Source organism: Strongylocentrotus purpuratus, unplaced genomic scaffold (assembly GCF_000002235.5).
Source record: "Strongylocentrotus purpuratus isolate Spur 01 unplaced genomic scaffold, Spur_5.0 spur5_scaffold_16, whole genome shotgun sequence".
NCBI classification, from domain to species: Eukaryota; Metazoa; Echinodermata; class Echinoidea; order Camarodonta; family Strongylocentrotidae; genus Strongylocentrotus; species Strongylocentrotus purpuratus.
In genome coordinates, this window is record NW_022145601.1 from 1,516,917 (window position 1) to 1,656,269 (window position 139,353).

A 139,353-nucleotide genomic window follows, 5' to 3' on the forward strand; every position below is an offset into this window, starting at 1 on the left:
GTACTCCCATATATAACCTACTGTAACGTTGTTTGGGCTAGTTGTGGTTCTACATAGCTGACTCCTATTTTTAAACTACAAAAGAGAGCAATTCGCATTTGTACAGGATCGCATTACTTGGCCCACACCGATCCTTTATTTTTTAAACAAAAAGCACTAAAATTGCCGACCTACATACTATTCAAATAGCTATCATTATGTTTAAGTATATTAATAATCTGCTCCCTTCGTCTTTTGATGACATGTTTAAGTTCAATAGCTCTGTCCTTACCTACCCAACTCGCATATCCGGAAACTTTCATCTCACAAACCCAAGACTGTTAATTGCCTCTAAATCAATTCGTCATCATGGTCCAGACATCTGGAATAATCTTTCAGACAATATTAAATCTTGTTCGACCATATACTCCTTCAAAGCCACTCAAAAAAAACCTATCATTCAATCTTACGAATCCCATACTCCAAATTAATATATTCACATAAATATTCACATTCGTCATTCAATATCCTCATTTTACTCAACTGCTACATACAGCACCAGCACCTGCACCTGCAATGCACCCACTTGATCAGTAAATATCAATTTCAGTCACGAATCTTTTTATGAGGCCGCCATCAATTTCAAGCCTTACCGCTCACGATGGCGGTCTCCTGCGTTCATTGATTGGATTATATATTATATTATATGTGTTGTATTATATTATATTATATGTGAGAGTATGTATAGGTGTATATGTGTGTGTATGTATGTATGCATGTGCTATGCATATGTATATATATATATATATGTATGTATATGTATGTATATGTGCGTATATATGGATATATATCTATAAAAAAAAGTTTAAGCTCACTTCCTTATTTTGTATTCATTATGTATCATGACTATATTGTTTATCTTATGAATTGTTTTGTATATTATCTTTGTAAACACATTTTATATTATGTATTGTATTATTTTGAACGCAGAAATAAAAGCAAACAAACAAACAATAAAGACAAGACAATAATATATACAAATGCAAAATTCTCCTAAGGTCAAGTCACTACAGTTTCATAAAGAAAAAATATATGTACAATACAAGACAACAATAATTTGCATGTTCCTAATTATAAATTAATGTCTCTAATACTCAGGGCCGATCATGTGGAATAATCTCTCGAATACCTCGAAATGTACCAACAGTTTTTCAGTTTCTAAACGAACATATAAAAATCATCTTTAAATATATGTTGATTTGCCTTCTCCCTTCCTCTCCCATTCCTTCCCCACCCTTTATTGTTTTGTACTTGTAGTCGCTGGTGTTGTATTGTTAGTTATTTAGTTCATGTTTTTGTTAAATTTGACTTTAATGTATATACTTAAGGGATAAACCATAGAAAGGCCTGTAGGCCTATTGTCGATCCCATCATTATCTGTTATGTTATATTTATGTTGTGTTCTTGTTTGTCTTTTGATTGTTTTGTACTTTTATCAGATTGTGGAAATTAACTTGAATTGAATTGAATAGAATTCTTGAGGATGTTATTGCAGGCTCCAAATTTTGCCTTTGTGTTGGCAATGTGGTTCTTGTAAGTAAGGGGGTGATCCAGTGTGACGCCTAGGTAGACTGGTTTGTGTGTGTGCTTCAGCCTTTCCCATACCAGGTGATCCTTAGTTGATGGTTGGCATACCTGTTCCTGAGGTGGAATGCACTTATCTGAATTCTGTCAGGGTTAGCTCTCAGGTGGTTGGTCGCGTGATATGGGACGAGTCCGGCCAGGGCATCACTGAGGGACTCCTCCAACTTCACAAAAGACTGGTTCTGGGTGGCGATGCACAGATCATCAGCGTAGATGAAGCTCCTGGTGCTTGGTTGGATCGGTTGGTCATTTGGGTACACGTTAAAGAGCAGTGGTGCAAGCACACTTCCTTGTGGTAGGCCATTTTTCTGTCTGCGTGATCTGCTGCGATTACCAACGAGGACAACATTGGACAGCAACGTCTGGATGAGTCCAGTCAGTCTCACATCCTTTGTCAGCTCAAATATCTTCCTGGTGAGGATTCTGTTGTTCACGGTGTCGTAGGCAGCAGAGAGGTCAACGAAAGCAGTTCCGGAGATTAGCTTATTGGGTGAGGTTTAGGCGTTGGCCAATGCTAAAACCATGCTTGTTCCGGGATGCGATGTATGTCCATGAATGGGGCGATGCGGTTGAGGATAAGCCGGAGCTTTGGGATGGTGTTGGTGCTCAAGCAATCGTTGAACATGTTGAGGAGCCAGTTGAGGGCTCCTGATCATGAAATCAATTCTCTTAAGAGTAAAATTATTACGTCCATGAATTCATTTATTTTGGTGATAGGTCACTGAAAGTCTTTACTACTCATGGTATTGCAGTTGAATGGAATGCCTATCGTACAATGCAATCAATTACGAACATAGAAGAATCGGAAATATGACATTAATGCTACACAATTTCCATTGATTTGATATAAGGATACAGAGAAAGACACTCCCCTTCACGACTCTGTAATCAAGAACAGGGTAGATGTCATCGAACTATTGCTGGAAGTTCCAGACCTTGATGTGACTGTGACTAACAAGAGAGAATGGACAGCTCTACAGTTTGCAGCTGCCCTAGACAAACCAGGGTAAGTACTCCCTTGGTGGTATCGCCTCATACTGACCTTAAATTTGTACGAATGACCATTAGAAATGTCATGCATAAAAGGGGTGGTTTTCAGGGGTGTAAAAATGTTTTTGGAAAAAGCAAAATATTTTATGAAAAGGGGTTGATATTTTTACAATGTTTGCAAGCATATGAATACGTTTGTAAATGAAAAATAAGGTACTTTTTGTAAATTGGTAATCCATTTCTAACTTTTATAAGCAAAAAGGGGGTCATAAAAGTGTCTGGAAAAAAGTTCTTTAATGTATGAAAATGGAGGGCTATTTGTAATGTTGGTAATGATCACGGGTTTCAACTTTGAGTATGATATGACACCATTGTTAAGTATCCTTTATGCTTGTTCCGATTGAGGCAAATTCCATTGTGTCACTCAAGCCAGGGTTGTGATGTGACTTAGAGTAAGGTTTTGATTTGTTTTGAGCTTGCTACGCTCTGGGGACATTTTTCCTGGTCTTTACTTTGTCAAAAAGATAAAGGTAAAGTTTAGGGTTAAGATGAGGTATATTAGATCTTTCAGGTCAGGTACTGAAGGAAAATGTATAAATTCAGTTATTATTATAAAAAATTGACTGGTGTATAGGCTACATTTTTTGAAAGGAGGCAAATCAATTTGACAAATTATCTTGATTTACATGCAAGGGGTCCGGGGAAAGGTGTGATCACTCATGTACATGTTTAGCAAGGATCGTTAGAAAAGGCATTACAACCATCAACTTCAATTCATAATTATAAAAATGTCCTGTCTCATCTTAGATATTAATATTTTCTTTCATTTTACATTTTAGACCTGCTGAATTAATTGCACAGAGTTTTCCTGGATCTATTGTTGTTGAAACGAAAAACCGTGACACCATACTGCATATCGGTGCAGTCAATAACCATGTAGAAGTCATGAAGGTTGTTATGGCTGTAAAGGTAATTTACTTGGACTCTCAAGTACTCTAACAAAAATTTAAGTCACTTAGAGGCACATCTGGAATGCAAAAGACACAATTATTGGTGGTAATATTGAATTTAACATTTCTGTTGCTTTTTTGGTAACCGTCTCAGCATAGTCACTACCACTGGCGTATTGGTGGGGGGCGCTTGCCCCCCCCCCCAATCGAATTAAACCATTAAACCATGACTTATTTTCAATTCCATACAAGCATGGGTGTCGATACTTACGTAATACCTATTCATCAGGGGGGGATGAATGAATAGATCATCCCCCCCTGATGAATAGGTATCAGTTACGGATCGACACCCATGCATACAAGTGATTAATAAATTTTCGTGATCAAATGATTTTTAACAAAATGCGCGTTTCTTCATTTCTGTTGCAAACTGACACATTTCCAAATAGCCAAGAGGGCATGTGTTTTTATAGTCACTAATGGGCACCAGATTTCACATTTTCAAGTCGAAAATTGAAAAAGCTCTCTACCGTGGGAGGGGGCGTGGGAGGGGGCGTGGGAGGGGGTACACCAGTTGATTATCTGTAGTTGTTTTGGTATGGTGAATGTGTAAAGATAGATGTACCTGAAAGTCAACTGTATTTGTCTAGTACAAGCTAGTACATGTACATGTCATGTAGGCTATCGATACAAGAGACACTTTGTGCAATGTTTATCTCTTATTTTAACATGATGACTACTAAATTATCTAATTCCCATAGGCCTAACACATGGGCCTCACAGTTTCTGTAGGCAATGGGTGATGAAGCATGTCGAACACTCTTCCATTTTTCGATCTCAGTTAATACAGATATTACATGATACCCAATATAGCTAAGTCATACTCGTATTTAGATAAAGATGAAACTGATGTATCTATTACAATGAACACAAAATGAAAGTTGAATATTTTATGCTCACTGAAGGATCATGGATTGGATGTGAACGCTAAGAACGTGCTAGGATTGACAGCACTACACTTGGCTGCATTCGAAGGACAATCGCACAGCATAGAGTTTCTGGTGTCACAAGGTGCTAATATCAATCTTCAAGATGAGAATGATCACACTGCGCTGCACCTTCTTGCAAACTTCGCATGTAAAGATGTCAAAGACACTCCTACTCTGAAGAAGGTATGTCCACGTTTGTATGTGCCAAGGGAAAATAGTGCGAGTGTCTCATAGTAGAAACCCTGGTGTTTAATAATAGAGAAGATGTATCCCCCAAAGTAAAGAGTTACGTATTGACCCCCAAAACAACCATCTAAACTTTAAACAAGACCCAATTACCAATGTTTTATCTATTTTTAGGAAAAATGACATTTCCATATGTTTTGTACACGAATCACAAAATTGAGCGATTTTCGGACTGACATGCAAAGACAAAAGGTCACGTGACCTTGTAACTGTAGGTCCGATTTTCAAAAATAAATAATTAAAAGATGCGCAAGACTCTAAAGAAAAAAGTCAGGGAGAGGCGGGGCACCATCCATATGCGTTCCCGAACAATCAGGAAAAACGTGGAGGGGGGGGGGGGGTTGGCATAATGCCACCCCCGGCCTTATTAGGATTAACGTCCCGTCTTGGCTCGTTACGCTTCGCAAATCACTGCTTCTTCGGTGCGATCTTTTGTCTGTTCTTGAATGTTTGGATTTATTTTTCGTGCATGCTGTTGGGTTTAGTTTGATATAGAACATTTTATTTGAAACTGTTATGGCTAGAAATATAGTGAGCGTGGAGTTTATTTCACTCTCGCTCCTTTTGTCTGGCGTTTCTCTTAGTTTACTTTTTCTTTGTATGCAGGTTCGTGATGGATACGTCAGAGCTTGGTATTGGTGTCTCTCCCCCAGCTAGTGCAGCTACTGGAGGTGTGTTCGACAAGCCGACCACTCGTTCATTCAGTGTGGCGGCGGGTAAGCTAGGGAGCGCTACTACCGTCTCTCGGACAAGATAGTTACTGTGTGCCGACTCGATTTCTGTCGGGCCCGGTATGATATCCATTGTTGGGACCCGTGGTCCCAGCAAGGAGGCGATCGGTTTACCGAAAATTAACCCCCAACGCACAATAGAGACGGGCGTCGTTGGCGTGCGGCCTCTGACACTCATGCTCTGGGGAAGAGTGTCGCCATTGCGGCCACGGACACTCGGAACCCGATTACTGGCCTTGCTGCCGCTAGTGACACGTGCAACTTGAGCAATTCCGCAGTACTTGAGACTAAGTTAAATCCTCACAGACGGGTTGGAAGTCGTAAGAGACTGTCCGACTCTCTGGTCCTGGGTACACCGTCCGTCAGTCTCGAGTGTTTACTCGAGTGAATCCGCCGCACCCCGTGCCGCCTTGATAACTGAGGAGTACACTCTTGCTAGCTCTCTCGCTCCCGTCACAGTCGGGTGCTTATGAGACAAGCAAAATATATATATATCCGTCACCTGCTCGGCAGTGCCGCCCGATATATCCGTATCCGGACCCGGACCCGGCGGTTATCTGATATCTGCCCCAGGTTTACCGGTTGGCTTAAGCCCCGGTTACCGATTCGGTTTCCAGATATCCGATTCGGAGATCTGACTCACGGTCGCCCGCCATGGGTGTCTGAGAACCGTGAGAGTTATGCATAATAAGCCCCGAGTGTCTCAGTTTGCTTTTTGGTTCACTCGGTCGTGTATGCGACCATTGACACGTGGGCTTCAATCACTGGCTTAGCTCTAAACAGTGATGTGTGCTATTTGAGAGATTCCGCAGCACCCTGTGCAGCCTTGAATCTCAGGAGTGGGTTCCCTCCCGTCAAAGACGGATTGGGAGTCGTAAGAGACTATCTGACCCTCCCGACCATGGTACTGTCTGTCAGTCTCGAGTGTTTACTCGAGTGTATCCGCCGCACCCCGTCCCGCTTTGATAACTCAGAAGTACATTCTTGCTAGCTCTCTTGCTCCGGTCCGCAGGTAGTCATGGATTATAGCCATGTCCCGGCCATGCCTCGGTCATGTCTCTTTCTAAGTCGATGTCTGCCTTGGGCACACATTAGACTACGGCTGGAAGGAGGGGTACGGCCTCTTTTAGAAGGCGACCCTTCTCCGTTGCCATCGATCAAGCTGAGCCTCTCGACTACTTGAAGCTCTTTGCTGAGAGAAGCTGGCGGGGTAGTAGTCCCCAGCCCTTTCGGCCGACCTCTGGTGGCCTTTTACGCGGTCGGCTCTGTCTGGCCTTTGGACACGGGCGTCCAGGGCCTAGGTCCGGTTCGACCCTGTCCGGGTTCGGTCCCGTCCCGACATGGTGTTTTAATCTGGTACCAGTTTCCTGGGTAGTGTCTGATCTTTCGGATGTCCCCTTCTGGTATCCAGACCTGTTTACTTGCTCCTGATACTCGGGATCCTGTTCTCGTACTGATTTGGTTTCCTTTTTTGGTCTTTCCAGGCGGCTCTGCCTGGCCTAAGCTGCCCCTCCAATCTCAGTCGCCGACAAGCGAGGAGACTAATGATCGTGGTTGCGCCCGCCCCCTCGGGGCCAGGTTCTCCACGTAGTTGATTTTGAGGGTCAGGTTGGTGACTCTCAGTCACTAGTCAGCACGGCCCCAAGCCCCTCGTGGTTTGGCAGCCGACATGCAGATTCTCTTAGAGTCTTAATTACAGGAGGCCTTCACACTGGCTCTGCCAGGTGCGGCCCAGGCTTCCCTTCTGCCGCGGGAATACCGCTCACGGGAGTTTGCCATTCTGGTGACGGGTATCTTGTGTGTAAGGAGGTCTTTCCCTTCTCCGGTGATCTTCTCCCCTTCTAGTTTTTACGGGCGCCACCCTAGGGTCGGCCAGTCATGTAGAAGTCATCACACTGAGCTCCACTTTTGGGTTAAGGTCTGTGTCTTAGGGCTTTGTTGCGATGCAACGACTCGCCAATTTTTTGTTGGGAGTGGCCCCGGTTTCACTCACGACGTGGTTTGATCCACGTTCGTGAAACGCAAATATCCCGATCTTATGGAGGCTCCTGTGTCTTGATTGTTGAGCCTCTGGCGCAGTGGAGCGAGTCGGTCCAGGTCACACTGGGCCTATTTCTGGGCTTAAGAAGCCTAGTATGGCCGCTATGCTCGCTTCTTCTTTCGTACCTGCGGGTAAGGAGCGCAAGCGTTCTGACGTCCAGCTGCCGACTGGGTCAAGGTAGAGGAGACTGAGTTAAGGTAGAGAAGACTGAGTTAAGTGTTGCTTCAGTCGGTGTGTTCTCAAGCAGGTTGGGCTTTGTGGCTTTGTGATGCTTTTGGTGACTGGGGATACCAGCCACCAAGAGACACGAGAGGCATCTTGGGTTTGGGCGGAGGCTCAGCTGCCGCCCTTTTGGTACCTCGGCCTGAAATGAGCCGGCCCTGGTCACACCTGGCTTTGGGTTCCTTCAGCTTTCGCGGGTGTTGCTGCTCCGGCATTCGAGACACTTTTAGGTCCGGGTTGCCTGGTGCTGCTGTTGGCCTTCCACCATGTGCCGTCGGCCTGTTGGTGGGAATTGGGCCTGTAGCTCCTGCTGCTCTTGACGATCCTCCAGATAGGGAGTCGGTAGCAGCTTTTGGTACCTTCCCTCATCCGTGGAGATTGGTGCCCCTAGCCTGTCGGGCTGACTGGGGCTTTTTCTCGCGGTTGTCTTCGGCATCTGCAACGGGGTTTCAGTTGAGTTCGCCAATCGACAGAAATTAAGTTGTCAACCACACGTAAGCCTTTCGCACCAAGCTCTTGCAGCCTCTGATGCGGGGAGGCGTGGTCCACTGGTGACCATGCTGAGTTTATTTAGCTAAACCTTCCAGTTTTAGCAAGGCCCTAGAGCAAGCTTCGGCACCCGACGCTTCGCGATGGGTAAGAAGTTTGTATTTGGTATTTTATGGCGTTTATTGTAGCCTTCGTATGTCAAGTCTCCGACTGTGACTTAGACGGGGAGGGCTGTGGTGATTTTTAGACCGCAGTCTGCCTTCTCTCCAACCGTTCAGACTGGGCTTCGCACGGTGTCGAGGCATCTTGGTGAGCGACAGGGTTTACCCTGGTCCCATCTGTCTTGTCTGGAGCCCAGTTACGCTTGTCTGATATAAGCTGGTACCCGTTTTGGTTTGGGGACCGTCTTGCCGAGCTCGGCATCGGAGGGGCTCTGTTCAGGGGGTTGCATTTCCCCCTCGGGCTTTTTGCCCGTTGGTGATGGCTAAGCTCTCTTGTCCAGCTTCTTTTGCTACCCCTCCAAGAGAGGAGTGGGTAGCTGGATCGCGACTTGCCCTTCCCCTCTGTGGTTTGGGGTTTTCCCAGATGACAGCTATGTCTGGGACTCTTCTCGCAGATGGCTTTGCCATCTGTGATAGGTTCCCGTTGAAGCCTAGTCCTGCGGCTGACCAGCCCTTGAGGGCTAATGCGCCGCCTTTTTTTTCTCGGTGGAATTATCTCTTGGGCACAATTCCCCAGCTCACCTTGAGGGTATATGATTTTTGGGGCAATGGACTCCCCGGCGGGTTTCCCGTTTCCGTTTTGTGTCAGTTCAGTGTTTCGGTTTTCTGTCCCTTTTGTTGCGGGCATCTGTTCCCTCTCCCGCTGAGTCCGGACCAGTTGTCCCTGCCTCTGTCGGGGATTCTCCGTCACCGTCCCGCGGTGCATACTCTCTATGACCGCCGGGCCGGTGTCGGGAGGACGCTATGACTTCTGGACTCTCTGAGAGAGCCTCGCAGTTTATAGTCTAGAGTCGTAGGGATCCCACGAGGACCCTTTACAACTCTCGTTTGGAGCCCTGCTCCATTTGGTGTAAAGACCTCGGGGTCTCACTCGTAGACTTCGGTAAGTGTCATAGCTAATTTTTGATTTACTTGTTAGACAAGGGTAACGTCCTTTCCACTTTTCGTGGTTACCGTTGACCCTCTCCGCCACTCAAGTCGGGTTTTCGGACGGCACGGGGGATTATCTCCCATTTCTTGTTTAAGTTACTGCGTTCTTTTTCTGCAACGGCCGGCTATCCCGGAGCTTTTGTCTAAGGCCTCACTTATTCGCTTGACGGTGGAAACAGTTTTCCTTATGGAAATAGTTTCCGGACAGCGGAGGAGTACGCTCCATGCGCTGTCTATCTCCCCCGCCACATCAGACCTTCCTTCATTGCCAAGAATAAGTCGGCGTGCTCCGGACCGGTGGAGGATTTTCCTCAAGTCCTCTTTCGGGATTCTCCTAAGTTGCGGAGGACAAGGTCTAATACCCCATCAGGGCACTCAAGTGGTTCTTAGATAGAACTAAGGTCCATCGAAAGGATGACCGGTTGTTCCTCATTTCGCGGGAGCCCTTTTCTTCTGCGTCTCAAGAATCCATCTCCAGATAGATAGTGGACGCTATTCAGGCGGCGGGTCCTGAGGCCCTGCTCGCAGAGGGCAGGGCCAGGGCCCATGATTCCAGATGTAGCGGTACTTCCTGGGCATTTTTCCAGGGAGTGGGTTTGGATGACATTCTGGAGGCCGTGTTTTGGCGGTCTCCCAATTCCTTTGCGTCTTTTTATCTTCGGGACGTCACCTCTGGGGAGGTGTTGTTTGCAACTGCGTCCCTGCGGGCGGTTTCGGCTGCCATTGTTCCCCGGTAATTTCCTTCTTGTTCCGGACATGCTTCTAGGTCCATTTGGGTGCTGGTCTAGCAAATAATAGGTAGATACATTGATTTATTGTGGTAAATCAGAAAAATCAGAAGTGATTTTATTATTTACTATATAAATCTATGTAATTACCTATGTCCCTCCCTCCGTCCCCTCTCCTTGCAGGCAACATATCCCAAGCTATGTCTTTGGAGGCTCGTGGAAGAGGATGAATGGCGGGCGTGCGATGCGCACGTGAATCCTGGAAAAGCGATGTATGGGGGTGGGGCATGCGCGAGTGTGACGTTTTAAAGAGTTCTCAATGGTAGCGTAGTTTAGATAAACTAGCAAATAATAGGTAGATACATAGATTTATATAGTAAATAATAAAATCAGTTCTGATTTTTCTGATTCGCGGGTGCATTTATCACTCAAAACATATCAAAGTAGTACTACATACTAAAGCTATTAAGGTATTAAATATTGTTGTATTTGTACACAAGGGTCTAAATTTGTTTTGGTGCTTTTCATGTTTATTGATATAAACGTTGACAATGACATTACTTATGTCATAAGCTTTCATGAACAAAACATACTTTGAATGACATTTAGTTAGTTTAGTTGGGCGTTGATGTAAGATAGCATCCAGTATGTTCTGGTGGCCATAAGATGCTTGCCCTAATAAAAGGATGAATAAAGAGGATCGATATTTGGTACTGTGGAATATTCCAGACTGAGCAACCAATGCTAATGGATGTGTTTCAGACACCGGTAGTCACTTGTATGGTCTTACTTTGGTGAGATGACTTCCTTAATGAAGAGACATATATAGATTAATGATATCCATGAGATATATCCCAGAGAAAAATAAATAGAAACACGTTATTTTAATTGCTAGGATTTCTATCTCACCGCTGCCACCATTACAGTGAAGGGGTTTAAAAGAAACATTCAGTTTGACTGCTATGGTTCATATACATTCACCGATACCAGCTGACTCTATTTAGCCATTAAATAAAAGATCATGTGAATATAATTTCATTCTATTAATTTGGAGGAATCTCCATAAACAACTTTTCTGAAGCAACTTGTTCCTTCCCCCAATAATAACCAGGGGTCCTAGAGTGTCAGATTTCCAGGTATCCTTACTTTATTTCATATTTGAGCAAATATTAATTGACTTGATGCTCTGTATTTTCTCCCAGATTCGCAAGCGTTTTAGAGATTGTGGAGTTGATAACAGTGCTGCCGCTGCACTCTGCTACATGGTTCTTAATGGAGCGTCCATAAACCTAGATAATTCCAAATGTCGAACACCGCTATATTACATCAAGAATGCTGAGCTGAAGAAGACCTTGAAGAAGATCGCTCGTGAAAAGAGGTAAATCAATATCCCAATATCCTTAACACTGTGGTTCCCTTATTTGCCTGTCAGCACGGTCGCTTGGTTGCCACACATGCAATTTCGCACAAAACAATAACAACAATTGACAGTATTATTGCTTTGTGCAATACAATAGCTTTGCAAAATAACCCATTTCTAGTATTAAAAAGGTCCTGGACAACCCTTGTAACGCCAGTGAAGATGAATCTTGCACTCGAAACGGTGGTTGATACTGGATTAAGCCATTTGTATATTTATCCCACAATAATACAATGTGGCACATGGGGTATTATTAGTGTGATATATATTTATAATATAAAGAAGATAAAGAAGATGTCAAAAAAAATCATAAGAAATCAAAATATTGTAATTTGCATTGTTCTACTTTTCTGTATACTGCCAAGCAGAATATTTTGCCTACATTTATTTTGTTTATACCAAGCAAAGCTTCTGCTTTTCATTCCCTTCAAACCTGACGTTAATAAATATTTACCATTGTAATTCCCAAGAACTATTTTCAATCTTTTCTTTGCCAATCACATAATTTCTAGTGTAATCATATATCTTCTTCTCTCTATTATCATTTCTCGTTCACTAGTTCTGTTTTCTTTTTAGTCGCTTAATGTCATATTCATATCTCACCCTGTACCCTTTCATGGACTGAATTTATCTCTTCTGATCTCTACATGATTTGGTTTCTTCCTTTCCTCTACTCTTCAACTTCTGTTTTTGTTGAAAAATCCTGTCTTCATTTCTTATCTAAATGATCTTACATAATAACCCTTCCTTGTCACCTTGCATTATTAACAAAAGAACTTGTACCCTTGTCATTCATGAAACTAGTGTACTTACAATTATATTTTCTTCACTAATTGCAATGTCATTATGTCAAGGATATTATGCGTTTTATCAATTGCTTTTTCAGAGCTGGTGGTACGTCATCATGGGATGACTTCGGGGAAGACGAGTCCATCATTGTTGACGACGATGATATTTCTGTAAAGCGAAACGATGGTCTGAGCGGCACAGATAAAGGCTCTCCAAATCGGATAAGACAGGACTCAGCTGAGAGAGAAAGTGGAGCTCAATATCCGGCAGGAAACCAAAAGAAAACTGGCAAGCCAACAATTGAAGGTAAACATCTACATATGAAATAAACAGTTAAGCCTGCACACTACACCAACTGAATGCGATCCGATTTTGGAAGGGCTTGTGATAGCATTTTATATGAACGTTTAAAAATGTAAAATATTGATGAACAAGGAGCTGACTAGCATTATGATTAAAATTTCAGGGGATCTGTGTCATGCTCCCCTGGACGGGGGAAAACTAAATCAGCTCAGAATCGTAGTAAAGTTAGACCAGTAATATTCTTATCATTATTTGGAACCTAAATCGGGAGGAGAGTCGTTGTTCAGAATTCCATATTTCGGATCGCAGGAAAATCGTGTAGTGTGTGCAGGGTTAAGGCCTACACGTCAGCACATGGTGTTGTAAGCCGATTTATCACTTTTTAGAGCAAAGTACGCTTCACATTTGTGTATCTTATAACAGACTTTTAACTGAATACATGTTTGTGTAGTACTATTGTTGAATGAAGCTACTTGAATTTTCATCCTCTCTTGCCAATCGTTTAGCAAAGACCTCTACGGTTTCCCGTCTTGGATGTGAATGAATCTTTAAAACTTCCAGTTTTAATTGTAGAAAGTTCACGTACTGTACTTATGGAGACATGTTTAGTGCATGTATTTGTGCTTCATATATTCAGATTATTATTGTAGTTATTAAAGAGAAATCCAACCTTAATAGCAAACTACTCTAGAAGAAAGCAGCAAAAAATCAGAGAAGCAAACTGGTGAAAGTTTGAATAAAATCGGACAATAAACTGAGAAGAATATGAATGTTGAAAGTTGTAATAACTTAATGTATGGGCTATTCAAATTGGCTAAATCTTTAATGTCTCTGTGATGTATAGGCGACCAACTTTCCAATTTGTTCTAACACACAAAATTACCTTTTTTTTTAAATCTTCAACAATATAGACTACGAAGAGTCTTTTACCTTTAGGGAACCTGAAATTATATGCTATCAATAATATATTTTGAGTGTGCCCTAAGGGAGAAGGCACTTAAAAAAACAGAAATAATTGAGTTTTTAATTTTTTTTTTTACAAACGGGAGAGTTGTCTGTGTCTACTCCAAGATCCAGGGATCAGGTTGCCAATATGACATTTGCACTCAGTTAGTGATCTCATATTTCAAATATTTATAATCAGGTGGGCTGTTTATCGTACAAACCACCTTATAATTTCGTTAGAATTGCCTTTATTATTTATTTATTTTTCTTATTTCTAACCACTTTTTCATTGTGGACAAGATAACTTGAAAATGGCTCAATCAAATGCCTGCTGGCACACATATGTATGAGCATCCTTTTACCGGTTGCCCGGTAAAAGGTCACTTAGCGTGGGCGCTGGGAAAAAAAGGGGGAACCGAGAAAAACGCTTTTGAAGTTTTAACACCTACTTCAAGTGCTAAAAATGACAATGATCTATGTTCTATGGAGCATAAACTATTCTTAGAGTAAGATATTTACCTGATTTATTATGTTCTTAAATTAATTTGCAAATATATCTTTCTTTTGCTACACTACGTTTTTGCTGAAAACAAAAAAGCCTGAACGCGCAGTTTAACTTCCCGGCAAAAAGTAGTGTAGCGCTACGCGACGTTTTGCCAGGCAACCGATGACTGATGACGTCATCTAGGCGCCATTTTGTAAAATTTTCGGAAAATCAACTCATGATCATATCTTCATAACCAATAGTTATTTCTCATTCATATTTATCATGATCAAGGTCAATATCCGTCCAGTCAATTTCAGGTCAATAAACGCGCGCGTACGCGTACGTCCGCGCGTCAGTGCGCGCGCAAAACTTTTAAATGCTTAAAATAGTCTCAAATCATTTTGCATACGTTTTAGGCTATTTTAAGCATTTTATAAAAAATCGCGCGCGCGTTTTCGCGCGTAACACCATTACGCAACATAGAATCGCCATTTTTTTCTTTTATGATATTCCACATATTTTTACAAACAAATTGATACCATGTTTATCTCTTTATGACTAATAATAACGGAATGATCGACCGTTTAACATAAATTTCCGTGCGCGCGAGCTCTTGTAATACATAGCATAAAACATGGGCAAAAATATGCCTATGCAAAAATCCATTATAGCTCTTTGGAATGCACCGGGGCCCTCAATGTTTTTTCTATATTTTGATATATGAGTATGAGTATGAGTCGGAGACATGATTTCATGTCTCATTTGGCCATAACAAATATTCTGACATCATCATAATGGCCTTCAAACTCGCATATTATGAAGTCAGCATAGTTATGGGAAATTGATTGTATCTCTGTAAATATTGATCGATTTTCTTCAAAATGTCGATTTGTTGTAGCTAAGACAATTCTCTACAAGCTCATTCATCACCATTTTTCATTTTGATGACGTCATTATAGTGAAAATTTTGATTAAAGGCCTCATGTCAGAAATTTCACAATTTGCGTGTTATGCCTATAGAAGGTGAATTTCGTTCACGTCATGAATCTACATGATATTGTTTTTTAATAATTTTTAAGCACTATCTCGCAAATTTTAGTTGACCAGCCCACCTATACTTGTTCCAAACAAGTATTACATGTCAAGTTCTTTTTAGTATTAGTAGGATTTATAACATACTTTTTCTGCTTTCATACAAATACACTTAGTGCAAGCGTTGGGTTGCCTTTAAACGGAATAGTTTGTAGACCTGCATGTACTGGGGTCAACCAGGTTGGACCAGGAAATTATACATACAGTACTTTCTATGCACATTACCCTAAAACTGCTTCATTTACTTCTGGAAGAATACCATCCTTGCTTGTTCTTGTTTGTCACTAGAAATATTTTAGAAAATCCTAAAGTGAATTAGGTTTAAAGTATTTAATATGTCTATGAAAAAAGATTTCCGGATTTTATATTTGCAGTACGTACATAGTGCGAAGTAACAGAGTACCGTAGGAAGAGTCTTGTCATTTGATGTCTTTGCTTGAAATGCACTTTGCGCTAATAAAAGCGGCCAAAGCTAAAGCTAGAGTGAAATTCTCAAACCACTTTTGAAAGAGCAGAAGGATGTTGTGTCTGCTTCTTATCGAGTCATTACACAAGTCCGGTCCAGTGCTCCACGCAGGCTCTGACACGGCAGTTCGCGGCTTCCAGGTCATCTTGGGTGCATGGCTCTGGCAGGAGTGGGTAGACTAGCAGGTGTTCCATTGCCTTTTCCTGGCCGCATTCACATGCTGTTTGTTCGTCTCCGAAACCCCACCTCTGCATTAGGACTCTGCATCGTCCGTAACCAGTTCGTAGGCGGTTGAGGCTCAGCCAGGAAGGCCAAGTCTGACTGTAGCCGGATGCAAGGGATTCCTTTGGGCTGAGGGAGAGTTTATGTTGAGTGGTCTGGAGGTGATTGGACCACAAAGTCACCCTTTTGTTGTGAGGGCTGGTATCAAGGAGCTCTACAGTGTCCAGGAAGCTGTATCTGGATTTTAGCCGCCTGCCCACTGGCTGTTGTTGGAAGAGTGGGTGGAGTGGATTGTTTTCTTGTTTGTCCATTTCTTTCTGGGACAAGAAAACCTTCTGATGTGTGGTGGGGCAATTCTGCAAAGCAGGTAGAGGTCCTCTACTTTACTTGGCCTGAGGCAGCCACTGATTGCTCTGCAAGATGAATATAGAGCTGGGTCAATCTTGGGTGCATGGGCCGACCTACTCCATACTGGTGGTGCATACTCCGCAGCAGAGAAGCAAAGCGCAAGGGCAGTTGTCCGGATTGCTCTGGCATCAGTCCCCCAGTTGATGTTGGCTAGCTTCTTGAGGATGCTGTTGCAAGCTCCAACTTTTGCTTTTGTGTTGGTAATGTGGTTCCTGTAGGTAAGGGAGCGATCCTGTGTAACGCCTAGGTAGACTGGGTTGTGTGTGTGCTTTAGCCTTTTCCCATACCAGCTAATCCTTAGTTGATGGTTGGCGTCTCTTGAGGTGGAAAGCACTTATCTGAGTTTTGTCAGGGTTAGCTCTCAGATGGTTGGTCGCGTAGTATGGGATGAGTCCGTATGGGATGCATCACTGAGGATCTCCTCCAACTTTACAAAAGACTGGTTCTGGGTGGCGATGCAGAGGTCATCAGCGTAGAGGAAGCTCATTGTGTTTGGATGGATCGTTTGGTTGTTCGTGTACACGTTAAAGAGCAGTGGTGCAAGCACACTTCCTTGTGGTAAGCCATTTATTTATGTCTGCGCCATCTGCTGCGATTGCCGTTTAGGACCACAAAAAATCGCCGGTTGGACAGCAACGACTGGATGAGTCCAGTCAGTCTCACATCCCTTGTCAGCTCAAAGATCTTCCGAGGTGAGGATCCTGTGGTTTACGGTGTCGTAAGCAGCAACGAAAGCAGTTCCGGTGATTACCCTCATAGCCATCCTCAATGAACTGAGTGAGATTTAGGAGTTGGCCAGTGCATGATTTGTCCTGGCCTAAACCCTGCTTGTTCCGGAATGAGATGTTCATCTACGAATGGGGCGATGCGGTTGAGGATAAGCCACTCGAACAGCTTATATGTATGGCACAGTAAAGAGATAGCCTGTAGCTCTTTGGACTGGCTGCGTCTTTGCCAGGCTTCAACAGGGCAATAACTTTGGATCCCCCAGAGCTTTGGGATGTTGTTGGTGCCCAAACATTCGTTGAATATTTTGAGAAGCCAGTTGAGGGCACCTGGTCTAAGTTGTTTGATCTGCTCGCAGAGGATGTCATCAAGTCCAGCAGCTTTGTTGTTTTTCATTGCTTTGATGGCAGTAAGCAGGTTGTTCATGGTGAACGGTCTAGTGAAGCCTGTGACATCTTGAGAGCTTGGAGCGTCTGGGACCTTGGGGAGTCTGGCTCTTCTGGGGTGATGGTCAGGGTTTCCCCGGCCATTCACTAGGAGTTGGTGGGCAACTTGGTTGGCAGTGACTTGAGATCTTCGTTGCGCCTTTGTATAGTCGTTGCCCAGTATCTGGATCGTTTTCCATGCTTTTCTGCTGCTATATGTCATGTCAGTGGATTGTATGAATTCCTGCGACTTCTTCCTTCTAGATTCACCAATATCCCTGGTAAGGATGTTGTGTCATAATGTGATAAGCACTGCAGAGCTGTTGTAAATGTGTTGTGGATAAATAACCAGACTGTAGATCTCACAGATTTGAGGTTCAAATGCCAGCCCAGCACCAAGCCACTTTCTACCCTAGATGTAAATGGATATCTGATAAAATTGAGTGCTGGCTACTTTAAATGGCTTGGCTATAAACAGGGTAATAATGGCTGAACACCATTAAGCCATTATGATTATGCATTCAATTATGCACTTTTATTTGGCACTATGTAGTAAAGGTGTTGTAGTGTAGTGGCTAAGTCTTGGTGCTGCATAAGTCTCCAAACTTTGAACCACAAGGTAAGGGGTTCGAATACCTACTGCAGCATGAACATACATTAGCAAGGCATTTACCTACATTTGCCACACTTGTCCCAGATGTAACAAATGTGGTAGAAATTATCCCTTGAATGGACGGTGCTATGGTTGCTAGGGCTAAAGCTAGGGAAATAATATCCAAAGTCCTTTGGAAGCGCATATAGACATTACTGTGATTGTGACATTTGCTGTATAATAAATGTTACTATTAAACATAAAACAACAGATTAGATTATGTTTATTGATACTGATTCATATATTAGATTGTGTATATATTATATAGATTTCTCTCATTTTATTTTCATTCCAGTCTTTGATTTTGTGAACAAAATTGAAGTCTCTGACCTAGACATGGGTCCTGTGGTTGGGAAGGGGCAGTTTGGAGTGGTCCATCGAGCCTCCTGGAGAGGGACTCCAGTGGCAGTCAAAAAAATCTCCATCATGGGTAGCAGAAAAGATGAAATAGAAAAGGAAGTCGCTATACACAGGTACCCATATATATTCCCGTCACACGTGTATTGCTAGGATAGTCTCATGTCCAAGTATTTTTTTCCAAGAAATCAAGGGTCATGTGGGACATCACCAACGAAATGGCACAAATTGACCTTACAGAATCGTTATTTAAGTTCGAAAAGGGAAATCTAGAGTGTTAATATTTCATTTTTTCATTTTACTATTTGATCAAAACACTGGTGGATTTTATGTAATTTCTTACTCTCCAGCCAGGTATTAAAATCTTGAAATATCAGAAATTCGTGGTGGTTGCGGTCAGCATTATGTATGTCTGTTATGCTTCCCTGGAATAGTAATATGAACATCCATTATTTTGAAGCAAGTTTCAATTCGCTGACCGTTATAGAGACATATCTACAAGTGCTGGGACACAACCATTGATGTATTAAAATAAATATAAACCCAGAATATTAATATTAAAATGCTATACGTAACCTGGTAGGGTAGCGAGTATATGTTAACTCAGTACTTAGCTTTGTTGACCGGAGATATTTGGGATGGGAAATGATCATCAAACATTTTTTCTCCTCCATACTCTTCTCTCCATTAAGACGGGCAACTCATCCTAACATCGTTCAGATGATGGCTTTAGGATACCAGGGAAAAGAGGCCTTCCTGGTAATGCAGTTCATTGAAGGGCCAAGTTTATACACCATCATCTTTCCTGATAGGGATGACGTTGAGGTAATTGAATCAAGGGTTTCCAGGAAAATGTGGGGCTGAAGGGAGGGGAATTAAAGTAGGAAGCAGTGGTCAATGGGCTAATGGCTGGAAGATGATTGAAGGAGCAATTTTAATCAGGTAGGGGTAACATTAAGGTAATGGTATGAAGGTTGTTATGAAGATGCAGGGTATGGTTGGTGACAAAGCTGGGGGCGTTTTTTAATGAAAACCAAACTTCCTCCTGATTAAGTGGATAAGTTAATTTGAGCATCATTATTATTGCGAGAGTTAGAGGATGCCCAGGTGCAGTTTTGATCCTCCCAAGCAAGATGCGAAGGAGGAGACGAGAGAATGGGATGAGGGGGAGGGGGGGGGGGGTGAGTAGGAAAGAGAAACATTTAAGTGGGTGATTGGTAGACTGCTTACCATTTCGTTCCTTGGTTGTAAATGCAAGTTCGGCCTTATTTACATATGACGTGATAATTCTCAAAAACTGGCGCAATGAAATTGCACGGCCTTTAGTGCTCTTCAAATCTGTTAAATCACAGAAACGCGTATATGTGCCACAGCTGCATACATCCTTTTATGCTCAAAATGCCATTCATTTTTTCTGAAATGGATGATCTTTGCGGCAGGGATTTTGTTAAAGATAGTTTACCACGTCATGAGAATAGAGCTTTAGAAAACCATCATTTTTCAGACATAGACGATGTCAAGATCAAATCTTCAATTGTCCTCATGTACAAATATATGCATATCATTCTGTACATTGTTTAAATAGCCTTTTTCTTACTGCATATCAACCTGCAGATTCCTCTAGACTGGGCTAAAAAACTTCGGATATCTCGTGAGGTTCTCCAAGCCGTAACCTTCATGCATGGCTATAATATCTTACATCTTGATATTAAGCCTGCCAATGTTCTCGTAAGTACATGGATGCAGCCATTTTAACAGTTCAGAATGCTTATTGATGTATTGAATTCCATGAAAGGAGAAAAAGTATGTACTTCTCACACAACTGTTCTTCTTAGGCTTGAAAAGGGTGACCGTAAATTCATGCTGAATTGGTCTGCTATGATTTACATGTATGTCTTGATATGTTTTGTGTGTCGATGATGTCTGGTAGGCTAAATCTATGTATGGAAAACATAGAAACATTCTTTCATATGTGTGCGTGATACATACTGTCACGAAATTAGTTTCATTTCGTAGATAGCTATTTCGGCGTAGATGGCGTAATTCAAGTTAAATACACGATGCTATGGTCACGTGTCAATTTCAAGAATGTTTGATCGTGCATGTTTTCGACAGTTTTAGTCTAATTACTTTTCTACCATGAATAATTACTTGTTCTCTTCTGTTTAGTTTTATAGATTAAAACTAGTGCTTTCATTTGATATATAGTTTGTTTCAATCTGATATTGGATAGTGAAGTTATATCAATGTTTATGTAATTCTTGGAAACTTAACGAGAATAACAAATGTCTAAGAAATGTGTATATGAATCAAGTGTCTAACGTGTCGATGAGGATCCTGTCATAGTCTACATAATAGCCGTCGCCCACTGGGCACATTTACACTGTAAAGCAATCAGGCTATGTTAGGATATTTGCCCAATAAAGTTTGCGTGCAACGAAATGATTGATATGATCGTTTGCATGTCTTTCCATGAGGAAACCTAAGAATGATTTCTGATCTTTTGATCCATGGTAAGAATCTAGGTTGTGTTTGTTGGGTCTTTTACGTTCTAGTATTAGACAATACCAGGGGTTATTCATTCGGTGGTCCAGTGATCGTGGTCTGGAGTAGACGGCTGGTAGGGACTACTGTGTAGCAGAGCCAGTGGCATGGTCGAGTAAGCTGACTGTACGAAGTCAGACGGTCTGGTTGTTTGAAGGTGCATGAAGCAAACTGGTGCGGCCAATTGGAGTTGCATGCACAAGCAGATTGGTATAGACGTCTGAAAGGTGCAGAAGCGGACTGGCCTAGTCGGCTGGTGGTATACGACGGTACACCGGTTGGTAGAAGACGGTGGTGAAGTACAGACCTGTGACGGTCTGGTAGTGTCGACCGGACGGTGGTCGAGAGGTGGTGCGGAGATATATCAGAGTGGTGTCAACGTCAACGGGGCAGTATATTTCTGCCAAACGGATCCACGGTGAAATTGGTACCGGACTAGGAAAACCTACCAGCAGAAGGCATCCTGACAAGAGAAGCTGCTGGGAAGAACATCGACAGGAACCGGTTTCGTTACAATACTATACAAGGCTATACAAGAATAGAAGATATCTTTATATTCATGTTGTATATATTCGATCTCTGCAATCACATGTCCTGTATTTTATCACAAGTTCAATTTTATCTAAGGGAATTTACCCATCATGAAATCGGTTTTTATTCTGTTAGGTGGACTCTGCAACACTTCGTCCCTACATCTGTGACTTGGGCCTGGCCCACATCAAGAACCGCAACCACATGTCACAATCCTCAGTCAACATGAAAGGCACACCAAGTTTCATGCCCCCAGAGGCACTTGGCCCAAAGAAACCAGGTTACAGGCACACCAACAAACATGACATCTGGTCGGTTGCAGGAACATTAGTGGAGTTGTACTCCATGAAGCGCCTGTGGGGAAACTCGATGGATCCTATATCCCTGATGGTACTTATTTTAACAGGCCAGATAGATAAACCTGAGTCTTTGACAGCTGTAGATCCTAGGGTTCAGAAGATCCTTGAACCATGTTTCAAACGGAAGCCAGAGGAGAGGCCATCAGCTTCTGGTCTCCTGGATCAGTTCAATGGCCTTGCCTAATTTCATAGCAGACATACAAAGCTGGTAGGACAATAAATATCTCAATGGTACTTATACAATTGTTTTGAAATGTATTGTCTTTTGATGCATCCCGAAGTGATTTTGAACTTTTCAAAGGAACAAAACTGTACATAGCATATAATTATTCATCTAATCATGATCTATAACCAAGCTGTCTAGTGACTTGCAATTTCAAGAAGAACGTCATGGTGTTTTGCAACACAGTGATCTGTCTGCTTGAATGATTTAGTCTAATTTAGTGTAAATACTTTTTGTAAATAGGATATGGTCATAACAAAGAGATGTGTAAAAGAGACATAATATGCATTTAATAGCTTTAAAAAAAAGCATCTTTCAGTACATATCTATTTGATAGAAAAATGTGTTCTGAGTCAATTTATATATTGTCAATACTGAGAATAACAAACCAGATCAGATGTATATTCAATATGTATATCTCTTGCTTGACCAATTGAGTAATATATGTCAAAATAGAATGCTTGAGATCAAGGAACTACAACACAGGTATGCATTTATAATCCCTGATTAAAATATACATGTATTTATAGACTACTTTTCACTTCATCCGGTACAATGAGAACCCAAGTCGGGGCCTCTAGATATTTCAAACATTCTGTAGTCTTCAGCATAAAATTAGACTTTTAGAAATGTAAGCGGTCATTTTGTAGCTATTCAAAATGACCGCTTTATTGCATCTAGCTGTTATTCATAACGATACAAAAGTTACTTCAAATGGTTAATCTTTCTTTTGATTAGTAGAACCTAAGATAACTGTGAGAGCATTCCACAACGTATCAGTCCAGATTCCTAACGAGTACCAACACCAAAATAATCATTATTACTTCGTTTGTAATTATGTACAATATATGTACAGGAGCATGTATAATGTGTTCAGGATGTCTCACTTGTATTAATTTGTAATTTAACAGTCTGCATAAACAGAAACATTTGTTTAATGGTTCTTCTATTCCCTGGCATTTCTTGCCTATTATATTTGTTTACGTCAAGTTTGTATGTATTTCTGTCTCAAAATGTAAATTCTATAAAAATGAAATGTCTTTATTGCAACACAATGTTTTTTTTTATATAGATCTAGTATCTCAGAAAATTATTATTTTATTCTATTCGCTTTATATGTACCATAGTGATTTTAATATCTTGTTTTTAATCACCTCTGATTAGTTTAAACTTTAAAACAAGTTCACAGTGACTGTACTTCTTCTTCGAGCAGACAAACAAAAGCTAGAAAATCATTGCTGCAAAATATGATGACCAATATAAGATGACCATCAGAAAACATTCTAGATGCTGTAAATAATGTTAGTGTACATATAATCTACTCAAAGTCATTGTGTTCGTAAATTGTATTTTCCTGTTAATACATATGAATATGCATGTAATTAACATCACACCATTTTATAGATTTATAATGTACGTTTACATTTACATACGGTGGCAGACCCTCCTAAAAAAAAGGGGAGGGGGGCAAATGAACATGTGCTCCCCCCCCCCCCCAAAAAAAAAGCACACGCACCAAAACAAACAAACAGCATGCCATACAGTACCTTGGGTATGGTCACACAGTGTCCCCAAATATGTTCTTATGTGTTCTGCTTGCACTCCCACTAGTGATAAATGTGATAACCGGTTTTGGGGATTGGGGTCACAATACATCTGATACGAAACACACACACAGGTTTAAAATTGCAGTTGGTCAACAAAGTACATGTATGTAAATCTATAAAATGAAATTATGACATTGTATCTGTTCATACCAAATATGTAGAACATGTTTATTGAACAAAGAATGATACCATACAAGACAGATATAAAAGTTTCCATATGCCATGAAACCTCTTTGCACTTGCCGCTTTTTATCATCAGAGTCTGGGTATCATGAGTCTTGCATAAAATAATTTAATTAATTCTAATCATCCGTGAGTGTGTTTTGTCTGTCTGATTTAGGTTATTCTATCTGGAGTTACATTTTGTGAAATGCTGGACTTTTGGGTAGAGCTCCGATTTAAAGATTCTGTTAGATATCTTCATCCAAGGAAAACAAGAGTTTAGGAAGTAAAAGTCAATGCTGGAGGGACAGTATTTACATGTAGAAAAAAAAACAAGTATATTTGGTGACATTATAGGGTTTAATATGGATCCCCCTCCCCGGCAAATGTAAATGTTGCATATAAATTAAAAAATGGTGTTTAATTATTATAATTTAAAACTTTCCTTGCTTGACAAATATTTTTTAAATTGTCCTGAAAATGGGACAAACCTCTTTCACTTCTATAAGAGTTTCAGCCTTTTTCATCCCTAATATTTCAACATAAGAAATATAAAACACTGGTAAGTTAGTTTAATACTAGTTTCATATATGGTAATAATTAAAATACATTTAACAAGTCCTAAGTTAGCAATAAACAAAATGGTAAAGACCTGCTGCAGATACATGCACATTCTTATCTTTTTCTCATATAGAGGGAATTTCAAAGACTAGATCCAAATTCCACATTTCCGTATAAAAGAAATGAATAATATTATTTAAATATGTTTTTGTTACATTTCTAGAAACTAGAGCTCCATGGAATATCTTTAAAAGAATGACGATCAAATGACATCATTTCAGTAATGTTCAGCAAAAGTACTTAATAACTGGAAGTCACCTATTAGAGCCCAAACCATTTTCACTTGAAATATTGTGTAAATATATCAGAAACAATTTCATAGTACTACATACATTCTTTGAGTAACATTCATTTATCCACTCATGGCATTAATCCTCATTACCGAGTCCCTAGGAGAGGACTAAAAGCCGTAGGGCCCGTGGTAGCTTACAAGTTACATACATGCTTTTCAGTAGTCTGGGGAAAAACAAACATCAAATCAAACTTTTGAGGAAAAATAAGTTTGGACTTGCCCAATAAAATGAGTTAAATTTGAATATGAATCAATTAACATTAAAACAAATCCTTCACTTTCTTGATAATGCGTCAGTGTAACTCTGCTTATATATAGTAACCCTTTGTGAGGCCCCTTTTCATCACTGTCTTTTTTCAAGCATTGAAACTCCCGCGTGTTATTATTATCTTCTCTAATTCACTTTGCAGCTTGGCCTATTCGTGTATTGAAAGTGCATTTATTAAACTACAAAGATATGCGTGGCTTTCCGAGGAAGAGAGGGTCGTATTCTTTACAATTTATTAATCGATGCTATGTCAGAAAGATCTGAGTAGTTTGTTACGTAACTATTCCAATATTCCCGATGCCAGCTTAACGGAATTTAATAACGAAGCATCCCTATTCAATGATACTATGTTAAGGAGTTTACGCATACTGAATTAAATACACCATTTTCTATGCATTGCCAGGGAGCTACGCAGTGCCCGATTGGCAAAACAATTAATGTCGGCAGTCTAAGAAATAAACTTAATATTAAAAATACTTTTAGAAACTCACTTTCACAATAAGTAACTAAAAGAAAGTGTTTACTAACAATCTTGACAACATCGGACTATTAAAGTAATAATGATCATGCATCCCAAAGACGTAAAATCGGTAAATCAAATTTTGGGGGTAAATTGTTAACATTACGAAGTGTTATCTATTACTAATAAAGGCGTATAGCAATGAGTTAGTGTGGTCTTGTGGAAAAGTGATCGTTCACAACGCGGAGATAACGGGTTCGATTCCCACGTACTCCTTTATCCTATTGTTTTCTTCTTTTGTTTTACTCCATAATATTGACTTGCCAATGATTTTTTTTTCTTGGAGGAGGAGGAGGGGGGGGGGGCCTCCCTAAGAAAATATTATGGGAAAATTTGATTTTTATCATCTTTCTTTAAGTGATTTTCTGAATTACGTAAAAATAAAAATACTGATCTTATATGTTCAATTACTAAATTACTAATTTACGTCCTTTATCCCATCAACTACGAATAAAAGTGTTAATATGAGGAAAACATGACAATTTTTGTTTATGTATTGAAAATAATTAGAGATTTTCAGTGAGGCACAGCAGTCTTGCGGATTCGTTATCGTCTTTTAACTGGAACGTATTGGGTTCAATACGCAGCTAGTGTCTTTTTTCTCCCCCTTTTTTATATCTCTCAAAAATAGACTGATGTTCAACCCTTACTCGAAATATACATTTTAATGTTATTGTAATTGATCGATAAAACAGCACTTTTGTTTTCTCCATCAAACATAATTTCATTCAATACTTTTTTAGTATCCGAAAGCTCACACGGGATAGGGAAAAGTTTCGGGGAAATATTATGAGTGAAATGAAGATTGATTTGAAATATGCAAAACGAGAAACAGAGAGAAAGAGAGGGGTGTGATTGGGAAGAGGAGAGATTCAGTAAAAAGTCAGAGATCTAGAGATAGAGAGAGAAAGAAAGGTAAAGGTGGGGAATATTGGTCAGTCAATGAAAATAAGTAAAAACAAAGAAATTTTAACAAATCAGGAAAAAGGAGAATTTGATTTTGTTGAAATAAAAAGCAAACTAATAATAATTTTAATATACCAGCTAAGAAAGAAATCAGAAGTATCAAATTAGAAGAAATCGAAGATTAAGTCAGACCAGCAGAAACAGCCCCCCCCCCCCCCCCGGGGGGGGGGGGGGTACTCGGGACGTCTGCTCTTATTGGGAACTTTTCCCCAAAAAATCCCTAAACATGAATACCTTTTTTAACAAAAATACCATCAAAATTGTTTCGGTTGATTGCCACCGAAAAACATCCGAAAATTGTGAAAAATTTGTCTTTTTTCGAGAAAAATGACCCCTTATAATGGATAGGGGTTTCGGGGCTTGAGCGGCTTGATGAGGTAATGCAACAGAAATTGCGAAAAGGGGACTTCCCGATGGAAATTTCAACATACTTCTCATGCATCTCCCCTTTTGATACTCAAATTAACCACCCACCAACTACCAAGCGGAATTCAAGAATTTCGTCTCACATGCCTGAATACACTTATTGCTGTACAAACAACATTTGCCAGCTATAGTTTATAACACTGTTTTTTGCGCTCCTCGGCAATGCCCCCGCAGGAAAATTATTCCCTTACTAACTTTTCCGACGAGAATTGCCACACCCGGCCAGCTCGCTATAGCACTCCGCGCTACAGCTCCGCAGAGCGCCGGAAGCTCCCGTGCTTTATCAGTGGACGAGATAAAGAGCGATGGGAATATATATATACTACGTGATCACAGCAGTCAACATTGACGCCAACTCTTTGTCGAGGAGTCACTTTCACTGCTGATCTGTAGATCAAGTAAGTTGAGTTTGGTTTAATTCTTTTCTCATGCATGCCATGTTTTCTATCTCGATAAAATTGTATAAGAGCCAATGTAAGTGAGAAGAGAGGGGTTTGCTTGCCGCTACCGCACAAACTAACCACGCCTTATTTATTCGAAAGATTTTTTTATCATAATACACACAATTTTGACGAAAAAAAGTATTTTGTAAAAGGTATTATAAGGAAGATTTAAACCACCATGAGTTTACTAGAAACTTTAATTATATACATTTTGATACCAATTTTAATGGAACTGGTTGAATTAACATCGCAATTTGAATTCATTATAAGAAACTTGATTTTAGTTTATTTTTTTTCCCCAAAATTTTAATTTCATTTTAAGTTTATCCAAACACGTTATTTTCCATAGACAAAATCAGAGAGGTGTCTTTATTCTTACTTTTCAAGAATTTTTCCATGTACAAGGAAAATATATTGTGCATAGGGGAAGCTTATATCTCTTTTCAGTGAAAAGTTAAAATAACCAATGAATACTTGACTTCCACAAAAACAATAATTTTGCCCATATGTGTGTTAATTGTATGCATTATAGGTGTATTAGTGCGTTGAGAATGTGTTTGGTGTGTAAAACCTCTAATCACTATGGGTTTGGTGTCATATATGATGGATAATGAAAATACCTTAAAGTTGATATCAATTTAATTGAGACATGTAGTGTGTAGAATAGTCTTTTCGAGCTCAAAATGTTTTTTTTTTGGGGGGGGGGGATAATTCTTTCCCCTTATTTGAACCAGTATCTCGGTAGGCCTATATTAAGTGAACGATAGTGACTGGGTATTAAGAAGTCCAGAAAGTTCAAAGGATTATTAGTTTTGAGTAAAATTGATAGTACTTCTTCTATGATTTTCAAGAAATATGGGCGTGGAAAGTTGTCCCGCCCAGCCCCCTCCCCCTACCCCACCTATGCCAGACACTTGTCATAATTGTGTGTATTCTTTGAATTTATTTCTCGAAACTCCCAATTCCTTTTCGTACATACCATAGAAGCAAATCATTTTCCATAGTCATAGTCAATACAAACTGAAACATAATAATAACAAAGCTTTGCTCATAATGTGTGCATGCTCATACAATGCATGTATATATATTTTTTATACACATACACACACACATTAAAACAAAATATTACTACCTCATGACATTAAAAAGAAATTAATTTTTAAAAAGAAAATTACACAAATACAAAAACAAGAAACAATACCCGTAAATATATGTGCATGTTAATAAGTTCAAGAGCATATAAAATCCGTAAACCTTCAGAAAAAATACTTTACAAATCGCAGGGGTCTTTCGAGTTCTATAATCTGCAATACGAGTAATTGAAAAGTACTATCGCGATCATTTTGGAAACAGACCCAATAAATATATTATAGACTTGCCTGTTTGTTTATTTAAAATCGATACAAAATATGCTCTGATTATTATCAATGATCTGTTCAGATTTTAACAAATTATTATATTGAGAAATTTATGTAAATATTCATGAAAGAAATAAAGAAAGGCAGATCTATCTTTAACGTCGCTGCTTAAAATAGAGAGAACAAAAAGTATTCTTGGTCTGAGCATTTCGCACTGGGTGGGGTAGACTATTCCAAACTGTATGGATCTCATCAGCTCTGGCAAACCAGATGAGCAGGAACTCAAATAAATTTAATGACAAAGGGAATTTTCATATGATCCCAACAACATGCCTCAATCTAGGATTCACTGTCCGTCGATTTTGTTACAGTGTTATAGGCATATTCATGAAATCACACTGCACTGATTTTTCAACAACATGACAAGTAGTTTTTGAGGGCAAAAATGAATATGTTAAATTTGCATCTAATTGAGGACAAGCATAGGTTAATTGAGACTTGAATAATAGACTGGCATCTAGTTCAATTCGATATGAACTGTTGTCTCACATGCAAGCATGAATTTTTTTCTCTAATAGTACAATAATATTATTATTATTGTTTGCTGTTGTTGTTGCTCTTCTTCTTCTTCTTCTTCTTCTTCTTCTTCTTCTTCTTCTTCTTCTCCTCCTCTTCCTCCTTCTCCAACTCATCATTAACATCATCATCATCCTCACCAACCTAATCATGATCATCATTATTACTATTATTATTACTTTCACTATTATGATAATGTTGTGGTATTTGCTTCTGTTGTTGTGGGGGGGGGGGGTTGTCATTATTACCCTCTAAATCTGCTTGTTGGGGGATGCTTCCATTTTCAAGTTTAACAACTAAAGGAACATTTCCACATGTAGCCTTATATTTGAAAAATTAGGAACAGCAGTTGTATACAACCCCATCTGTAAAACAAGTTTGATATGGACAATTAGTGAATGGTAAACTATGTGCTGAAAACACTTTATCTTTACTTCCAGTCATGATTAGCAGTACCCCAGTAGAGCTGGTAAAAAGATTAGCACTCACAACCTATAAACCTAGTCATAAATTGGAAACATTTTTGTAGCCATTTATATATGCATGTAAGAGGAACATGTTTGCATGCAGAGAATGTGGGTATTGCAAGATAGTGTGGCAAAGACAACCCTGATTACTACAATTCCTATGTATGCTTACATTGCTACCGGTATCACTTCCTGGTCTCCTCAAGCAAAGAGCTATCCTGTCTACATGCATGTACCTGTATCATAGTCAAGTTGGGCATTGGAAAAATGGATGGCTATTGTATGGTTCAGAAGTCACATTGTAAAGCATATTTTTGTTATTATCCCTGCTATACAGTACACCTGCAACCAGGCATGTAAACTTGTATGTTGTATGCTAAATTGAAATTCTATACTGGTATAGAGGAAAATAACTATGAAATAAGAGAACTGAGGAGATACTATTTATGCGTCAGGAACATTTTTTTTACAGTTTTATTTTCCGATCCCGTTGAACATTAGGCCTACTGTTACATAATTATTACTGATTATAAACATTAACAATTCATTAACAAATTACAGCATTGCCCATATGAATTGTATTTGAAATTCAGGAGACAGGAATTATCATTGATGTTCAGATATGTATCTGTGACAAGGACAGGCGCGGATCCACGATTTCTTAGGGGGGGGGGGGCTCAAATTCGAAAATACGCGAGCAAATATTAGTACGTAATGGTTACACCGGCAGTGGCAAACACGTGGGGGGGGGGTAGACAAACAAAACCCCCTATCACCCCCACGCTTACATGCAGGCCCCGCTGAATGTTTCTCGGCGGGGGTCAAGGGGTGGAGCCCCCAGAAGCTCAGGGGGTAAAAGCATTTAATTACTGTCAGATGAGCATATTTAGATGCCTTGTTGGTGACACTGGTAGGACACAAATTGGTGTGGGGTCTAGGGGCGGGGCCACGAGAAGCGCAGTGGTTTTATACATTAAATGACCGTCAGATGACCATATTATTATACCTTATTTGTGACACTGGCAGGACAAAAATTGGTGTTGGGTCCAGGGGGCAGAGCCCCCAGAAGCTCTGGGGTTTTGGGCAATAAATTACGGTCAGATGAGCATATTTTGATACCTTATTTGTGACACCATAATGAAAACTTTCGGCCCGATTTGGACAAAAAACTCCCATACGCGTCCGTTGGATTCACCTGAACTTTATCAAGCTACAGCGGTTCAGTAAGCAGTGGTTGGACTGCTCCATTACAGTAAATAGGGATGTTTGGTGTAATTACTATTAAATGCTCGATCCCTCGCCTCGTCTAGCACACACGTTCATGTATAAGTACCGGGTATATGTTGTATTCATACATTGCATTGAATTAGCGTAGGGTCCAGAGGGCGGAGTCCCGGAGGTTCAGGGGTGTTTGGCAATAGATTACGGTCAGATGAGCATCCAGGGGCCCGCCTAAGGGCCATTGGTTGGGTTCAGGGGGAAGAGCCCCGGAAGCTCAGGGCTTTAGGCATTTAATTTAATAATAATAATAATATTCATCTTTAAAAGTCCACTCCAAATTTTATTAATTCACCAGTGGACGAGAACAAGAGCGATGGGAATATATTCCTACTACGTCATCACAGTAGTAAACATTGTCGCCAACTCTTTGTCGGGGTATTACTTTTCCTGCTGATCTGTAGATCAAGTAAGTTGAGCTTTTTGTTGTTGTACTTCATGCATGCCATGTATCTTAAATGTATAGACCAGTTTTGGAAACACCCCCCCCCCCCCTACTCAAAAAATGAAATGTAAGCTCTTATTACCAATCAATGACATGTGAAAGAATATATTATGACTAAGACGTGATGATACAAATTTTGCCGGGAAATCGCCTACTAATTGATATATTTGGTAAATTATCATATCGATCCGGCCTTGATAGATATCGCGAATGCACTTTAACATTGAACATTTTGGAATATATTTCTCCTTTTGTGCGAAGTATTGCCATCTAAACCTCTGAAGACAATATTTAAACAATATTGAATGGATATTTTGCACTCAAAACCCTTGAATCGCAATTTTACCATTACCGGTCTTTACCTTTAATGTTTATCTCGATAAACTCGTATATTAAGCGAAGGACCAAACTGAGACGAGGGGCTTGCCTGCCGCTACCGCACAAACTAACCACACTTTGTTTATTTGAAAGATTTTATCATCATACAGATAATTTTGACGAAAAAAGTATTTGGTAAATAGTATAATAAGGAAATTTCAAACCACCATGAGTTTGCTTTCATATGAAAAAAAAATTAATTATCTACATTTTGATACCAATTTTAATGGAATTCGGATAAATAATTAACATCGCAATTTTAAGTAAGAAACAGGATTTTTGTGATTATTCTTTTTAATTTTTTTTATTTTAATTTCATCCAAAAGCGTTATTTTCCATAATCTAAATCAGAGAGGTGTCTTTATTTGTAACTCTTCATGAAGTTGCACATGTACAAGGAAAATATATTGTGCATAGGGAAAGCTTATATCTCCTTTCAATGAAAAATTATAGTAACCAATGATTACTTGACGTCCACAAAAACGTAAATAGTGCCCATATGTGTATTAATTACATGTATATGCATATATATACAGTAGGCTTACGGCTGCACCATGTGAGAGAGGGGGAGAGGATTGGGGAGTCCTGAAAAGGACTGTCGGTAATCTTTCTTGCATATAGATGTATCATGACATTAAAAAGAAAATACTGATAAAAAAGAAAGTTACACAAATACCAAAACAAGAAACAATACTCGTAAATATATAAGCATGTTAATAGGTTCAGTAACAAAGAAATTCCGTAAACCTTTAGACAAAGTAGTTTACACATTCCAGGGATCATTTGCGTTCTATAACGTGCAATATGATTAATTGAAAAGTTTTATTGCGATCATTATGGAAACAGACCCAATAAAGATTGAATAGTTTTGCCTGTTTGCTCACAAAAACTGTATGGGTCTCATCAGCTTTGGCAAATCAGCTTTGTGAATAAACAAGGTGTGGTTAGTTTGTGTGGTAGTGGCATTCACAGTGGTATATCTAGGAGGGGGGACCCGGGCTCCCACTCCTAGCCCCCAAAACAGGTACATTGTTGATCCGGCGCTAAATATTTTCTCACGAATTTGGAGGGGGGAAAATGGTGCTCCTTACCCCTGAATCTGCTTGTTTGGGATGCTTCCATCTTCAAGGTTAACAACTGAAGGAACATTTTCACATGTGGCCTAATATTGGAAAGTTTAAGAAAAATAGTTTTAGACAACCACATCTTTAAAACCGTATCCGGACACCTACCCCCTGGACATCCACCCCCAGATAAACACCCCAGTCAAATACCTCCTAGGACAACTACACCCTAGGAAACCTACCCCCTAGGGCAACCACCCTCTAGGACGACAACCCCCGGGACAACTACCCCGGACAACTACCCCCGGACAACTACCCCCTAGGACAACTATCCCCCGGATAACTATCCCCAGACAACCTCCCCCTAGGACAACTACCCCCGGACAACTACCCCCTAGTATAGTTGTCCGGGAGTAGGTGTCCTAGAAGATGGTTGTCGTAGGGGGTAGTTGTCTGGGGGTAGTTGTCCGGGGGGTAGTTGTCCTAGGGGGAAGATGTCCGGGGGTAGTTGTCCTAGGGGTTAATTGTCTGGGGTAGTTGTCCGGGGGTTAGTTGTCCCGGGGGGTAGTCGTCCTAAAGGGGTTGTTGCACTAGGGGGTAGTTTTCCTATAGGGGTAGTTGTCCTGGGGGGTAATTGACTGAGAACTTATCCGGGGGTGGATGTCCAGGGGGTAGGTGTCTTAGAACCCTTTAAAACAAGTTTGATAAGGAAAATTAATGAATGGTTAATTATGTGCTGAAAACATTCTCTCATCTTTCAGTCATGTCTACTAGCAGTACCCCAGTAGAGTTGGTCAATGATTAAAACTCACAAACTATAAACCTAGTGATACATTGGAATTATATTTGTAGACATTTATTTAGACCTATATGTAAGAGGAACATGTACGCATGCATAGAATGTGGGTATTCCAGGAAAAGACAACCCTGGTCACAAATATCTGCCTTCCTCTGTATGCTTTAATTACTACCGGTATCACTTTCATGTCTCCTCAAAGAGTATTCCTGTTTACATGCATGTACTTTTATCATAGTCAATTTGGGCATTAGAAAAATGGATGGCTATTGTATGGTTCAGAAGTCACATTGTAAAGCATATTTTTGTTATTATCCCTGCTATACAGTACACCTGCAGCCAGGCATGTAAACTTGTTTGTTGTATGTTAAATTGAAATTCTATACTGGTATAGAGGAAAATAACTATGAAATAAGAGAACTGAGGAGATACTATTTATGCGTCAGGAACATTTTTTTTTAAGTTTTATTTTCCGATCCCGTTGAACATTAGGCCTACTGTTACATAATTATTACTGATTATAAACATTAACAATTCTTTTTCGGGGGGGTGTTGGCAGCATTATCCCTACTCAAATGTAGCCTATATTCATCCCTGAAATACTGATACATAAATCGTATATTAATTTCTTCATAAAGCAACACTTTTTTTTGTTAAAAATTACAGCATTGAACATATGAATTGTAATTGAAATTCAGGAGACAGGAATTATCATTGATGTTCAGATATGTATCTGTGACAAGGACAGGCGCGGATCCATGATTTCTTAGGGGGGGGGGGCTCAAATTCGAAATTACGCGAGCAAATTTTAGTACGTAATGGTTCCACCGGCAGTGGCAAAAACGTTGGGGGGGGGGTAGACAAACAAAACCCCCATCACCCCACGCTTACATGCAGGCCCCGCTGAACGTTTCTCGGCGGGGGTCAAGGGGTGGAGCCCCCAAAAGCTCAGGGGGGTATAGGCATTTAATTACTGTCAGATGAGCATATTTTGATACCTTATTGATGACACTGGCAGGACACAAATTGGTGTGGGGTCTAGGGGGCGGAGCCCCGAGAAGCGCAGTGGTTTTATACATTAAATGATCGTCAGATGACCATATTATTATACCTTATTTGTGACACTGGCAGGACACAAATTGGTGTTGGGTCTAGGGTGTGGAGCCCCCAGAAGCTCAGGGGTTTTGGGCACTAAATTACGGACAGATGAGCATATTTTGATACCTTATTTGTGACACCACAATGAAAAGTTCGGCCCGATCTGGACAATAAAACTGCCATACGCGTCCGTTGGTTTCACCTCCATTACAGTAAATAGGGGTGTTTGGTGTAATTACTATTAAATGCCCGATCCCTCGCCTCGTCTAGCACACACGTTCATGTATATGTACCTGGTATATGTTGTATTCATACATTGCATTGAATTAGCGTAGGGTCCGGGGGCGGAGCCCCGGAGGCTCAGGGGTGTTTGGCAATAGATTACGGTCAGATGAGCATCCAGGGGCCCGCCTAAGGGCCATTGGTTGGGTTGAGGGGGCAGAGCCCCGGAAGCTTAGGACTTTAGCATTAAATTATTATTATTAATAATTATAATAATATTTTAAAGTCGACTCAAAATTTTATTAAACCGAAAATGTAAATTCTTTTTGCCCAATTGATCGTGAGCCCGGCAGCCACTGAGCAGCGCCAGATCGACGTTGCTCTATCCCTTATCTTTAAACGCCAAACAAGGTAGCAGCAACTCCCGTTATTTAACGTCTTTTAGTATGACGCGGTCGGTGATCGAATGTAGGTCAACAGACTATATTAAAGTTATAGGCATATTCATGAAATCACACTGCACTGATTTTCAACAACATGACGCGTAGTTTTTGAGGGCAAAAATGAATATGTTAAATTTGCATCTAATTGAGGACAAGCATAGGTTAATTGAGACTTGAAGAATAGACTAGCATCTAGTCACTTTGATATGAATTGTTGTCTCACATGCAAGCATGATTTTTTTTCTCTAATAGTACAATACTATCATTATTATTGTTTGTTGTTGTTGTTGCTCTTCTTCTTCTTCTTCTTCTTCTCCTCATCCTCCTTCTCCAACTCATCATTAACATCATCATCCTCACCAACATAATCATTATCATCGTTATTATTATTATTACTTTCACTATTATGATAATGTTGTGGTTGTTGCTTCTGTTGTTGTGTCTGATATCATTGTTTTGATATCTTGATATTTCTTTATTTTCAGATCTCTATTCATCAATTTTTTTTTTAATGTTCCCATATTTTTCTTCTTTTACTTTTTAATTCAAGCACCATTTACCTAAAAGGGTGGGAATTGGGGGGGGGGGTTGTCATTATTACCCTCTAAATCTGCTTGTTGGGGGATGCTTCCATTTTCAAGTTTAACAACTAAAGGAACATTTCCACATGTAGCCCTATATTTGAAAATTTAAGAACAGCAGTTTTATACAAACCGATCTGTAAAAGTTTGATATGGACAATTAGTGAATGGTAAACTATGTGCTAAAAAAACAGTCTCTCTACTTCCAGTCACGACTAGCAGTACCCCAGTAGAGCTGGTCAAAAGATTAATACTCACAACCTATAAACCTATTAATTTATTGGAATGATTTTTGTAGACATTTGTTTAGACATGTAATATGAGCATGTACGCATGCAGAGAACGTGAGTACTGCAGGATATTGTAGAAATGACAACCCTCATCACGAATATCTTTATCATCTTTAGTTATACGTCTATAAGAGTGAGCCTGTTTACATGCATGTACCTGTATCATAGTCAAGTTGGGCATTGGACAATTGATCGCTATTGTATGGTTCAGAAGTCACATTGTGCAGTAGATATTTGTTATAATCCCTGCTATACAGTACACCGGCAACCAGGCATGCAAACGTGTATGTTTATTGAAAATCTACATGGGTGTAGGGGAGGGGAATAACCATGAAATAATGAAACTGGGGAGATGCTATTTATACTTTAGGAACATATTTTTACAGTATAATTTGTTAACATCTGGTTAAACATTAGGCCGACTTTAACATATTACTGTTTAATATTAACAGTTCTTTTACGGGGGGGGGGTAATGTTGGCAGCATTATCCCAACTAAAATATAGCCTATATTCAGCCCTGAAAATTACAGCATTGCCCATATAAGTTGTAATTGAAACTCAGGAGACATCAAGCATTGGTATTCATATATGTGTATGTGACCAGGAAGTAATCACAGAAAGAAGATATACAGAGTAATATTTTTGCTGAATAAAATGAAACCAACTTGTAAACTATGAATCCGTATTGCTGCAGATAGTCCATTGTATTGATTTTTTCTTCTAAACAGCTACTTCGGCACCATGTTTGTTTACCTAAGTCTGCAGTCATAGAGCAAACAAGCCATTGTGAAAAACGTTTGTGCATTTGAAAGGCAACTGCGTATCATTACATTAATATTGCACCTTTGACCTGTCACGTTCCATGTCAGTGGAAGAGAAAGATATTTGTAATATGAATTATTCATACCCTTTGTAAATATTAATGTGATGTTTTTTTTTTCTTAATTAAAGAATGAAAGGTGGGTTGGTTGGGCTATGGTCTATGTTGAATACTTTTTGATATCAGCTTTTATGTGTCACATTCTCAAGAAACATAAAACTTGACAAATCAAGTTTTCACATACTCAAAAACTGACAAAACTTGGCAAGAGCATGAATATTTTGGTTGTTAACTCTTCTGATAGAGGGATAGAGATAACGATATAGAAAGGGGTGGGGTTTTACAGGAGATAAAGAGAGGTAGATAGAGAGAGAAAGAGAGAGAGGTTTTTTTAGCGGGGGCGTAAATCCATACCGAGGAGTGGGGGAATGATTGGCGATAGCCTTCACATACTAGCACGAGCACACGCCCACACTAATTTACGCAAGCGCACGCGATCGCGCACGCACAAACACACAACACACACACACACACACGCGCACACACGCACAAACGAACAAACAACAAACACACACATACCCAAACACATGCACATAGATTTATACATGCATACATACATGCACGCACATGCCAAATTTGACAACCATAGTAAAAGAATTGGACATATTTCGAAATACTGGCAGCTGCAAACTGTAGTGTTTTATTATAATGAACTCCGAAATAAGACGACACACTTTCAAGTAGTAACATAAAGATTGAGTATTTCGTCAGGAAGATGCGAACTATTTATTTTGAGTCCCATCACTAAGAAAATGATGTTAATGGTCAGGGGCGTCGCTAGACCGTTTTTTAGTGGGGGGGGGGGGTGTAGAGGCCAACGATTACCGACAAAACTAGCCCCCAATTACCGACAAAATTAAATGTCCCAATATTTACAAATTTAACCCTATATACCCGGGGCCGAAGGCTAAATTGTTTTTCCTACGGACTATCTATAGTACTTGCGTATGCGCAAATGGTCATTTTCCTCGACGACATAAATATACGAATTATTTCGTCAACTTAGTTAGCATCATAGCTATACAGTCAGACCGCAGCGCGCGCGTTAATGAGGCTGAAAGCTGATTTTTACTCAGCGATATCTGGCGATCACATAACATTTACGTCTGCTGAATTTCCATGCGATTTTCAGTGAGATTTGTAGGGTGTACATGTAGCTGCGTTTTTGGTCGTTAACTTCATTCAACATGGCAGCATGCAACGGAAAATCACTCTCGAGATTTTCAGCATCAGTTTGATATGTAATTTGCCATATTTCGCAATTTTTAAACAATAATTTTTCACAACTTTTATTGACGTTATTTTTGTTACATTTCAACTGCTGTTTTGACCCGGGAATTTCACTTTTGGTTCCTGACTTTGGGACAAAATAAATTTGTCCACTTTGAGATTCGTTCGAAAGATGAAAAGTCACTGATCAAAAATATGTCAAAACCTAATTGACGCAAAATCATGTTCTTTTTATAATCATAGTAATTAAGACCCTAAAAACCCGGAAATTACCAATTTGTTCTTTTTATGATAGCGCGAAATTCTCGCTACCCCAAATAGCGATTCTGCCGAGATCCGGGGAAAATCCTGAAAACGCGCATTGCATTATGGGATAGCTTTTCGACATTACAGCTTCCTGTGCAGGCGCGCGATAGCGCAAACGTAAAACGCCGTCGCCACACAACGTGTATGCACCGAATATGTCGTCTGCTCGGTCTTGTTTTTTTTCGCAAATATTTCAAAGTTTATTTGAACATTTCATTCGTTGTTTTTTGCGTCTTTTGACATCAGTGACGATGGTTTTCTTTTGTGAGGCTGCACAGTGCTGGGCTCATGATTCCAAGCGTAAGAACCCTGAAAAATGGGGGTGGATGAAGGCCGTGACTTGGGATGGGACTCTATACCGGAAGTTGTAGTGACGACCCGAGAGAGTGAAAATTACCTCGTCTCGCGAATTTCGAGATTTTCGTACCTATTTAGGGTAGCGAGAATTGTGTGATTTCCTACTCGTGCACGCTCGCCGTCTGAGCAATGGCAATGAATAACTGATTATTAAACTCCAGGGAGCTCCGCCGCGCCATCGACTGGCCAAAAAAAATTAGAAAAATGATTAAAAAAGAATTAAAGTAGAAAAGAATCGTCGATATTGCAGGTAAGGTATTTGATCTCGGTTCCTTAGATTGTTGTCAAGACGGCTTGCGCGAACGTGCATTGCAGGCGCACGCCACAACGCATGGTTACCAAAATGTGGTATTCAGAATGTTAATAAACCAAACTGAAACATATGTGACGTAGTTGACGTAGTTGACCAATCAGAACTCTCTATTATCACATCGGCAAAGTTGACTACTTTTTTTAATTATTCATGAACATGAGCGTGATCTTTTTTGGTTCCTGACTTTGGGACAACGTAAAATATAATAATGTTGATATCATTGTAAAGAAAAATATTTATGCTTTATGCTGATTATAACATCTTCTTGACGCAAGAATGATTTCTATGTGAAAATCAGCCCTACTCTTTAGATAGATTAATCGTCGAAAAACCCCATTTTCAAGGCGAAATATCTGTTTCCAAAATTTATCTAACATGATTGACATATAAGTATATAGAGAGTGCAACTTCTTATCTTTAAAATAAGACCCATTTCATGAGAAATGAACAATTATAAAGGCAAAAACTGCCGATCGGGAAGACCGTCTGCACTACTCATTACGTATGCAAGACACATAAATTCTTGCATACGTGCTGAGTAAAATAGAGGGTTTTCGCACCGGCTGCGGTCTGACTGTATATATTTTAATGCAGGCGCGAAGCTCATTTTAGGGAGGGGCGGTAGTGAGCAGGCGAATCACTCGAAGAGCGCGCGAAGCGCGCTCATTAGGGGGTGTGGGTGATAGGCCTACCGCGCGAAGCGCGGAAGCTTAGACGTTTCTTTAAATTATTAGGAAAAGAAGACGATTTATTGTACCGTTCTCGACTGTTAACCCTTGTCTGAATGAATCCCCCCTTCCGCGCAAAGCGCGAAATCTTTGGCGTTTCATTAAATTATTATAAAAAGAAGACGAATTGCTGTACCGTTCTTGACTGTTTATCCTTGTCTGAATTCAGTTCCCCCTCCCGCGCGGAAGTTTTGGCGTTTCACTAAATGATTAGAGAAAGTAGACAATTCGGTGAACCGTGGTCGACTCTTAATCCTTGTATGAATTCAGTTTCTCCCTCTCTCTCCCGCGCGAAGCGCGGAAGCTTTGACATTTCATTAAATTATTAGAGAAAGTAGACGATTTGTTAAACCGTGCTCGACTCTCAATCTTTGTCTGAATTCGGTTTACCCCTCCCGCGCAAAGCGCTGAAATTATTAGAGAAAGCAGGCGATTCGTTGTACCGTTTTCGACTCTTTTAATAAGCCCTATTTATCTGAATTCAGTTCCCCCCTCAATGCAACCGTATTATTTATCACTCTCAATCAGATGCGTTTACAGTTTTCACACCTCTTAAAAAATGTTTCTGGAATTCATATAATGATACATGTACTGTTTTTATTAATTAAATCTAATGAATTCTTTAATTTCCTCAGCCAAATCCTTTCTCAAATATAAAAATAATAAGAATGTGTACAGGCTTACCTTGAAATAACTAAAGAGACAAACGGCCACTGTAAGTCTTGAACACGCCAGGTCTGGAACTTCAGTCTCCATCTACCCCTCCCCCCCCCCCCCCCACACTCCGGGGTCGGAGGGACCGCATGCGCATTCCTAAAATCTCCAGGAAAGGGGTACTTTTTCGCGCGACAAAATCCGGCCCGAGAATTGTAAAAAATAGGGGGTGTATTTGACTTTTCACCCGGAGATTTCTTTCAAAAGTGGGTGTTTTTTTCTCTCTCTCTCTTTGGACTCCTGAGAAATGTAAAAAGGGGGTTATAAAATGTCTTGAATATCATAGAAAAATTGATCGAATCCCGGGATCAAATTCCTGAAATTCCTGTTAGCTTTGAAAGCTCATTCAGGATTATTTCATTTTGAAAAGTAAAAACCAGGCCCCCAGTCCCCCTCGATCGACTAGAGCTCACCTGAAATTGGGGGGGGGGGGTGGGGTACATTAAGCAGTGTTCCCTTTTTTTTTTCTTTTTTTTTTTGGGGGGGGGGGTCTCCAAGGCGGGAAAAGCCAGCGCAAAGCCGGCGAAACGGGGATTCAGAAATGTTGGCAGTCCTGAGATAGGGGGTGCTTTCAAAGTGAGGGGACGAGCATACGCGTACCCTAAATAAAACTGAGTGGGGGGGGGGGGGAGCCGGGCATCTACTGTACATGATTGCACTTTCTAAGCGCTCGCGCGCTGGCGCACTTTACGTCTGGGCTATAATAAAACCTTGCAAAATAACGAAAAATTATTCTGAAGTTTATGAAGTGCTTGTTCGCGCACGTCGCGCAACTACTTAATGATCGTGACATACTGTATACCTGTAGGCTATACAGTTATACATACATTAAAAAAAAAAAAACTCATTTCTCATGCATTATGCTGAAATTGAAACAATCATATTCTTTGTTCTTCTTCTTCTTCCTTTTTTTTCTCTTCTTTTTTGTTGTTATCTCAGGGGGGGGGTATTTGTACAGGCCATCCCCCTCCTTCAAGCGAGGGGGGATGCATCCCCCCATCCCCCCGGGATTTACGCCCCCTTTTTTTAGGGGGATCCAGGGAGGCTGGCAAGAAAGAAAAAAGAAAATAGAGAAAGAGAGAAAAAGAGATCGAGAGGGAGAAGACAAATAACAGGGGAGAAGGGGTAGGTGAATTTAAATGCAGATATAGGTACATTAGAAAAGGATTATTTACTATTAGAATGTTGTTATATTCTTCTTTTAAAACAGACAAAAATTAATCGAATCAGATCAGATCATCTGAATCAAGATGGCAACCGTGGAGGTTGGACAGCGAGTTGTCCGAAGCGCCACCTGGACATCAGGAGATGAAGATGGCGGTGAGGGTCATCTTGGGACAGTGGTCAAGCTAAAAGATCAAGACCCTCAGGATCCTATTCCTTCAGGCTGGGCCAAGATCAGATGGGATAATGGTAATGTTAACAACTATCAGGTCGGTTCCAGCGGGTCATATGATCTTGCTCTCTTCGACAGTGCCCCCGCAGGTAATTATTCCCTTACTGATTCTTGTAAAAAAAATCTTTTAGTTTATGTTAAAATCAAAAATTAAAACTATTACTTGAATCAACAAATTTCTTGAAATCGTCAATAACTAAATATTGTTTATGTATTTTAACGTGACAAAAGCTTTCTAAGTTCAAGTATCTTATAAGGGATTACTTTCCAATTCATATTGACAGCTACACCAATACTGCTAAACAATTTCTTAATTTTCCACCTTCCTCAATTCTTTTTCCAGGTGTGATTCGAGTTGATGCAGTTTGTGATAGCTGTTTGATGGATCCTATAGCTGGCATACCCTGGAAATGCAGTGATGAAAGCTGCCCTAATTATGTACTTTGTACTCCATGCTACATGAATGATAGACATGACTTGACTCATACATTCACTCGCTTCACCAGCCAGAAAGAAACAGGGTATGTAAAATAAAGTATTTTTTTTACTATGAGTTTTTGCTTTTGTGTATTTTACATTAAAATGCAATTTATTTTGTAAATATCAATATATCTTTTGTATGAAAGTGAGATAGCAAACTGGAAAACTTAACGTTATTCAGGATGTACTCAAGAAGCGGGGCAATGGGGGCGTTGCACCCTCCAAAATGAAAGATAAATAGATGAGCCCCCTCCCACCCAAGGGTGCATGAGATAATCGAGATCCAGGCTATTTGGGTCATGTGTAGATTGTGATGTCAAGGTATTCTGTGTCTTTTTCTAAGCCTTACTATAAAAGACATTTTTAGTCATAGAGAAAATCACTTAAAAGCCTTGTTTTACCCCCTGCAGGCAAACTTTTGGCTCATGAAATTTGAATTGGAACTGTCTCAAAATGTATTTACCTCTTTTGATGTATTTGATTAAGTTTACTCCACACAATCTGATGGTTCTAAAAGCTTTATATCTTTCTCTTAAAAATGTATAAAGAGAGATGTTTATGTTTCTCCAGGACACAAGTGACACCTCGATTTGGAGAAGTGAAGACAGTTTCTAGAGGGCTGTGTCCAGAGGCAGAGGTCTGTAGAGGGAAGGATTGGCAAGGAGATGATGAAGATAGTATGAAAGTCTTTTTTCTCACTTTTCCTTTTATTTTCCTTTCATTTACGAATTGCCTATTTGCCAATGTAACGCCTGTAAATTTGTGATTTTAGTAACTTGTTTAAAAAGTATAATTATAAATCATCATAAGCTTAAGCTTAGCAGTAACAGAATTTAGGGTTGAATATTTATATTTTCGTATGGGTGTCCCAACCATGGCCCTTTGGCAAGATATAAACACTTTGGTCGTTTATGTCGCCTCTCTGCATGGTTGCTTGTTTGCTACACGTGCCATTTTTCATAAAACAGTAAACACCAATTGAAGGAAGGATTGCTTTGTGTAATCTAATGGCTTTGCAAAATTAATCATTTCCAATCTTAACTAGACTTTAATTCGTCACTTAGACGAATTAGGTGATACGTATTATAATGGTCTACATACCGAATAATGCATTACACGATATCATGTTATTTTATAAAATGCTTCTCCCATTATGATCTATCCATATGTCAAGTTTAAATTGTGTCCCCTTGATCATTATGGATCTAGGGAAGATAGATTGAAACAATATATGACCATTGACCCTGTGCAGTAACCATTTACACCTTTGACTCTAATTTACATCATGAGGAACACAATTTGACGATTTTATCTTATTCAAAGAAATGATAAATGATTATCATCATTATGGAAATGATGATCATGATGATGATCATGATCATGAGCGTAATACTGACATCTTATTGAAAAAATGAGGGGAGATTTAAGTAGCATATAGTCTCAGCTACAACATCTCCCGTAGGGATTACACGCAAAAAGTAATGGATTAAGTGAAAATAGGGTAATAATAATAAAGTAAATAGGGTTGTTTTATACATTATTTGCGAATCTACGTCTTTTAATAATCAAAGGAGATGGTACAGTGAAAGCAGGCGCGTACGCAGGGGGGGGGGGGGGGGTTAAACTCCCCCCCCTCGAGTTTTTTTTATGTGTATGTTTTGTGTATATTTTTTGTGAAACCCCCCCCCCCCTTTTGACCTTTTTTTGTTTAATTAAAAAAAAAATTTAAAAAAAATTATGCCAATGGCTGACCTGAAAAAGGTGACCTTACCCCCCCCCCCCAACGGAACAAAATGTCAAATTTCGAGACCCCTTAAAAAAAAAATGTTCTCTTACCCCTGTATTGTGGATAAAGATAACGCAGATCCGCGCGTGCTGTCAACTTTGACGGACGCTCATACGTTATTAAAAGGTGAACAAGTTATCAAAATGCTTGGAAAAATGTACCAAATATGATGACAGAAAAAATTCGGCGATTCTATGTTGCAAAATGCCAGTACGCGCGAAAACGCGCGCGCATGCGCGTGTGCGTGATTTTTTTTATCAAATGCTCCATATGGCCTGAAACGTATGTAAAAAAAAATTGGGATGATTTAGAGCATTTTAATTTTTTTCGTGCGCGTAAACGCGCGGACAAAAGCGTATGCGCGTGTTTGCGCACGTTTATTGACCTAAAATTGACCGGATGGATATTGATCTTAATCATAATAAATATGAATGAAAAATTGCTTTCCGTTAAGAAGATATGATCATAAGTTGATTTTCACAAAATGGCGCCTGGGTGACGTCACGATGACTTTGACTCTCTGAAAAGTCACACAGTTCTAAGTTAGACTAAAATCTATCATCATGGAAAGTTTCATGATAATGGCTTTATTCAGTTTTTAGATATCCTGCGAACAAAATTATGGCAGAATAATAAATATTTTTTTTGTTTAAATAAAGAAAATCTTGAAGAAATCAATAGGTGATACGTAGACTTCGTACGTATCACCTAATTAGCTCCATAATAAATCTTGCAACCTTGCAAAACAGTTTTTAATTTGAAAGCCTTTGGCATATTTATCCCACGATGAATATAACGTACGTAGCAAAGAGGGGGGGGGTGTATTTGTGTGGTATATAAAGAGTTAATGAACTTGCAGATTTCTACTCTTACCTAGTACAGAAAGCAGTAAGGCGAATGCTTTAGCTATTGCCAGTGCAAATTATTAAAGGCAAGAATACTACCTCGAATAACATGGACATGACTGAGGTATTCATGCAATTTGCTATTTAAATGTAAAATTATCATATCTATATCATTCAGCTAAATATTTGGTAGTCACTGTAAGTATTTAAACAAAATGAAAATATGAAGTATACATATCCCTACAGACATGCCCCTGATAAATATAAGAAGGTAAGGCGTACATTCAGTAAGAAAATTGGCCTGTACATGTAGTATAATAATAATAATAATAATACTGCACTTTATATAGCTAGTATTTTGTTATTTCTGGTAAATATTGAGAAATTGATTACTAAATACGTAATTTTGATTGGCTTTTGTAGATATTTTGTCTAAAAATGGAGTGATTGAATATTATCTCGATGATTCAGGTGCCGGTGGGACTGTTGTTGAGATATGTCCCTTCTCTGAAAGGCAACGATCAGGTGTCACTGTTTGCTGGACTCAGTCTAAACTGGTCACTACTCATAGAGTTGGATTTGATGGGAAAATGGATCTGAAATACACCAGAGCAGGAACAGGGATAGGTTACTATGCTACACATCTTCCTCTTTTAGGTATTGTATCAAGCAGTTTGTCCTTTTGTTCCACAATATTGGCTGCTCTATACCTTTTTTTCCATTCACTTTTTCAATTTTTGATTACAAACATATTTTCTTCTCTACCTCTACAAGCATTGGTATCAGTAGCTGTCATTATCATTAGAATCATTAGTATCAGCTTAGTCATTATCAACAGCATCATCATCAACCTATTTAACACCAGCATCATGATCATGATCATCTCCATCGTCAACAGCATTATTATCATCATGATCTCCATCACTCTTTGCCTCTAGTCCTGTATCAGTAGCTGTCATAATCATTAAAATCATAAGTATCAGCAGTACCATCATTATCTTCCTCATCAGCTTCATCATCATGGGTGTCGATCTGTAACTAATACCTATTCTTCAGGGGGGATGATCTATTCATTCATCCCCCCCCCCTGAGGAATAGGTATTACGTAAAGATCGACACCCATGTTCATCATCATCATCATCACCATTATCCTTGTTTCATATGATCTACATTATCATCATCACCACCATATACCTTCATCGTCATCATCAACAACATGATCATCACCATATTTAACACCAACATCATGATCATGATCATCTCCATCATCATCATCATAATCATAATCATCATCACATTTCCCCCTAAAAACCGGTCTTTTATATGTCATAATCCATGTTCATCTCATTTATTTAATTTAATTATGGTTCATCATCCCATTCCTTACCATGTCCATGTTTTATAATAAACAATGATTTGTTATAAAGAGAGTTCCTGAGAAAAAGAAACCCAAGTTTGTGGATGAATTACTCAATTATTCAAATTTGTTCGACTATTTGTAGATCATTGGACAGCTCATTTTATCCTTTTTCATATCACACAAAAACCATGATCAATGTTAGACACTCTGAATTAGAAGTATTAAAAAAACAATTAACCAAAATTAGTGAATGGCTGCTACATTTGGTTCATTATGCTTATTAAGGGTAAAATGTTAATATTGATATTATTTGTATCTTCTATTACTGATCCAGATGCCCGTCCAGATGGAAGTGGACACACTGAAATCGTCAAACCCTTACCACCACTACTCGAGACAGAAGCTAGCAGCTCATCCGATAGTGATTCAGGCGAAGGAGGTGAAGAATCTCAACTGATCAATGCCGCTAGTAGAGGCAATGTTGAACGTGTTGTGGAGATTCTATCCACGTCACCAGAAAAGGTAATCCCATTTTACTTCCTAAATTAAAAATCCATACACTCTCGAAACATTGAGATTTTATAAGTATACTGTTGGAAGTTGTGTAGCAAGAAAGTGTCACAAAAGGTAAAAATTGTCTGTTTTTATCTAATTTTATATTTGCAAGGCATTAAACTTTGTTAGTCTTGCCCACTCACGAATTGCAATATAGTTTAATGCACTTGACAGTTTCTTCTTTTCCAAAATGTCTTTTAATACGGAGTTTAACTTCTACATGTACATTGTAGTTCCCCGTAGGAGTTTTATTAACGCAACTTTAATACATAGTCCTAAGCGGCTTCATTGATATGAAATGTATATTTTTGCACATCAAATCCTTCAAAGGCAAGTATCGTGGTATATTGGTGAAGGCTCATGACTATCATACATTTATGAAAGGTCCCAGTTTGATCCTTGCTCAATATACTTGGATCCTTGGACATGTTTTTGTCCCCAAATTGGCCCTCTCAAGCCAAGTGAATTAAATTGGTAATGCTTGGGTAATACTAATTGAAGGTCCCTCGGGAAGAGCCATATTGATATTAATGAGGCTGTACTGTAGGTAAATAACTCTGTATTATCATGATTATAATATTACAGGCTAATGCAAAAATTGATGGGAAGACTGCCCTACACATCGCAGCTATCCATGGTCATCTTGAAGTAGTCCAGGCACTTATTGAGTCAGGGGCTGAGATGGATATCACTGATAATGACGGGGACACTCCGCTTCTTTATTCTGTCGAAGGGTAGGTCATGTGACAGGCAGTGATCTGACATTTGCTCCAGCAACAATCGTTAATATCGACAACTGATTTGTAAAGAAAGTAAAGAGTTAAGGCTGGCCCAAAGGAAAACAAACGCTGAGGTTTTTTTTATACATGTAGATGAATGGAAAATATTGGCAATTAAGGTATATAATTAATGCATATTCAACGAGCTCTTTGTTATACATGTTAACACAGAAATGTGAGGCGCATTGCACTTCACGTCGACATCGTAAAACGCTGCAGTGTTGCAAAGTTAGGGCTGTGTTTGGCTTTAGGTAAGGCTAAGGTTAGGGTAAGGTTTAGGTAATGTTTTTGTTCCAGGGTTGAGTTAGGAATTCACTTAGTGTCGGAAGTTACTGCAGAGAGATTAATTGGAGCATGTGTCTTACAATTTTGACGGATACATGTATGATGTGATATACAATGTACAGCCAAATCTGTGTAGAGGTGTCATGGTCTATAGCGGATACGCCTAGTGGATCACATGGTTTTAGTCCTGCCGCAGCACACGAATGTTTTCTACTCTCCACTTATGTGATGTAAATGGTTACCCGCGAGGAAGATTTTCATTGAATTCCAGAGAGCCTTAATTATCAGGGGAGCTCAGCTAATGCAAGGGTATTAATAGTACAGCAATAAGAAACATTTATATTGAGGGCTATATAAATGTTCGTTTTGTTATTATTTTCTTATTATTATTATTATTATTATTATTATTATTACTATTATTAATATAGAACCCGCTGTATAGATAAAGTTGGCTTTGAAGACACAGGTTATCATTATGTTATGCTTTTTTAAATAATATTTTATACATGAAGTATTTTTTAGCTTATGATTTAAAAATTGCAAATAGCATATATAGAACCCCAAGCATTAGAGCATAACAATTTTGTTAAAGTTTTAAATGCACATTTCAAGGAATTTTATATGTTGTAGTTTATGTGGAATTTCCAGTTGTACACAGTAGGCAAATGTCCCTTTTATTCTTAAACCTTCCACAGGAATCAACCAGCTATCACAAAGTATTTGATTGGTAAAGGAGCGGATATAAACAGAGGTAATGATACCGAACGGAGAGCGATCCATCATGCAGCTTACAGAGGGTTTGTTGACTGTGCAAGGGTCTTGATTAATCATGGATGTGACGTTAATGTACAGGTATGTATGAACTTGTCCATTATTATTATTAATATTATAGATGTGAGAGTTACCTAATATAGAGGGCTGCAGCCCACGAAATGGACAACAGACACGACGGTCAGCCCATGAGACCAACCGCCCACAAGACTGATAATGTCAAGTCTAGTGAACTTTATAAAAGTTACTTAAGGCCATTGAGACTGACAGCCCACAACTTTGTTGAAGGTTGACCAAATTGATATTTTCGGTCTTGTGGGCTGTCGTTCTCGTGGGCCATTGGTGTCATGGGCTGTTGGTCTCATGGCTATCGGTGTAGTGGGATGTCAATATAAAGGTATTATGTGGATAAATGAGAGGCATAGTCCATACAGACTTTGTTAACTGGATGACCACAACCAGCCACAACCACGCTCATATAAAATTCTCCATACGCAATATAAATAACGTAAACATGATTACAAATATTACAATAATAGGGTAATCAAATCAAAAGTAAAGTTATTTCAGAAATTGAGAAAGAAATATTTGAATTTTCTGTTAAAAGAAGCAGATTGGCCCAGGGATGGGGGGGGGGGGAGGAAAGGAGCTTTGATATCTGAAATTATAGTATACAATCGACTGAAGGAAAAAAAAATTCAGTTGTACTAGTGTTCTTATTTGTCTTTGAGGTAATTGGTTGGGGGGATTCTCCTAGAAAAGTAGTTGTTGAGGGCAAAGTTGTCATGGGTATCACTGCAGGTTATCACTGTCCTATGGTGTAGTATTGGTTTATTGGTTTGGTTTATTAAGATTTTAAAGAAATCATCAAACCGAGGCTAGGAGCTGAAATCGTTTAATTTACAGAGTAAAAAGTACATTGGATAAAAGTACATTGATAACTTATCCAAACGTGTTGAAAAAAAGTATTATGAATATTTACATGCGATTTACAAGTTCCAATGTTAATATAAATTACCATTTGTCTTGAGTAGATTGGACATTTGAGAATTGATAATTGACATGTTTATTGAAACAATGATGGAGTAGCCCACGAAGACTGATGAAGATTGTGATTTTCAAACCATAAAATCTATAAAAGTTCCTTGTTTAATACAAAGAATGAATAAATAGAGCTAAAAACTGTACATGCAGGTGAAATAAAATTTAGAAGCATAACAAGTACAGTAAAAGATCCAAGATTAAAGCTAAGTTACAAGATTGGTTAAACAGGTTAATGTTCCAAAAACTGGTAATTGTATGGGAGTAGTCATCCTGATCATGAAATAAATGTCAGGTTATATCTCTTAAGCATATAGTTATTACATCAAAGAATTCATACGTACGAGGCAATCAATTACGAACATAGAAGAATTGAAAATATGACATTAATGTTACATAACTTCTATAATTTGATAAAAGGATGCAGCGAAAGATACTCCCCTCCATGACGCTATATTCAAGAGTGTAGATGTTGTTGAACTATTGGTGAAAGTTCCAAACCTTGATGTGACTCTGGCTAACAAGATAAAGATGACACCTCTACAGTTGGCAGCTGGCCTTGGCAAACCAGAGTAAGTACTCCCCTGGTCGTATCACTTCATATTGACCTTGAATTTATACGCATGACCATTACAAATTTCATGCAAAAAAGGGGTGATTTTCAGGGGTGTATTAATGAAGAATGTTGGAAAAAAATATGTTCTTTCCTGTTTTAAAATAAATAAGGTACTTTTTGTGAATTTGTAATCGATAAGCTCCCGAATGGGGCTACATTTAGAGCCCATTTCTAACCTTTTTGATGCAAAAATGGGTCATGTGACTGGAACAAGTTATATAATGTATGAAAAATAGAGGGCTATGTTACATTCTGCTAATTATCATAGGTTTCACCTTCGGATATGATATGACACCATCGGTAAGTATCATTATGCTTGTTCCGTGTGAAGTAACAATTCCATTGTGTCACTCAAGCTTATAGGCAGGCATAAGTATTTACATCTTCTTGACTGAGCCAGGGTTGTGATGTGGCCAAGAGTTAGGTTTTGATTTGTCCTGAGCTTGAATATCTTGAAATCAATTCACAGCTCTGTATAAACAATGGCGTATATATGGATTATGGCGCCCAGAGCAATAAATGAAACTGCGACCAGTAGAAAATATATACATGACGGTGACTTGGTGATAGTTTCTGTGATTTGGTGAAGAGTCAATATATGCCACTTTTCCCATAAAAAATGTGTAGACTCGCTTATGGTGAAGGGATTGCAATTAAAAAGAAGATAACATAGCTTCATTATTATATAAGATGAATTATTTATTCATTTATTACATAGGTCATAGAATAATTATACCTTTTTGTCTACTCATTGTACATGTAGAAATTCAGTTATTATTATACATTGACTGCTGAATAATCGTTGCCAAAACATGTGTTGTACAATAAACATTGCACTCTATCTGAACGGAGGCAAATCCATTTGACAAGTTATCTTGATTTTCATGCAAGGGACAAGGGGAAGGGTGTGGTCACTCATGTACACGTATAGCAAGGATCATTAGAAAAGAGATTACAAACATCAACTTGAATTCATGATGATGAAAATCTCCTGTCTGATCTTAAATGTTTTCATTTTCTTTTATAATACATTTTAGACCTGCTGAGTTAATTACACAGAGCTTTCCTCGATCTATTGTTGCTGCAGGGGGTGATGGTCAGACCATATTGCATATCGGTGCAGCCTATAAGCATGTAGAAGTCATGAAGGTTGTTTTGGCTGTAAAGGTAATTTACTTGACTCTCAAGTACCCTAGCGAAATGTTAAGGCACATAAAGACCCATCTGGAATGCAAAAGACACAATTGTTGGTGTTAATGATGAATTTAACACTTCTGTTGCTTTATTTGTACCCTCTTTAACTGGTCACTACTTTGCCATACGAGCAATTTAGCACGAAACAATAAGCACAAACTGACTGCTTTGTGCAGTTTTGTAATTATGATGCCTTTGCTAAAAAGTTACGATTTCCAACAATTATGCGTTTGCATTTCAGTTATGACTTCAAGTACCTCTTCCTCTACGTAAGCTACCAGACAAGTGTGAAACATAAAAGCAAATTGTTTTGTCTTAGATAAAACATTCCCCCATCTGCATGCAGCTCGTTTTAAATGTCTACGTTTACGTACTTCTGATTTTACAAATGTTTTGGATTGGATTAGATATATGACAGTTGAATATCTGTAGTTGTTATGGTATGGTAAATGTGTAAAGATATACCTGAAAGTCAACTTTATTTATCTAGTACAAGGTAATACATGTACATGTACTAGGTTATCAATACACGAGACACATTATGCAATGTATATCTCTTGTTTTAACATGACTACTAAATTGTCTAATTCCCATATAGGCCTAATACAGAGGCCTCACAGTTCCTGTAGGAAATGGGTGAAGCAGGTCGAACAGTCTTCAATTTCTCAGTTAACGCAGATACTACATGATCCCCAATTAAGCTAAATCAAGCTCTTATTTAGATAAGGATGAAACTGATTTATCGATTACAATGACCAAATAATGAAAGTTTTATATTTTGTGCTGATGGAAGGATCATGGGTTGGACGTGAACGCTAAGAACGTGCAAGGAATGACAGCACTACACGTGGCTGCATTCGGAAGACAATTCCATATCATAGAGTTTCTAGTGTCACATGGTGCTGATATCAATCTTCAAAATCTTGATGATCACACTGCTCTGCACATCCTTGCCAGCACTGGAGCAAAAGATCTAAGTGATATTAACGATACTCCTACCCTGAGGAAGGTATGTCTACGTTTGTGTGTGCCAACGGATAAGAGTAGAAGTGTCTCATCGAAGAAGCCCTGGTGTTCAATAATAGAGATACATTTGATACAAAGGTTATATTCCCCAAAAGTAAAATTATATTGAGTCACATATTTTATGCAACAAACCGCAAACTCTTGGGTGCCTTTTTCACACAAAACGTACCAACATAAGCTATTAAGGTATTAATTAATGTTGTATTTGTACACAAATGTCATCAATGATTATGTTTCTCTTGATGTTTATTGATACAATGGTTGAAAATGACAGTACTTATGCCACATCCTTTCAAGAACAAAACATCATATGAATGCAATTTATTTAGATATTTTAGTTGGGCGCTGATGTAAGATTGCATCCTGTATGTTTTGGTGTCCATAAGATGCCTGCCCTAATGGAGAGATGGATAAGAAGGAATGATATTTGGTGCTGTGTAATACTCCAGACAGAGCACCCAATACTACTGAAGGAGTTTCAGACACCTGCAGTCACTTCCGTGGCCTTGTCTTGATGAGATGCCTTCCCTAATAGAGAGACTTTTATGGATGATTGATATCGATGTGATATTCCAGAGAATAAAACACGTCATTTCAATCGCTAGGATTAATTTCCTACTTCTATCACCATGTGATTGGAGGAGTATGAGTCACCAGTCATTGTTATTACTGTGGTTTATATCCCACCGCTGCCACCATTAAAATGAAGAAGTTCAAATAAACAATCAGTTCGACTGATAGGGTTCATAAACATTCGCCGATAGCAACTGACTCCAATTAGTCATTAAATAAAAGATCATGTGATTATAGTTTTATTCTGTGATTTTGAGGCTCATTAATTTGGAGGAATCTCCATAAACAACTTTTTTTAAGCAACTTGTACCATCCCCAAAATTATACTAGGGGTCCTATATTTTCAGATTTCAGGTATCCTTACTTGGTGTTCTAATAACAATATAACAAATCGCTCCATATTTGAGCAAAGATTAATTGACTTGGTGCTCTGTATTTTCTCCCAGATTCGCAAGCGTTTTAGAGATTGTAGAGTTGATAACAGTGCTGCTGCTGCACTCTGCTACATGGTTCTCAATGGAGCGTCCATATACCTAGAGAATGTACAATGTCGAACACCGCTATATTACATCAAGAATGCTGAGCTGAAGAAGACCTTGAAGAAGATCGCTCGTGAAAAGATGTAAACCAATATTTATTAACACTTTGGTTGTCGTCTTTGCCTGTCTGCATAGTCGTTTGTGCACATAACGATAGGCAATAATTGACAGAATGATTGCTTTGTGCAGCTCAATAGTTTTGCAAAATTACCCATTTCTAGTTCTAAATAGCTCCAAGATAACCCTTGTAACACCAATAAAGATGAATCTTGCACTGGAAACAGTGTTTGATACTGGATTAAGCCATTTGTATATTTATCCCAGGATACATGTGACAGAGGGATTATTTCTGTGGTATATAAAGAATTTTAAAAGATGTCAAAAATCACATGAGATCAAAATAATGACATTTTTATTGTTCTTATTTTGTGTGTACTGCCAAGCATAATGTTATTTCTACATGATGCTCTTCATGCCCCTCAAAACTGATGTTCATAAATATTTACTATTGTAAATATCCTTAACTATTTTAAATTCTTTTGGCCAATCACATAATTTCTAGTCTCATCATACATTTTCTTTTCTCTCTATATTTTTTAAACACTTGTCCTGTTTTCTTTTTGGTCGATTGATGCTATATTCATATGTCACCTTATACCCTTTCATGGCCTGAATTTATCTCTTCTGATCTTTTCATGAAAGGGTTTCTTTTAGTCCTCTACTCCTCAACTTTTGTTTTTGTTGAAAAATCCTCTTCGTTTCTTATTTGAATGATCTTACATAATAATCCTTTCTTGTCACCTTGCATTATTACCAAAAGAACTTGAACCATTTCATTCATGAATCTAGTGTACTTACAATTACATTTCTTCACTAATTGTATAATTGTAATTTCATTGTGTGTAGGATATTATGCATTTTATCAACATTTTTTTCCAGAGATGGTGATATGGCTTCATGGGAGGAACCCGGGGAGGACTCGACTGAGAATGAAAGTGGAGCTGATTTTCCCGCAGGAAACCAACAGAAAATTGACAAGCCAGAAATTGAAGGTAAACATCGACATATGAAATAAAGAAGTTAAGCCTACTGCACACAACACGTACATCTGACTACGATCAGATGTTGATAGCATTTTACGTGAACGTTTAAACAATGTTAAAACCATGATCAAGAAGTCACGCAAGATCAATTTCAGACATTCTGAATCAGAAGTATTAAGAAACCAAATGGCCCAAAAGAAGTTAATGGCTGCTACATTTGGTTCATTACGCTCTTTAAGGAAGGGAAATGATATAGAATTATTTATCATTGGAAAAAAGTATCATTTAAAAGCTCTTGATCTCTTATATTTTTAGGTGACTTTCGATTTTTGCATGTATTATGGTGTAATTTACTTTATTTGATTATTTGGTAAAACAAACAACATCAACCTTGAGCGGCATGTCATGCTCTTTTGACAAATCCATTCAATTTAAAAATTCAATTTATTTCTAATGTCAAACCTCTTAATTTCATTGATGTGATTGTTTTGATAACAGGTAAAGAGGTTGGTTTGAAGGTGGGAGATCTGGTAGCTATTACTCTGGACAGTGAAACATTGCATATCATGCAACAGATGGGTGGGCAAGAGTGGCTACCAGAAATGGGAAATGTGAGTAGCATGATACAAATACAAATGATTAGATAAACAAACATACAACAAACGTACGCAGACAAGGAAAAGCCATGAAATAAAATAGAAAATGCGTAAACAACTTTTTAACATGTAAATTTAAGTAAAGGAAATGTTAACAAGTACAAAAAATAACAGAGACCGAATAAATGGATGCAAAGATAACTTAAAACAAATAATCAAACAAATGTGTAACGAACTATTATAAACGAGCAATCTATTTTTAGCAGAACACATCATTTGTGTTGCAGAGGAGCTGTGAACTTAGTAAAGTTAGCTACACAGCCTGTATGTAAAAACAAACACCTGTAGTTTTATGAAGTATATTTAAAGTACCCCCCCCCCCCAATATCTAAATACATAAATAGATGTATATGTTTGATATGTGTATATACTGTAACATACAGAGTATAATAGGGTTGTTTTGATATAAAGTGAAATATTTAATTAACATTGTCACGTGGAATACCGTCTAATTCCATTTATCATATTTTCGCACTCTTTACCCTTCCAGCTGTATGGGAAGGTTGCCAAGGTTACTGGTATCAACTCAAGCGGGAATGCAGAGGTCACTTACCCTGAGAGAAAAGAACAACCTTTCACCTTCAATCCACATGTACTGAACAAGGTATGGTCTGAAGCTGTACGTCACTTGCTCTTGCGACAAGTGCTCAGCAGTAATTTCTAAATTTAACCTTGGACCCAACACTATTGCTAACCCTAGCCCTAAAACTAACTCTATACATGTACTTTTCAAGAAATAAAGCGCCACGCAATAGTTGCCAGAGAAATTTTCTGAGTATCATCGTCTAAAATGTATATAAATAAGTGAAATAGCATTGATGATGACTATTGATATGTTCTTGAATTGAGGGATGTACATGCTGTATATATAATCTATGTTTGTATGGTTGCTCAAATTGATCTTCACTTTATTTTCCTTCCTACATGTAATTTCACATCTGCCAGAGATTTATTTGTATAAAGATTTCATGTTTACTCACTGTAACTCCTCATCTCTGTCTCTTTCTGTCTGTCTGTTTGTCCATGGTTTGTCCCTCCCTCTACCTCTATTGCCCTCTCTTGCTTACCCCCTTCTTTATATCTCTGTTTTGCATACACACACACACACACACACACACGCACTTTAAAAAAAAAAAAATTAACAATTTTGTTTTATTTCTCCAGATATATAATACAAACCATGACATACAATTGAATAAAATAAACATATTCAATATTAATGCTTTGACATAAACATAATTAAACACAAACTTATTTGCAGTATAATATAACTTAGCAACAAAGTAAACGTATAAGTACCTAAACATAATATGTCAATTGTAAATGTTATTTACTTATATATTACAACAACAAAAAACTTAAACAAATCTGGAGATAATTTTACTGAAACAATCCTGCCCCTTCCCTACCCCCTCCATCACACAAACATACTCACCCTCTATCACACAAACATACTCACCCGCCCACACACATACTCACTCAGTGGATGTCTCCCAACATTCTCAACTCAAGAAAAATATACTAAATAAGTTATCCAGGCCGCAAAATCGAGTTACGCTTTTAACAGGCTCAAGGTGGAGAAGAAAGCAAATCTTAATTAATCTTAAGCTGCTCCCACTTCAGGAAATGTGATCCTAGCTTTCCCATTTTAATTGCTATTTTCTTTTCCTCATCCCTATACTTAAAAATGCTTTTTTTCATCTTTTCTAAAGTTATTACTCGCCCCCCCCCCCCGATCTTGACATAAATGTTACATACTTCACCATGAAAATGATGGTATTACACATTTTTATTCTATATGAACTACCTACCAACCCAACAAATATATCTCGCCATTCTAAATCTTTAATTTCATCTAACTCAAAAAGTTGTATTAAAGCCTGCCATATCCTTTGAACGCTCCCACAAGATAAAAATAAATGTTTGTATGTTTCTATTTCCTGCTTACAAAACGAACATAAATTATCACCAACAAAACCAAATCTATGAAGATGCTCATTAGTGTATATGGCTCCATGCAATAATTTAAATTGAAATTCACGTTGTTTTCTAATGAGTATAGTAATTCGTGGTCTAACAAATATTTCTTTTAATTCTTTATCTATAAAATCATAATTATTTTGCCCATCCCTTACCTGCAAATCATACGTTTGTTGCAGTGCTTTGATAAAATAATCATAGATTGTTCTTGAACCCACATCCACAAACTGTATTTTTTTACTAGAAATATGGAAATAAGTATTAAAGCTTATCAAATCAACCTCGAGGAATTCTATTAACCCTGAATCATCCTTCCATAACCTGGGTATCGCATCATAAATATCAATAATCATAAGCAAATTATTACCTTTCATACCGAAGTTCATAAAATATTTAACAGACTTAACATGACCTTTCTCAACCAAATGATTCAGTTGAACAATCCCTCTTTCAAACAAGTATCTATCAAATATACTTTTTCCATTTATACATATATTCTGATTATTAAAAATAATTGGATTAATATAACCCTCCAAATATCTTAAATTACTTGTCTCTTGTCATGCTTGCAACATTTCCATATAGTATGGTGGAATATCTAAAACGAGTTTAATCTTTTTTAAATCATAATCACATAAAAAAAAAAAATCTACCACCCACAAACTGTAAGCAATGATCAAAAAACAATTTCCATCCCAAACTTTTCTCTCCATATAAAAGACGTTTTATCCACATTATGCGCTGTATTTTAACGGACATTTCAAAATTAATCATTCTTAATCCTCCAAAGTCATAATCCTGATACATTATTGCCCGTTTATTCTATCTTTCCCCCTCCATATGAATTCAAATGAAATTTTTGCAACTTCTTTATATACCCAATGAGGGACAATAACGAGAGATGAAATATAATTTAATTTTGAAAGCGCATAAGTTTTTAGCAAATGTATTTTACCCATAATAGTTAAATCTCTTTGTTTCCACCATACAAGCAATTTTTTTATTTTACTTAGAATTTCTTTATAATTCAAATCATCTTTTAATCTTTGATCTAATGAATAACAAACCCCTAAAATATGTATTTCCTTAACCAAATTTCCAAATAAAGGCCCATCAGGTTTGTTCTCATCCTCACCCATCCACATAAAATGTGTCTTTGTTTTATTCACTTTAAGACCACTAATTTGTTCAAATGATTCAAAAATATATTGCAACCTTCTAACCGAATCAATATCCTTCAAAAATATTGTCATATCATCTGCATATAACACTTGCCTAATTTCAGATTTTCCAAATGTAATCCCTTTAATACCGTTGTCCCTCCTTACTGCATACGCCAAAATTTCGATGGCAACCAAAAACAAATATGGCGATAATGGATCCCCTTGCCTTACTCCCCTTTCTATTTCAAAATACCCCGTGGAGTGACCACCGTTCATAACACAACTACTTATCCCTTTATACAATAATTTTACCCAAGAGCAAAATGAATCTCCAAAACCGAACAATTTCAATATTTGAAATAAATATCTATGAGATACAGAGTCGAAAGCTTTCTCAAAATCTACTGCACACAAAAACCCTTTCCCTTGTTCCCCATAATGCATAGAATAAAATAACATGTCATCTATCAATCGTACAGCTTCCCCAATATTTCTATCTTTTATATATCCAACTTGATCATGATGAATTATTTCATTTAAAACCTCTTTCATTCTTTTTGCTAGAACTTTAGATACAATTTTATAATCTACATTCAAAAGCGTGATGGGTCGATAATTTTTTATATGGAGAGTATCTTTCGCTTCCTTCTCAATTAAGGTAATTACCCCTTGTTTTCGAGATGCCGTTAATTCCCCCCTTTCGTATGTTTCATTCAATACTTCTACTAACAAATCACCCAAAGCTGGCCAAAAAGTATAATAAAATTCAACTGTTAACCCATCATTTCCCGGGGTTTTATTCAATTTCATTTCTTTTAAAACTTTCAAGCATTCATCTTTAGTTAATTTACCTTCACAGATTTCCCTATTGTCTTCATTTAACTTTGAAATATCATTAAAAAAGAAAGGGTCGTTTTGATTTATATCAGCCCTTAAAGAATATAAATCTTTATAAAATAGTTTAATTTCCTTTAAAATTTCCTCCTTATCTCTAGTAGTTTCCCCATTTTCTTTGTACACCTCCCTAATTACACTTTTCCTTTTATTCGATTTTAACAACTGTTCAAAATATTGCGTATTGTTTTCTCCATCTTCAAACCTAGGTGCTCTTGATCTTATTTTAATGCCCTGTCGAGAAAAATCATACAATTTATTTAGTTTATCCCTTTTCTCCTCAATACAATCAACAATATATTTAGTGGGTCCCACTACTAGTTCGCCTTCTAAATCCTTGATTTGTTTCTCTAACAGTTCTATTTCAACCCTCCTTGCTTTTGCCTTTTTCCGCGAGTATGTTATAATAAATTCTCTCATTTTCATCTTTAAAAAATCCCAAAATACTAATTTATTCAAAATCTGTAATGACCATTCAGCTTTTGATTCCTGTATTTCCTTATTCATCTCTTCAACAAAATCTTTATCCATACATAAACTACTGTTAAATTTCCAATATGATTTCCCCAAAACAAACTTATCAACCAGATCATTAAATTCTAGCCTAACGCCAGAATGATCTGGCGTAATAGATGTCAAAATCTCACACGTACCCACCCATTTTTCAACACTACAAGGTATAAACCAATAATCTAAACGGCTTTGCACCACCGGCCAATTTTGTCGAAAAGTAAATTGCTTTACATTCGGATTTTTTTTCCTCCATATATCTTCTAAATCGTATTTATTTAAAAATTCCTTAATCAAATCAATAACCCGAGATTTCACCGGTGTTTTTGACCCCACATAATCTAATTTTCCATCCAATATACTATTGAAATCACCTCCTAATAAAACTAAATAGTCCCGATCACACTGATCAAAAATACTTTCATCTAACTTCTTCAAAAATTCAATTTGTAAAGTTTCTTTATCTCTCGTCGGAAAATAAACATTAACCAATAGCATTTTAACCCTTTGTATTTCACCTTTAAAAATAATGTATCTCCCCTCTTCATCTACTTTATTTTTTTTTTCTTCAAAATCTAAATGATTAGAAAATAAAATAAGAACCCCTCTACTATGGTTTGACCCATGACTAAAAAACATTGGCCCTCCCCAATCTTGTTTCCACCGCTCTTCTATCTCTACTGTACTATATGTTTCTTGTAAGAAAATTATACTATTCTTTTTAGTTTTGCACCATTCAAAAATATTCACTCTTTTTAATCTATCTCTTATTCCTCTAACATTTAATGTCATGAAAGATAATTTCACTGCCATGTTATTTTATGTGTAATTGTATCCAAAACCTTACATCGATAAACTCCAAAGAAACTTCCACATAATCTATTTCCACCGTGAGCAAATGTATAGAAAAAACTATCTGCAGCCAAACATACATGCATACTTATCGTCGAATTATATAAAAAATGCAAGCAGAATCCACCCCGTACCACACAACCCAACGCATTCATACACACAAGCATATTCACTACACACACAACACCCCCACACAAAACAACCCAAATCTGCTCTTCGGTGTACATAAACATCCGAGAGCAAGAGCCTCCCCCTTTCCCTGTCAATTTAACTAGACCAATGACAGAATAAACCAATGAACATTTCTTCTTGCACAAGTCGATGAGAAATACGTTGTATTGTTATATAACCGTAATCTAATTAAACCAACAACAAACAAAAAAATACAAAGAGCTTTTATCCCTTAACAAATGCCTTGAATTGTATTACGGAACCCGCTCGTCATAACTAAGTTAAATGATTTTCCTAAAATGCATTACAGTGAATTGACCGGCCCGCGTACCTAATCACAATACGCACCTTCTAATTAAAAATAAAAACACGATCCCAATAAACCAAATTCCCCCAAACGACACCAGTTCGGCAACCTAATAAACTGTTCGTGCAAACCGAACCCATCATGCTATCATTTACCAAGTTCTATAATTTGCATAATATGCCTCACCCATGAATGAATAGACCGACTTCACGCACCTGATCATTTTGTATGCACTCCGTAAAAAAAACTCCTAAAGGGCGTTCCCGACAAATCGAAAGAACAACAAACGTCAGCCCGACATAATGATAGGCAAGCATGCATACCGGATTCCAACACGTTCCTCCCTCTCAAAACATCACACCACCACCTGGCTTTAAAAAATAGTTTTGGCTGGGTGAACAGATCGGACCATTATCCAGATACTCGAATTGTTTTCACTTTACAGAAAAAGTTTTAAATATGTATCAGTCATTTACTAAGATATGTGAATTTACATAGAATGCGTTATCGAAATAAAGCTCATTGTAATATAAAAAAAGCCGTCGTTACCCAGATACTATGGCATTGTATAAAGGCGTTGCAATATACATCGTGAAAGAAAGCGGACGTTCAAAAGAGTTTACGGAAAGTACCTTGCAATAAAGCTCATTGTAATACCAAGAGCCGTGTTACCCAGATATTATGTTTTGCATAAATAGGCGTTACCACAAAGTACTTGAATATCGTGAAAGAGAACAAATCCCCAACAGACCAGCAAGGTTTATGGAAAGTACCTTGCAATAAAGCTCATTATAATACCAAGACCCGTGTTACCCAAATATTACGTTTTGCATATATAGGTGTTACAACAAAGTACTTAAATATTGTGAAAGAGAACAGATCCCCAACATACCAGCAAGGTTTATGGAAAGTACCTTGCAATAAAGCTCATTGTAATACCAAGAGCCGTGTTACCCAGATATTATGTTTTGCATAAATAGGCGTTACCACAAAGTACTTGAATATCGTGAAAGAGAACAAATCCCCAACAGACCAGCAAGGTTTATGGAAAGTACCTTGCAATAAAGCTCATTATATTACCAAGAGCCGTGTTACCCAAATATTACGTTTTGCATATATAGGCGTTACAACAAAGTACTTAAATATTGTGAAAGAGAACAGATCCCCAACAGACCAGCAAGGTTTATGGAAAGTATCTTGCAATAAAGCTCATTGTAATACCAAGAGCCGTGTTACCCAGATATTATGTTTTGCATAAATAGGCGTTACAACAAAGTACTTAAAAATCGTGAAAGAGAACAGATCCCCAACAGACCATCAATACATTTACCCCTCTATCTGAATTTACATAGATTTGCGTTATAAAATAATGAAATAGTCAATATACTGTTTAAGCATCTTTTGAGGGAAATGTTTCTTCTCACTTCACGCATGCATGCTTAGGGTTGTAATACAAATCCTGCTACAATTCTTTTTGTTTTCTTTTTTTTAAATACCAAGTTATATAATTTGCATATCATGCGTCACAAATGATAAACAAATGATGAAACACTACTGCCAATTCGAAATAGCACCAGGGAATGTATCCGGACCGGTCCCCAAGCATTTTAGCCCTCTCAATAAACAACACCACCTGGCACCATTGAAATATTTTGGAAACCTCACTCCGAGGCTTCGCTTTATATTTCATATACACTGAAGAAAGAAAAAAAAATGTGTGTGATATTAACTCTTGATAAACGTACGATAATCTTCTCAAGTTTTGTATAATTTTTTTAAAACTAAAGAAACGAACAGAATATGTATATATATATATATACATCCTTTTCTTCCTCTTTTTGAATAATTAAAAAAAAAAAAAAAACACCACGCAAGCACAAACACGCTTTCCCACACCCTCTCTCTTACACAATCTCTCTCTTTCTTCTCTCTTTAACACAGTGTATCATTTTCATCATTTTCTCCATTGAATTTATATTTATATATGTCCAGGTTCCTAGGCTAGGTAAGGGAGACCGTGTGCAGATCAATAAAGACTTGACGTTTGTGAGGAATCTTCACGAAAACAGTCTAAATGGATGGATCGATGGCATGGAAAAGGTCAGTCAAACAAAACTTATATACAATATGAAGTTCTGTATGACTTGTTAACACTTTATGTTCCCATAAAGTACCATGTCTGATACCAGCAATTGAGCCCCAGTGTGCTTGGGTTTGGCATGAACCAGAGAAGAAAACTAAATGTAAAACCTCCCCCACTTCGAAAATGTTACTTATGAAAGGAATTGCAAAAAGCAAAATAAACTCGAAGGAATGGACTGATTCTATTGCTACAAATTACTTCACAAATGTTTAATACATTGTACCAAGTTTATCATACTTGCACATGCATGTCCTGGAAACAAAATATTGAAATATGATTGGCTTGGCGATAATTAAGAATTCAAATCTCTCATAAAGATAAATCAGTATGTCGCAAGACATCTAAACCCTGTATAGATCAAAATTGTAATCAATCAAAGCTGACCATTCATTTTAGGCAAAAATAAAAATAATTGTTTCACACTTTTTTCAACTTGTGTTATTTTGGGAGACATGACGTCTAGTGGCCTTTCATTAGAAAAGTACGGTTACTACTCAGGGAACCACTGGTGATTATGACATAGGAAGGTCTTACCATATTTTTGAATGTCGATTTGTGGTCTTTTTAGGAAGCTCTTTGGGACCCAATATTAAATTTTTAATATGAAATCCCATTTCACTACGGATCAAATACAATATACTATTTAATACAAAGAGTTGGACCAGTATAATACCTTCTTTTAATGAGAGTATGTTTATATTAAAGTGTTCTTTAAGGTTTCGATACTTGCATTATATATGATTACTATGTTCAACTTTGCTTTTCTTGGAAGACTGGTAGCAAAAGCTTGTATTTAATAATTCTGTAGCCTTTCTCCAAAAACAAAAGGTATATTGCACCCTTGTGATTATGAGTGTCACGTGAGAGTTACTCATCAAAATGAATACTCTCTAACATTATCTGTTTATACAGTCAAACCTGCTTTAGTGACCACCTGTCTACAACAAGCATATTTTTTGTTTCCCTTGAAAATGGTTTATAATTGAAACATGTACTGAAGAAACCTGTCTACAAAGACAATCTATTTTTAGCAGAACACATCATTTGTGTTGCAGAGGAGCTGTGAACAACATTAGTAAAGTTAGCTACACAGCCTGTATGTAAAAACAAACACCTGTAGTTTTATGAAGTATATTTAAAGTACCCCCCCCCCCCAATATCTAAATACATAAATAGATGTATATGTTTGATACGTGTATATACTGTAACATACAGAGTATAATAGGGTTGTTTTGATATAAAATGAAATATTTAATTAACATTGTCACGTGGAATACCGTCTAATTCCATTGATCATATTTTCGCACTCTTTACCCTTCTAGCTGTATGGGAAGGTTGCCAAGGTTACTGGTATCAACTCCAGCGGGAATGCAGAGGTCACTTACCCTGAGAGAAAAGAACAACCTTTCATCTTCAATCCAGATGTACTGAACAAGGTATGGTCTTAAGCTGTACGTCACTTGCTCTTGCGACAAGTGCTCAGCAGTAATTTCTAAATTTAACCTTGGACCCAACACTATTGCTAACCCTAGCCCTAAAACTAACTCTATACATGTACTTTTCAAGAAATAAAGCGCCACGCAATAGTTGCCAGAGAAATTTTCTGAGTATCATCGTCTAAAATGTACATAAATAAGTGAAATAGCATTGATGATGACTATTGATATGTTCTTGAATTGAGGGATGTACATGCTGTATATATAATCTATGTTTGTATGGTTGCTCAAATTGATCTTCACTTTATTTTCCTTCCTACATGTAATTTCACATCTGCCAGAGATTTATTTGTATAAAGTTTTCATGTTTACTCACTGTAACTCCTCATCTCTGTCTCTTTCTTTCTGTCTGTTTGTCCATGGTTTGTCCCTCCCTCTACCTCTATTGCCCTCTCTTGCTTACCTCCTTCTTTATATCTCTGTTATGCATACACACACACACGCACTTTTTTTTTTTTAACAATTTTGTTTTATTTCTCCAGATGTGTAACACAAACCATGACATACAATTGAATAAAATAAACGTGTTCAATATTGATGCTTTTGCATAAACATAATTAAACACAAACTTATTTGCAGTATAATATAACTTAACAACAAAGTAAACGTATAAGTACCTAAACATAATATGTCAATTGTAAATGTTATTTACTTATATATTACAAAAAAAAAACAAATCTGGAGATAATTTTACTGAAACAATCCTGCCCCCTCCCTGCCCCCTACATCACACAGACATACTCACCCTCTATCACACAAACATACTCACCCACTCACACACATACTCACCGTCCCACCCACCCACCCCCCCCCCCCCCCCCCACACACACACACACACACAGTACTCACTCAGTGGATGTCTGCCAACATTCTCAACTTAAGAAAAATATACTAAATAAGTTATCCAGGCCGCAAAATCGAGTTACGCTTTTAACAAGCTCACGGTGGAGAAGAAAGCAAATCTTAATTAATCTTAAGCTGCTCCCACTTTAAAAAATGTGATCCTAGCTTTCCCATTTTAATTGCTATTTTCTTTTCCTCATCCCTATACTTAAAAATGCTTTTTTTCATCTTTTCTAAAGTTAGTACTCGCCCCCCCCCCCCGATCTTGACATAAATGTAACATACTTCACCATGAAAATGATAGTATTACACATTTTTATTCTATATGAACTACCTACCAACCCAACAAATATATCTCGCCATTCTAAATCTTTAATTTCATCTAACTCAAAAAGTTGTATTAAAGCCTGCCATAACCTTTGAACGCTCCCACAAGATAAAAATAAATGTTTGTATGTTTCTATTTCCTGCTTACAAAACGAACATAAATTATCACCAACAAAACCAAATCTATGAAGATGCTCATTAGTGTATATGGCTCCATGCAATAATTTAAATTGAAATTCACGTTGTTTTCTAATGAGTATAGTAATTCTTGGTCTCACAAATATTTCTTTTAATTCTTTATCTATAAAATCATAGTCATTTTGCCCATCCCTTACCTGCAAATCATACGTTCGCTGCAGTGCTTTGATGAAATAATCATAGATTGTTCTTGAACCCACATCCACAAACTGTATTTTTTTACTAGAAATATGGAAATAAGTATTAAAGCTTATCAAATCAACCTCGAGGAATTCTATTAACCCTGAATCATCCTTCCATAACCTGGGTATCGCATCATAAATATCAATAATCATAAGCAAATTATTACCTTTCATACCGAGGTTCATAAAATATTTAACAGGCTTAACATGACCTTTCTCAACCAAATGATTCAGTTGAACAATCCCTCTTTCAAACAAGTATCTATCAAATATACTTTTTCCATTTATACATATATTCTGATTATTAAAAATAATTGGATTAATATAACCCTCCAAATATCTTAAATTACTTGTCTCTTGCCATGCTTGCAACATTTCCATATAGTATGGTGGAATATCTAAAACGAGTTTAATCTTGTTTAAATCATAATCACATAAAAAAATAAATCTACCACCCACAAACTGTAAGCAATGATCAAAAAACAATTTCCATCCCAAACTTTTCTCTCCATATAAAAGACGTTTTATCCACATTATGCGCTGTATTTTAACGGACATTTCAAAATTAATCATTCTTAATCCTCCAAAGTCATAATCCTGATACATTATTGCCCGTTTAATTCTATCTTTCCCCCTCCATATGAATTCAAATGAAATTTTTGCAACTTCTTTATATACCCAATGAGGGACAATAACGAGAGATGAAATATAATTTAATTTTGAAAGCGCATAAGTTTTTAGCAAATGTATTTTACCCATAATAGTTAAATCTCTTTGTTTCCACCATACAAGCAATTTTTTTATTTTACTTAGAATTTCTTTATAATTCAAATCATCTTTTAAACTTCGATCTAATGAATAACTAACCCCTAAAATATGTATTTCCTTAACCAAATTTCCAAATAAAGGCCCATCAGGTTTGTTCTCATCCTCACCCATCCACATAAAATGTGTCTTTGTTTTATTCACTTTAAGACTACTAATTTTTTCAAATGATTCAAAAATATATTGCAACCTTCTAACCGAATCAATATCCTTCAAAAATATTGTCATATCATCTGCATATAACACTTGCCTAATTTCAGATTTTCCAAATGTAATCCCTTTAATACCGTTGTCCCTCCTTACTGCATGCGCCAAAATTTCGATGGCAACCAAAAACAAATATGGCGATAATGGATCCCCTTGCCTTACTCCCCTTTCTATTTCAAAATACCCCGTGGAGTGACCACCGTTCATAACACAACTACTTATCCCTTTATACAATAATTTTACCCAAGAGCAAAATGAATCTCCAAAACCGAACAATTTCAATATTTGAAATAAATATCTATGAGATACAGAGTCGAAAGCTTTCTCAAAATCCACTGCACACAAAAACCCTTTCCCTTGTTCCCCATAATGCATAGAATAAAATAACATGTCATCTATCAATCGTACAGCTTCCCCAATATTTCTATCTTTTATATATCCAACTTGATCATGATGAATTATTTCATTTAAAACCTCTTTCATTCTTTTTGCTAGAACTTTAGATACAATTTTATAATCTGTGTTTAAAAGCGTGATGGGTCGATAATTTTTTATATGGAGAGTATCTTTCGCTTCCTTCTCAATTAAGGTAATTACCCCTTGTTTTTGAGATGCCGTTAATTCCCCCCTTTCGTATGTTTCATTCAATACTTCTACTAACAAATCACCCAAAGCTGGCCAAAAAGTATAATAAAATTCAACTGTTAACCCATCATTTCCCGGGGTTTTATTCAATTTCATTTCTTTTAAAACTTTCAAGCATTCATCTTTAGTTAATTTACCTTCACAGATTTCCTTATTGTCTTCATTTAACTTTGAAATATCATTGAAAAAGAAAGGGTCGTTTTGATTTATATCAGCCCTTAAAGAATATAAATCTTTATAAAATAGTTTAATTTCCTTTAAAATTTCCTCCTTATCTCTAGTAGTTTCCCCATTTTCTTTGTACACCTCCCTAATTACACTTTTCCTTTTATTCGATTTTAACAACTGTTCAAAATATTGCGTATTGTTTTCTCCATCTTCAAACCAAGGTGCTCTTGATCTTATTTTAATGCCCTGTCGAGAAAAATCATACAATTTATTTAGTTTATCCCTTGTCTCCTCAATACAATCAACAATATATTTAGTGGGTCCCACTACCAGTTCGCCTTCTAAATCCTTGATTTGTTTCTCTAACAGTTCTATTTCAACCCTCCTTGCTTTTGCCTTTTTCCGCGAGTATGTTATAATAAATTCTCTCATTTTCATCTTTAAAAAATCCCAAAATACTAATTTATTCAAAATCTGTAATGACCATTCAGCTTTTAATTCCTGTATTTCCTTATTCATCTCTTCAACAAAATCTTTATCCATACATAAACTACTGTTAAATTTCCAATATGATTTCCCAAAAACAAACTTATCAACAAGATCATTAAATTCTAGCCTAACGCCAGAATGATCTGGCGTAATAGATGTCAAAATCTCACACGTACCCACCAATTTTTCAACACTACAAGGTATAAACCAATAATCTAAACGGCTTTGCACCACCGGCCAATTTTGTCGAAAAGTAAATTGCTTTACATTCGGATTTTTTTTCCTCCATATATCTTCTAAATCGTATTTATTTAAAAATTCCTTAATCAAATCAATAACCCGAGATTTCACCGGTGTTTTTGACCCCACATAATCTAATTTTCCATCCAATATACTATTGAAATCACCTCCTAATAAAACTAAATAGTCCCGATCACACTGATCAAAAATACTTTCATCTAACTTCTTCAAAAATTCAATTTGTAAAGTTTCTTTATCTCTCGTTGGAAAATAAACATTAACCAATAGCATTTTAACCCTTTGTATTTCACCTTTAAAAATAATGTATCTCCCCTCTTCATCTACTTTAATTTTTTTTTCTTCAAAATCTAAATGATTAGAAAATAAAATAAGAACCCCTCTACTATGGTTTGACCCATGACTAAAAAACATTGGCCCTCCCCAATCTTGTTTCCACCGCTCTTCTATCTCTACTGTACTATATGTTTCTTGTAAGAAAATTATACTATTCTTTTTAGTTTTGCACCATTCAAAAATATTCACTCTTTTTAACCTATCTCTTATTCCTCTAACATTTAATGTCATGAAAGATAATTTCACTGCCATGTTATTTTATGTGTAATTGTATCCAAAACCTTACATCGATAAACTCCAAAGAAACTTCCACACAATCTATTTCCACCGTGAGCAAATGTATAGAAAAAACTATCTGCAGCCAAACATATATGCATACTTATCGTCGAATAATATAAAAAAATGCAAGCAGAATCCACCCCGTACCACACAACCCAACGCATTCATACACACAAGCATATTCACTACACACACAACACCCCCACACAAAACAACCAAAATCTGCTCTTCGGTGTACGTAAACATCCGAGAGCAAGAGCCTCCCCCTTTCCCTGTCAATTTAACTAGACCAATGACAGAATAAACCAATGAACATTTCTTCTTGCACAAGTCGATGAGAAATACGTTGTATTGTTATATAACCGTAATCTAATTAAACAAAACAAAAACAAAATACAAAGAGCTTTTATCCCTTAACAAATGCCTTGAATTGTATTACGGAACCCGCTCGTCATAACTAAGTTAAATGATTTTCCTAAAATGCATTACAGTGAATTGACCGGCCCGCGTACCTAATTACAATACGCACCTTCTAATTAAAAATAAAAACACGATCCCAATAAACCAAATTCCCCCAAACGACACCAGTTCGGCAACCTAATAAACTGTTCGTGCAAACCGAACCCATCATGCTATCATTTACCAAGTTCTATAATTTGCATAATAAGCCTCACCCATGAATGAATAGGCTCACACATCTGATCGTTTTGTATGCACTCCGTAAAAAAAAACTCCTAAAGGGCGTTCCCGACAACTCGAAAGAACACCAAACGTCAGCCCGACATAATGATAGGCAAGCATGCATACCGGATCCCAACACGTTCCTCCCTCTCAAAACATCACACCACCACCTGGCTTTAAAACAAAATAGTTTTGGCTGGGTGAACAGATCGGACCATTATCCAGATACTCGAATTGTTTTCACTTTACAGAAAAAGTTTTAAATATGTATCAGTCATTTACTAAGATATGTGAATTTACATAGAATGCGTTATCGAAATAAAGCTCATTGTAATATTTAAAAAAAGCCGTCGTTACCCAGATACTATGGCATTGTATAAAGGCGTTGGAATATACATCGTGAAAGAAAGCGGACGTTCAAAAGAGTTTATGGAAAGTACCTTGCAATAAAGCTCATTGTAATACCAAGAGCCGTGTTACCCAGATATTATGTTTTGCATAAATAGGCGTTACCACAAAGTACTTGAATATCGTGAAAGAGAACAAATCCCCAACAGACCAGCAAGGTTTATGGAAAGTACCTTGCAATAAAGCTCATTATAATACCAAGAGCCGTGTTACCCAAATATTACGTTTTGCATATATAGGCGTTACAACAAAGTACTTAAATATTGTGAAAGAGAACAGATCCCCAACAGACCAGCAAGGTTTATGGAAAGTACCTTGCAATAAAGCTCATTGTAATACCAAGAGCCGTGTTACCCAGATATTATGTTTTGCATAAATAGGCGTTACAACAAAGTACTTAAAAATCGTGAAAGAGAACAGATCCCCAACAGACCATCAATACATTTACCCCTCTATCTGAATTTACATAGATTTGCGTTATAAAATAATGAAATAGTCAATATACTGTTTAAGCATGTTTTGAGGGAAATGTTTCTTCTCACTTCACGCATGCATGCTTAGGGTTGTAATACAAATCCTGCTACAATTCTTTTTGTTTTCTTTTTTTTAAATACCAAGTTATATAATTTGCATATCATGCGTCACAAAATGATAAACAAATGATGAAACACTACTGCCAATTCGAAATAGCACCAGGGAATGTATCCGGACCGGTCCCCAAGCATTTTAGCCCCCTTAATAAACAACACCACCTGGCACCATTGAAATATTTTGGAAACCTCACTCCTACACATACTTAACCCCTTTATTCCACAAGTGGCAAAGCTTAGAAAAGGGAACTGAAACCAACAGCCCTTGGCGCGACAATCTTATTAAAATATTATTATTGCTTTGGTTAGAACAATTAATGAACAACCTCTAGCAAAAAAAAAAAAAAAAAAAAAAATTGCCTGCAAAATCCCCCTTTTTTCTCAATGTTGTCACTTCATCTCCGATATTCAACATTTAAGGCATTATGGAGACGAAGTTGCACACAAATCAAACCTCGCCTTCTACATACCCAACAACGATGAGAAACCCGAGGCTTCGCTTTATATTTCATATACACTGAAGAAAGAAAAAAAAAAAATGTGTGTGATATTAACTCTTGGTAAACGTACGATAATCTTCTCAAGTTTTGTATCATTTTTTTAAAACTAAAGAAACGAACAGAATATGTATATATGTATATACATCCTTTTCTTCCTCTGTTTGAACAATAATTAAAAAAAACAAAAAAAAAAAAAAAAAAAACACCATTGTCATATACGTGACAGGCTAGTTTAGCCCAAAAATTTCACATTGGCTAATGTGTAGTAAACATAAACAATACTTTATAACTTATAACTGGTACTTTCCTTAATTATTTCCTCGCTTATTCCTTCTCTTTCCCTCCCTTCTCCTCTCCTTTCCCCCTCTTCCTTCTTTTCCCCTTTCTCCCTCTTATCATTTCTCTTCTATTTTTCCTTTCCAAACTTCCACATTAAACCTGTCGTTTTCAATAGTATCCCCAAGTTGAAAGCACGTGAAATCTCCTCCATGCAGCCTTCATTAATGGGGAGGTAGATGGGGATGAACATAAATTCATCTCTTCCATACCAATAGATCGCTGACAGAGCAATAATAAACAAGCCCTGCCAAACAAACCATCAGCCTGAAGAATCTTTTATTTTAAAAAAGAAACTCAAAGTTGTCACTTCATCTCCGATATTCAACATGTAAGGCATTATGGAGACGAAGTTGAACAAAAATCAAACCTCGCCTTCCACATACCCAACAACGATGAGAAACCCGGGGCTTCACTTTATATTTAATATACACTACGATTATATACCATAAATTATCAGGAAAAACAAAAAATGTGTGTGATATTAACTCTTGATAAAAGTACGATAATCTTCTCAATTTTTTGTATCATTTCTTTAAAACTAAACAAACAAAATATGTAGGCCTATATATTTATATACATTAAACAAAGATCCCTCTCATAATATACCTGACAGGCTAGTTTGACCCATACATTTCACATTGGCTAATGTATAGTTCACAATACTTTATAGCTTGTACTTTTCTTTTCCTCGTTCCCCATTTTATCTAATTATTTTTCCTTTCTTTTCCCCTCCCTCCTTTCCCTTCTCCTTTCCTCCTCTTCTCTCCTATCTCTTTCCTCTCTCTTTCATCTTCTTCTATTTTTTCTTTCCAAACTTCCACATTAAACCTGTCGTTTTCAATAGTATCCCCAAGTTGAAAGCACGTGAAATCTCCTCCATGCAGCCTTCATTAATGGGGAGGTAGATGGGGATAAAAATAAATTCATCTCTTCCATACCAATAGATCGCTGACAGAGCAATAATAAACAAGCCCTGCCAAACAAACCATCAGCCTGAAGAATCTTTTATTTTAAAAAAAGAACTCAATGTTGTCACTTCATCTCCGATATTCAACATGTAAGGCATTATGGAGACGAAGTTGAACAAAATCAAACCTCGCCTTCCACATACCCAACAACGATGAGAAACCCGGGGCTTCACTTTATATTTCATATACACTACGGTTATATGTCATAAATTATCAGGAAAAAAAAAAGAAAAAAAATTTGTGTGATATTAACTCTTGATAAAAGTACGATAATCTTCTCAATTTTTGTATCATTTCTTTAAAACTGAACAAACAAAATATGTAGGCCTATATATTTATATACATTAAACAAAGATCCCTCTCATATACCTGACAGGCTAGTTTGACCCATACATTTCACATTGGCCAATGTATAGTTCACAATACTTTATAGCTTGTACTTTTCTTTTCTCAATTTCCTATGGAAAAGAGAAATCTTAATAACATATTAATTGGTGTAACATTCTTGATTACATAACTCATCAGCTATTACCACACTCTTTTTTTTGTTTACGAGAATGATATGAAAGGCATAAAGTAAATCTTGGAATATTATTCATCTTTGTCATAGGAACCTATTTTACAGTAACAAAATGGTCTTTGACCTATTAAATGGCTGCACATTATGTTATTCTGTGTCCATGCCTGACAATCACTTTGAAGTTTATAAGTCAATCCTGGTTGCAGTTACTGTCTGAGTTAGGGTGAATCTCGCTGCTCATTCGTACAATTCTACACCATCATAATATGCTCTTGTAGGTAGCGCTTGCCTTTAGTATCTTATTAAACTCTTCTTTTGGCTGAAAAAAGTATTCACATTAACTTGCACATAATTTAATCTACAACTGATTTCCAGTGAAAACAATACATGTAGCTCGCTTTTTGCTTCTCACACTGTAAAAAATACTTATCTGAAAACAGATCGTGGTAGGTCTCCTTGTAATCACAAACAAAATCATGAATTAGGGGTAGCTGGAAGTTCAGGTTCTCCATAAGTCGTATGACATCTTGACTTGAGGCATGTCGTAGTAGAAACGAGAGCTTTACACTTGTTACATAAAACTTTTTCCTTCCTGGCGTAATGAAGTGCTCGATTTAGAGCTGTAGGATTCAAACGAAGATTGTCGAAACGTGATTGCCATTGAAAACAATACATGTAGCTCGCTTTTTGCTTCACACACTGTAGCACATCTATGAAGTAAAGGATACTTATCTGAAAACAGATCGTGGTAGGTCTCCTTGTAATCAAAAACAAAATCATGAATTAGGGGTAGCTGGAAATTCAGGTTCTCCATAAGTCGTATGACATCTTGACTTGAGGCATGTCGTAGTAGAAACGAGAGCGTTACACTTGTTACATAAAACTTTTTCCTTCCTGGCGTAATGAAGTGCTCGATTAGAGCTGTAGAGTTCAAACGAAGATTGTCGAAACGTGATTTCCATTGAAAACAATACATGTAGCTCGCTTTTTGCTTCACACACTGTAGCACATCTATGAAGTAAAGGATACTTATCTGAAAACAGATCGTGGTAGGTCTCCTTGTAATCACAAACAAAATCATGAATTAGGGGTAGCTGGAAATTCAGGTTCTCCATAAGTCGTATGACATCTTGACTTGAGGCATGTCTTAGTAGAAACGAGAGCTTTACACTTGTTACATAAAACTTTTTCCTTCCTGGCGTAATGAAGTGCTCGATTAGAGCTGTAGAGTTCAAACGAAGATTGTCGAAACGTGATTTCCATTGAAAACAATACAAGTTGTAGCTCTCTTTTTGCTTCACACACTGTAGCACATACTTGTTACATAAAACTTTTTCCTTCCTGGCGTAATGAAGTGCTCGATTTAGAGCTGTAGGATTCAAATGAAGATTGTCGAAACGTGACTCAATATCCCTTCTCCTCCGCTTCCATTCGGGAGCACTTGCCTCTCCATAGGCCGTATGACATCTTGACTAGAGGCATGTCGTAGCCAAATCGAGAGCATTGTCAGATGACACTTGTTGCATACAACTTTTTCCTTCCTGACATATTGATATGCTCCTATTTTGTAATGATTTAGAACTGTAGAACTCATACGAAGATTGTCGAAACTTGACTCAATATCCCCTCTCCTCAGCTTCCATTCGGGAGCACTTGCCTCTAATTTCTTATTAATCTCTTCTTTTGGCTGAACAGAGAATATTCCCTTTAGTCCCTGCTTTAACTTTGCACTGTATCTTCCCATGTGTAAAGAGTAACTCGACGAACGAAACCGACTCGATCTGCAGATTTCCCGCATGAACTAAACTTTAGGTGACGCACAACTCAACAACAGTAGTCCGAAAACTTGCATTTAATTAATCTTCAGCTGATTTCCATTAAAGACGGTGCTCGACTATCCGAAATCAAATCGTGGTAGGTCTTCTACTTGTTATCACAAACAAAATCATGGCTTTGGGGTAGCTGTAAATTCAGTTCTCCATAGGCCGTATGACATCTTGACCCTCCTCTCGCAAACCTTGGATGAATCTTTGGTGGGCTGCCACTGGCAGCCACACCTTGTTTATGAATAGTTTGCTTGGTTCAGACTTTGAGAAGTACGCAAGTTTGCCTGCTTTTCTTGCCGCAAAAAGAGCTGGCATCTGCTTTTGCCTCAAATTCCTCATTCTCAATGGGATATCTTCCCGTATCGAAAGCCTTGTCCCTTTCAGGTTTCTCGCATTCTTCATAATGGTGTCCCTGTCCCTCTATCGAAAGAAGCGCGCCTTAATGGGGCGTGGCATGGTTTTCGTCATGATCCTATGCACCCTCTGATATTCTACGGCATCGGCCTCTTCTTCTGACATCTTCAAATTATTAATGTAGAAATCCTTCATAACTTGTTTGATGTCTTCTCCTTCCTTCTCTGGTAGTCCCATGAAAATAAGGTTCTCTCTTGCCACGTACACGGCAAGTTTGTCAATTTCCATTTGAAGAGCCGCTTCATTTTCCATTGCTTTCGCTTCCATCATCCTCATTTTCTTCTTAATCTCATCCAACTCCTTACTTTGAAAATCAATTGCTTCCTTTAAATCTTTGAATTGAGATTCAATATGCTTCATTTGCTCTTTAATGTTAGCCTCCAGGGAAGAGAATCTTTCTCCTAATCTCTCTGTCTGCTGCTCCAGCAGCCGTCGGAGAGTCGGAAGCAGGTTTGTATCAGGGCTTGGGGGGCTCGAACCGGCATCAGCTCTCGGTCTCTTCGTAGATCCTTTTCCTGTATTACGTAAGTTGCTGGCCATATTTTCTATCACGCGTTCCAATGGGATTCGGGAGAGGCTCGAAAAACTCGAAAAACTCGTGTCTACTCTACGAACATCACAAACACGCAAGCACAAACACGCTTTCCCACACCCTCTCTCTTACACAATCTCTCTCTTTCTTCTCTCTTTAACACAGTGTATCATTTTCATCATTTTCTCCATTGAATTTATATTTATATATGTCCAGGTTCCTAGGCTAGGTAAGGGAGACCGTGTGCAGATCAATAAAGACTTGACGTTTGTGAGGAATCTTCACGAAAACAGTCTAAATGAATGGATCGATGGCATGGAAAAGGTCAGTCAAACAAAACTTATATACAATATGAAGTTCTGTATGACTTGTTAACACTTTATGTTCCCATAAAGTACCATGTCTGATACCAGCAATTGAGCCCCAGTGTGCTTGGGTTTGGCATGAACCAGAGAAGAAAACTAAATGTAAAACCTCCCCCACTTCGAAAATGTTACTTATGAAAGGAATTGCAAAAAGCAAAATAAACTCGAAGGAATGGACTGATTCTATTGCTACAAATTACTTCACAAATGTTTAATACATTGTACCAAGTTTATCATACTTGCACATGCATGTCCTGGAAACAAAATATTGAAATATGATTGGCTTGGCGATAATTAAGAATTCAAATCTCTCATAAAGATAAATCAGTATGTCGCAAGACATCTAAACCCTGTATAGATCAAAATTGTAATCAATCAAAGCTGACCATTCATTTTAGGCAAAAATAAAAATAATTGTTTCACACTTTTTTCAACTTGTGTTATTTTGGGAGACATGACGTCTAGTGGCCTTTCATGAGAAAAGTACGGTTACTACTCAGGGAACCACTGGTGATTATGACATAGGAAGGTCTTACCATATTTTTGAATGTCGATTTGTGGTCTTTTTAGGAAGCTCTTTGGGACCCAATATTAATTTTTTAATATGAAATCCCATTTCACTACGGATCAAATACAATATACTATTTAATACAAAGAGTTGGACCAGTATAATACCTTCTTTTAATGAGAGTATGTTTGTATTAAAGTGTTCTTTAAGGTTTCAATACTTGCATTATATATGATTACTATGTTCAACTTTGCTTTTCTTGGAAGACTGGTAGCAAAAGCTTGTATTTAATAATTCTGTAGCCTTTCTCCAAAAACAAAAGATATATTGCACCCTTGTGATTATGAGTGTCACGTGAGAGTTACTCATCAAAATGAATACTCTCTAACATTATCTGTTTATACAGTCAAACCTGCTTTAGTGACCACCTGTCTACAACAAGCATATTTTTTGTTTCCCTTGAAAATGGTTTATAATTGAAACATGTACTGAAGAAACCTGTCTACAAAGACAATCTATTTTTAGCAGAACACATCATTTGTGTTGCAGAGGAGCTGTGAACAACATTAGTAAAGTTAGCTACACAGCCTGTATGTAAAAACAAACACCTGTAGTTTTATGAAGTATATTTAAAGTACCCCCCCCCCCCAATATCTAAATACATAAATAGATGTATATGTTTGATAAGTGTATATACTGTAACATACAGAGTATAATAGGGTTGTTTTGATATAAAATGAAATATTTAATTAACATTGTCACGTGGAATACCGTCTAATTCCATTGATCATATTTTCGCACTCTTTACCCTTCTAGCTGTATGGGAAGGTTGCCAAGGTTACTGGTATCAACTCAAGCGGGAATGCAGAGGTCACTTACCCTGAGAGAAAAGAACAACCTTTCATCTTCAATCCAGATGTACTGAACAAGGTATGGTCTTAAGCTGTACGTCACTTGCTCTTGCGACAAGTGCTCAGCAGTAATTTCTAAATTTAACCTTGGACCCAACACTATTGCTAACCCTAGCCCTAAAACTAACTCTATACATGTACTTTTCAAGAAATAAAGCGCCACGCAATAGTTGCCAGAGAAATTTTCTGAGTATCATCGTCTAAAATGTACATAAATGAGTGAAATATCATTGATGATGACTATTTATATGTTTCTTTATTGAGGGATGTACATGGTCTATAGTCTATACAAATTATTGTATGTATTTACGTTTGCTCAAATTAGACTTCACTTTATTTTCCTTCCTATCTCTCTGTCTACCGTTTGCCCCTCCCTCTGCCTCTATTACCCTCTCTTGCTTACCCCCCTTCTCTTTATCTCTCTGTTATGCATACACACACACACGAACACGCACACACACGCACGCACTTTTGTTTTGTTTTCATATTTACTCACTGTAACTCCCCATCTCTGTCTCTTTCTTTCTGTCTGTTTGTACATGGTTTGTCCCTCCCTCTGCCTCTATTACCCTCTCTTGCTTACCCCTTCTTTATATCTCTGTTATGCATACACACACACACACACACACACACTTTTTTTTTTTAAACAATTTTGTTTTATTTCTCCAGATGTGTAATACAAACCATGACATACAATTGAATAAAATAAATGTGTTCAATATTGATGCTTTTACATAAACATAATTGAACAAAAACTTATTTGCAGTATAATATAACTTAGCAACAAAGTAAACGTATAAGTACCTAAACATAATATGTCAATTGTAAATGTTATTCACTTATATATTACAAAAAAAAAACTTAAACAAATCTGGAGGTAATTTTACTGAAACAATCCTGCCCCCTCCCTGCCCCCTCCCTGCCCCCTACATCACACAAACATACTCACCCTCTATCACACAAACATACTCACCCCCACCCACCCCCCCCCCCCCCACACACACACACTACTCACTCAGTGGATGTCTGCCAACATTCTCAACTCAAGAAAAATATACTAAATAAGTTATCCAGGCCGCAAAATAGAGTTACGCTTTTAACAGGCTCACGGTGGAGAAGAAAACAAATCTTAATTAATCTTAAGCTACTCCCACTTTAAGAAATGTGATCCCAGCTTTCCCATTTCAATTGCTATTTTCTTTTCCTCATCCCTATACTTAAAAATGCTTTTTTTTCATCTTTTCTAAAGTTAGTACTCGCCCCCCCCCCCCCCGATCTTGACATAAATGTAACATACTTCACCATGAAAATGATAGTATTACACATTTTTATTCTATATGAACTACCTACCAACCCAACAAATATATCTCGCCATTCTAAATCTTTAATTTCATCTAACTCAAAAAGTTCAATTAAAGCCTGCCATATCCTTTGAACGCTCCCACAAGATAAAAATAAATGTTTGTATGTTTCTATTTCCTGCTTACAAAACGAACATAAATTATCACCAACAAAACCAAATCTATGAAGATGCTCATTAGTGTATATGGCTCCATGCAATAATTTAAATTGAAATTCACGTTGTTTTCTAATGAGTATTGTAATTCTTGGTCTAACAAATATTTCTTTTAATTCTTTATCTATAAAATCATAATCATTTTGCCCATCCCTTACCTGCAAATCATACGTTTGTTGCAGTGCTTTGATAAAATAATCATAGATTGTTCTTGAACCCACATCCACAAACTGTATTTTTTTTACTAGAAATATGGAAATAAGTATTAAAGCTTATCAAATCAACCTCGAGGAATTCTATTAACCCTGAATCATCCTTCCATAACCTGGGTATCGCATCATAAATATCAATAATCATAAGCAAATTATTACCTTTCATACCGAGGTTCATAAAATATTAAACAGACTTAACATGACCTTTCTCAACCAAATGATTCAGTTGAACAATCCCTCTTTCAAACAAGTATCTATCAAATATACTTTTTCCATTAATACATATATTCTGATTATTAAAAATAATTGGATTAATATAACCCTCCAAATATCTTAAATTACTTGTCTCTTGCCATGCTTGCAACATTTCCATATAGTATGGTGGAATATCTAAAACGAGTTTAATCTTTTTTAAATCATAATCACATAAAAAAATAAATCTACCACCCACAAACTGTAAGCAATGATCAAAAAACAATTTCCATCCCAAACTTTTCTCTCCATATAAAAGACGTTTTATCCACATTATGCGCTGTATTTTAACGGACATTTCAAAATTAATCATTCTTAATCCTCCAAAGTCATAATCCTGATACATTATTGCCCGTTTAATTCTATCTTTCCCCCTCCATATGAATTAAAATGAAATTTTTGCAACTTCTTTGTATACCCAATGAGGGACAATAACGAGAGATGAAATATAATTTAATTTTGAAAGCGCATAAGTTTTTAGCAAATGTATTTTACCTATAATAGTTAAATCTCTTTGTTTCCACCATACAAGCAATTTTTTATTTTACTTAGAATTTCTTTATAATTCAAATCATCTTTTAATCTTCGATCTAATGAATAACTAACCCCTAAAATATGTATTTCCTTAACCAAATTTCCAAATAAAGGCCCATCAGGTTTGTTCTCATCCTCACCCATCCACATAAAATGTGTCTTTGTTTTATTCACTTTAAGACCACTAATTTGTTCAAATGATTCAAAAATATATTGCAACCTTCTAACCGAATCAATATCCTTCAAAAATATTGTCATATCGTCTGCATATAACACTTGCCTAATTTCAGATTTTCCAAATGTAATCCCTTTAATACCGTTGTCCCTCCTTACTGCATGCGCCAAACCGTACTTTTCTAACACCCAAGCACATTTTCCCACACCCTCTATATTACACAATCTCTCTCTCTCTCTCTCTTTCTTCTCTCTTTAACAAAGTGTATCATTTTCATCATTTTCTCCATTGTATTTATATTTATATATGTCCAGGTTCCTAGGCTAGGTAAGGGAGACCGTGTGCAGATCAGTAAAGACTTGACGTTTGTGAGGAATGTTCAAGAAAGCAGTCGAAATGGATGGTCGGATGGCATGGAAAAGGTCAGTAAAACAAAACTTCTATACAATATGAAGTTTTGTATGACTTGTTAACACTTTATGTGCTCAAAAAGTACCAAGTCTGATACCAGCAATTGAGCCCCACTGTGCTTGGGTTTGGCATGAACCAGAGAAGAAAACTAAATGTAAAACCTCCCCCCACTTCGAAAATGTTACTTATGAAAGGAATTGCCAAAAGCAAAATAAACTAAGGAATGGACTGATTATATTGTTACAAATTACTTCACAAATGTTTAATGCATTGTACCAAGTTTATCATACTTGCACATGCATTTGCTGGAAACAAAATATTGAAATATGATTGGCTTGGCGATAATTAAGAATTCAAATCTCTCATAAAGATAAATCAGTATGTCGCAAGACATCTAAACCCTGTATAGATCAAAATTGTAATCAATCAAAGCTGACCATTCATTTTAGGCAAAAATAAAAATAATTGTTTCACACTTTTTTCAACTTGTGTTATTTTGGGAGACATGACGTCTAGTGGCCTTTCATTGGAAAAGTACGGTTACTACTCAGGGAACCACTGGTGATTATGGCATAGGAAGGTCTTACCATATTTTTGAATGTCGATTTGTGGTCTTTTTAGGAAGCTCTTTGGGACCCAGGATTAAATTTTTAATATGAAATCCCATTTCACTACGGATCAAATACAATATACTATTTAATACAAAGAGTTGGACCAGTATAATACCTTCTTTTAATGAGAGTATGCTTATATTAAAGTGTTCTTTAAGGTTTCGATACTTGATTTATATATGATTACTATGTTCAACTTTGCTTTTCTTGGAAGACTGGTAGCAAAAGCTTGTATTTAATAATTCTGTAGCCTTTCTCCAAAAACAAAAGATATATTGCACCCTTGTGATTATGAGTGTCACGTGAGAGTTACTCATCAAAATGAATACTCTCTAACGTTATCTGTTTATACAGTCAACCTGCTTTAGTGACCAGCCTGTCTACGACAAGCATATTTTTTGTTTCCCTTGAAAATGGTTTATAATTGAAACATGTACTGAAGAAACCTGTCTACAAAGACCACCTGTCTACAACAAACACATTTTTTGTTTCCCTTGGGCGGTCGCTGTAGACAGATTTGACAGTATATTAAACGTTACATCACCTCTGTTTCAATCTCGATACTCTATTTTAGTATCGAGGACTGAACGTTACAACAGCCAGGTGCGATTGATTGGTTTGGAGAGGATAAAGCCTTGGGATTTCGATGTGAGACGTTCGATGTTCGTTTTAAAGATGTTTCACTACGTGCAAAATGGATTATTAAACATTACTTCATGTCTGTTTTCAGTGTCTAGGTATGGAAGGGACAGTGATAAACGTTGATTCACAGTACGACAGCCGGGTGCGATTGATTGGTTTGGAGAAAATGTGGTCATGGCATCCCTGCTCTTTGATCCTCGTCAAGAAGAACTCATCAGATGATGACGAGCAGAGTGCTGAATCTACAGACCTCAAGCTAGGTTGGTTGGGATATTTAATAACCTTGCTGCTAACCTTGTCAGAGACAATTTTCCCTAGGCAACTTTCGCTGTAGTCCTCCCATATTTGATATTAGCACCAAGGCGAGAACATCGGACCCTGCTTCATAAAACATGTTATCAATGATGGCAAGATATTAATCTACGTTTGCCGCTCTCCATCCTGGTGTTAAATGGTTACCCGGAAGGAAGTGAATTTCAATGTGTTTGGATTGGCATATGAACTTGCAAAATGGTGCCTGGCCGAAATACTCCCCAGGGAGCAGAGAGTTATCTCACTGTAATGTGGGGATTAGCAACCGAATCTAATGACTCTGGTAAATAATAATAATTAAAATGTAAAGTGCTTAGAAACGTAGTAAATAAGTACCATACAAATGTTATCATTGTTATTATTGTTATCTTCTATTACTAATCCAGATGGAAGTGGACAAACTGAAATGCTCGAGGCCTTGCTATCACTACTCGGGACAGATTCAGGCAAAGGAGGTAATGTAATAAAACCAGGTTATTGTAAGCAGTGATTGTAAGTTCCATTTCCACATTTCACTTTGTATATTATAACTCTGAGTCCATATCTGGTTTATCTATAATTTTAATTAATACCGATGTATTCATTTTTTTGTGTAATGTTATATTCTTCTTTGCCATTTACTTCAATACTTTTCCTTCCTTTTCCTTTCATCTTTTTCTTGAGCTTAGAAACATTAATATAGGTTTTCCCGGCCAATTTTGTAAAAGCAGCAATCAATTTCATTAACGCGCATTCATGGTCGAGCAAATTTTCTCCACTCGTTGCTCCCCTGTTTCATTTTTAAACTTGTCGATTCAATTTCGTTTCGAGTCACCGAATTTTCGACACATGCACATTCAAAAGAAAGCTCGGTTCAGTCAATTTGAAAATGCGTAAGGGTCATTCAATTTCGCCAATTTTGGGTGGGAGGTGAATTCTTTGGCGTATTGCGGTTTCATTTTCGTCTATGGGCAACCTCTTTTGCAATCAGGTCATTCAAATTAACATTAGACCTCATAATCATAGTATGCGACTCGATGTTCTTTCGGATATTCAGTGTTTCATGTTCATTCATTTATTCTCTTTCTCTATAATCCTTTCTGACATGATTTCACATTCTACAATCTTCTTATTTGTCCGATATATTTATATTGCATTTTATGTTTTCTCTTTCTTTCGACCTTTTTTTATTTTTGTTGAAACATCTCTTTATTCATATCTTCATATTTGTTATAGGATTTCCCGGCCAAATTCGCGTGTTTGTCATTTGAATTCATTTACTTTGCATTTAAGTTAGCGCAGATCGGCTCTGCCATGCCAATTATCATTCAATTTTCCAGTTTTTGTATTTAATTTAGGATTTTGGTCGAAGGGTTTCATAGATCTGTCATTCAATTTAGAAACTGCTCAACTAGCATTCAAATTAACATTTACTTGTCGAAGCGTAATTTTTATCATTCAAATTAACACCTGTCATTCGTATTCGTAATATTTTTATTCAAGTTGAATGTTAGGGGGAAGAATTGCAACAAACGTTTACAGTTTTTAAATAATGCAGTTAAAATGCATGATTTGCCATTGGGGTCTAAGATGTTATTCCATTTAGTTATTTTCAGGATAATGCAGATGGGTGTAGTCAGAAATAAAGTAAAGAAGGGGCGAAATCAAGGGATATGGCATTTCTGCACGGACATGTTCATATATCCGGGAAAGGTGGGGCTACCCTCAATCGCCCCTTTTTACTACAGACTCGGAATTTTACAAAAGTAATTCACATCGTCTCTTTTACCCAGTACACTCCTCTGTTTTTCTTAAAGAGTTTCATAGTTTACTTGCCCGCTAGCAGATCGATAGCTAAAGACATGGCTAAATAATTAATCATGTTCAAATTGTTGACTCTAGTCCCTACCCCAGTCACAATATTGTACCCTTCTTCCCTAATGAAATTATGATGAAATTATGATAAATTTATGATGAAACATAAGACAAACAACTTCCTTACATGAACATTTACAAATATACTGAGACCTTCAGGTCCGTAGATGCAAGTCGTTTTTTTCTTCTCAACAATCAAACTTAAAGGCTGATGAATATCAGATAAATCTAATAAGTATAAGTGTATAAATGCAAGAAAATGCAATATGATGAAATACACATGAAAAAACAATCTTGAAAGAAAAGAATGAGCTATAAAAAGTGTGTAATAAACGAGAAATGTATATTGACCATAAATTTAAGTGCACAAAGTGCTAATTTGAAAGCTACAAATGAATTAGAATGCTAAAAGTACACCGTCGCGTTGTCAGAAAATCGTGTTGCGCCAAATCGAATGACCAAATAGCGAAAGAAGCACATTGTTCATTAATTTGAATGAAACATACGTAGATTCTAACGAAAATTCCATAGATTTGAAAACTAGAAAAAGGAATATAAACCCGAGATATACCTGACTGCACTAAAACCGTCGAATTTGAACGCAAGACAAATTAATTTGAATTACAAACTCGCAAATTTGGCCGGGAAATCCTATAACAGAAGTATAGTAAGTGACAAATTAACATCAAATGAAAAGCAATGCACAAATGTCACAAATGTGTGCCTAATCACGAAATTGAATGCACGAAGACATACCACCGTCTATCCGGCGCGAATTTGAATGCTCTTTGCCCGCTTTTCTAAATTGAATGCTCGTTGTGCACGTCTCCGTGACAAGAGTATGAAATCGCATGCTACTAAATCAACTTGAATGACGCAATTAGCTTTTTGAATGTTGATCCACATAGTCATTCAATTTCGCACAAACTTGAATGAAATAATGTTAATTCGGATGCTAAGTTTACGAAGTTGGGCGGGAAAACCTATATTAAGCGCTTTATAAATATAATGTATCATCATTAGCATTAATGTGGGGGTTAGCAACCGAATCCAATGACTCTGGTACAATAATAATTACAATGTAAAGTGCTTAGAAACGTAGTATTAAGTACTATACACATGTTACTATTGTTATTATTGGTATCTTCTATCACTGATCCAGATGGAAGTGGACAAACTGAAATGCTCGAGGCCTTGCTATCACTACTCGGGACAGATTCAGGCGAAGGAGGTAATGTAATAAAACCAAGTTATTGTAAGCAGTGATTGTAAGTTCCATTTTCACATTTCACTTTGTATATTTAGACTCTGAGTCCATATCTGGTTTATCTATAATTTTAATTAATACCGATGTATTCATTATTTTGTGTAATGTCATATTCTTCTTTGCCATTTACTTCAATACTTTTCCTTCCTTTTCCTTTCATCTTTTTCTTGCGCTTAGAAACATTTATATTAAGCGCTTTAAAAATAAAATGTATTATCATTATTATTAATGTGGGGGTTAGCAACCGAATCCAATGATTCTGGTATATAATAATAATTACAATGTAAAGTGCTTAGAAGCGTAGTATTTTGTACCATTCACATGTTAATATTGTTATTATTGGTATCTTCTATTACTGATCCAGATGGAAGTGGACCAACTGGACTCGCCAAATCATTGCTATCACTACTCAAGACAGAAGCTGGCAACTCATCCGATAGTGATTCAGGCGAAGGAGGTGAAGAATCGCAACTGATCAAGGCCGCTAAGAGAGGCAATGTTGAACGTGTCGTGGAGATTTTATCAATATCACCAGAAAAGGTTAACCTATTTTAAATAAAAACTGTAAATCCAAATACTTTCAGGGCATTACACTTTTGTGAATCTTGCCCATTGACAAAAAGCATGACAGTTTTATGCACTTGACATTTTCTTGTTTTCCAATATGTCTTTCAATACGGAGTTGAATTTGTTATAATGTACATCGAGTTCCCAGTAGAAGTATTATTATTGCAACTTTAATACATAGTTCTAAGCTGCTTTATTGATATGTAGTTTATCTTTTTACACATCACATCCTTCAAAGGCAAGCATCGTGGTATCACTCATTACTGTCATATATATATCAGAGGTCCCAGTTTGATCCCGGCTCAATGCTTGTATCCTTGCACATGGTTTTCTTCCACATTTGTCGCTCTCAAGTGAATTAAATGGGTAATGCTTGGGTAATGATAATTGCAAGTCCCTCGGGAAGAGCCACATTGATATTAGTGAGGCTACCTTAGGCAAATATCTCTGTACTTTCATGCTTATTATATCACAGGCAAATGCAAAAATTGGAGGGAAGACAGCCCTACACGGAGCAGCTGTCCAGGGTCATCTTGAAGTAGTCCAGGCACTTCTTGAGTCAGGGGCTGAGATAGAAATCACGGATGATGATGGGGACACTCCTCTTCATTACTCTATCGGAGGGTAGGTCATGTGGCAGGCATTTAACTGACATTTGCTCCAGCAACAATCGCTATGGTGACAATCGGTTTGACAATTTCTTGTCGAATGTAAAGGGTTAAGGCTCACCGCAAAGAAAACAAACGCTGATGTTTGTTTGTACATCGATGTATGGAAAATGTGGGCAACTAATGTCCTGTGCATATTCAACGAGCTCTGTGTTTTACATAGAAGTCACAATAATGTGAAATGTATTACACTGTCATATCTGAACGAGACCTTAGGGGTTAGGGTTGTGTTTGGGTTTTAGGTAAGGCTTAGGTTAGGGCTAGGGTTAGGTATAGTGTTTGTTTTAGGGTTGAACTTAGGAATCCGGTTAGTATAGGAAGTTACTGCAGAGAGATTGGAGCATGTGTCTTGCAATTTTGACAGATACATGTCTGATGTGATATACAATGTACAGCCAAAGCCCTGTAGAATTCTCATACTTTAGTGGGTACGTCTAGTGGATCACATGGTTCTAAGTCCTGCCGCAGCCCACTGATGTCCTTTGGCAAAATATTAATCTATGTTTTCTACTCTCCACCCATGTGATGTAAATGGTATCCGGTAATGAATATTTTCCGTGAGTGCATTATCAGGGTAGCTCAGCTATAATGCCAGGGTATAGTACTGTACTAAGAAACATAATATTGAGCGTAATAAAAATGTTGATTTTTTTTCTTTCTTCTTCTTCTCCTTCTTTTTTGTATTACTTTTAGTACAGAACCCTCTCTTTGTAAATGTGTGTTTTATTTTTAAACCATACCACAGTGATGAACCAGCTATCACAAAGTATTTGATTGGTAAAGGAGCAGATATAAACAGAGGTAATGATAAAGGACGGAGAGCGATCCATCAAGCAGCTTACAAAGGGTTTGTTGACTGTGCAAGGGTCTTGATTAATCATGGATGTGACGTTAATGTACAGGTATGTATTTCTATAGATGTGAGAGTGACCTAATAGGGCTGCCCATTTTTTTCCCCGATTTTACCTCTATTTTCCAGATTTTCGCCCTTATTTTCCCTTATCTTCCTGATTTTTCTCTATTTTTAACCCAATTTTCTCACTCAAAAGGGGGGCATTTTCGTAAGATGCCATTTTTTTCTTCCCCAAATCCTTTTTTCTTTTCTTTTTACTCAAGGGGGGCGTGGTTGAAAACCTTTTTTTTTTTTTTTATAGTGCTCACTATCACCCCTGAAAAAGATAAAGATAACAAAAGTTGATGTTCTGAAATTCAAAGAAATTGGTAAATTATAAATTAAGTAGTTGAGGAGAGGAATGAGATAATTGTTTGGGAGTAGTCATCCTGATCATGAAATAAATTGCGGTTAATATCTTTTAAGAATACAACTATTACATCCATGAATTCATTTACCTTGGTGATAGGTAACTGACAGTATTTACTACACATGATATTGCAGTTGATTGGAATACCTATCATACAATTAGGCAATCAATTACGAGCATAGAAGAATTGGGAATATGACATAATTGCTACATAACTTCCATTACTTTGATAAAAGGATACAGAGGGAGATACTCCCCTCCATTATGCTATAACGAAGAGCAAGGTAGATATCGTTGAACTATTGGTAAAAGTTCCAGACCTCGATGTGACTCTGGCTGACAAGAGACAGTATACAGCTCTACAGTATGCAGCTTTAATGGACAAACCAGAATAAGTACTCCCCTGGTCGTATCAATTTATAATGATCTCGAATTTGTACGCATGACCATTAAAAATGTCATGCAAATAAAAGGGGTGATTTTCAGGGGTGTAAGAATGTTGGAAAAAAGAGTATGTTTTTTAAAAGAGCAAGACACTTTATAAAGAGGGGGTCATATCTTCACAGTGATTGCAAGCATATGAATAAATTTGTACCTGTTTTCAGAAAAATAAAGACTTTTTGTGAATTTGTAGTCAATAAGCCCCCAAATAGTGCTATATTTAGAGCCCATTTCTACTTGCCAAATCATGTGTTGTACAATGGGCTATATTCTCTTTCTGAACAATGGCAAATCCATTTGACAAGTTATCTTGATTTAAATGCAGGGGGCCAGGAAAAGGGTGCGGTCACTCTTTTAAATGTTTAGCAAGGATCTTTAGAAAAGAGATTACATCCATCAACTTATGATTATGAAAATTTCCTGTCTGATCTTAGATATTTTCATTTTCTTTCATTATACATTTTAGATCTGCTGAGTTGATTGCACAGAGTTGCCCTCAATCTATTGTTGTTGCATGGGATGACGGCCACACCGTACTGCATATCGGTGCAGTCAAAGGCCATGTAGAAGTCATGAAGGTTGTAATGGCTGTAAAGGTAATTTACTTGGACGCTCATATATCCTAGGCTAGCAAAATGTTAAGGCACATAAAGACCCGTCTGGAATGCAAAAGACACAATTGTTGGTGATAATCTTGAATTTAACACTTCTGTTGCTTTCTTTGTACCCTCTTTGCATTGTCACTACTTTGCCATACATGCAATTTTGCACAAAACAGTAGGCACCAATTGACTGAAGGATTGCTTTGTGCAATGTGTACACAATGGCTCTTAAAAATTACACATTTTCTGGTCTTGATAATTAGCTCAATGAAAACGATCTTAATACCAGTATAGATTGATCTTGCAATGGAAACAGTTATGTAATTTTGAAGCCTTTGCTAAAAATGTATGATTTTCAAATATTATGCGTTTGCATTTCAGTTAGGACTGTATGTACCTCTCCCGTATAGTAAGCTACAAGACAAGTATGAAACATAAAAGCAAATGTTAATGTTTTAGAAAAAACATTTCCCCGTCTGCATGTAACTCGTTTTGATTTTCCATGTTTGTGCACTTCTGATTTTACAAATGTATTGGATTGGAATAGATATATGACAGTTGAATATCTGTAGTTGTTATGATATGGTCTATGTGTAAAGATACATGTACCTGAAAGTCAACTGTATTTGTTTAGTAGAAGCTTGTACATGTACATTTAGGCTTTCAATACAAGAGACACATGCAATGTTAATCTCTTGTTTTAACATAAAGACTATCTCCCATTTCTCATTTAACTCAGATATTACATGAAATCCAATTAAGGTAAATCAATTTCTTATTTAGATAAGGAGGAAACTGATTTATCTATTAAAATGACCAAATAATGAAAGTTGTATATTTATGCTGATGGAAGGATCATGGGTTGGATGTGAACGCTAGGAACGTGCAAGGAGATACAGCACTACACCTGGCCGCACATAAAGGACAATCCCACAGCATAGAGTTTCTGGTGTCACAGGGTGCTGATATCAATCTTCGAGGTAATGATGGTTACACTGCCCTGTTCCTCCTTGTCGGCACTGCTGAGCTTCGTCCAAGTTCTATCAAAGACACCCCTACACTGAGGAAGGTTTGTCTACGTGTGTGTGTGCCAATAGATAAGAGTAGGAGTGTTTCATAGTAGAAGCCCGGTGTGCAGTAATAGAAAATAAATTTGATACAGAAATTATATTCCCCAAAACTAAAATTACTGAGTCATTTGAAATAAACCACAATTCGTGGGTGCATTTTTTTAAAATCCAAAACATAAATAATAATAATAATAATATAAACAGTGCTTATAAAGCGCTTACCACCGACGTCTCTGAGCGCTATAACAAACAAAATACAATGATAAACAATTACATATTAAACAAAACAAATAAGTGCAAATAAACCTACGAATAACAATACATATGAAATATACAGAGTAAGTTAATCATCAAAAGTAGTTTTTGAATAAATGCGTCTTAAGACGAGTTTTGAATTAGTTAGCAGTTTGACACTTTTTGGCATTTGAAGGTAATTTGATCCAAAGTTCAGCAGAAGCTTTGCAAAAGAGCGATGTCCATAAAGAAAGAGTTGACACCGAAGTAGACACGAGGCTTAATTGTGAAGATGATCGTAGATTGCGTGAGGGTTTGTATTCTTTGATTAGTTCTTGCAGATAAATTGGTGCCAATTCATGAGACGCATCATTTTAATTGCTAGGGATAATTTCCTACTGCTGCCACCATTAAAATTAAGGAGTTCAAAAGCAACGTTCGGTTCGACTGCTAAGGTTCATATACGATAGCAACTGACTCCATCTAGTCATTAAACAACAAATCTTGTGATTCTAGTTTGAATCCAATATATTAATACTCATTCGGAGGAATCTCCATAAACATCTTTTCTGAAGCAACTTGTACCTTTCCCCAAATAATATCCAGTGGTCCTATATTTTTAAGTATCCTAACTCGGTGTTCCAATTAAAAATACCAAATCACTTTACATTTGTGCAAAGATTGATTGACTTGATGCTCTGTACTTTTTTCCAGATTCGTGAGCGTTTTAGAGATTGTGGAGTGGATAACAATGCTGCCGCTGCACTTTGCTACATGGTTCTTAATGGAGCGTCCATAGACCTAGATAATGTACAATGTCGAACACCGCTGTCTTGCATCAGAGATGCTGAGCTGAAGAAGACTTTGAAGAAGATTGCTCGTGAAAAGATGTAAGTTAATGTCCTTTGGGACCAACTCTGGTTTTCTTCTTTACCTGTCTATAAGGACAATGTGCAACAATTTACTAAATTATTGCTTTGTGCAACACAATAGCATTGCAAAATTACCCACCACTTCTAGTCTTAAATAGCTCCAAAACAGCCCATTTAACACCAGTGAAAATGAATCTTGCACTGGAAACCGTGTTTGATACTGGAATAAATCATTTGTATATTTATCACACAATACATGTGACAGAGGGATTATTGCTTTGGTATATAAAGAATTAAAGAAGATTTTAAAAATCATATCAGATCAAAATAATGTAATTTTTACTGTGCAATCTTTTTTAAATGATAGGCAGAATATTCTGTCTACATAATGCTCTTCATACTCCTCAAACCTGATGTTAATAAATATTTACCATTTTAATGCCCCTAAACTATTTTTAATTCTTTTTTCAAAAATTACATAATTTCTAGTCTCATCATATATTTTCTTTTTGCTATTGCATCTTTGAATCACTAGTTCTGTTTTAATTTTAGTCGATTAATGCCATATTCACATTTGACCCTATACCATTTCTGGGGCCTGAATTGATCTCTTCTGATTTCTACATGATTGGGTTCCTTATTTACCTCTACTCTTCGACTTTTATTTTTGTTGCAAAATCCTGTCTCTATTTCTCATCCAAATGATCTTACATAATAAGAATTAAATTTTCTTCCCTAATCGCAATGGCCCGTATTCTTTATATGTCTTTATATCTAGGATATTATGCATGTTATCAAAATGTTTTCCAGACCTGATGATATGCCATCACAAGAGGACCTCGGGGAAGATGAGGATGTGACGAACGGACGCCTGAGCAGTAATTCAATCAGTGTTGACAATGACGATATTATCGTAAAACAAAACGATGGTCTGAGCGGCACTGATAAAGGCTCTCCAAATCTGATAAGACAGGACTCGGCTGAGAGAGAAACTTGCAAGCCAGAAATTGAAGGTAAATTAACATCTACATATGAAATAAAGAACTTAAGCCTGCTGCACACTTCACCATCTGACTATGACCCGATTCTGGAAGAACTTGTGATAGCATTTTAAATGAACAATTAAATATGTACACTTTCAATGACCAAGGAGCTGACTAGTCATAGGCTATGCTCATGAGCGGCGATTTCTTTTCATGACCGGGGGACGAAATGCGAGGGACGGGGAAGCAGTGGCGTATAATGAGCCCCCCCCCCCCCCTAAAAAAATTGAGGGGGGACGGGTCCCCCGCCCCCCCCCCCCCCCCCCCCCGGGATCGCCGCCCCTGGCTATGCTTAATAAAAATCTAAATTGCAGGGATTTCATGCTCCATCGGAGGGGGGAAAGCTAAATCTGCTCAGAATCGCAGTAACGTCGGACCATTATAGCGACACTGTTTACCGTCTTGTATGTGAATGTATCTTTAAGACTGCTGGTTAAGACTGTTACAGGGGCATCCAAATATATCAAAATTGTAAAGAATCACCATCCACCCATTTTTCAAAATTTCCCAAAACTTTGTAATACCTTTAAGGAGCCCAGTTGGGATACTGAATTCAGACAAGGATTAAGAGTTTGAGTTTGAGTTTGAGTTTGAGTTTATTAACAGCAAAAATAATAACAAGTAAAACGTAATGTATCAAGCATGATTACATAAAATATAACAATATAACACAAGATCGAACATAACACATGAATAATATAAATATTTTTTACAAAGTATGTCGTATACAAATGGAATAAAATATTAGAGTAGAGAACGGTACAACGAATCGTCTTCTTTCTCTAATAATTAAATGAAACAGCAAAGTTTCCGCGCTTCGCGCAGGAGGGGGGCAACTGAATTCAGACTAGGCTTAAGACTCGATCGAGAACGGTACAACGAATCGTCTTCTTTCTCTAATAATATGATAAAACGTGAAAACTTCCGCGCTACGCGCGGGATGGGCGAAAATTATTTCAGACAAGGATTAAAAGTAATTTAAAAGTCAAAGCTTCCGCGCTTCGCGCGCACGGGAGGGGAAGACTGAATTCACACAAGGACATGATACAACGAATCGTATTCTTTCTCTAATAATTTAATAAAACTTGAAACCTTCCGCTTAATGAAGTGTCAAAGCTTCCGCGCTTCGCGCAGGACGGGAAAAACTGAGAAATAAATTAGTTCCTGGCCCCGTATTTATAGGGTTTAATTTGTAGACATTGGCATTAATATATTTGTCGGTAATTGGTGGCTAGTTGTGTCGGTAATCGGTGGTCTCTACACCTTCCCGGCCCCTCAGCCACTGACAAAGGTCTAGCGACGCCCCTGATAACAACACAGTTTATTTATTTTATTTTATTTTATTTTTTTGTTGTTGAATTTTTGAATTCGAATTTATTTATTAACAACAACATATTAACACAATGTTACAAAATGTATTCAAGTGGGTAACAAAAATAACATGTTGTATACATATACATGGGTTACAAAGAAAAAGAAAATATCCATAGTTGAACCATACAAATTAAGTTAATCATATATCATGTCATATCAAACCTGTGAATTAGCTATAACTTAATAATAAGTAGAGATTTGTGGCTGGAATTGAAATTCACAGAGTTCCAATAACGTATAAGTGATTCAAATAAAGGATATTTTTAGACTTAAAAACTTAAAAATGTTGTTAAAGGGAGAACCAAAAGTTAGCACGAGTGCTAGTCGGGATTGGTTCTCCGAGTTTCTAAAACTGTATGCAAAGTCTTATTAACATTTATTTTGTCTTAATATCATTATTATTTGATCCTTACGATTCATCTCTGCTAAGGAGTTTAATTCTGAGATTTTGACGAAATGATGATCTTGTTTTTTCTTCTCTTATATTTATGGGCAAATTATTCCACAGCTTTGCTCCAATGAAGGAAATTGAAAAAGTCCCACGTGTCTTACTACATTTAGGTAATCGTAGCATTAAATGTTCTCTCCCTCTTGTTCTATACATGTGATCCATTAACGAATGTGGTAGATGTCCTTTCTGCAGATCATATACAAATGTCGATACTGAATGCTCGAACAGATTATGCACATCTAATACCTGTAGACGTACGAACAGTGCCTTCGAACTCGTTCTAAATGGGGAAAATGTTATCACACGCATGGCCATTTTCTGTGCCAATAGTATGCAATTTAAATGACTTTTATAGCAACTTCCCCAAACTTCAATACCATAAAGTATGTGCGGCTGGATAAAGGATTTATACAAGAGCATGAGAATGTGCTTAGGTACATAGTGCCTCAACTTACACAGCAGTCCAATCTTCCTCCGTATACACTTATTAACGTTCTGAATTTGCTCCTTCCACATCAAGGTTTCATCAATTTGAATTCCTACGAAAGATGCTACACTGACTCTATCTATCACTGTATCACTGAGTTTTAAAATACCCCTAATTTCACATGATTGCCTTTGTCCCTTAATGAGCATATAATTTGTTTTCTTTAAGTTTATTGTTAACTTGTTAACAAAACACAATTTTTGTACTTCCAAAAATTTTGATATTTACTTCATTCATATCTATTTCTTTCTGTCTTTTATCAAAAGTATGAAATTCAAGTTCAAGTTCAAGTTCAAATAAGGTTTTATTCATTACTTGTCAACAAGTCCGAAGACTAAAAATGCAAGTTTACATCAATATAAAAAACATTCAAAAACATAAAGATAACATAGTAAATGAGGACAAATATATAACAATGAATACATTTTTAAGTTAAAAACATTAAAGTAGTAACAAAAAAACAAAACAACAAAAAAAGATTTTTAAAAAAAATACAAGATATGAAATATTGCTAGCAAAAATGAATAAATGTTGACATATAAACAAATAAAATGTATACAGATACTTGAATTTAATTAACTGTAACATTGGAAAAATTGTAATTAAGTATTGAGTATTGAGTATTGAGTATTGAGTATTAAAAAGTATTAAAAAGTATTAAATAGTATTACAATCGGAGTCTTGGCAGTGTGCTAATCACAAGCGTGATATGAGTACAGTATAATGTATAAACATATTGCACATGAGAACAATGGAATTCCTTAGGTATTATTGGTTACAGTAAGAATAGCAGATAATTAAAGAATGTTGTACTGTAAAACATCATCAGAAGAGAATGAGGTGGAGAAGAGGAGAGAGAGACAGAAAGTGAGAGAGAGAAACAGAGAGGAGGAAGAAGAGATGAAGGGAGTAAGAGGAAGAGGCAGAGAGAGAGAGAGAGAGACAGACATAGAGCTGAGAGAGAGGGAATGGGAGTGAAATAAAGAATAAAGAGGAAAGACCAGAACTGAAGAAGAGAAAAGGAAATTTGAAAAGAAGCAAGTTCGAATAGAAAAAAGGAATGAGGGAGTGAGAGGAAGATAAAAATACATGCAATATCAAAATACGAATGAATGGAAGAACCCGCTATGCCAATCATCATGGCAGTTAATATTGCACATAATTATATTGCTGAAATACATGACATATAACATACTGATAATTACCTAAGCCTCAATTTATCATTATTTTCAAAAAAATGGAATTCCTTAGGTGTTATTGGTCACAGTAAAAATAACATATAATTATAGAAATATAATTATAGAATGTTGTACTGTAAAACATCATAAGAGAAAAGAGGTGGAGAGGAGGAGGGAGGGACAGAAAGTGGGAGAGAGAAACAGAGGGGAGGAAGGAGAGACAAAGGGATAAGGAGGAAGAGGCAGAGAGAGCAAAGAGAGAGAGAGAGAGAGAGAGACAGAGGGACAGAGCTGAGAGAGAGGGGGTGGGAGTGAAATAGAAATAGAGAGGAAAGATCAGAACTGAAGAAGAAAAGGAAATTTGAAAAGTGGCAAGTTCAGATAGAGAAAAGGGATGAGAGAGTGAGAGGAAGGATAAAAGTACATGCAACATCAAAATATGAATGAATGGAAGAACCTGCTGTGCCAATCATCATGACAATTAATATTGCACATAATTATATTATTGCTGAAATACATGACATACAACATACTGATAATTACCTAAGCCTCTACTTATTATTATTCAAAGATCGAGTGAAAGATGGGATGGGGGAAGTTCGGTACCTCGTAGTTCTCATCTTAGGCAAGGACAAATCAAGTGCATTTCGCAGAATGCGGCTACAGTCATTAACTCTGCTCTCAGGCAGGAGATGTCGATGAACCTTAGATTGGAGAAGTGATTCTGCAAATCTTAGAGAAAGGGATGTGCGTCTCTCTTTAAGAGAGGAGACACCAAGATGAGATTGCAGTTCATCATAAGTTCTAGAGTCAGGGTAGGTAATAATCCTAAGAGCTCTCCTCTGAACTCGCTCGATGCTTACAGAGTGGTTGTTTGTGATCCCTGATGTCCAAACAGGTGCTGCAAATTCTAGCACTGGCATGATGTACAACATGTAGATAGTAGCAAGATCCTTGGTGGTAACACCATTCCTCCGAAGCTTAGTCAAGAGATAAAGTCTTCTGGAAGCGTTGGAGATCAAACGACTGACCTGCCCATCCCATTTGAGATCATCCTGAAGGAAGACCCCTAGGAGCTTAAGGGATGAGACAGCTTCCAGTGTGGTAGAGTTGATGTCAAGAACGATGGGTGGCGGGGGCTGGCGAAGAAATGAAATCTGCATAGCTTTACACTTAGCAGCATTCGGGACAACGTCGTTGTCTTTGCACCATTGGATCAACGAGTCTAGATGCGACTGCAATGCAGATGGATGCGTTTTCTTCAAGACCTCCACGATTGTCAAGTCATCCACATATTTCCATCGGTTATCACTTTCAAGAGCTGCATCGTTGATAAGGACCAGAAACAGGACTGGTCCGAGGCGAGTACCTTGGGGTACCCCACAGGTGATGGCTTGTTGTTGAGAGGATTTCCCATGGTAGCGGACGGTCTGCGCTCTGTTGGAAAGGAAGCTGCAGATAGTAGGGATGATAGAGTGATCAACACCTAAGTCGATCAACTTGTTCATAACAATGGTGTGGTTGACATGATCAAAAGCCTTAGACAAATCCACAACGCAGAGGTTAGCGAGAGTGCCACCCTTGTCAAGCCCTCTGTGGATGGTGTCGAGCAGGCTGACCAAGTAGTGCGTAACTGACGATCCACGAAGATTACCAAACTGGCGGTTGTCAACAAACGGGCGGATGCTGCTCATGATCCAGTCAGCGAGGAAACCTTCAAAGATACGCGCTAACGTGGGTGTTATGGAGATTGGCCGGAGCTGATCATAGCTGGTGACAGGATTAGTTTTGGGAATAGCACTGATAGATGCATGTTTCCATATGTCAGGGAAGCAACCCTGACTGAGGCAAAGATTGAAGAGAGTGGTCAAAGGTTCAGAAAGTTCATAAGCGAACTCCTTCAACAGTCGCGAAGGGGGATCATTGGGATGACAGGCCTTGGCAGTGCTGATTCCACAGAGGCGCTTATAAACCCTCCGACGGTCGATCACAGGAGGGGGTGAGGGCGCTGGTAGAAAAGCCGACAGAGCACCCCTGTCGAGTGGTGGCAATGAAGAGCAGATGGCAGCAAATAATCTAAATTCAAAATATTTAGTAGAAGATGGTAAATCATTAATATATAATAGAAACAAAGTGGGCCCGAGGACTGAACCTTGAGGGACACCATATGTTATCCTTCTCCTACTTGATACTATATCCTTGTAGCATAAGACTTAATTGCGATCGATTTGAAAGGTAACTTTGAAACCATTGTAATACTATGCCTCGTATACCGTAATTTTTTAACTTTCCTAAAAGGATTTCGTGATCAATAGTATCGAATGCTTTCTTAAAATCTATAAAAAAATACCTAGCGTTGGTTTACTATTATCCATTGATTTTATAAGTGTATTTACAAGATTTATCAATGATAACTTCGTACTATATCGCTTGCGAAAACCGTACTGATGTTCATACAAAATCTTGTTAGATTCTAAGAAATTCATTAGACGACCATTAGCTAATTTCTCAAAGACTTTTGCAATGACCGGTAGAACAGAAATGGGCCTGTAATTTCCAGGGTCGGTCTTTGGTCCTTTTTTGTATAAAGGAGTCACTTTTGCCGTCTTCAATGCATCTGGGAACTCTCCCTTTTCTAATGACAAAATAAATATGTACGTCAGTGGCGCAACAATATAGGGTATCGCATCCTTAATTAATCTTACTGGCAATTTGTCATATCCATGGGATTTCTTAGCATCGAGAGCATTTAGATTATCAAAAACTTCCGTTTCTTTTATGGGTTTCCAAAAGAAGAATTTGTCATTTCTTCTAGCTAAATAGTTTTCGAAATCAAGAATAACAGTTGGAATCTTCTTTGCTAATGTTGATCCAATAGAAACAAAATAATTATTAAGTTCATTAGCTATGCCCTCATCTGAAGACACAACTTTGTTTGTTCCCTCATCACAAATAACTAACTGTTCAATCTTTGTTTTCTTATTTTTATCATTTCTACTAATTAACTCTTTGATAATTCCCCATGTCTTCCTCATATTATTTCTATTTTCGCTAAAGGACTCGCTATAATACATTCTTTTAGCATTCTTTATAATAGTTACTAACATATTTCTATATTTCTTGTATTCATTTCCATACTCTTAATTAAAATTTGATGACCTATATTTTTTATACAGACTATGCTTCTTCCTGATAGATTTTACAATACCTGTTGATATCCAATTAAGGCTTTTTTGGTGTAGATCTTTTCTTTGAACTGCTGAATGTCACATTAGGTGCATGTTTATCACACACATTTACAAACATATCATAAAAATTCTCATAAGCTACATTCACATTTCCATTTCTATATATATGCTGCCAATTCAGTTTTGACAAATCTTCTTGAAATAGACAGACGTTGTACTTTCTATAAGATCGAGTAACCTTCCTCACAAGGGAGCTCTTTCCTGAACCATTTCGACCTTTAAAAATCACAAGAATTGGAAAATGATCCGAAACATTAGTTTCAATAACGCCTGAATGAATGGCGTAATTATGAACATTAGTATACACATGATCAATGAGAGACGAAGTCAAATTTGTCATCCTGGTTGGCGACGAAATTATCTGTTGCATTCCTGTAGATTCTATTGCGCTCAAAAAATCAGATATCTTTTGCGTACCTGTGAGTGAAAGATCAATATTGTAATCACCTATTAAAACTACATTTGCTCTACCAATATTTATATTTTCTAATACACCTAGTAAGCCATTTAGAAACTCATCAATGTTCGTATTTGGTTTCCTATAGATCACACCTATCACAAAGTTATCAATATTATTCTTAGACACTTTTTAACCACAAGCTTTCTGCATGAGCAACGCTAAATTCAAGTATTTCATAATTCACTTGTTTGTGAATGTATGCTCCTACTCCACCTCCTCTCTCATTCCCCTGGCGGCAGTTAACCTCCAAAACATAATCTGTTAATGGGAATGTGTCTACACTAGTAACATTCCAAACTTCTGAAAGGGCAATAATATCAAATTTGTGCTTTATAGAATGATCATACAGTAGGTGCAATTCATTAATGTTTTTATTTAATGATCTAATATTTACATGAGTGATACTAAATGAATTTTCAAATACGTTTTGCAATGTACCGTCAAAGTCACTTGGACTAGTATTGTATGAGGATACATCAAATGTATATTCTTCATCATTATTAATATCTATCATTATTAAAAAATAATAAAGAAGTCGGTTTAACTGTATAAAGAGTATATTTAGCCTAGGCTAGGAAGTGGAGCTTGAAGTCTCCGTAGTCAATGTCATCCAGACCCAGATCAAAAAGATCATCTGGGCTCTTGACAACCTTGAACTCTCCATTGTTCATTTTGCAGGAAATGTTCCCATACCTGCTTGTGGCGGATTTTACATTTGGTGCAACCTTCGCCCTCATCAGTATTGCAATATGGCGCATTGCACTCAGGTCTTCATTTATATATACACCTTTCATTGTCTCCTTTCCTTTTAGATTGAAACGCGCACTGTACAATTTGTCCCTCTTCCTTCTGGATTGAAATCGCACGACGGTTTGCCTGCTCTTTCCTCCTTCTCTCTTTTTTCCAAGGCGATGGCACGCTGAAATGTCCTCCGAACGGATATCCACTCCAGCCTCCTTTGCAACTGCTTTCACACTGTTGATCAGCTGATCCTCAGTCTCCTCCTCCTGAGATTCTGGCAGACCAGTAAGGCGGAGGTTATCCCTCCTCATCTCTTGCTGCATCTCATCCTGCTTGAATTGGATTCGCAGGAGATGAGGGTTCAAATTTGCTTTAATAGTAGAGAAACATGCCTCCTTCACAGCATCAATGATATGTGGCAATGCAGCTTTAATAGCTGCATCCACGGCCTTGGAAATGATTTGTGAGATTTGACTGTCTCCAGCCATACTCTCGCTTAGCTGCTCAGACAGCCCATGATTGAGCTGTGTGTTGATGCTGCCCCCATCAGCTGTCATGCCCCTCGCTTCTTGTACCGCCTCGTCAATGCCCAAATGGGCAATAAAAGGCTGCCTCTTTGATGGCTCCTGGCCTTGTGGTGTAGGTAGAAATTTTCCTGGCATATTTTCAGGTGGGCTGTATCTAATACAGACCACCTTATATTTTTGTTAAAATCGCCTTTATTTATTATTTATTTATCAGGTGGGCTGTATCTAATACAGACCACCTTATATTTTTGTTAAAATCGCCTTTATTTATTATTTATTTATTTATTTATTTATTTTTCTTATTTCTACCCACTTTTTTGTGTTCAAGATAATTTGAAAATGGTTCAATCAAATACCTTGAAATTTGACACACATATGTATAGGCATATGAACAAAACACAGCAAACTTTTCAACCTTGACCTTGACTGATGACGTCATCTAGGCGCCATTTTGTGAAATTTTCTGAAAATTTACTCATGATCATCTTTTCATAACGGTACGTCATTTCTCATTCATATTTATCATGATCAAGGTCAATATCAGTCCGGACAATTTCAGAACAAAAAACGCGCGCGTGCGCGTACGTCCGCGCGTCAGTGCGCGCGCAAAATTTTAAAATGCTCGAAATCGTCTTTAATTGATTTTGCATACGTTTCAGGTCATTTTAAGCATTTTAAAAAAAAATCGCGCACACGCGCATGCGTGCGCGTTTTCGCGCGTAACACCATTACACAACGCAGAATCGCCATTTTTTTTCTTTCATGATAAATTCCATATTTGTTTAAACAATTTAATACTATGTTCATCTCTTTATGACTATTAATATTAAGATGAGCGTCCATTCAAGATAAATGTCCGTGCGCGCGAGCTCTTATAATACATAGCATATATGGGCAAAAACATGCCTATACAAAATCCATTATAGCTCTTTGAAATGCACCGAGATCCTCAATTTTTTTTCATATTCTGATAGAGTATGAGTCGGAGATATGATTTCATGTCTCATTTGGCCATTAAGTGTATCGTGACATCATCACAATGGCCTTGGAACTCAAAATACGAATTTGCATATTATTACGTCAGCAATATGTAAAATTGATTGTATCTCTGTAAATATTGATCAATTTTCTTCAAAATTTCGATATGTTGTAGCTAAGACAATTCTCTACAAGCGCAGTAATAACTATTTTTTATTTTGATGACGTCATCATAGTGAAAATCTCGATTAAAGGCCTCATGTCAAACATTTCATAATTTCCGTTATCCCTATAGTAGGTGAATTTCGTTCACGTCATGAAACTACATGATATTGTTTCTTAAGAATTTTTAAGCAGTATCTCGCTTCAGTTATTTTTCAGTGCTCTATTTTGTCTCAAATTTAAGTTGACCAGCCCACCTATACTTGTTCCAAACAAGTATTATATGTCTAGTTTATTTATTTATTTTTCTTATTTCTACCCACTTTTTTGTGTTCAAGATAATTTGAAAATGGTTCAATCAAATACCTTGAAATTTAACACACATATGTATAGGCATATGAACAAAACACAGCAAACTTTTCAACCTTGACCTTGACTGATGACGTCATCTAGGCGCCATTTTGTGAAATTTTCTGAAAATCAACTCATGATCATATCTTCATAACCAAAAATCATTTCTCATTCATATTTATTATGATCAAGGTCAATATCAGTCCAGTCAATTTCCGGTCAAAAAATGCGCGCTTGCGCGTACGTCCGCGCGTCAGTGCGCGCGCAAAAAAATTAAATGCTCAAAATCGTCTCAAATTTATTTTGCATGCGTTTCAGGTCAATTAAAGCATTTTATAAAAAATCGCGCGTACCAGCATGCGCGCGCGTTTTCGCGCGTTTCACCATTACACAACATAGAATCGCCATTTTTTTTCTTTCATGATATTTCTCATATTTTTTTGAGGAATTTGATACCATGTTCATCTCTTTATGAACATTAATAACAAGATGAGCGTCAATTCAAGATAAATGTCCGTGCGCGCGAGCTCTTTAATACATAGCATATATGGGCAAAAACATGCCTATACAAAATCCATTATAGCTCTTTGGAATGAACCGTGACCTTCAATGTTTTTTCATTTTTAAATAGAGTATGAGTCGGAAATATTATTCCATGTCTCATTTGGCCATTAAGTGTATCGTGACATCATCATAATGGCCTTGGAACTCAAAATACGAATTTGCATATTATGAAGTCAGCATATTTATGTAAAATTGATTGTATCTCTGTATATATTAATCGATTTTCTTCAAAATTTCGATATGTTGTAGCTAAGATAATTCTCTACAAGTTGAATGATAATCATTTTTCATTTTGATGACGTCATCAGAGTAAAAATTTCGATTAAAGGGCACATATCAGAAATTTCTGAAGTTGCGTGTTATGCCTATGGAAGGTGAATTTCGTTTACATCATTACATCAATGACATTGTTTTTTTAGAAGTATCTCGCTTATTTTTGCTCTATTTTGTCTCAAATTTTAGTTGACCAGCCCACCTATACTTGTTCCAAACAAGTATTATGTCTAGTTCTTCTTGTTGTTACGCATTCTGAGATTTCGATGCATGGTTGTACACAACAGACTGAATAGATGGGACTGCAAACAAGTTTTGTTATCCAAAGCTATGGGAAGCGTTTACTACTTCTGGATATACTATGGTTTCCTGTAATGTTTAGGATAAACCATCTCCTCTATAGTGATCAGCAAAGCGTCTATTTTACAAATACAATAACATGGAGAGTAATGCAATTCTGCAAAATATCAAATATTAAGCCAATCCTCAGAGCACATCCTCATGCAGAGCTGGTTCTATTATTAGCAACGTCAGTTTATATACTCGATATAATTTTTGCAAGTACTACTGATGAAGTACCGGATCATCGTCTTTGTACATTGTGCAGCAACGAAGCATATACAACGTCTCACGACGTGACAGATCGGTTTTTTTCCAGGATGTTCGGGTGGACATTAATGCGCCAAATGTGGTTCTCAAATTGCAAATTGCAAAAGATCCCTACTCTTACATACATTGTGTGCGGGCAAGCCAGAATCCGAGGGTAATAATGTAAATCGCTTTGAAACTCGGACATTCCCGATGTATTAAGCGCTATAAAAGCAATAATATTAATATTATACTCTTGGAGGGAGTAGGAGAAAGCAGTTTTACGTCATATTACTCCAGGAAGTGCCTGAAAATGCGTCTAATGTGGTTCTAAAATTGCAAATGCTTCCTACTCTGGAAGGATGTCAGAACCCCCTCCCAAACCCACCCCGCTTGGTAGGTCCACTGCCTCGCCGCTAAAGCCTCGTTCTGTCGCTTCATCGTTTTATATTTATTTCACCCCATGTAATTTTGTGCCCCCCCCCCCCCCCGCAAAAAAAGTTTTTGCTCATTACTCAACTGATTTTAAGAGTAAATAAGTCAGTTTGTGGATGATATCTGCGCATGGGCAGATAAAGGTCATTTGATATAAAAACTTCGAGTCCACTACGGTGTGCATGCATGGTCACAAAACTATGTAATCAACGGTACATTCTAAGATACACAGATGGAAGGATTTTCAAGAGGGCTAAGAAAAGGTATTCATGAAGCACCACCATGAATTTCGGCAGAGATTATTCTAGAATGCACAGAGTGGGATTTGAAAGATCTGTTGCCTGTTGGGGGTCATTTGTACCATGTGAATGTGATATCTATTAGAATTACAGGAGAAAATGTTTGTTAAAGAACCTGTATAGAAAGGCCACCAAATATAGTAGCCATTTTATTTGTTTTCCTTGGTGGCCTAAATAGACAGGTTTGACTGTATTTTTTATTTCTTACAGGTTGGGATGCATGTGATTAATTTGTTCTGCAGTTTCATGTATACTCACGTTTCAGTGAAGCTAGTTTCAAGACCTTTTGTTTTTAATGGCTATTTTGACTTTCGAGATGAAAAATGCAGCAGGATTTTTCTAAACTAACAGAAAGCTTGGTGATTTGAATCATGAAGCCGCAATTGTATTCACCATTGGAGGACTTGTGTTTAATATTGCTATTCACAATTAGTCCTTTTCTGTAAAGATGTTTGAAGTGTTGTAAAAGAAAAGTTACCTTAAGAACGTGACAAAGGGATGAAAGTCCATGTGGCCTTTGAACTAAAAATCCTTAGCTTTTTCCTATCAATCAAACATAAGCTAGCAATTCTGTGACGTATCTTCCGAGGTTCCCTCCCATTTGCTCTGTACTAAAAATTTCAGAAATGGCTATTTTCCCTAAAGAACATGTTCAATTATACATGCACCCAGTAATCATTGCAAATATGTTTTTATACAATCCTTGTGTGAAACAGATATATTACTTCATTAATTAGTAGACAGAAATATGATATTTTATGTACAGAGCATATGAGAGAGAAACCCACAATGTGCGTCACAACGTTGCCAATTTTTGCCTCATTGATTACAATTTCAGAAATTCATAACCAGCATATTTTTGGTTGCAATTCGTTCTAACTTTGACTAAACTGTTTCACTCAAATTTCTCCTTTCATTAAAACTAACTTATTATTAGGATGCACTTACCATTAAAGATGAGCAATGGATGCCTGTGAACGTGTTCTTCCGATGGTTTCGTGAAACATTCCCATGTCCAGTATATACCAAATTATGAAGCCTACTAAAAATAAATGTTACTATTGTTATTATTGGTACCTTCTTCCACCGATCCAGATGAAATTGGACAAATTGAAATCCTCAAAGCCTTGCTATCAATATTCAAGACAGAAGCTGACAGCTTATCCGATAATGATTCAGGCGAAGAAAACGAAGAATCTACACTGAAGAAGGCCGCTGAGAGAGACAATGTTAAACGCGTAATGGACATTCTATCCACATCACCAGAAAAGGTAATCCTGTTTTACTTCAAACTGTATTAAAATCCAAACACTCTCGAGATATTACAATTTTATGACTATACTGATAAAAGTTTTGTGGCAAGAAACTTTCACGAAAGGTAAATGTAATCATTTTTGATTTAATTTTAATAGTCATTAAACATTTGAGAATCTTGTCCACTCACGAAATACATAATTAACAATGCCATGCAATTGACAGTTTCTTGTTTTACAAAATGTCTTACAATACAAAGTTGAACTTTTACATGTACGTTGTGGAACCCAGTAGAAGTTTTATTATCCCAACTTTAAAGCTGCTTCGATGATATTTCGGTATGTTGTGCTATGTCCCAATTGCAGGCAAAAAATGAAAAGGTTAAATTCCAGCGGCATTTGAAAGACAATACTAATATAATTAGAACTTCCCTCAAAACGAAGGGCTTGAAAATGGCTTTTAGTCGGAAAATAACGACCATTAGTTGTCGATCGACCTAAGTGATTATAACCATCTAAGTAATAGAGCCACCGGAAGCTCGGGGGGTATTAGCACTTAATTACGGTCACATCTTATTTTTATACCTTATTCATGACACTGGCAGGACACTAATTGGCGTAAGGTCCAAGGGGCTGAACTCCCAGAAGCTCAGAGGTTTAATGCATTTTATAACGGACAGTTAGGCATTCAGGGGCCCACCTTAGGCCTCCTGTTGGGGTCGAGGGGGCGGAGCCCTCGGAAGCTCAGGGGTTTTATGCATTTAATAACCGTCAGATGAGCGTCCAGGGGTCCACCTTAGGGCCTAAGGTGGAATCCAGGGGGCAGAGCAGGCGCGGATCAAGGGGGGTGCGAGCAGACCTTGCCCCCCTGCCAAACAAAATTGTGACCAGAAATTAACCTTTCATTTTTGCTCAAGGGGGGGGGGGGGGGTAGTAAAACGAAAGCGCTCACTGTGTCGTCCTCCACACCCCCCCCCCCCCCCCCCCCCACTGAGCGAACTATCGACCGGCGTGATTTTCAAATTTTCGGGGTCAAAATAAAAATTATAAAAATAAGTGCTCGCTAAATCTAGGAAAAAATTATGTAATTTCGGCAACATTTGTAAATCACCGATATTGATTTAGAAATAAACCAAGTTTGAACGTTATTGGGGGCCGACCCTCTCCCATAATAACGCCAGTTCACCCCCCCCCCCCCCCCGATCTACACCTTGTTGGCGGGAAAAGAATAACATACTATAAACGCAATTTTATTTCAGGCTTATATTAGTGAGGCGCTTATGTAAGATGGCATTCAGTTTGTTCTGTTTCCATAACATGCTTGCCCTAAAGGAGAGATGGATAAGAAGGAATGATATTTGGTGCTGTGTAATATTCCAGACAGTGCACCTAATGTTAATGAAGGGGTTTCAGACATCCTGCAGTCACTTTCATCAGTGGCCTGGTTTTGGTCAGATGACTTCCCTAATGGAGTGACATATATGGATGAATGCTATCCATGTAATATTCAATACAAAATACAATGAGAGAAATCATTTTAATTCCTAGGTTTAATTTCCTACTGCTATCACCATGTGAATGAAGGAGTATCAGTCTACATTCTTTCGATTACTACGATATCTATCCCACCGCTGCCACCATTAAAGGGATCCGGTAACTTTGTCTCAGGTTCTGAATTAAAATTCTGGATTTAGCTCATGATGCAATGATAATTATAAACCTTTAAGTCAGTCAGGAACCCCATGACTTTTACAAGCCGATCGCCTGTCTGATTATCAAGATATTTATGATTGGAATTACTAATTTTGAAAACCGTTCACCTGTCGGTTTTCATTACACTACAGTCTATTGGGGAAAACGAGTATGGTAAAACCGGGCACTCAAAGATTTTTACTTTTTTGAGGCACTTCTTGATCATTTTGAAGCGCAATTTTTTTTTAGGGCTTCAATATTACACCATATCACAGACACTGATAACATGTAGGGCCGTGTATCTCAGATTTAACATTGTTAAACGATCCCTTTAAAATGAAGGAGTTCAAAGGCAACAATCAGTTCGACAGCTAGGGTTCATAAATATTCACTGATAGCAACTGACTCTATTTATATTAGACAGAAACTACTTTTTATAGCGCGTAGAGACTTCCGTGGTAAGCGTTTTATAAGCATCATTTGTATTATTATTATTATCAAATACAAGATCATGTCTAGGGGTCAGTGACACAAAGACGTAACTCCATTTTGATAAAAAAAGTGGTTTATGTGTCACTGAGCACTTGGGCTTTAATGAGTTAAGTCTATGTTTCACTAGCCATTGATTTCAACGGGGTGTTGGATGGAGTTAGCTCTTTGTGTTTCCTCGAAAACCCACATTTTCTTTAACATTTTTTATATCAAATACTCATTTTGGCAAAATATGGAGTTAAGTCTTTGTGTCACTGAACCCTCCATGTGATTATTGTTTGATTCCATGATTTTAGATGCTCATTAATTTGGACGAATCTTCATAAACAAATCTTTCTGAAGCAATTTGTACCCTCCCCCAAATAATAACCAGTGGTCCTTTATTTTATTCTCCGATTTTCGAGTATCCTGACTTGGTGTTTTGATACAAATTACCAATTTACTCTACATTTGTGCAAAGATTGATTGACTTGATGCTCTGTACTTTCTCCCAGATTCGCAAGCGTTTTAGAGATCGTGGAGGTGATAACAATGCTGCCGCGGCACTCTGCGACATGGTTCTGAATGGAACGCCCATAGATCTAGAGAATTACATCAGGGATGCTGAGCTGAAGAAGATTGCTCGTGAAAATACGTAAGTCGATATCCTTTACCCTTTGGATTCCATCTTTTATTGTCTGCACAATCGCTTGGTTGCCACACATGCAACTTTGCACAAAAGAATTGGCAACAATTGACAGAATGATTGCTTTGTGCTTTGCAGAATTACCCATTTCTCGTCTTAAATAGCTCCAAGGCAATTTACCCTTGTAACACTAGTGATAATATTAATAATACTCAGTTTTTATATAGTGCTTATTACAATTACTAAGCGCTTACAAACTTGGAGATTATTACTCCAGCTTTAGCTTTGCTGCCATTACGGCGCTCTATAGCATTTCAAGGAATTGATTCCTGCCAGGTACAGTATAGATGAATGTTGTACTTGAAACAGCGTTCGATACTGGTTTAAGACATTGGTATATTAATCCCGCGATAAATACAATGGCGCAAAAGGAGATTGTATGTGTGATATAAATAGAGTTTTAAAAAGATGTCAAAAGGAGGCGAGTTGGCTCAGTCGGTAAAGCGTTTGCATGTCGAACCAAAGATCTCGGGTTCGAATCCAATCCAGGCGGATGACCGAAGCCTGGGTTGTGTGTTAAATGTGCCCATCCCATTGTTTCATAGACGCAGGCTTTGTTATTGTGGAAAACACTCCGTCTCTTGGATAGGACGTTAAATAGAGGCCTTGTTCACAGGAGAGTCACTACCTTTGTACGTTAAGAATCCACTGCACTATTCGTATAAGAGTAGCGGGAAACCCTGGGGTAGTGGTCCACCTGCACACCCCAACCAGTTATACCGGGAGGAGAGACCCGAGGGTTACAGTGATTCAGTTAGCTTTTCGCCTCCTAGGTACATGTGACACCAAATACTTAATAATAATAATAATAATACAAAATCATACGAGATCAAAATAATGTAATTTGTATTAATATAATTTCTTGTCACCTTGCATTTTTATTAAACAAAAGAATGTGTACCCTAGTTATTCTTGAATCTAGTGTACTTACGATTTTCTTCACTAATCGCAATGTCATTATGTCTAGGATATTATGCATTTTATCAAACTCTTTTCCAGACATGATGACATGCCATCATTGGAGGACTTCGGGGATTATGAGTATGTGAAGAAGGAACACCTGAGCAGTAACTCCGACAGCGATGATGATGATGATGACATTATCGTAACGCGAAACGATGGTCTGAGCGGTACTGATAAAGGCTCTCCAAGGCGAATAAGACAGGACTTAGCTGAGAGTGAAAGTGGAGCTGATTGTCTAACAGGAAACCAAAAGACATCTGAAAGGCCAGAAATTGAAGGTAAACATCCAATTCAATTCAATTCAATTCATTTATTTGTTCCTCTTTCAATCATTCATATTTACAATGATGGTACATTTTAACATATTAAAATATTTATATACATATAGATCAATTTGCACAATACAATACATTAAACAAAAATGAAATTGAAAGGGAAGGAGGGCCGACTAAAAAGCAGAGCCTGTAGGGTGTAAGCCCCCCTTCGACATATGAAATAAACAAGTTAAGCCTGCTGCACACTACACCATCTGACTATGATCCGATTCTGGAAGAACTTGTGAATTTTAATGACCAAGGAGCTGACTAGTCATGGCCTATGATTAATAAAATCTAAATTTTAGTAGGGGATTCACGCTCTCTTGGAGGGGGAACCTAAATCAGCTCAGAATCGCAGTAACGTCAAACCAGTAGTGCGACAATTTGAACCGGTTCGGCTTTTATACTGACTTATATTCCGGTTTTTAATATTCTTATCGTTGTTTAGAACCTATAGTGGGGGGGGGGGGCAGTGGTTGTTTAGATTTCCGTATTTAATATAACCGCCCTTTCTATGAAAATTAGATCGCAAGAAAATCATGTAGTGTGTGCGGGGCTTTAGCCTACATGGTATTGCATGGTATTACATGGTATTGCAAGCCGATTTATCACGATCTTAGAGCATACTGCCTTTCACAAGGTGACCTTACCCCCCCCCCCCCCACCCCCCCCCCCCCAACGGAACGCAATATCGATCGGCCAAATTTGGAAATTTCGGGACAAATAAAAAAGTGTGCTCTTAATCCAGGGATCGAGTTGCCAATATGAGATTCACATTCATTTAGTGTTCTTATATTGCAAGCATTCATTATTTTTGTTATTTTTGGTAGCGCTAGAATTTTTTGCATACTCTGCCATATATATTTCTCCAATTTGTTCTGCTTTCATACAAACGAACTTATTACAAGGGCTGGATTGCCCTTTTAATGGAAATGTTTGTAGACCTACATACATGTACTGGGGTCAACCAGGTTGGGCCAGGAAATTAGACACACAGTACTCTCTATGCACATTACCCTAAAACTGCTTCATTTACTTCTGGAAGAATACCATCCTTGCTTGTGTTTGTTTGCCACTTCAAATATTTAGGAAATCCTGAAATGAAGTATGTTTCAAGTATTAAATTATTTAAGATGTCTATATCAATATAGATTTCTTGATTTAACATGTGTAGTTCATGCATAGTGTGAAGTAAAAGAGTACGATATGAAGAGGATTATCATTTGATATCTTTGCCTGAAATGCACTGTGCAATGAGAAAACTGCCAAAGCTAAAGGTAGATTGGAGAGGATGGATGGCGGGAGTCGCTCGACGTTTCGAACAGGTTGACTATCCGTCGTGAATTCGGCGCTATATTTCTCCTTATAACTATAAGCTAAGAAAGATAACCAACAGTCCTTTTCATGACTCTTCAATCCTCCCTCCCTCTCTCTCTCTCTCTCTCTCTCTCTCTCTCTCTCTCACACACATGGTGCATCCGCAAGTCTACTGTATGAATATATATATATATATATATATATATATATATAGATATAGGAGTTGGAAGTTAACACTTTATTGGTACGAGTTATACAGACTGTTTCGCCAGAAGACTCATCAGTAAGTTACTGATGAGCCTTCTGGCGAAACAGTCTGTATAACTCGTACCAAGAAAGTGTTAACTTCCAACTCCTATATCTACATTTGCTCCTACAGTTGAGCACAGTCAGAAATTGCAGTTTCACTAAACTTGCTTATATATATGTATATATATATATATATATATATATATTTGCTTCATGAGTACCAACCTCTCCTACGAGATGACCCCAACAATAAGGCCCTAATCCAAACTCGTGGGAGACAGTGAACATGGGATGACAGCATATAATGCTTTTTACAATTCTAAATTCCATCAAGATTAATAATATGGTTTTAAAAAACAAAACTTTTGCTGAACCTGCATGCATATTTATTTTTACATTCCGTATTTTTCCTGTGTTTGTTCTGCGTTGATCATTATATTCTGCCCCTTTTTTGCTACGAAGGCTAGATATCCCCCCCCCCCCCCACCGAAAAAAAAAAAAAAATTATCACGGCAATTTTTACTTAATTTTGTTGCACTATGTAGACATTATCAGACCTATCACCATCACCCTCACCCTCAACAAAAAATACAATAAATGTTTGGTTCATATTCGGATTGCATTAACCCATTAACTCTGCATTACACCTTCAACGTCCGAAATTGTACAAGCCCCCTATCCCCCCCCCCCCCCCGCCTCTCACCCCTCTTTGGGCAGTGAGTAGGCTCATGGTCCGGTCCAACCCCGTTATATAATTGGTAGGTCCATAAGTCCTACTAAAGTTATTGAAATGTAATCTACAACTTTAAATTATCTTTAATAAACATTAGCATAACAAAGTATCAAAATAAGGTGAGCAAGAACTATTGGGAAATCAGTGAAATACAATCAATTTATCAATAAAAAATGTTTTAACAAATTGTACCAAACACCTACAAATATAATATGTGTGCATCTTTTACGTATAAAACCTAACAATACCTCAGATTTACTGATACATTTTCATGGGTTAACAGTTCAGAAGTTTATGAAGACTAAAAACAAAAATATAAAAACAACATAAAGCGCGACGTACGTTAATATCAAAGTCGGAAATGCGTGCCCTATTTTACGAGGAGCACGTACGAGTGCGTCACTAGTCTACTCATGAGCCGTTTTTGTGTATAATGCAAGAGCCTGTATATGACCTTGCAATATTCTATATTTTGATTATATTTTGCGGACATGGAACACCTATAAAACAGAGTAAGATATTCTATGGCGATTGTTACACTTTAAATGTCATTATCCAGGAACAGACGTGGCAAGTAAGACAATTAATTCAAGAGGGGGCACCATCCATCTACGGAACCATGGAATCAGCCTCTGCATTCCCGTCTCGGCGCTGCAGAAGGATTGTAAGATTACTCTTAAGGTAAAGCGTCGGATCCCCCCCCCCCCCTGTCTGTCTCTCTCTCTCTCTCTCTCTCCACCTTTATCTGGGCTCTACTAGAGGATTATAGAATTACCCTAAATGTATGATGTAACCTTCCTGGGTGCTCTAAGGACATGAATGGGAGGGCCCCCCCCCCTCTCTCTCTCTCTCTCTCTCTTTTTCTTTCTCTTTAATTAGTCTCTCTAAATTCCAACAACAACAATTTTGTTCGTTCTTGCAATTTACTCCGTAAAGGCATGACGAAAAGAGATTTAGATATGTCTGGTTGCGTTGCTTTTTTCGATTTTGTACTACCAATCATCTATTTTGTTTTGTTTATGTTTGACTTGATTTAGGCACTTCATATTTTGATTAGCTTACTATAAAACAGTGAAAGATTGGATAGAAATAGTACTGTACATAATTTGTATGGACTCGATTTATTGACATTTCTCTCAGGTTCTGCCACACCCATCAAATATCCTTTTCACCGATGACAAAGCTATTGTCTCCCCTGGTGTAGTGTTTGAACCTTCAGGGACCACGTTTGAAAGGCCATTAAAGTTGGTCATCCCTCACTGTGCGGTGTTAACAGACCCCTCCAAGGCCAAAGTCACCATGCACTTCACTCATGAAGACACGGAAGGTGAGTGCAATACCTTAACTCTATAAAGTGTGAAACAATAAAAACACCTTTTGTGGAAACAATGAGAAATAACTTTAAAGAGGTGTGGACAAAGTGCAAACACAGCGACGAAACTTGTGAAGACAATATACACATCTGGGGCAGAGGGAGGGGAAAGATTTGTTATACTGTGGATAACAGGAAGAGAGAGAGAGAGAGAGAGAGGGGGAGGGGTGGGAGTTAGAAACAAGGGAAGCATACTGTATTATTATTTATTTTTTAATGATGTTAGGTTTTTTGTTTTTTCTTCATGTCCCTCTTTTCTAATGTCTCTCTCTCTCTCTCTCTCTCTCTCTCTCTCTCTCCATTAACATCTATCGCACCCTTGCAGTCACAAAGGAAGAACTGTCATCAACTGGAACACCTAGCTGCGTAGTTCAAAAAGATGTCCTTGAAGTCTACATTAACCATTTCTCAATTTGTGAAATGTTCATGGTCATTTCTGACTACTTCATAGGAAAACGTGTCGCTTCTACGCCCTACCTTCCCATATCAATGAGTCGCCTCGAACCGCAATACTGCCATCTACGTCTGTATAATGATACTCCTGGTCTTGAAAATGTGAGTATAAAGTGAAACAAATATGCAATTAGGATAAAACATGAATAATTAAAGCCATTTTTATGATTCTGATTATGTGGTTAATTTAGAGGGGCTTGCTTTATTATTGTTTATTTTTTCTCTTTCACCATGTTTTGTGCACTTTTCCCTTTCTCCTCCCTTTTCACTCAAGTTCTTGCTTATAATGTATTATCATTATCATTTAATTAGTAAAAGTATTTGTAATTATTTATCATCATCAGTATAATCGTTAATAATATTAAACCTATCTGTATCGCGAATGGAGACGGTTTTCCGTATAAAGCGCTTTATAAATCCAGATTTATCAATATCAATTTTAAGAAGCCCTACATGGAAGTAATTGCTTTAAACATAAATGTCTCAGCCACTTGTTTTTCTTCTCTCTAGTAAGATTTGTAATACACATGTGTATATGCATACTTACAGTTAGAAAATGAATTTTTCATACAATCACCAAGTCTTATATTTCTTCAAATATGTGAAAGAGTGATAAACCCCGATGTTTATTTCTTGAGACTGACATATTAAAGCTAACATCCAAACGAACTCAACAAAGGTCATTTTCATTTGATCCACCTTTAGGTTTGGAGCTAAGCCCTTCACAAAAACATAACATTTACAAGGGGTATTACAAATTTAGTAGCATCTTTTTCCAAATTTCCAAAACTATTTCTAAAAGAAATGCAAAGGCAAAATAAATTGATGTAATTGATGGTGGAAACACAAACAGATTCAGCGCTTCTTCCTTTTATTCTCCACTTTCTATTTCTTATAATTATAATTGTTTTCTTATATTTAGTACATCGAAACCGAGGAAAAAAATCTTGATTATCGCAAGATGGCTCCAACAAAGACAATGTTCGTGATCTGGAACAGAGGCGAGCTGAACATCAGATGCGAGGTCGAGAGAGGTCGTGTCACGGAGAACGAAAGAGTACATTAATAATGTATACTTTGGCTAATATCAGAACGCATGCTTTAAAATGCAGAGCAATCATGTTATATTTCCAAGGGGGGGGTGATAGGAACGAATCAATGACCCATCATCACTGCCGTAGCCAGGGGGTGGGGCAAAGGTGCCCTCACTATGAATATGACGGACAAAGAAAGAGGACAAAATATACAGTTCCTCATTCTACCCTCAACAATTATTGCTGTGGTAGACAAAGACACATCCTTTCACTGCTATTATGTAAAATGTGTAGAACATATTCACCTGTTCTACACATTTTTACTTTAAAATAAACATTAATTAGCAAAATGTGGATAAATTGAAATTACGAAAATAGATTTCCAGGAACAAAAAGATATATTGTTTTCACGGTTCACCATGGGAGACAGTCAAGTCTCTATAATTATGTCCATTCGCTAATAGTCGATCCTTCACATCCGCCCCCACCCCCTAATGAAAAATCCTGGCTACGCCTGTGCCCATCATCAATACAAACATCGGATTCTTAATCCTTACACTTTACCATTCTTTTATGTTTGCTTTATATGTTCTTCACTCATTTCTCCCAATGTTTATATCATACTAATGCAATACAAATATGTCATTTTATACGAAAATATCATGTCATAGGAACAAATCTTTGCCTTCATCGTGGCCAAAACAAGAGAATCGGTTAACTGCGTAATTGATTAAAGAATTGTTTACCTTTCTTGTTTTTTAATTCTGTTTTTGGTTCAACGCGATCCCAAAGGATTCAAGGGAATAAATTTCACATAATGTGATCAACTTTTATTTATTTCGTAAATTACATTTACAGAATAAATCCGAACGTGATTTCAACATGCAATGCAATAGGCTATTTAAATCACTCTTTATTTGATTTCTTGAAAGTCTTTCCTGTGACTGTTTTCCTTATTTTGTTTTATGTGTTTCATTTCACAAATAAAGACCGTATCGCTAGATGATATTCGTAGATTGGATCGAAACGTTGTCAGTTTCTTAGTGGAAGCGACCGGTGATGCCGATGTATATGTCAAGTTCAATTTCCATCCTCATTGTGACGAAGGACACGCATTCAATGCGAAATTCTCTGGTACGTAACTGGGTCTCGTTGCATAAAACTTACCATTGATGGTTACTTTGCCATTAATGGTAACTTCCATAGAAACGTTGATTTGATTGGCTCTTAGGTAATGTTGCCCTGGTACTTATAACGTTATAAACATTACCATCTATGATATTTTTTTATGACAACGGGGCCCTTTTGTGTGCGTGTATTGCCGCGTGCATTAGTGCTTGCGAGTGTGCAGACGATTTCGTGTTTTCTTTCCTTTTTTTTGTCATGTATTTTTTGCCTTTTTTTTTTCTTTCTTTGTAATCTGAATAGTATTTTCCCATGTTTGAAATTCCTTGATAAGCTTTCAATAGCCATAGGCCTATGTTTTTCTCAAACCAGACCCCCCCCCCCCCCCAGCACGCACACACACACACACACACACACACACACTCTCTCTCTCTCTCTCTCTCTCTCTCTCTCTCTTACTTTACTAAACTACGATGTAGTGAAGCCCCGCTAATTTGCTTGTCTTTGCTTCAAAGTTGTCTTGACTATATGACATTTGGTCACTCTTCCAACATAGGCTATGTAAGGATAAACGGAGAATGAAAAATTATCAATTTTTATTGTCCAGTATTTGAAAAAGAATTTGGTAGCATTGTAAACATTTAAGTATCACTAGTAGCGACCCGTTAAAGTGATTTTTGTGAAAGTAATGGTTCTTTGATGGGCTTTAAAAATGTTTCGTTAATAACGTTTAAAATCAATCTCTCCTTTTGTAGTGAAATTTGCGATGATCTAAATTTCCCATGCATGCATTTAGTTTGTTTTTTTAATTCCTACGTTACTTTATTGATCCATTTCTCTATTTATTTACCTTTCTACATATTCTTTTATTTTTCTCAATGCAGATGGTGATATAGCTTGTAACATGTAAGTGCTTATCGTGACACTAAAATTACCATGCCGTGAAAACTTAAAATGAACACAATCACGTTTAATTAAAAAAATCAATTCTCCCAAATTTTGCCCATCTGCCCTTGAACGCATAGAGAATATTATGTTGTAGAATGAATTCCCTGCTTATTTGTGAGGTAAGTTCTCTATAAAGGGATTTCTAGGCAGCGTTTTTGGCTGTCGCCTTCGCACCGTGGACAATCAGAGAGGGAATTGAAACGCTGTCGGACAAGGTACAATACTTTTGAACCTATTTCGCTATATCAGTCCAATATCTTCCCTTGTATTTATACACTGATATTTTTTCTTTTGTTATGTGCGGTATAGCCGAATGCGGAAAACAGAAGATAGTGATTGTAAGGTACATGGATATTGCCCTTGCATTTTTGGTATTGATAACATGTTTACATGTCATATTTATATACCGGCAGACATTTATCCAATACTTTGTGCGATGTTGAATGAGTTACCTAGTAACATTTAACGTTTCCAGCTAACGCAGAATCTCGTGTCAGAAAGTCACTTTTTAAATTCCACTTCCTTTGGCACCTTCCCTATTCATTATGGTTGGTTTAGCAAAGGCTCCCGAGCAATTAAACATTTCAAATATTTAACAGTACGTAGGGATAATACTTCGCAAAGTGTAACTATAACAAAATACCTTTCCTTTTTTTTCCAGACAACGGCGTTCCACCATAACTCCATTGGAGCAAAAGGGGGCCACGTCGTCGTCTAAAGCAGCGTCATCGGCGTCTCAGGAAAGGAAAGATGAGGCACAAATCGGATCAGAGTAAGTCATAATAAAAGTACAGTATTATAAACAATGATAACTTTGTCTTTATGAACTTTGCAGAGATTTGGAAGGTGAACATCTAAAAAATTGTTAAAAAAACAAAATGCTGTGACAAAAATATAATTAAATTTTTTCTGAAAGTATGGTGGAAAAATATTCATTATTGGCAAAATTACAGTCATATATGTTTCTAAATTTACAATTCGCAACTGCAGTGCTTTATTCACCCCATTTTCTGTTTAAAAAAAGGAGATTTTGAAACTTTGCACATACTTTCAAAAACTCATTATGCTGCTACAGATAGTATCTATAAAAACAAAATTAGGGACTTCAAATTAGGCAGAATAGGCCTAGCCACAACGGTATTACCAAAAACATTTTCATTGTCCTATTTGACATAACTATGTAGGTCGAATGAGGCAAATGTGCCAATTCCAAAGACGTTAAAACCAGGCACTTCTCGTATGAGAGCGAAGAGCCTGCAACAAGATACCACCGTGCTCTCACTAATAACCAAAATTACTTAGCCGCCGACAAGATCAGAAGGACAACTTTGATTTAATTGTATGTTCTACAGCTTGGAACAGGACCGAGGTATCAAAAGACTGCGATAGGGACAGGTCTAGGCATATCCCAACATAATACCTGGACTAACGTGTCTCTCTAAAGAGACATATGGAACAAGTATTACCCCGTATTTAGTACGTAGATGGATATGGTCTCTTTGTTGAAGTTTTGTCTAATTAGATATTTCGATGAGCAATCGAAATGATTGTTAATAGTATTTATAAATGAGAATAATTCTTTAACTACAGTCTGCAAAATCAGCTATCATTCTTGGGTGTTTCTTATATAGACACCAAATCCAAAACATGACGAGCCCTTTTGTTTGCACAGTAAGGATACTTTCACCCTTCTGAGGCGATATCTAAATACCGGTATATATTTAGTAATTTATTTATTTTGTTTAGATTAAAATTAATGAGAAGACAAAGCGAGTCGTAATTTATTCGGAATAAACTTAACCCTGTTAGCGTAATCTTGAGATCCCTCTCCTTTATATTTCTATGTTTCCAGAAGGCAACCAGCTATCGCAACGCGGTTGGACGACAAACTTCTACACGATATCGCCGACGAAATCGAGACTGATGAACACCTTGACAGATTAATGCAAGCTCTAGAAGTCACGCAGGGGTCACAGTCACGGTATCACGGGCTCAACAGGTTGGAAGGTCGACTTACGACTAGAGGAAGCCGTCAGATGCTCCTGAATTGGAGAGCAGAAACAGCGGTCACAGAGCAACAGGGCAGGCTGAAGGACGCCCTCAGCACGGCTAGGCTGTTGGACCTGAGGGACAGATTCTTCCCTGGCAAGAAAGAATTATAAGAGGAGGGCGAAGAAGAAGAATAATTAGAATTTATAAAAAGGTTGTTGTTATACCACATGACTTAAAGGGATAGTTGAGTTCTGTTTTCAAACCGCAAATGCATTCAAAGCGCATGGTTATTGCTCTTATTCTTATCTATGACATTTCTGGTGCCCTTTTAGAACCTAAAATTGCAATGAAGGTAATTTTAAACCCCAAAATGTGTAAAATTTAACCAATACGATCATACCAATTCAGCTCCTCTTTAAAAAAAAAATACGGTGACCGTTAATTGATTATTTTATTAAAAATAACAATGCATGGGCCGGCTGGTTGTGCGTAATAAAACCAACTTGAAAATGCCAACAAAAAAGCCAACATCGACATTGGCTGAAATACGGCGTAAAGGCGCTATTTCGTTTTCTCAAAGGCTTTTTCAAATTACCTAATATTTGTGGTGGTGAACAAGTATTAGAAATCGTTATAATTTATTTATGGATATTTAAGCTGTCTCTGAACCGATTTTGATCAAACAAAGATGATTTTGTCATTTAAATTGTATGTTCTTTCAAATTTGACACTCAGTTTTTTTATTATTTTGTATAGCGCCCTCTGCAACAGAACTCAACTATCTCTTTAAGCTGATCAGACCATCAACGGAGCACGGTAACAAAAAGTTCTAAATTGAGTGGTTTTATGCGTCGTTCTGTTAATACTCTCAAGTCCAGTAATCCTAAAGAATAGTTTTGTTTACTCTGTCGCCCTATTCTTGACTACTGTGTTCATGTTGTGTCTTGACGCTATATAAGAACTACTATTATTATTATTATTACCTTATACAAAAACACATTAAATCATTAGAAGCTGGTATCAATTAAAGTAGAACATTTAGATAAATAAATTAGCGAGCAATATCCGAGTAATAGTAGGAATGTTGTGAATTTTTGTTGACATCAGTGAAACACAGATTGACAACACTGTGACGTATCTTGCGAGGTTCTCTTCAATATGCTTTCTACAGAAAATGACATAAATGTTCATTTTCTTAGTTATTGATGACGGAATATATTTGTTTCAGACAGGGGGTTGTACAGAAACATATTTGCAATAATTATATTTAAAGCGCATGTTTGACTGAACATTTCTGATTTGTTTAGTACAGAGAAAGTGGGAGAGGACCTCGCAAAATATGTCGCAGAGTTGGCAATTTGTGTTTGATTAATCCAAATTTTACAAATTCTTAACTTTCTTAGGTTTTTTAATCGGATTTTGCTCAAACTTTAACTAACCTTTTCCTCTCATTTGTCTCTGGTTCTATTAAAACCGACTCAATATCAGGGTGTACTTTCCCTTTACATACATGTTTTCATGTCTGGGACACTCTAACGTTCCTTAGCCGACTTCTATATTGATATTTCTGTCAGGCCATTCGTTAATGCCTTACACTGTCATCTTGCTGATATGCCTCCCACAGTACAATCATAATTTGAGCAATCTCACTTTTGTTGGCCCTGTCCTTTAAAAAAAAACTTTAATCTGATCATTTTCTGTATGTATATGATATATTCATTTTTTTGTGGGGGGGGGGGAGCAAATTTGTGTAGTTACTGCAACCATGAGCAGAGCCCTATGCCAAAAAGAATTATTTATTTGGGTCAATCCCTAATATAGGCATTGGTTGTTGTTTTCGTTCGTATTTGTATTGTTATTATTATTATTATTTTTTTTTTTTTTTTGGGGGGGGGGGATTTCGTTTGCAGTTGTTTTGTACCTGGAAATTATATAAATATATAAATACAATAAAGTTTAGAAGTCATTAGGCATTCAGGACCTCAAAGAAGAAGACGGAGAAGAGGTTACAGAGTAAGTGGATGAAAGACTAGAACCAGGTATTCACATTCCAGGCTGATTCTTTTTTGTCAAATGATTCAGCCGGAGGGGGAGCGGGTGGGGGCGGTAGTGGGGAAAACAATGTTTATGTTAGTGTCTCCCTAAGGCATGCAATATTTGTTTTATAAGGGTTATAGGAGAAATGCCCCCCCCCCCCCGCTCTTTAAATCTTCCACTAGCAGCCTATCAGGCCGCCATCCTAGGTCGCTTATGACAGCTGGTGGGATAATGAATGTCTTAATGGTACACATTATTGTTTTGAAATGTATTGTCTTTTGATGCATCTCAAAGTGATTTGTAACTTTCAAAGGAACAAAACTGTACATAGCAAAAGTATTATAACTAATCATTAACATAACCAGACTGTCTACAGGCTGGCCACATAAAAAAAGAACATCATGATTTTTTGCAACACAATGACCTGTATTATTGAAAGATTTAGTCTAATCTAGTTTAAATAATTTGTGTAAATATGAAATGGTCATATCAAGAGATTTTAAATAGAAACAATTATTTTTCGTGAGCCGCAAGTAATCTGAAAAGTGTCAAATTACAGGTTTTAGGTCTGTACATTTGTACTATTTTTCACACAAATTAAAGCTGTTATCATACAATGTAAGCAAATTTCTTGACACAATTAGGCTTTCGTAATCATATTTTATCATCTGTTAGATCATTTTAACATGTATTTGTGGTTAAACATAATTTGTTCATTATAACATTGTTTGTAATTATGAATGATATCTCTACAGGGTTATGTATAATATGTGTACAGGATGTCTCACTTCTATTAATTTTTGATACAATTAAAAATAGGTTTTTAGTCTTGATGATGCAAGTGTACATATTATCTCCCCAAAGTCATGTTTGTAAATTGTGTATTCCTATTAATAAATATGAATATGCATGTAATTTGCATCACACACATTGTATATATTTATAATGTACGTTTACATTTACATATGGTGGCAGACTCTGCTAAAAAAAAAGGATGGGGCATGCCCCCGTTCCCCCTCCCCCCCCCCCCCCCCCCTCTCAGTAAATCTTCCACTAGCAGACTATAAGGCCGCCACCCTAGGTCGCTTATGACAGCTGGTGGGATAATGAATGTCTTAATGGTACACATTATTGTTTTGAAATGTATTGTCTTTTGATGCATCTCAAAGTGATTTGTAACTTTCAAAGGAACAAAACTGTACATAGCAAAAGTATTATAACTTATCATTAACATAACCAGACTGTCTACAGGCTGGCCACATAAAAAAGAACATCATGATTTTTTGCAACACAATGACCTGTATTATTGAAAGATTTAGTCTAATCTAGTTTAAGTAATTTGTGTAAATATGAAACGGTCATATCAAGAGATTTTAAATAGAAACATAATTATTTTTGTGAGCCGCAATTAAGTAATTGGAAAAGTGTCAAATTATAGGTTTTAGGTCTGTACATTTGTACTATTTTTCACGAATTAAAGCTGTTATCATACAATGTAAGCAAATTTCTTGACACAATTAGGCTTTCGTAATCATATTTTATCATCTGTTAGATCATTATAACATGTATTTGTGATTAAACATAATTTGTTCATTATAACATTGTTTGTAATTATGAATGATATCTCTACAGGGTTATGTATAATATGTGTACAGGATGTCTCACTTCTATTAATTTTTGATACAATTAAAAATAGGTTTTTAGTCTTGATGATGCAAGTGTACATATTATCTCCCCAAAGTCATGTTTGTATATTGTGTATTCCTATTAATAAATATGAATATGCATGTAATTTGCATCACACCATTGTATAGATTTATAACGTACGTTTACATTTACATATGGTGGCAGACTCTGCTAAAAAAAAGGGGGATGCCCCCCTTCCCCCTCCCCCCCCCCCCCCCCCCCCTCTTTAAATCTTCCACTAGCAGACTATAAGGCCGCCATCCTAGGTCGCTTATGACAGCTGGTGGTAATGAATCTCTTAATGGTACACATTACATTAGCAGGAAAATATTTTACTGTTTGCTAGTACACCTGTATTTGTGCCCAGGACATGCTAAAAAAAGGGGGGGGCATGCACATGTGCTCCCCCCCCCCCCCCAACTAAAAAAACAAAACGCTTCCACTCCCATGAATGAAAAGTGATAACCGATTTGGGGGCAGGGGGTCACAATAAATCTGATACGAAGCATAGGCAACCAGGGTTAAAATTGCAGTCGGATAACAAGTACATGTATGTCAATCTATAGAATCAAATGATGAAATTGTATCTGCTCATACCACATAGAACATGTGTATTGATGTGAGAATGGTACCATACAAGACAAATATGACATTTACCGAAACCTCTTTGTACTTGCTATTTTCTATCATCCAAGTCTGTGTATCACGAGTCTTGCATAAAACAATTTAATTCATTCTTATCATCTGTAAGTAGTATTCCGTCTGCTGATTTTGGTTATTCTATCTGGAGTTACATTTTGTAAACTACTGGACTTTTGAGTACGACACCGATTTAAAGATGTCAAGTAATTTGGCTAGATTACTTTATCTAAGAAAAAAAAAGTATAGAAAGTAGAATCAAAGCTGGAGGGACACTATTTAGATGTAGAAAATAACCCATTTATCTTAGGTGAGCTTCAAGGTATGGGTCCCCCCAGTGGCCCCCCCCCCCCCCTTTAGAAAAAAAATCATGTTAAAACACGTGATTTTTACCTTTTTGCGGGGTATGGCCCCCCCCCCCCCCTCCCTGTAGCTCAAGGGGGGGGGGGGGGGGAGGGGGTGCAAATTTTAAAATTTTTGAGGACCAAAAAAAAAAAAAAATGTGCTCACTAACCCCCCACCCCCCCCCCCCCCCCAGCTCAGTGAATTTTTGGTCGGCGCGATTTCTTTTTTTCGTCTAAAAGTTTTTCAGCCTTTCGCACCCCCCCCCCCCCCCCCCCCCCCCCCCTCCTTGCACAATATTTCAACATAATACATATAAAACACTGGAAAGTTAGTTGAATAATAGTTTAATAATTGGTAATAATGAAAATACATTCAACAATTATTAAGTTAGCAATAAACAAACGGTATAGGCCTGCTACTGATACATGCAAGTTCTAATCTTTATCCCACACAGAGGAAATTTGGACGACGAGATCCAAATTCCACATTTTCATATAAAAGGAATGATTATCATTTAAATTTTTATTTTTTTTGCATAGCTAGTATTAATTAGAGTTCCATGGAATACAAACAAAATAGCAATCAAATGACATAATTTCAGTAATGTTAAGCAAAATAACTGATACATGAGAAGGCACCTATTCAGAGCCAAAACCATTTCCACTTCAATAATTGTGTAAATGTAAAAATTTATTTGCATGTTTAAAAGTATTTACATGTCCTAATACAATATAATTGTACTACATCCATTCTTTGATTTACATTAATGGCATTAATCCTCATTAAAGCCATAGGTTCCATAGTTGCTTACCAGTTACATACATGCTTTTCAGCAGTCTGGTAAAAACAAAACATCAAATCAAACTTATGGGGATAATAAGTTTGGACTTGCCCAATGAAACGAGTCTTATTTGAACATGAAGAAATAAACACTTTCAAAATTCCTTCACTCTCTTGATAATGCTTCAGTGTAATTGAATTCAACAATGCTAGAGTATATTGTCACATAGTTTCTTTAGCTCAGGCCCGAGACCCTCCTTTACATCAGATTTCTTAAATTTGTGTTAATTAGCAAAATAATGAAAAAATAGTAATACTAAAAATTCCATGTTCCTTTTTTGTTTTCCTCTACCGGTATGTGGAATATTACACACAATTTGAGGGAAAAATTCATTTACATCCTGGCTAGGTTTGTAAATTTCCTAATCCAATACGTATTTGTTTCAACCTTCCATTAACAGATTTTATGAACCTCTATGATATTCTGGTGAAGAGATAAACTTCAGCCTAGATTAAGGTTGCTTTGAGGCATCAGTGGCATAGCCTGAGGTCTATCCATTGAGGAGGAGGGAACTGGTACAACTCAATTGGTGGGACTGTGGCACCTGTCTTACTCAGAAATTGAACTGCTGATTCACAAGGCTACCGATTTATTAAGGGGAGGGTGCGGGGAGATATCCAGGCATTGATTTTTCCTGTCTTTTCTCCCTTTCTCTATTTTCTATTTTTTTTTCTTTTTCGCCATTCAATTAAAGACATGTCCTCCCCCCCCCTCCTACCCCCCCCCCCCCCCCCCCCCCCACACACACACACCTGTATCTAAGCCACTGTCCTCATCTAGAATGCAGCTTTAGAAATGGGTGGAAGAATAATGAGAACATGTTCAACAAAGTTCATTCTTATTCCTTTTCACTATACAATGTACATGCAGAGAATTATCTTTAATCCACTGAATAAAAATTTCACGTTTCATAGCATTCATAAATTCATAATTTCATAAGTTCATGTATTTTCCACAATTATTAGAGTACAAAAGTGTACAAACTAGTAATGGTCAAAATGAAAACATATTTAAGGTTTTTAAGTAGATCTGCTCTTTCCCCATTACTCTCGTAGCTCTTTAGATAATTTTGAAAGAAAAGGTAAAATACAGATCATCAGATTACTGTCCCAGGTCATAGGTTTGTTTGCACACTGAAATATTGCATATGATACATTGTAAGAGAAATCATTGGTAACAAGCTGAGGGCATTTAAAGTTGACTGAATTCACACATTGGTATCGTTTGTGTTTGTTATAAGTATTATTATTATTAGTATTATCATTATCAATATTGATATTATTATTCATAATTTTATTATCATTATCATTACTTAAGTATTACTATTATTAAAAGTAATCATTGTTGTTATTATTGTTAAAACTATTATTATTTGTCATATAGAACCTACATGTAAATCAGGAAGATAAAAACCTCCATATGTAATACCTTTGTCATTTCTTTGGAATTTTGATCGCAGGAGGATCATGGAGTGTGCTCAAAGATATAGACCGTTAGTGGTAAAATTGCATTTCAAGGGTTATGGGTGCAAAATATCCATTCAATATTGTTAAATATTGCCTTCAGAGGCAATATTTAAATTTGAAAAAGACAGAAAGATATGCCCAAATGTTCAATGTTGAAGTGCATTTGCGATATTTATCCAGGTCGAATAGATATGATAATTTACCAAAAATATAAATTACAGTCAAGCCTGTCTATAGCGACCCGCCCAAGGGAAACACAAAAAGTGGTCTTTGTAGACAGGTTCCTTTAAGACATGTTTCAATGAGAAACAATTTTCAAGGAAAACAAGAAATGTGGTCTTTGTAGACAGGTGGTCACTAAAGCAGGTTTGACTGTATAGTAGGCAGTTTCCCGGCAAAATTTGTGTCATCACGTACGAGTCAAAACATATTCTTTCACATGATTGGGAATAAAAGCTTCCATTTCAATTTTTGAGAGGGGGCGTTTCCAAGACTGGTCTATACCTTTAAGGGTATTATTTTTGTTGAAGTACAACTTGAGATGCAAGATCTCTCCCCTTACAAGAAAAATGCAGGATAAGTAAATACAAGGTTTGTGACCAGAATTTTGAAGTAACTGTGCAAACAAACAATATTACTGTCAAAAGTTGTTGTTCTTTGTACAAAATCTATCTCAATGAAAAGGAATATTGTCAGAGTTTGACTGTAGTGAAAGACCATATTCTACTAGACCAAATCCATCAATTCTAAAAGATCATGATGTTGTTGCTCTGTTGGCGACGTTTGGGTATGTAAGATTCAGGAAGGCTTTGTCATTTCTCAATCCTCAGCTGGAGAACACATCTTTTCAAGCGAGCAAACAACCTCTGTTATGAGAGAAAACAATTACATTTGTGGTAAATGGCTCGTGATATCTATCACAAAAGTCTTGTTTCGGTAATACACTGATCAGAGGTGCATTTGATTGGTGATGTAAACTTGATAACGAGTTCTTTCTTCACAATCTGTATACCGTACTCTTTCTTTAACATATGATCCCATTCTACCATATCGACCTACTGCATCAGTAAAAATAAGAAAAATCTGGGAAAATAAGGACAAAATTGAAAAAATAGGGGGAAAATCGGGGGGGGGGGGGGGGGGGGGGGGGGGGGGGGGGGGGGGGGGGGGGGGGGGGGGGGGGGGGGGGGGGGGGGGGGGGTTGGGGGGATTGGGAGAAAAAAATGATCGGCACACCGATTTAAATTGGGTAATTATCAGAACTGTAAATGGTACCAGGTATGGTGTTCATCACCCGATTTCAATATTTTGAGGGGTTTTCTTATCACATCTCTTGACAATCACAGAAACCATTAGTTTTTTTATGCCTCTGAAACTAGTAAAAAAAAACTATTTGTACACGGCCGCGTCATACCAAAAGACGTAAAAAAAGGGGAGTTGTTGCTACCTTGTTTGGCGTTCAACAATAAGGGATAGAGCAACGTCGATCTGGCGCTGCTCAGTGGCTGCGGGCTCACGATCAATAGGGCAAAAATAATTTCCGTTTCGGTTTAATAAAATTTGGAGTGACTATTAGGCTATTATTATTATTATTTGCAGTCATCAGTGATCGCACGGTAAATTTAAACATAGTACCATGCACCTGTGAAAATCGCTTAACTTGTACACAATGTACCAGTATTAAATGCATTGTGTAAGCACAAACTTTTGTGGCATTTAACTTTCACGACCTGGACTCTTCGCAGAAGTTTCATACAAATGAAAATATATGGATTTACACTACCTACTTACCATAGGTAGAAGGCCTGTCAGAAGGTTTCTCCTGTCTGCATTGGTCAATGAGATCCTTGAAGTCCTTTGGCGTGTCTGCAGGAGGTTGCTCTGTCTTACCAGCCTTGACAAATGTGTATTTATCCCCATGTTTCCAAGGCTTCCCACCTACATGTACAGTGCGTCCCAGAAAAAATGTAACCGAGAATTATTGATGTTTTATTATAACTTAATCACAATTATAATGAATAAATGACACATATTTCTAAAGCTTAGATCCTCCTCTTTCATTTGATGCAACTCTTATGATGCATATTTTGCGCATGAGTGATTACAGACAATTTGAAGATAGGGTACCATAAAATCAATTTGGCGGACGGTATCTGAATTTGAAATAAAAAAATCACATTTCTAGAAAGTTTATTTACTGACCTTCCATAATTTGATTAAACAAATTTGTTTTCACCGGCTGCCTGACATAGCAACAATCAGAGTTGAAAAAAAGACTTAATTCTGTTTCGTTGACGATTAGCCATGCAGAAAAAAGACAGAAGACTGTGGGTGTAAGAGCTCTTATTTGGGTTTTTGGGGTCCAATTTGTGAGGAAATAATTTTTATTTTTTCCAGGGGGGGGGGGGGGGGGGGGGGGGGGGGGGGGGGGGCTTTAGTTTTGGGTTCAAAAAAGGTAAATGAATGTTACCATTTTACTTTTAACCAGTTTTATATGCTGGTGGGGAGGGGGGGGGGGTGGGTTCTACCAAGACAGATGGAGCAAGGTTCTGCTCAAGGCTTAATGGAATTGTGTATTTACCTGCAGACTACATAAAAAACGGGGCACTTGGAGTAACATTGTATATTTGACATTTTCACATCAGAATACAAGAGAGTCTTACCTTCTTCTTCTTCCTTGGCCTGGAATGGTTTTTTCCCTGCTGCTATTTCATAAAAATGATTCCAAGCCTTAAAGGATGAATAAACAATGACAAGGAAAAGGTGATAGGAAAGAAAAAGAGACATAAAGATTATAAATTCCACAATAAGAATTAAATGACAATCTGAACTTGTAAATTTTCTTGATGCAATTGAAAATAAATTTTTATTTAGGTATTCTTTTTAGGAAAGCCAAATTTCCATTAAGACATCTGCTCGAAATTTCAGTCCCAATATTTTCCTGCTTAAAAAATGTAAGAAATACCCACCTACTTCTCTCTGTCTCCCTCTCTTTCTCTCACTTCTCTCCCTCTCTCTCTCTTTCCCCTACCATTCACATATTTCTAGTCTTTCTATTTGTTTTGTCATACTCTCAAGCAGACTTCTCCTTTTCTCAGAACTTTGAGCATTTGTAACTGTTACAAGTGCCTTAAAAAAAAGTGTTGTAACGACTTGGCACAGGCTTAAAGCTAAAAATTCAAACATTTTGAATCTCCTAGGATTGTTTTATAATTTCTTGTTCATTGTCTCATTTTTATTCAACTAACGCAGGATACATTGTATGTACATTTACAAACAAAATATATGCAATGCAGGAGTTTCAAGCAGTCATTTTGTTCGGTTCAGTATCCATTACAAAATATCAGGAAGCAAAAGGAAGCTATAAGGAGGCTGTAAGGAAGCTAGCAGAAGGTTATAGGAAGCAACCCGAACTGCTTCAGCATCCGGGTTAGTGAAGCAGCTAATGCCACAACATTTAGGCAGTAGTGTAAGAGCAAATCAATTATCCATGCCAATGAACATTGGATGAATAAATAAATGTAATAAAAATAGAAATAGAATGAAATTAAATGAAATTCTCTTCCTTACTTGTAGACTTCACTTTTGATGGTTCGCCTAAAGCTAGTACTTGTTTCCTCAGGGCAGAGGTAGTTTGTTTCATCCTTTTCAACGCTCCCACTGCCGTCAGACGACATGGCTAATTTGCTTGTACTGATCTTGGATGCCGACTTCACAAAACCATTATCGGAGATCTGCATAAACAATGAAAATACTTCAGTAGTAGTACATGAAGTGGCTATAGTAGTAGCAGCAGAAGTAGTAGTAGTAGCAGAAGTAGAAGTAGTAGTTAGTAGTAGTAGTAGTGATACTAAGTGGTGATATTATTATTATAAGTAGTACTAGGAGTAAAAAGTAGTAAATGTAGTAGCTATAGCAGTAGTAGCAGCAACATACAGCAGCAGCAGCAGGAGTGGTACTAGTAGTAGTATTCGTAATGATTTGTAGTGGTAGTATACATGTATGTAGTAGTAGTAATAGTAGCATTTGTAGTATTTGTAGTATTCGTAGTAGTAGTTTTTTTCGAAGGAGTTTTCGTAATAGTATTCTTAGTAGTACTAGTATAGTAGTAGTTAAGTAGTAGTAGTAGTAGTATATTACTAGTAGTAGATTTAATTGGGAAGCGAAAGGCTAATATTCATGATTATGTCACCATTGTTCATCTTTCTAATGGCTTGAAAAAAGAGATTTGAGGATGAGCGAGAGCTTCCTAATAACTGGTCCTCCCTCTTAATAAAAAATTATCTTCACATCCAGCTTGTAATGAAAGTAAGAACCAACATGTCAAAATGATGACATGTACATGTATTAAGTGTTAATAGCTGATCCTCGCTTTCCTGAATAATTGTAATGAATACAATTAGCAAATAAAAATTAAGAAGTGCATTCGAGTGGATAACTCACTTTGAAGATGCAGAGATTAGTCAGTTCGAGCTTCAACTGAAGTACATGTACATGTATGTTAAAAGCTCTACATAAAACAGGCGTTATCATAATCAATTTTACATTTCATTTAATCTATAAACCACCTTTTTATATATACAGTCAACAACTAAATTATTCACATCCCTTGCAAATTTTTTTTTTTTTTGTGTTTTTGTAACTCAAGAATAATAGATGGACTGGTTAGACTATAGGGCTTTTTATTTTTAAGCTTTAATATGTCTCATTATCAAGACACATAAACCAAGACAATTCGATTTCTCACATAGTAACAAAATTACTAAACTTGGTAAGGGTATGAATAGTTTAGTTGTTAACTGTATATATAATATATATATATATATATATATATATTTTTTTTTTTTTTTTTTTTTTTTTTTTTTTTTGGGGGGGGGGGTTTAATTACAAACCTTAGCTTTGTAGTTCTCATCCAACATGAATCTAGTAGAAGTGATTGCCCGATGTAGCATTGTCTTTCCTTGGCCACGGTGGATTGCACAGAGACCCTGAGCGCAGTCCCTGGCAATCTTCTTTCGTTGTTCCCATGTAATTGATGGTTTGCTTCATCCAGGAGAACACTTCGGAGGGTACCAAGAGCATGTATTCAACCACAAAGCACATGCAACCTGGATGTGATATAACAAAAAAAGATTTAAAGCATATAACTATACTAACTAGACATTAAATTTGTCAAGGAGACGAATTAGGTGATTTTAAAAAACAAATTAATCCCACACTCCACTCATATAACACGCCTATGTACAATCTCAATAGAAGATTTGCTACGCTATGCGACCAATCACACAATTCACACTGATTCACTTCCGACCTTTAGAAACTGTGATCTACTGGGGGGTCCACAAACTACAACTTAAGTACTGCTTTTTAGTGGATCCCCCCCCCCCCCCCAATTTCCTCATATATTAAGAATTTCTTGTAATAATTTTATTATGTGCAAAGTTTATTTGTATAGTTTTCCTGAAAAAATGAATTATGTATGAAAAAAAAATGTAATATCTTTGTTTACCTTTCTGTTAGAAATGAAATAAATATGAATATGAATATGGGTTGAATGAATGGTGTTAGAAATAAACCACAAGGAAACCATCATAAGACTACTTTACCATCATCAGAAATCGTGTACCCATAGAGTTGAACGATGAAACGAGAATAGTTGAGCTTCATCCACATTCCGCACTGCTCTTTCAGCTCTTTCCGTGCAGAAAGACCACTGCAACATATATGGCAAAATAGGTATTTTACATCATAATGATGACTATAATGATAATATTGATAATAATATTAACACTAATATTACAAAAGGTAACTATAAAACTAGTATTTATAATAATGATAGTAACAATAATTATTTTATAAAAAATAATAGTAATAATAGTGATAATAATTATTATTATATCCCTTATAGTAAGATTGTTGCATTAGGAGTGTGCACAACAAGAAACTGAATATTTTTACTATAAAAGAAGTTTCCTGCCAAATAGTTCATTTTTTATTGCTGATGTCACAATATTTTTTTCCCAAGAAAAAACTAACTACCGGTATTTGTTTTCCCGCCCCCCCCAAAAAAAAAAAAATTAAAAAAAATCATTCTTTATCCTAATAAATCATCTAAACTGTTTTCTACACCTATGCCGACACTGCCATTAAGGAGCCCTGTTGCACCGTGTAAGAGAGAGAGGGGGAGGATTGGGGAGTCCTGAAAAGGACTTTGGTAATCTTTCTTTCTTGAGAGTGTGAGTAGTCCTCTCTCACATGGTGCAACAATAAGCCTACTGTACATCTACATCACCATGCAAGCCAATACTTATAAGCAGCATCTTATGTCATACTTGTCTTCAAAAGTTTTGAAAACCAGCATCCTATCTTCCCAGCCTTGGTGTTTAGCCTTGTAGATTGGGCCGTATTTTCCATCATGAAGCTTAACAATGTAACTGAAGTCGGTATACTTAATGTGCCCCTCTACAAAGAGATAACAAATATGGAAAATAAATCATGAAATCAAAGTTTTAAATATACTTGAATCTACAATCTGAATATAAAGTGCAAGTGGAATTAAATTTAAAAACAAATGTAGATATAATTATGTTTGTAAAATGACAATGTAACATAAATGTCTCTTCTTATTTTCTTCACACTCTGTAACCGTCCGGCGATAGAATGCTGGGTTAAATTCATACATTTTAGCTTAAGCTGGTCATCGTTTTTGTTTTGTTTTAGGTGATTGGTACGCTACAAAGAGTACATAAAAGGTAAAGATCACTTCACACTAAACTACAGACTACTGTATACTTACCATCTCTCCGTAGGTGTTTTAGTTGCTGCAGGAACTTTAGTTTGCTAACCATGAACTTTGTCAGCTGTTCTACATTTTCAGCTGGAAAGAAAATTAAAGAGATTGTATTTATAAGAAAGCAAGTTTCTACCATTTCAATAAATACAAAATGTTTTGTTTACACCCCTCTCTCATGCACAACATGTGTGTCCTGGGTTTTTTACAGACGTGTTTCAATCAGATGTGATTATTTACGTCTGGGAACCGACATTTAAACGTCACCATCCGAAAGACGTGACTCAGTTTCGAACCTACGTCCTCGTCTGAATCAGTTTGTAACTTCCACTGTTAGCTGGATTACAGGCGCATGCCACAGCGCCTAGTCATCAACGTGTCTTAAAGATATAGACCAGTAGTGATAAATTGCCGTTCAAGGGTTTTGGGTGCAAAATTTCCATTCAATATTGTTTAAATTTGCCTTCAGAGGTTTAGATGGCAATACTTCAATCTAAATTCGCAAAAAAACAGAAATATATGCCCAAATGTTCAACGTTGAAGTACATTCGTGATATCTATACAGGCCGGATCAATATGATAATTTGCCAAATATATTGATTAGTAGGCGGTTATTATTTAAAGGCAGGTCGTATTTATGTACAGGTTCCTGTAGTACCACCCACTTCAATGGAAAACAATATGATCTCGATAGACAGGCATTATTGTTGTTGAGCCAAGCCGGCGGCCTGCTGATTGGTTGAGCACCTGTGTGCGTCGGCCAATAGGCCTTGTCCGTTATTGTTCCAATTATTGGACACTAAAGCAGGTTTTAATGTACATTTATTAGGTGAAGGAATTCCTGTCTATAATAGTATAGTATTTTCAAAATTGTGTATATAGTGCCCAAACGAAATGAATAGAAGATTAAATGCTTGGGACAATATTCTAATCAATTTTTTTTTCAGCTTGCCTGTGCTGGGTCTACACTCGGTCCAGGCCAAGTAAGGCAAAGGAAGTGCATCAAACCAAAGTCACCATTTTTAATTATTAAAATGACTTCGAACTTGTGACAGGTTTAACCAAGGAGAATATTAGGTTTGTTACTCTAGTTTCAGAAACTACACAATAAAAGAAAAGTAATTTCAGTGACTTACAGTTATATCTCAATTTAAAAACCCAATAAAATGAGGACTGCATCATTTTTTTGTTAAAACACTTTTCCCCACGCTAATCCCCAAGCCAATGCCCTATTCATCCTGTTTAACAGGATTTCTTTTGAAATGTTTTACCTAGACTTTTGGAGTCTTGTTTCAGATCTTTCACATCATCTTGCAATAATTTGAGAGCACTGAAATTGGCCTCCCATTGTTTTACCATATCGACAGAGATGTACGAGCTGAATTCCGTCTGTACCAGAAAAATAAGCGATAATTATTGAATTGAAATTAATTGGTTAATAAAAAAAATATGACATGCACCTCAAGGCCGATCTCTTTTACAAAGTAATCAGATATTTACATTATTATACAATAATCAAAATACAAAATTAATATAAAAATGGTGTTCTGGGATGAGAGTTGGTTATTGCACGCAGAGCTCTTTTTTTTGTAATACATATAGCTTATTTATTAAAGTATTTGAACATTTCCCCCAAACTATATTACAATAAGAAAGGTATGGCAAGATTAATGTGTTATATAAATTGGTTAAAATTCTCAGAGGAATGAAAGGCCTAATTCTATACAATACTCCAATCGCACATGCTATTTTCCCCATGATTTCATCAATATGACAAGACCAAGTCAGGCTATCGTCTACAGCAATTCCAAGAAATTTTATGCAGTATACTTTATCAATCTTGTAATTATTGATGTATATATCCTCAATTTCATCATTAAGATGTCTATTTCTTTTCTTAAACATCATACATTGAGTCTTTTTTTAATTGATCATAAGCTTGTTCGCTGCAAACCATTGGTCAATTTTTGGAATTTCTGTACGAATAATGGCATTTAGTTCATTTATACTTTTCCCTTTTAAAAAAGGTGGTGTCATCAGCAATTATTGTAGGGCAAATGAGTTGAGTACATATTGCACATCATTAATGTAAAGCAGAAATAGAAGGGGGCCTAATATTGAACCTTGGGGTACACCTACAGAAATCTTGAGTAAAGACGACTTGATATCACCCAAGTAAACAAACTGACTTCTGTTTAATATTCAAATAGCTTTTTATCCATTCTAGACATACTCCACTTATTCCATAATATTCATTTTGTTTTAATAATACGCCATGGTTGATTCTATCAAATGCTTTAGAAAGGTCACGGAAGATACTAAAGCAATATGTTTGCTTTCAAAGGCATTATTTATATTATCAATAAATTCTAGTAATGCCAGGGCAGTAGAATATCCTGAGCAAACCCAAATTATCTATTAAAGAATATTATATTTATTTATGAATGACATCAATTTAGTATAAACTAATTTTTCAAAGATTTTGGCAAAAATGGACAAAAGAGAAATAGGTCGATAATTTGAACTTAGATTCTTTTCTCCACCCTTATATATAGGCAAAACTTTTGCTAATTTTAACTTGTCAGGAAGTGACCACTTTGTAGAGATACATTATAAATATAAGTTAAAGGCATAGCAATTATATGTATACATTTCTTGAGAACTTTGGAGTCAATATCATCATATCCTGGACTCTTGCCATCTTTTAGTCCTAGTACTATATTTACAACATCGACCGTTTGTATGTCAGAAAAAAAAGAAGTAGGATAGTCACCATGTAAATCGCAACTACGTACATAAGAGGTAGGAGACTGAAACTTGCGATTGATTGGAGGACTTGAGATTGATTTGGATCAATTGATAGCAACTCTTTATAAGACGGGACCCAGATCTAACTCCCCTTTGCACAGAACCTAGCTAACCCTATAAATAAAAAGTTAGAAAAATAAAACTTACCTGAAGTGATATAATTAGGCTCTGTCCGAAGGTCAATAATCTGTTGTATAAGCCGTCAAACTTATCACATATTGTTTTTTTTCTGTAGAAACTTTTTAATCCACATTTTGTTGGAAAGTTTCTTGAGAAAGGCCTGGGTATCCTCCATACAAGTTAGTAACTCAGTAAGAGATCTGCGAAATAAGAAAGACAAGTACTGAAAAGGTTCATCTGAGTGGAGAGGTCACTTAAAAGTAAGATCTTCCTTCATAATTAGAAGGAAAAAAATACCAGTTTTAGGTAAGCTTTTGTTTGCCGTGCTGAGAGCTTCTTCAAACCAAACTAAATTATTATTTCATACCCCTTGTAAATTTGATATTTTTGTTTTTTTTTGTAAATCCAGAATGAAAGATGGACTTGTTGAACTTGGGCCTTTGTTGTAAGCTTTAATGTGTCATATTGTCAAGAATTATAATCAGGACAATTTGATTTTTCTAATACTTAGATAATTCTAAATCTAATTGGTTAAAGGTAAAGACCAGTATTGGAAACGCCCCATTTCAAAAAATGAAATGGAAGCTCTTTATTACCAATCATGTGAAAGAATATGTTTTGACTAATACATGATGATAACATTTTTGCCGGGAAACCGCCTACTAATTGATATATTTGGTAAATTAGTTTTATCTATTGGACTGTGAGAGATAAACGCACGTGTCGCGCGATAATACAAATTATACAGAAATTTTAAAAAGCTGAATATAAACATTAAATCACAAATCATTAAACTATAACATACAAATAAAAGAGATAAGAATGTTACACACCGTTGTCCATAGTCGATCCATAGTCTTTTCTTAGGATACCATCATACCTTTGGGGCCTATGTGCATTATTATTCCCTCTCTAATTAATTCTTCTAAATTATATTTTCAATATCAAATCAATTTTATATCGAGTACTTATGAGACTCTGGAATAAAAACTGGCTGAGAAAAGGTATTTTCCCTAAAATTCCTCGTCACAATAAACTAAAAAAGTACGTATTGATAAACTATCACATTACGGTATCCTTCAACTACATTTTGATTGGATTGTCAAGAAAAAAACACTCATCGGTTTTTCTTCAAATTAAGAATCTTTACAGAAATATGCAAATCGTTTGATGATCTACATTTGATAATGAACTATTTTTTTATTTATTTTAGGAGAATGTAGCGGACAACGATTCGCCACCTTGGCTTGACACGGAGTATTTTGTCAGGATGCCCGTGTCTGGCCTGGCGCTCCCCGTCGTTCGTTTGGACAAAGTATATGCCCGTAGCTTGATGGCTGGAGTTATTCACTGCTCACAGGCGTATCTCAACAATCATGCATCCATCGACTGCAATCGGTCACCTAAAAACGTCTTGGACACAGCAACAGTCAATTGAACATCCCTCGAACAATCAATCAAGCTTTATTAACACCTGTCACTGATTCTCATCCCTTTGTCTAACTATGGTTTCACTTTTCTAAGAAATCAGACCAATCGTGAGTTGAATGTCGAAATTCTTTAATGCGATCCAATCAACATTCAGGGTTAACTCAGCAAAAGTGCAAACTACATGTATGTGAGACTGAACTTTTAAAGACTAAGGCCAGCGCCAGCCTCGGTGAGGCTGGCCTGTATCGGATACAGTGCAATGGAAAGCCCTAAATACACAATCCTAACCGTCCTATTATTTCCCTATACATAAGCATATAAAAGAACAATTATGTTCTCGTTACTAAATAACACTTCAACCCAACATTTCTGCTAATCCCATTAAATCTTCACATATAATCTTCAGTATAACCCCTTATTCCTGATTAGATACTAGTATACAAATACTGTCCCCAAAAGAAACATGATAATTGCACCAACATGATTGTTATATGTAATTTATGCTCATTTTCCTTCAGTTTTGGTAATTGCTAAATCAACGATGCGCCATATTGCTATAGCGCATGCGCGTACAACAGAAAATGCTTAACCTTCGTCCATACTAAAACCCTGATTTGTTACAATATGTTTCTTTTTGAACAATTTTAGCCCCAAAACTTGTTTAGGGTTATTCGTGATAAATCAATGGATTCGTGACAACGACTATGTTCTTGAGTTGCTAGTATTGCGATATATCGATATCATGTCTGTCATGGCTTTGTGAAAACGGTTTTATTCACTTCATGACATCTCCGTAGGTCACTGACAAAGATATGACTGTCATAGAGTTGGTTTCATGAAACAGCCCCCTGTTTACCAGCAGGTTCTACCGTTTTTTCAGTTCAAGTAGCCTTTATGCTATGAAGCTTGAGAGACACAGGGAGAGAGCACTAGAATGAGACAGTTCTAAGAGAGAGAGAGAGATTTGAGAAGCAAAGAAAGGAGTTCCTCAATAAACTAACGAAAAGGGAATACAGTTTATCATGTACATGTATTTCATTGTCAGTGCACCTTGCTTTCTCGTAGCTGAAATTAAATAGTTATGTTGTGTGATCCGTGAACGCGCTTCCATTCACAAGACCTCACACCAGGTGCGTAAACAGAGGGGGGGGGGGGGGGGGGGGGGGGGGGGGGGGGGGGGGGGGG

General features: G+C 37.1%; 7 protein-coding genes and 4 long non-coding RNA genes across 11 annotated transcripts; 7 read left to right on the forward strand and 4 right to left on the reverse strand.

The window, feature by feature from the left end:
• Positions 1-1,628: 1,628 nt before the first annotated feature.
• Positions 1,629-8,007, reverse strand: LOC115924800. The gene is made up of 3 exons (XM_030987635.1): positions 7,862-8,007; positions 5,666-5,816; positions 1,629-2,105 (listed from the first exon to the last, which is right to left on the reverse strand). Exons 1-3 carry the CDS (start codon positions 8,005-8,007, stop codon positions 1,629-1,631), a joined length of 774 nt encoding a protein of 257 aa, XP_030843495.1.
• Positions 8,008-11,341: 3,334 nt separating this feature from the next.
• On the forward strand, positions 11,342-15,957 carry LOC115924801. The gene is made up of 3 exons (XM_030987636.1): positions 11,342-11,538; positions 12,467-12,675; positions 15,920-15,957. Exons 1-3 carry the CDS (start codon positions 11,342-11,344, stop codon positions 15,955-15,957), a joined length of 444 nt encoding a protein of 147 aa, XP_030843496.1.
• Positions 15,958-18,411: 2,454 nt separating this feature from the next.
• Positions 18,412-23,558, forward strand: LOC581454 (serine/threonine-protein kinase CTR1-like). The gene is made up of 4 exons (XM_011668633.2): positions 18,412-18,568; positions 19,145-19,277; positions 20,067-20,180; positions 21,663-23,558. The coding sequence occupies exons 1-4, from the start codon at positions 18,432-18,434 to the stop codon at positions 22,068-22,070; spliced, it is 792 nt and encodes a 263-aa protein (XP_011666935.1). The 5' UTR covers positions 18,412-18,431; the 3' UTR covers positions 22,071-23,558.
• An 18,631-nt stretch (positions 23,559-42,189) lies between these two features.
• LOC105446587 (E3 ubiquitin-protein ligase MIB2-like) lies at positions 42,190-50,813 on the forward strand. Its single transcript, XM_030987637.1, has 8 exons — positions 42,190-42,424; positions 42,679-42,856; positions 43,386-43,492; positions 45,918-46,103; positions 47,141-47,328; positions 47,947-48,095; positions 49,121-49,277; positions 50,658-50,813. The coding sequence occupies exons 1-8, from the start codon at positions 42,190-42,192 to the stop codon at positions 50,811-50,813; spliced, it is 1,356 nt and encodes a 451-aa protein (XP_030843497.1).
• Positions 50,814-53,889: 3,076 nt separating this feature from the next.
• On the forward strand, positions 53,890-65,352 carry LOC105446583. The gene is made up of 6 exons (XM_030987638.1): positions 53,890-54,268; positions 55,125-55,237; positions 55,727-55,839; positions 56,375-56,488; positions 63,754-63,861; positions 65,227-65,352. The coding sequence occupies exons 1-6, from the start codon at positions 54,153-54,155 to the stop codon at positions 65,350-65,352; spliced, it is 690 nt and encodes a 229-aa protein (XP_030843498.1). The 5' UTR covers positions 53,890-54,152.
• Positions 65,353-70,476: 5,124 nt separating this feature from the next.
• LOC115924436 lies at positions 70,477-71,633 on the reverse strand. The gene is made up of 2 exons (XR_004064294.1): positions 71,561-71,633; positions 70,477-71,278 (listed from the first exon to the last, which is right to left on the reverse strand). It is a non-coding gene; the product is annotated as an uncharacterized LOC115924436 (long non-coding RNA).
• On the forward strand, positions 71,223-72,192 carry LOC115924435. Its single transcript, XR_004064293.1, has 2 exons — positions 71,223-71,263; positions 71,546-72,192. It is a non-coding gene; the product is annotated as an uncharacterized LOC115924435 (long non-coding RNA).
• A 6,348-nt stretch (positions 72,193-78,540) lies between these two features.
• On the forward strand, positions 78,541-89,397 carry LOC100889926 (E3 ubiquitin-protein ligase MIB1-like). Its single transcript, XM_030987639.1, has 9 exons — positions 78,541-78,738; positions 81,723-81,830; positions 83,161-83,332; positions 83,771-83,839; positions 86,401-86,469; positions 86,870-87,045; positions 87,548-87,696; positions 88,486-88,642; positions 89,239-89,397. The coding sequence occupies exons 2-9, from the start codon at positions 81,822-81,824 to the stop codon at positions 89,395-89,397; spliced, it is 960 nt and encodes a 319-aa protein (XP_030843499.1). The 5' UTR covers positions 78,541-78,738; positions 81,723-81,821.
• A 1,465-nt stretch (positions 89,398-90,862) lies between these two features.
• Positions 90,863-120,348, forward strand: LOC105446584. The gene is made up of 14 exons (XM_030986521.1): positions 90,863-91,114; positions 92,064-92,239; positions 93,032-93,234; positions 106,476-106,651; positions 109,312-109,451; positions 110,502-110,743; positions 113,641-113,762; positions 114,222-114,408; positions 114,779-115,008; positions 115,829-115,963; positions 116,930-117,074; positions 117,950-117,971; positions 118,675-118,785; positions 119,866-120,348. The coding sequence occupies exons 2-14, from the start codon at positions 92,124-92,126 to the stop codon at positions 120,173-120,175; spliced, it is 2,139 nt and encodes a 712-aa protein (XP_030842381.1). The 5' UTR covers positions 90,863-91,114; positions 92,064-92,123; the 3' UTR covers positions 120,176-120,348.
• A 7,127-nt stretch (positions 120,349-127,475) lies between these two features.
• On the reverse strand, positions 127,476-133,483 carry LOC100888965. Its single transcript, XR_004064295.1, has 7 exons — positions 133,352-133,483; positions 132,626-132,732; positions 131,912-132,127; positions 130,590-130,753; positions 129,683-129,749; positions 128,811-128,957; positions 127,476-127,885 (listed from the first exon to the last, which is right to left on the reverse strand). It is a non-coding gene; the product is annotated as an uncharacterized LOC100888965 (long non-coding RNA).
• Positions 133,484-133,814: 331 nt separating this feature from the next.
• On the reverse strand, positions 133,815-136,934 carry LOC115918671. The gene is made up of 3 exons (XR_004064296.1): positions 136,765-136,934; positions 135,081-135,198; positions 133,815-133,896 (listed from the first exon to the last, which is right to left on the reverse strand). It is a non-coding gene; the product is annotated as an uncharacterized LOC115918671 (long non-coding RNA).
• Between the last annotated feature and the right edge of the window lie 2,419 nt (positions 136,935-139,353).

Coding starts and splice junctions, on each gene's coding strand:
- LOC115924800 (XM_030987635.1), bottom strand. CDS start 8,007: ATGCCGGAGCAGCAACACCCGCGAAAGCTGAAGGAACCCAAAGCCAGG. Junction 5,817..7,861: donor CTCGTGTCTCTTGGTGGCTG/GTATCCCCAGTC, acceptor GATTTAACTTAG/TCTCAAGTACTGCGGAATTG. Junction 2,106..5,665: donor CAACGACGCCCGTCTCTATT/GTGCGTTGGGGG, acceptor TCACCCAATAAG/CTAATCTCCGGAACTGCTTT.
- LOC115924801 (XM_030987636.1), top strand. CDS start 11,342: ATGCTCTGTATTTTCTCCCAGATTCGCAAGCGTTTTAGAGATTGTGGA. Junction 11,539..12,466: donor AAGATCGCTCGTGAAAAGAG/GTAAATCAATAT, acceptor TTGCTTTTTCAG/AGCTGGTGGTACGTCATCAT. Junction 12,676..15,919: donor TGGCAAGCCAACAATTGAAG/GTAAACATCTAC, acceptor CCTCTGCATTAG/GACTCTGCATCGTCCGTAAC.
- LOC581454 (XM_011668633.2), top strand. CDS start 18,432: ATGGGTCCTGTGGTTGGGAAGGGGCAGTTTGGAGTGGTCCATCGAGCC. Junction 19,278..20,066: donor CTGATAGGGATGACGTTGAG/GTAATTGAATCA, acceptor ATCAACCTGCAG/ATTCCTCTAGACTGGGCTAA. Junction 20,181..21,662: donor TTAAGCCTGCCAATGTTCTC/GTAAGTACATGG, acceptor TTATTCTGTTAG/GTGGACTCTGCAACACTTCG.
- LOC105446587 (XM_030987637.1), top strand. CDS start 42,190: ATGGCAACCGTGGAGGTTGGACAGCGAGTTGTCCGAAGCGCCACCTGG. Junction 42,857..43,385: donor ACCAGCCAGAAAGAAACAGG/GTATGTAAAATA, acceptor ATGTTTCTCCAG/GACACAAGTGACACCTCGAT. Junction 46,104..47,140: donor TACACATCTTCCTCTTTTAG/GTATTGTATCAA, acceptor TTACTGATCCAG/ATGCCCGTCCAGATGGAAGT.
- LOC105446583 (XM_030987638.1), top strand. CDS start 54,153: ATGGTTCTCAATGGAGCGTCCATATACCTAGAGAATGTACAATGTCGA. Junction 54,269..55,124: donor AAGATCGCTCGTGAAAAGAT/GTAAACCAATAT, acceptor ATTTTTTTCCAG/AGATGGTGATATGGCTTCAT. Junction 56,489..63,753: donor ATCCACATGTACTGAACAAG/GTATGGTCTGAA, acceptor ATATATGTCCAG/GTTCCTAGGCTAGGTAAGGG.
- LOC100889926 (XM_030987639.1), top strand. Junction 83,333..83,770: donor ATCTACAGACCTCAAGCTAG/GTTGGTTGGGAT, acceptor TTACTAATCCAG/ATGGAAGTGGACAAACTGAA. Junction 87,046..87,547: donor TATCAATATCACCAGAAAAG/GTTAACCTATTT, acceptor ATTATATCACAG/GCAAATGCAAAAATTGGAGG.
- LOC105446584 (XM_030986521.1), top strand. CDS start 92,124: ATGGTTCTTAATGGAGCGTCCATAGACCTAGATAATGTACAATGTCGA. Junction 113,763..114,221: donor ATTGTAAGATTACTCTTAAG/GTAAAGCGTCGG, acceptor CATTTCTCTCAG/GTTCTGCCACACCCATCAAA. Junction 118,786..119,865: donor GAGGCACAAATCGGATCAGA/GTAAGTCATAAT, acceptor CTATGTTTCCAG/AAGGCAACCAGCTATCGCAA.